This window comes from Podarcis raffonei, chromosome 7, assembly GCF_027172205.1.
Source record: "Podarcis raffonei isolate rPodRaf1 chromosome 7, rPodRaf1.pri, whole genome shotgun sequence".
Classification (NCBI taxonomy): domain Eukaryota; kingdom Metazoa; phylum Chordata; class Lepidosauria; order Squamata; family Lacertidae; genus Podarcis; species Podarcis raffonei.
The window spans coordinates 69,292,375-69,436,553 of NC_070608.1; positions in this window are offsets into that span (position 1 = coordinate 69,292,375).

Below are 144,179 nucleotides of genomic sequence, written 5' to 3' on the forward strand. Positions count from 1 at the left end.
AATAGAGAAGGCAAACTGACTTCCTGAAAGTGCTCAGTGTTGTTCCAATTTGCCACAGGACTGCAGAGTGTCAGCATGCAGAGGGCCGGGAGGCCAGCTGAGCCATCTCCTTCCAGCTGTCCCGCTGCAAAGACCATCAGCCTCTGCCCGATGTAAATCAGCGACCCGGGCTTCAAAGCCAGGGCACACTATCAGCAGAGCAAACTGCGCGCACAGAATAGGCATGAGGCTTGTGAAAGCATACTACAACTACAGATTTATTAATCATAAATCAGGACAAAGAAACATGTCATCTCTCTCTCTCGTCTTCTCAGAGAGAACGGGATAAAGCAAAAGCAATACACAACGGAAGTTCCCAGCAAGCTGTGCTGGAATGTAAACAGACATGTGACACGTAACAGTTCCACACGTCTGCTCCTAAAGGTGGAATGGAAATCTCAACATTGAGTACATGGAGCCTGTATCATCAACATAAAGTTAGTGTAAGATGCCAGCGTTTTTTAAAATGGGGATCCTTGCAATGGTACCCAGAAACGTTTAAAACAGTTCTAGCACCAGACAACATTAAGAGCTCTGTGTTTTTTCCATATTTATTATTATTTTTGTTTAGCAATTACCTAGGAGGAATGGCTTCTCAGTATATCTCCAGCATGCCAAGAGGCCCTTTTTCCATTGTTGAGGGATCACAATGGCTGAATGAAGACAGGAAGAGAGTCAGAGCAGAAGAGTAGAGAACAGTCAATTATGTGTGAAATATAGGTTAAGCACCACCTAAGATATATATACATTTCAAGAAACATTGCAACAGATGTAAAGGGGTGTCTGCTTTATGTCACTATGGAACAATGCTTTGAATCTCTAGGGTATCTGAGAAACATTGTGCCCCTGGGGGGCACGGTTTGCCTCTATTGGAAATATTGCCATCTTGGAAATAGGTGCTACCAGGCAAGAGATTATGGCGACATTGGCTTTTAATGGCAGTAGCAGGTCATGATGAATGACTCCTAGATAAAGGAGGAGGCTAACAGGAGACCTGGCTTGTAGTCGCTATATTGGCAAACAAGTCAAACACTGGATAAAAATATACCCCCCCACACAACAAAAGACTTGTGTCTTGATCTCCCACTCGGAACAAAATGATAATAATGGTCAGTTTTGGTCTAGGTGGACTGAGAGAGCCCCTTCTTCCATCATAGGTGGCTTTCCCACTTCCAGAAATTCCATCTTGAAGAGCAGATCTGGACCATGGTCCCTTCTCTCTCTCTCTCTCTCTCTCTCTCTCTCTCTCTCTCTCTCATCCTAATTGTCTTAATTAGCTGTCAATTCACTCTCATTTCCTCTCCCTGCCAAGTCATTCACCTCCTGGGCTTCTCCAGTCTCTGCTGAGTCACATCCAACTACTGCAGACATTAATAGAAGTTCCCCATGCTCTTTCCTGTTGGCCAGGGCTGAATAACTCTGCATTCCTTACTGGGCAACCTTCCAAGGGTTTCATGGCATTGGTGGGTGAGACCAGAAGGGAAAAGGGGATGAGGTTAAAAAAATGAACATTTTACAACTGGTAAAGGTAAAGGGACCCCTGACCGTTAGGTCCAGTCGCGGACGACTCTGGGGTTGTGGCGCTCATTTCGCTTTATTGGCCGAGGGAGCCGGCATACAGCTTCCGGGTCATGTGGCCAACATGACAAACCAGAGCAGTGCAGAGAAATGCTGTTTACCTTCCCGCCGGAGCAGTACCTATTTATCTACTTGCACTTTGACGTGCTTTCGAACTGCTAGGTTTGCAGGAGCAGGGACCGAGCAACAGGAGCTCAGCCTGTCGAAGTGATTCGAACCGCTGACCTTCTGATCAGCAAGCCCTAGGCTCTGTGGTTTAGACCACGGTGCCACCCACGTCCCTTTACAACTGGACAGTAGGCCATTTTCTACAAACCCTCACCCTCACGTGCCACCCACGTCCCTTTACAACCCTCACCCTCCGATCAAGAGGTCTGATCAGAGTTGAAAGACTCAGCCAGGAAGAACACAAGAACACTTGGGCTGAGAAGAAGGGCCAGTGAGGAGTGTGGCATGGGAAGAGTTATAAGGGCAAGATGGAGAGGCCTGGGGGGCCACATTGTTCCCCTCTCTGAGTGGAGCTTCCCCACCCTTGCCATGCAGTTTTTTGCCACCAATGAGTGGCTAACTGGCAAAGAATTTTCAAGCCAGACCAAGATTATATCCTATGAGTCACTGAACTTTGCAGCGACAAAACTTGCACAATGTCCCCATCACAAACATTTTGGATTTCAGAGGGAGGAAAAAAAATAAATTAGACAGCTTGTCCCTGGAAGAAGGCGCTGAATATACAATAGTGTTGGAGATATTTATATAAATGTGCAATGGTGTGGTGTACAGGGGAGGGGGGAGGTGAGGAATAGAAGAGAAGTTAATTATGAGTAAGATCAAAGGGATTTCGAAAAGTGATCTATAAAAGCTCTAGCTTTTTAGTGCATGTGCTTTTCCATCTCCATTAATGATGTTCAGAGATCTGAGGACCTGCTTGTGAGCATCGAGAATAACAAGGCAAATTATTTGGTGGTGCTCAAGGGGGTTTATCAGGCTCCAATGATAACAACAGCAAAACGGGAATGAGAAAATGAACTTTTGGGATTTGGGGTGATAATCAGTGTGGCCACGTGGTCGACGGTTGTGTGCACTCATCTGAGTTCAAGCCAGCTAGCGAAGTGGTTAGATTGTCGGACTAGGGCCTGGGAGAACAGAGTTCAAATCCCTGGTGTGGCATGAAGCTCACTGGGAGCTAGTCTCTGCCTCTTGGCCTAAACTACTTCACAGTGTTGTTTGGCGACTGAATGAGGAAGGGGAGAACCATGTACGCCACCTTGGATAAAAAGGTGTGATATAAATACAACAAATAAGTAAATAATTGTTGCTGGAATGAAGGGTCCCTATTGGTCAATACAGCCATGCACCCTTCAATCTGAGTCTTGCAAAGCGAGGACAAGGCTGGGATCAAAGGGCACATGGTTGCAGCCCACTTCTCATGCTGCCCTGCTATCCCCAAGCCGCTTTGCGAAGCTGGGATGTGATCTGAACGATTCACCGGACGAATTGTTCAGATCACATCCCAGCCTCGCAAAGCGTTGCAGGGGTGACAGGGTGGTGTGAGGAGTCAAATGGCACAGTTTCCCCTAAAAAGACGCCCCCAGGGCCATCATCCTGGCAGACCCCCGCACTATGCCCCTTAACTCACCTGTTGAGTGCGGACAGCATTGTAGGCAGAAGGGGGTCATCGAGAATCAAGTGGGAATTGCCAGCATGTTCTCAGGGAACCTGTTTTAGAACATACAGTGGTACCTCTAGTTATGAACTTAAATCATTCCGGAGGTCCGTTCTAAACCTGAAATTGTTCTTAACCTTAGGCGTGCCTTCGCTAATAGGGCCTCTTGCTGCCACCGCACCGCTGACACACGATTTCCGTTCTCATCCTGGGGCAGAGTTCTCAACTCGAGGTAACTCTTCCAGGTTAGCGGAGGTTGTACCACTGTACAGTGGTACCTCTGGTTATGTACTTAATTCGTTCCAGAGGTCCGTTCCTAACCTGAAACTGTTCTTAACCTGAAGCACCACTTTCGCTAATGGGGCCTCCCACTGCTGCCACACCGCCACTGTGCGATTTCTGTTCTCATCCTGAAGCAAAGTTCTTAACTTGAGGTACTATTTCTGGGTTAGCGGAGTCTGTAACCTGAAGCGTATGTAACCTGAAGCGTATGTAACTCGAGGTACCACTGTAATATCTTTAGAAAAAAGCTATACTACCTCCCTAGTACTATAAGAATGCTTACAGCCTACAGAATGCTTAATATCTGCAGGGGGTGAGAGGATGGAATGGAAGAGAGAATCTTGGAAGAAGTCCTGGCTGGTTGTCCAGCTGGAACCCTGATCAGGAATACTCCACACACTGCAACGTTTTGTTGGAAGTTCCACTTGACACACAAAAATTGCCTGTCGTGGATTAGGTTCCCAGGCCCAAGAAACTCAGAACCTCAAAGGAGCATGTTTATGTATATGTCAGGACCTTCAGCTACTTTCAAATTACCATCTTTGGTTCATGGGATCATTTTGCAACAGTGTACTTGTCTATACTAATATTAATTTACAGCACTGTACAACTCCCCTAAACATATTATTGGGCACTCCCTAGCAACATCCCTGGCTGGTGGACTGGCAGGCCTCAGATTGTGTCATCAGGCCTGGTTTATATAACATAATTTCAGTTTTGGTAAATTTAGGCACAGGAAGTAAAAGCGGTTTCTAGTCCAAGGTAGTACTGGACAACACTAACATTAGATATCAAATGCCTATCAATGTCACTCTTGGATTTAAGTTTTAAGGAAGGAAGCTGTAGGAAAGAGATTGAAATGTTCAACATAATTATCTTTGTAATTCCAACCGATTATACTTTCAAGAAAAGAAAAATTGAGGTTTGTTTGATGAGACCTCTGTATGATAAAATCATGTTGAATGGCATCTAATTATATTTCTAGATTCTCAAATGTCATTGATTGAGTATGGTATTCACTCTCTCTCCCCCACCTCCCCGGTTACTGATGTCAGGTTAATCAGCCAATAATTATGTTACATCTCCAACTTTCTGAGCCAGAAGATTAATTCTATCAACGGCTCAACTGCTGCTCTCTCCATTAATTTAAGATGCATGAAAAACACAGTGAAAAGTCAAGCTGGTTTTCACTTGACCATCAGAAATAGCCAAGAGACTAGCAGCAGTGGAAAGAGGAGGCCTCCTAGAGCATCTGTGGAATGACACGTGAAGCCCACCCTGTCAGATCAGCATTTGTGACTCAATGGCAATGGTGGTTAGTTCCCATTGTGGGATGGAAAGCAGGGAGGTCAACAGTAGGTGGCGCCAGAGAACCAGTGCCAGGAAGAGCCAACTAATTCTCATTTTGTCCTCATCCTTCTCCCCATTGAGTCCTACATAACAGCCAAGGTGGCTCCTGAGCAGTTTACAACACCATTCACAGAAGAAATTACACACACATAGTTAAAATACACAATAAAACAATGGCATCAAACATTGATATAAGCCCCCTCAATTAAAATGTGCAATAAAACAAGTCCATTAAAACAGCACAACTGCTAAAGCTGTTAAAACAGCAATTAGAACAATCAAAATGGGAGTTTCAGGTCGGAAGAACAGGGGAACACAACTATGTCTTCCAAGAGCCATGCTAGAAGAAGGCCAAAACAACCATCATCATCATCATCATTTTATTATTTATATGCTGATTGGGGCCTCATGGTGAGAAAAAACCTGGCTGGTGAAAGCCAGTATGTAGCCCTTCTAGGCATGGATTTGTAGCCCTTCTAGGTCAGGATTTATTTGGAGAAGGCAGAACCGAGTTATCTGTGAAGCAATTGGTCAGTTGGTTAAGCTTTGGGTTTTTTTACTTGTTGGGGGGCAGTTGGGGGGCTATGCCCGTGCTTCCAGGAGTGAGAGGGACTGAGCTGTCCTGAGATCCATTGGATCAATCTAGGGCAGATTGCTGCACCCTGACCAGATACAGTGGTAGCCCCCCTGCTCCATTCAACCCAGCAGGGCAGCAGCCAGAGGTTAGATTGCACCCTAAGTGATGCTGTAGCATTAGGCTTGCCATATGTCCTCTTTTTCCAGGACACGTCCTCTTTTTTAAAAAAGGAGAGTTGTCATAGTGATCCATCGTTAACATGTGGCCAATGCGTTCTCTTTTTTGCTCTTCAAAATATGGCAACCTTGCAAATTTCCACTAGACTTCTGGGAAGCAAAAATGGCAGCTTCCAGCTCTCCAGAGACCTGCTGCTTCCAACACCAGTGGAAGGAATGCTACTGTAAAATTGGTGGGGCAAAGAAGTTGAACAGTGGGCAATTATGGGGTAGTTATTGCCTCTTGGCCCATTCCAAAAAATTGGGCCTAAAGTTCTCAGCAGGAAACGTTTGATAGGTCCATCATTTAGTCAGACATTGAAACCAGTGCTGCTGTTAGAAACGGAAAGAAGTTTGGTGCCAAACCAATTGGTCCAGTTATTACAGCTGCAACTTAACAGTCTTGTGAGATGAGGAGGAGGCAGTAAACCTACAATGATGCCTGCCCCAATTTGTATCTCTTGTCATTTTTCCCAAGAGAAACTGTGAGCCCAAAAGCTTGTTTAGTTTCAATCAACAGATGTTGGTCCCAATTAAAGGGATCAAATTAAAGTGCTTTTATGTGTCTCCTTTGCTAGGACCAGGATGGTAGCAGCTCTCTAATCTAAATTGTGTCCTAGGAGATCTTTAGTGGGAAGAAGCAAGGGATTTAATTAATGTTTGGGCTCTTTGTAAATAAAATGTCTAAGAGACACGACTGTCTCTTACCTTCCTGTTTGTCTGCTGGCGTTTTAACCCCAGACTCCTCCAACCCAACAGTAATTTATCAAAAGGGTTTTCTGTGGAAACAGGTAGTTAGAATGTTTGCTCGGATAACAGAATTATAAATAAGCAAGGAGACACCTGCTATTTCAATCCCAGCACGTTCCCTCTGTTTTATACTTTTGTTGTTTTCATTTTCCCTTGAAGAAAAACACCTTGAGGAAAAACGCCTGTGTTGTGCTGAGATTTTTGAAATTGAGGCTTTTGAACGAGCATTTGAAAGTGCGTTGAGCCCGTTTATATTTGTGGTGGTCTAAAAGTTTAGCATAACTCATTCTGACTTTATGTGTCTTCAATAGAGCTGGCTAATTGATGGGACTCATTGTTACATAATGAGTAGTATAACTTCTCCTTAACTTTAATTCCCTTAACATCCTTGTTCCTTTTTAAACAGTTATTTCTTGCGCTTTTTACACTGCTTCTTTTACTCCACACCAAGAGGGCTTATTTTATGATTAGTGGTCAGGCCTGCCAGTTTTTTTTGTGTGTGTTTGGTGCAGCACTCAGTCACATGTTGTCATCAAAATTCCATCCTGCCCCCAAATGCAATGTGTATTTTGGTTTTCTGGAGGAAATAACATATCAAATAGGTGCCACCTCTATTGTCTTTGCAGAGCCTATTGATGAGCTCCCTTTTCCAACAAACCCTTCAAGTGCAGATTTTTACTCTTATCAAATGTCCGTATTGGGTTTGACTTTGTTTTGAATATCCAAAACTATTCTCCTTGTTTTATATATTGCTTTATGTATGTTTTTATATGTAAATTTGTTTTATATTGTCGATGTTATTTGCTTATTTAACTCCTTACCCATCCAAAATCACAAAATTCCCCATGAAGGGGCTGTGCATCCACAAATTTCTGTGCCAGGGCAATGCACATTGCATGGCACCCACTGCCCCACAGTCGTGGGGCCAAGCTGGCATTCCTTTCTCCCATTATCTCTGACTCTCGGCCATGCTGGATGCAGCTTATGGGCACTGGAGTGCAACAACATCTGCAAGGCCACCACCCTGTTCGTTCTATAGGTTTTGAGAATGCACACAGTTATTTAAACGGGCTTGTTTAATTGATGTATTAATCACACCAAAATGCAGCTGTTTAGTCAGCTGTAATCTGTTGGCATAAATTCAGCTCAAGCTAATGTTTTGTGTCCGCAGCCTCAGCAGCAAAGGCTGTGTTAGGTAGGCCTTGATATCTTTTTTGAAGTCTTTGAAATCTGAAAGGCATGAGCCGGCTCTTCTGAATTGCGGTATCTCTGGTTAATTTTTCCATACCACCATCACTTGAGCTTCTGTAGCTCTTATCTTTCCCCTTTTTGCTTTTATGTTTCTAATCACATTTCCTAACTTGGATCACTCCGGGCAAAATGAGTCATGTTTCATCTGCAATATATATATTCTAAGAGGAAGAAAAAACAAAACAAAATAAACCCCAACAACACCACACATTGCCTTGCTTATTGTTATGCAGAGACCCGGTTTCATTCTGCTACATCTCCTCTCAATTCCCCCCGCCCGCCTCCTGAAGACATTTGAGGATTAATTGTAAGGAGAAGCTAACATTTGCTTTCTTTCCCTATAGAGACAATCAATAAATGTACCAATGCAAAGTTCTTAAGCGTGCAGCACTTGACAATTATATGTGCTGACACTTTTAAAATACACATGCCATAAATACCACCTCTTCATTAGCCAAGTGTGGTAGATAATTATCACCTGTGTGGAACAGTAATTTCTTTGCCCGCCAGATATTTGCACTTGGGGCGGGGTGGCTTTTAATTTTTACTCCATCCATGTAAAAGACCTGCAGCTGCCACATACGTGTTTATACAGACCCTCCAACTGTCCCTGTTTTCCAGGGACAGTCCTGGATTTACAGAAGCTGTCCCAGTTTTTATTTGATCCCGGAATGTCCTGATTTTCCTTAGCATGTCCCTATTTTCATTGGAGAATTGTTGGAGGGTATGGAGTTATGCAACCCCCCGAGCCAAGGAGATACAAAACTATATAACCTTTAGAAGACATTTGAAGGCAGCCCTGTGTAGTTTTATTATGTTTTTATATATGTTGGAAGCCGCCCTGAGTGACTGGGGCAACCCAGTCAGGTGGGCGGGGTATAATTAATTTTGTTGTTGTTTAGTCATTTAGTCGTGTCCAAGTCTTCGTGATCCCATGGATCAGAGCACGCCAGGCACTCCTGTCTTCCACTGCCTCCCACAGTTTGGTCATACTCATGTTGGTAGCTTAGAGAACACTGTCCAACCATCTCGTCCTCTGTCGTCCCCTTCTCCTTGTGCCCTCCATCTTTCCCAACATCAGGGTCTTTTCCAGGGACCTCTCTTCTTATGAGGTGGCCAAAGTATTGGAGCCTCAGCTTCAGGATCTGTCCTTCCAGTGAGCACTCAGGGCTGATTTCCTTAACAATAGATCGGTTTGATCTTTTTGCAGTATTTTTTAATTAATAAAATTACATCGCGCAACCAACCTTCTGGAGGTCAAATAGCAGTGGTAAAAGGTAAAGGTAAACGGACCCCTGACCATTAGGTCCAGTCGTGGCCAACTCTGGGGTTGCGGCACTCATCTCACTTTATTGGCTGAGGGAGCCGGCGTACAGCTTCCGGGTCATGTGGCCAGCTTGACTAAGCCACTTCTGGCGAACCAGAGCAGCACACGGAAACGCCATTTACCTTCCCGCTGAAGTGGTACCTATTTATCTACTTGCACTTTGATGTGCTTTCGAACTGCTAGGTTGGCAGGAGCAGGGACCGAGCAAGGGGAGCTCACCCCATCATGGGGATTCGAACCGCCGACCTTCTGATCGGCAAGTCCTAGGCTCTGTGGTTTAACCCACAGCGCCACCCGCAGTGGTACTTTCTACCAAACTGGTGGAATGCTGCAGGAATTCAGTCAGGGCTCTTTCCCAGCTTTGCTTGGAAATGGCATGGATTCAACTTGGGAAGTTTTGCATGCAAAGCACATGTAGTCCGCCATAAACTGCAGCCCCATCTTCATTCATGTTGCCATGTGTAATGATTCTGATCCACCCCATTCTGACACATGTACGTATGGACCTCAGCCAGCCATCACCTGAATTTTGCGCTGAAACGTTGCCACACAGTTTCAAACAGTTCAAATGCATCAAAACACACTTTTAATGAGTATTTTGAGAGGAAACACTGGTAAGCACATAGAATTCAATTACGTAGGTTGAGAATAGTGGTTTTTTTGCGTGTGTTTTGAGACACAAACACAGATTGATTGATTGATTGATTGATTGATTGATTGATTGAATTTATATACCACCCTATATCCAGAGGTCTCAGGGTGGTTCACAGAACAAAATCAGAATATAAAACCACAAAATATATAATCAATAAAAACAACAACACAATAACCCCCTCCCCCCAAAAAACACATTTTAAAAGGGCATAGGATGTCAATCAAATCAATCAGATGCAGTTTAATGTCCAAAAAGCACTTGCAAAAGTGATATGGATCAGAAATATTTATTCATTTAAAACGCTTTTAAAAAATAATAATGCTCCGTAGCCACGGGCTCCCAAATCAGGTTACAGCTCAGTACGAAAGAGGTCAGTGCTTGGCTTACAATCCTGCCTTAGGTGGTGCAAAAGGGGGGGGGGGAGAGGAGGAGGGAAGCAGAAAAAGCAAACTCAAACCCACGCACCAGTTCTTATACTACCCAGTCGGGATTCTGCTTTTTAAAAAAACAAAAAGAAAACAAAAACATTTTTTTATTCTTAGTGGCCATTAGCGAGAGACATGTTCCGCTCACATTGTGAAAGGCAGTGCCCAGTGGGAAATTATGCAACCCTCTCACATATTATCAGCCCTGCTTATGTGACAGGTGAAAACTCAGACCTCCAACACCTGACGGCTGATGCCTCTGCCACACTCCAGGTTTTGAGCTGTTGATGCCACCGCCACCTGTCAATGAAGTCCCCAAGGCAATCCATCAGAAAGCTACAGCCGGTCTCGAGGGACAACTGTAAGACTGCCTGTGTCCAATTCTGGGTCTGGCCAAGTGTCACATAACTGTGATGTTTGAGTGCATAAATACAGAGCTGGGGCAGGGGGGAGAAAGTGAGAAATTATCATGAGCACCTGTGTGTCACTGCTTTCTATATTGCTGTTGTTTCCATCAAGACTATTCTAGACTAGCGAGACATCTGCAAATGAACCCACAGATCAGAGCCAAAGGTTGTGCTATCACTTTGCACTGTAGTGGCAAAAGCTGGAACCAGGAATTTGAGCAGGTGAGGCGAGATCCATACATATATGTATTCTACTCAGGGAGAAAAGGTACAATTATAATGACACAAAGACGAAGGAGTATTGCCTTAGGAAACGAGACTGAATGACTCACTTTTAGGATTTCTTAAAAATATATATCTATATAAATTTTGTTACAGGAAAATCTGAATGCCTGAGAACACAGATTTTTTTTTTGTTAAAAAAATACCTTAAGCAGAAGCTTGTTAAGGCTGAAAAATCAAATTACAAAATGACAGGATTACATTTGCCAGCGCAGTGCTCCATTCCATCCCAGACAGCCATTCAAAATAAAAGCAGAATATCTTTTAAATTTCCACCACGTCTTCCACCAGTGGTCTCTGGGGAGGAGGATGAGATAGAGGAGATGGCAGCTGTGCTTGCCTTTTGCTCTTGTGTGATTTTTTTGGGTTGGGTGGGTGGGAGGGGGTGGTGGGAGAAAGGTCACTGTGGATGCAAGTGGACACCTCCTCTTTGAAGGTGGCTGTGTAGAAGCAATTCCTTTGTTTGGTGAAATACTGTTATCTAATGGAAAGTGACAAATATTGTTTGTTGTGCCTTCCTATAGCAGACATTGTTGTTTGGCTGTATTCCAATAACCTTCCAAGAGGAAATGCATAAAAATAGTGTATCCGTGCACACACACACACACACACACTGTTAAGCTATGAAAGACTGTAGTCCGGTCTTTGCCAATCTGGTCCACTCCCGATGTTGTTGGACCCCAATTCCTATCAGCCCTTGCCAATACTCAGGCATTTCGGAGAAAACAAGTTCTAGAACGGCATCTCCACCTCTGTAGTCCAGAAATGGAGATCCAGCACTGAAGGCCTTCTGGTGGTTCCCTCAGCATGAAGTTACAGGGAACCAGACAGAGGACCTTCTCGGAAGTGGCGCTCTCCCTGTGGAACACCCTCCCATCAGATGTCAAGGAGATAAAGAACTACACAACTTTTAGAGGACACCTGAAGGCAGCCTTGTATTGGGAAGTTTTTAATGTTTGGCATTTTATGATATTTTATATGTGTTGAAAGCCACCCAGAGTGGCTGGGGGAAGCCAGTCAGATGGGTTGAGTATTATTGGTATTATTACTATTATTATGATTATTATAGCAAGCTCTAGTCTATGAAGAAAGTCCATAGTTTTGGGCAGAGTCGGAGTTGCTATATCCATGGATATCTAGGGATAATTTTTCACATGGTGTGCTATGGAAATAGAAATCAAAGAGTACACCCACATACTGTATGAGCCTTCCTTTTATGGATTTCCATGGCTTGTTCTTCTGGTTTTGCAGCACTCTATCTCTTTCTGCTGCATTTCTACACTGGGCAAGATTGGAACTTTTAATCAGGATGCATAGATGCAGCAGACATGCCCAACTTTGATTTCTGCATGAGTAATTGCTCTGGGCCTGCCTCCTTCCAGAAAGGAGAGGAGGGGCCATAGCTCAGTCACAGAGTATATGCTTTTCATGCAAAAGTTCCCACATTTGGTCCTTATCCAGGTAGGGTTGGTCAATGACTCCTGCGTGAAACCCTTGAGAGTCACTGTCTGTCAGTGTAGACATTATAAGTTAAATGTACCAATGGTCTAACATGGTACAGTGGTACCTTGGTTCTCAAACTTAATCTGTTCCGGAAGTCCATTCCAAAACCAAAACATTCCAAAACCAAGATGCACTTTTCCATATAAAGTAATGCAAAATGGATTAATCTGTTCCAGGCTGTTGAAAAACTACCCCTAAAACACTTCTCCCCACTGCTCCAATCAGCATGATCTTTTGATCTCTCTCTCTCTCTCTCTCTCTCTCTCTCTCTCTCTCTCTCTCACGTCAAAGCAGCTGGACTGCAGAGCTCTGCCAGGACGCTTCTCCCCACTGCCCCAATCAGAGCAATCTCTCTAAAAATGGAAGCACAACACTAAAAACGGAAGCTCAGCATTCAGGACATGTTCAACTTCCAAAATTTTTTTTGAGAACCGGAACACTCACTTCCGGGTTTGCGACGTTTGGGTTCCAAGTTGTTTGTGAACTAAGCTGTTCAAAAACTGAGGTACTACTGTATTAGAAAACTTTATACGTTCCTAGGGATACCCAGATCAGTGAGTTTTGTTTCCCCCGAATCACAGGGAAGTGGAGGGAGAGAGGAAGGGGCAAAGCAGCACGGATCTTGGCATGGTGAATTGGGACTTTCAGATTAGCCTACATCAGATTGGCTCCACTGCTGCATCTGGATTGTACCAAGCCCCCTGCTCCTGGCTATTATTGGCACAATTTTTAATTACATGGACTATTTATACACATTTATCTGAAGATGCCCACCGCCGAGAATCTGCTTAATATACAGATAGGAGGCATCCCTTTTTTGAGTAGTTCCCCTTTCTTCTCATAATTTTCAGCTCCTATAATTTTCAGCTGCATTCAGGGAAAATTCCAAAAGCATGGTCAAAGCCATGTTTCTTTCAACCCAATCCATGTTCTTTTAAATGTACAAGCCTATACCAGCTCACAAACCATGGTTTGTCAGAGGCTGCCAGGTCAGTATATGGTCTGAAGCTGGTTTGAAAACCAAAGTTTGCACTAACCACAGTTTCCAATTACATCTGAATTCACAAAACATTGGGCTGGATCCAGATGTAATCATAATTAGAGCAGACCTGTTGAAATCAGTCAGACTAAGTTAATCAAGACTAATGTGCCACAATGATTTCAAGTACGACTAAGGACTACTCTAGGTTTGACTGAGTTTGGTTCTAACCAATTAACAAACTACAGTGAGTGACTGTTGCTGTCATATTAAGGTGATGCTGAACCATTGAGATGTGAGTAAATCTATGTAGCTGAATGCTAAGCAGATGGAAAATTGAAGTGTATAAACATCTTCAAACCATGGTTTTTGGTTTGGAACCTCAAACAAAGCATGGATTTAGCTCAAATCAATGTTTGACATGGTGCCTGAACTGAATAATTGTTCAGTGATTCCTGATTCCCTGAGCAATGGGATGTTCTAGAATGGTCTTTTACATGGTCAAGTTTCATATAGTTTCAGGAGTTCAGAGAGAGCACTAGAGACTTATGTTTTTGTAATATTTATTTATTTATTTATAAATGAACTACAACTCCTATTATCCATGACCATTGGTCATGATCACTGGATGATGGGAGTTGTAGTCCAAAACATCTGTTGGGCACCAGTTGGGGGAAGCCTGCTTTACACTACAGACAAATCTAGTTTAGCCCATCTGTAGTGACCTGCACTGTATAGTTTAGTTGTATATGGTTTGCTTAAAGTTTAAAATTGTGTGCTTGTCTGACATGGTTATAAGCTCTTCTTATTAAAATAGAGTAGTTCTTTTAAAAAAATATTTTTTTACACCTTTCATTATTTGTATTAGGACTGTTATTACAAATGATTCTATCTGATACTCATGTCAGCTAAGTTCGGGGTAGAAGGCTGACTGGTTTTGGGGTGACTGGGAAGTCTGATGTAGGAAAAGAGCTGTGCTGATGTCTTAATCCAAGGATGTGGAGCCAGTGTTTGTGGACTCCAATGGTCAATGGTCAGGGATGATGGGAGTTGTAGTCTAGCAACACCTGGACCACAGGTTCCCCAATCATGCCTTAATATGGTCTGTCCTTTGACAGAAGAATCCCCACTTCTGGGCATACTCTTTAGCTCCTGGATCTCAACCATAAACCAGCATTGGTTTATGGTGCCATGGCTATCTACAAAATATTATTTTGGAGCATTTACAACCAGATTTACAACCCTGTGGCCTTCTTTGTCTCTATCTCAGAAGACGATGTATGTCTTTAAATAAAGCATCAGGAAGAGGTTGGAACACCTATAACATGATTTCCTAAAGGAAAAGCTGTGCTCTCTTGCCATTAGTCAGAAAACACATTGCCTGCTCTTGAAAGTGTAATGCCAAGAGCAATTCAGAGTGACTACATTTGTAGCTTCACCTCCACCCTGTTGTTGCATTTCTCTGCAGACAAACAGATGCCAGTGTCTTCAGAGGTTGGCAGCGGTGATGAACTGCTAACACAATGCTGTTAAAAACAACACTCTAGTCACATTTCCCCCAGACTTTTCTGAAGTGTAACTGACAAACCACACACATCACAGCAGTGAATAAAGCTATCATTGCAGAGCTTTCTTTTTTCAAAGAGGACATTTTCCAGTCCCTCTTCTCCCTCCCCTCCCATTTTGCAAATTACATTCTATCCAAAATTAGTTCATATTAGTTCACTGAATTTTTACACTACCAATCACATGGGCCTCAGTTGCTCCTTGCCCATTGTCGTCAGGCATTTGCCTTCGCTGTACAGTGGTACCTCAGGTTACATACACTTCAGGTTACATACGCTTCAGGTTACAGGCTCCACTAACCCAGAAATAGTGCTTCAGGTTAAGTACTTTGCTTCAGGATGAGAACAGAAATTGTGCTCCAGTGGCACGGCAGCAGCAGGAGGCCCCATTAGCTAAAGTGGTGCTTCAGGTTAAGAACAGTTTCAGGTTAAGAACGGACCTCCGGAATGAATTAAGTACTTAACCTGAGGTACCACTGTACTGTCTACAGCACAGCACCTGCTAAACATTTTTTTGTTTACTTGCATCCCAATAGCTGCAGTTTATCCCATTGTTTGTGTCTGGAAGGTCATCCCTTTAGATCAGGGAACCTATGACCACCCAGACACTGTTGGATTCCAACTTCAGACAGTTTTAGGCAGCATAAGACAATGGTCAGAGATGATAGGCATTGGGAGACTCTGAAGGCCTTCTGGAGGGTCCCTCACTGTGAGAAGTAAAGTTACAGGGAAGCAGGCAGAGGGCCTTTTTGGCAGAGGCACCCTCCCTGTGAAATGTCTTCCCATCAGCTGTCAATGAGATAAATAAGTATACAGCTTTTAGAAAACGTCTGAAGGCAGCCCTGTATAGGGAAGTTTTTTTCAATGTTTGATGTCTTATTATGTTTCTATATGTGTTGGAAGCTGCCCAGAGTGGCTGGGTGGGGTATAAATCATAAAATTATTATTATTGGGAGTCTAATGATATCTGGACAACCAAAGTTTCTCCATCCCTACTTTAGAGTTTCAGTAGCTTTTTCTTGTCAGAATTGTCAGAAGAAAGTTGAGAAGACAAGGGACTAGAGGTCCATGGAGGCAACTCGTGCATTTTGAGAGTCTAATTGAGGAAAGATACTACTGACACCTTGAGGAGATGAGAGCTGAAGGTAAATCACAGTTGAAAACCTTCCCCCTAAAGGAAGCCAGTACCTTCCCTCTGCCTGTTCAACTGACACCTTCATTATGCCATGACTATGGTCAACTGTAGACTTAATTCTAGACCCATGCAGGCCCTATTTTGGTCTTTTCTCTCTTGTGGTTATAGTCATAAGAATGGGGAGGACAGGACCATGCTTGTGGATCTCCCTCCCCCCTTGGTGTGCCCATCATCACCTTCTCCATGTTGGAGGGGGAAAGTCTGAAGTGGGGGGCCTGTTTTACACTTGTAGACTCCGGGCATGATTTCAGATTCAAATTAATGGAATAGTTTCCTCCTTGGTCCTTCCCTTATCCTGTGTCACTTCCCCCAATTTGACTATCTAAATATGACCAGGGCTCTAAATGATTTGCTTTAAAAATTGCTTCAGAATTTTGTGGCAAATCATTTCTTTTTGACTTCTGTTCCAACTGTTCTCTTCATTGATGTCACAGGGCTTCCAATTCAGTGTGGGATAAGGTCCCAGCGTGTCACTTCACAATCTGACATACTTAAATACATTTCCAGAGAGTAAGAGAAATGGAAATAGTTTATAGAAAGAATCAGATAAATGCTCTCCCATGTTATCATGTGCATGGTGCCCTAGAGTTTTAAAGGTCCTATTGGGGTATCTAATGGATCCACTGCATTCTAAAACTGCTCATTCTGGCAGATCTGGCTGTAGGGTTGCCCCCAAAGAGTTGTATTCAAGTAACTTTGACTCCTAGTAGAACTGCTGAAATTAATGGCCATGACTAACTTAGTCCTACTAATTTCAATGGGTCTACTCAGAGTAAAAGTTAGTTGAATGGAATGCTTAACTTCAATTCCCCCCAAACCCCCTGAGATCATTCTTATATGCAGTATATTTTAAATCACAAGGGATGTAGGCTTAATGTACATTTTAGAAGCATGGAAAACTAAAGTTCTGAAAACTGTGGCAACAGATGTACCGTATTTTTTGCTCTATAAGATGCACCAGACCACAAGACACACTTAGTTTTTGGAGGAGGAAAACAAGGAAAAAAATATTCTGAATCTCAGAAGCCAGAACAGCAAGAGGGATCGCTGCGCAATGAAAGCAGCAATCCCTCTTGCTGTTCTGGCTTCTGGGATAGCTGCGCAGCCTGCATTCGCTCCGTAAGACGCACACACATTTCCCCTTACTTTTTAGGAGGGAAAAAGTGAGTCTTATAGAGCAAAAAATACGGTAGCGTTGGTGCCCTGCTGTAATGTAACAAGTGGGGTGCCGTAGGGTTCTGCCCTGGGCCCGTTGTTGTTTAATGTCTTCATAAATGACTTGGATGAAGGAATTGAGGGGATTCTCATCAAATTTGCAGATGACACCAAACTGGGAGGGGTAGCTAATGCCGCAAAAGACAGAAGCAGAATTCAAAATGACCTTAACAGATTCGAGAACTGGGCGCAAGCTAACAAAATGAATTTCAATAGGGACAAATGTAAGGTTCTGCACTTAGGCAGGAAGAACCACATGCACAAATACAGGGTGGGGGACAGCTGGCTTACATGTGAAAAGAATCTAGGGGTCTTGTTGGAACATAAGCTTAACATGAGTCAACAATGTGATGCAGCAGCAAAAAAAGCTAATGCTATCAACAACAGAAATATAGTTCCAGATCAAAGGAACTAATAGTACAAGTCTATTCTGTCTTGGTCAGACCACACTTGGGATACTGTGTCCAATTCTGGGCACCACAATTTAAGAAGGACGTTGACAAGCTGGAACATGTGCAGAGGAGGCAACCAAGATGACCAAGGGCCTGGAAACTAAGCCTTATGAGGAGTGCTTGAAGGCTACTGGGTATGTTTACCCTGAACAAGAGGAGACTGAGAAGAGATATGATAGCCATCTTCAAATATCTTAAAGGCTGTCACAGGGAGGATGGAGCATGCTTGTTTTCTCCTGCTCTGGAGGGTAGGACTCGAAAGGAAACTTTCTGACAGTAAGAGCTGTTTAGCAGTGGAACGGACTCCCACGAGAGCTGGTGGACTCTCCTTCCTTGGAGGTTTTTAAGCAGAGGTTGGATGGACATCTGTCAAGGATGCTTTGGCTGAGATTCCTGCATTGCAGGGGGCAGAACTCTTGGGTCCCTTCCAACTCTCAGAATCTTTGATTGTAAGGCTTGGATTCTGAATGCCTGAAGATGACTTAAGGTATGTTTTTCTGGGGTGGTGAGATTCAATATAGCAGGTGGAGCATTTGCACTGCATAGACTTTTGATATCTCCATAGGCGCCGACTCCATGGGGCTTGAGGGGGCCCGAGCCCCCTCAAAAATTCGTTTGGGGGGGCTCCGCCCCCCCAATAATCTCCGGCGCCCCTCCAGCAGAGCGCCATCGCCGCCCCTCCCCCAGCCCAAAATGCACAGGGGGGGCGGGCTGCATGCCTCCTGCCCTCCCTCCCGAGCAAAAGCTCCACCCAATTTCCTTTGGAGCTGATTAATAGGCGCAGCACGCTCTCCCCTATTCGCTCACGAGGAGGCGGCGCCACTTTATTTGCATATTCATGAGCTTATTTATTATTCATGAGCTTTCCTGGGCCCCCCCAATATTTTTTATAAGTCCGCGTCGCTGGATATCTCTAAGGAAACCACATGTTCCTTTCCGGACTTGATGCAATATTTTGTTCAGTTTGACTTTTTCAGTTTATTTTCCTGTGACAGGTAGCACTTTAACACAGCAGGGATATATATCTGAATAGCTTCCACTTTGGTCATGTACTTACTGCTAAGACACTTTCCTCACCTTGACTATCTAATTATGATCTAATTATTACATCTGGGTACGATTACCCTGCACTCAGGCTCGATGGAGGGAGGCGATTTTCATTACAGAGTTCGTTAACAGCACGTTACATTATCTTATTCTGCTGTTTTGTTTCAGATGTGGGACTAGGTATTGCTCTAATAAATTATTCTGCAGCATTTGCAGTCCTGAGATTCACAATCTGAGTACTGGGAGGGGGAAAAATTGCAATCAAGGAAAGGCAGGGTCCAATATATCAAACTTGTTCTCCTCATTATCCGAAGATGGTGCAAAGGGAAAGGAGAGGTTCACCCTGGAGAAATCACTTTGACCTATATCTTTACATAGAAGTAAGCAACAAAGAATGTATATACAGTGTGATTTCCAGAAAGATGGTCAAGTATTTTCTCTTTTCTCTCATCTGTCTGTAAATGAAATGCTGCATAGAAATAAAATATCCCTCTCCCCAAGACAGTGCTGGGAACAATCCCTTAATCATGCAAAATTAAAGCTTTTGTGGATTGGTGTTTATTGCAAAGTTTTCAAGATGTTAACAAGGGAAGAATCCTCCCTTCTCTATTACGTGTGGAATTTGCAGATTTTTGAGCAAGAATAACTATGTGTATCTCTTTTACCCAGGAAGGGAGTTGCTTTCTTTCGGAACATGATTATTCTGAACATTCTGGCTCCATGGTCCATAAAAGCTGCTCAGCTGTTTTGTCAAGGTCACTGTGGCTTATAAAACTTAGGACTTAGGGCAGGTCAACTCTGTTGTAGATTCTCCAAGTGTCCCTGTTTTCCAGGGACATCCCTGATTTAGAGAAGTTGTCCCAGTTTCTGATTTGATCCCAGAATGTCCCACCTTTCCTTAGGATGTCCCTATTTTCACTGAAGAAATGTTGGTATGGAGTTATCTGACCCCTGAGCATTTGAAGACAATCCTGTTTAGAGAGGCTTTTTTTAAAAAAATGTTTAATGTTTTATTATATTTTTTAGATATGTTGGAAGCTGCTCAGTAAGATGTGTGGGGTATAAGCAGTAAAATTGTTGTTATGGAATGGGATGTCCCTATTTTCATGGGAGAAATGAAAGGCCCTGTGATCCCGTTGACCCTCAATGCAATGTAATAACCAGACAAAACAATGAGAATATATTGGGACAAATAGGCCACAACTTTATTGATTACAAATTTGAATGCATTGTCAAAGGAATGGGGTACAACCATTTGAACTCCAGCATGTCTGCTGTTAGGGTTTTAAGGGTCAACTGATCCGGGGGGATCTTATGACCTACATCAAATAGGGGTACTCTCTGCGGGGTGCCCATTAGAGAGTGCTACAGCCCTAGCCCCCTCCTGGGCATCTGGACAGAAGCAACTCCTCCTGGATTCCTTTAACAAGATACCCATTTCCATGGAGGGGCAGGCAGAGGCTACAACCTGCCCTCCAGCCAAGACTAAGGCTTATCCAATGCCTAACCACACAAAGTTGAGATGATTGCTATGAGGCAGGTGAAAACCACAAGCCCAGAGCCAGTTTGCCAAGTGGGGAAATTCCTGCCTGGCCCAAAATACAGTGGCCAACGAAGTCCATAGCAAGGTTGAGCATGTGAAAAGCAATATACTAGTTAGAAGGTGGGAGTTCTGACAATAAAACTGGATGAGGAGGCCCAGACAGGCCTCAATTTATCCCCTGGGAGTGGACCCAAATGATGCCTACCTGCTCAGTTGATCCCACATCTAGGGAGGTTCTTTGCCTAAGCCTGTCTGCCTGTGGATGGTCCAACGGCAGGCAGACTAAATTCCACAGTCCTGGCCAGTGAGCAGAGCCAGCAGGCTGCACTTGCTGGCCAAGCACTCTCCCCCAAGTCACCATCACTGGGCTGTAGACTTGGACGTGGCCAGGCAGCAATGGTAAGAAGACTTATGAGATGAGAGTGAACAGTGACCTCAGGTGGCAGATGCTGAGCTGTGGCAAGCAGTGTGTGTGTGCATGTGTGTGTGTGTGTTGTTGGGGGACAGAGCTCTTTGGTGTCCCACAGTCTGCCTTCAGCTAGCCTGGCGCCCTGAGTTGCAGTGGAAGATGCTGCTCCATTTAAAGGGTAAGATTCAGCTACTAGTCTGGTTGGCATTTGTACATGGAATCAGGAGAGGTGGCTCAGCAAGACTGCCCCAATAAAGATGGGAGTGTCCAGATTGTTTTGTGTTTTAAAATTAGACACTCCCTTGCTAGTGGCACTTGAAGGGTCTGAGATTCTCCATATGTGGTAGCATTTACCAAGATTCAGCAGCTAAGACTTAATAACAAACAACAACAACAACAACAACAACAACAACAACAACAACAACAACAACAACAACAACAACATATTATTATTTATACCCTGCCCATCTGGCTGGGTTTCCCTAGCCACTCTGGGCAGCTTCAGACCAAATGTTAAAAACAACACAGCGTCAGACATTAAAAACTTCCCTAAACAGGGCTGCCTTCAGGTGTCTTCTAAAAGTCAGACAGTTGTTTATTGCCTTGACATCTGGTGGGAGGGCATTCCACAGGGTGGGCACCACTACCGAGAAGGCCCTCTGCCTGGTTTCCTGTAACCTCACTTCTCGCAGCGAGGGAACCGCCAGAAGGCCCTCAGCGCTGGACCTCAGTGTCCGGGCTGGATGATGGGGGTGGAGACACTCCTTCAGGACTGAGGCCCAGAAGAAAGGAGCGGAACCACGGTATAAAAGTGCCCCCAGCGCCCGGCCCCTCAAGACGGTCCAGAAGTTTGTTATGGTCGATGGTATCAAAAGCCTCTGAGAGATCCAGCAGAACTAGGAAACAGCCAAGTGATGTTAAACGGAAACTTAGAATATATGAATCATAGAACTGTAAAGTTGGGAGGGATCCCAAGGGTCTTCTAGACCTACCCCTGCAGTGCAGGAATCTCAGCTTAAGCATCTATGACAGATGGCCATCCACCCTCTGCTTAAAAGCCTCCAAGGAAGGAGAGTCCACAACCTCCTGAGGGAGACCATTCCACTGTCTAGTAGCTCTTACTGTCTTAAAGTTCTTCCTGATAGCTAGTAGGAATCTCCTTTCTTGTAAGCTGCTTTGAGTCCTACCTTCCACTGCAGGAGAAGACAAGCTTACTCCCTCTTCCATGTGACAGCCCTTAAGATATTTGAAGGTGGCGATCATAGCTCCTCTCAGTTTCCTCTTTTCCAGGCTAAACATACTCAGCTCCAGCTTGTGATAACTTGTCCCTTAATCTGGTAATAAAGTAAAGATGAGGCATGCTGGAAACAAAATTGGAGTTTTATTTATACACACTCAACAAGGTTTAAAGCTTAATGGTTACTCTGATCAGGCACTTTGTTTCAGTCACAATCACTTTTACAAAAGCAATAAAGGACTTTCCTTATGACTTTCACTTTAGACCTGTTTCGAAATAAAGTGATTTCTCCTAGAATGGCTATTTGTTCTTCTATTTCAGTAAAACACTTCCAGACCCTTTCTAGGATATTTTCCTGCCCTTTAGCGAAACAATCTGCTTTCCCCTGACTAACAAATCCTTAATCACCAAACTGATCCCTTAGCCAAGCCCTTTTCATGCCCAATCCAAGTCCTATCTAACCATCAAGCAGCCAGGTTCTATCTTCTAACTCTCCACTGCATCCTGATTGGTTGACATTCCACCCAGCCTAGATTGGCTGCAGGGTCTTCAGAGGGATGACCCAAGCCCTATCATCTGTCACAGTGACACTTTATCCTTTGCTTTGGGCAGGAAAAAAATCATCATCATCATAATCTCAGGCTAGCCCTGCTCTACAGTAATGACTCTGGGCATTCCACTGAATTTCTGAGAGTAGCTCAAGTGCAGACCTGGATTTTCATGGTAGGGGATCTGAATCCAATTTCACACATTTCCTCTGCAGCACTTCAGTCTGCATGCATTGACTTTTAACAGAGTGCATTCTATTTCAAGCATCCCGACACAAAAGTTGTTGAACTACTACTTCCTACTTTCTCCTACTTCCTCCTCCTCCTGGAAGAAGAAGAAAAAGTTTTTCAGTGATTTTTAAGGAATTTTGCCAAAATCTAGACTTCCAACAAGGGTTGCCATATGTCTGGATTTTCCTGGACATTTGAGCGATTTCTGCCCAGACACTGTTTCCAACTGCCACATTCTGGCTATGTTCAGAAAATTCAAAATGTATGGAATGGAAATGGTACCTAGCATAAATAGTAAATTGTGTGTGTGTGTGCGTGCGGAAACTGAGCTAGGTGGAAATATTCCTTCATAGTCAAATTCCTGTTTCATTTTGGTCCCTAGACTGAAGGAAAACAAGTGGCCAGCTGCCTCTGTCCTTTAACCCTAGATGCCAGCCATATACTTGCTCCTATACACTGCTCTCCGTTGCCAATATGTGCATGGCTTTAAAAGACTGGATAAATTCATCTTGGATAAGGCTATCAGTGGCTGCTGGCCATGATGAAGTAGCAGAGTGTTTGAGGACTGGGACATTTGCAGAGAAACCAAAATGCTTGTTTACAAAGCTATTGTAGTGCCAACCTTACTGTATGCTTGTGAAACATGGACCACTTATAAATCCCCTCTCCAACTCCTTGAAAGATTTCATCAACGGCATCTCTGGAAATTTTTACATATCACTCGGGAACACAGGTGAACTAATGCCAGTGTAATGGAAGAAGCAAAGATCACCAGTGTCAAAGCAATGATTCTTCAACATCAACTTCAATGAACTGGTCATGTTGTTCAGATGCCTGATAATCGTCTTCCAAAGCAAATGCTGTATTCTGAACTGAAAAAAATGGAAAACGTAAAGCTGGTGGTCAACAAAAGAAGTTTCAAGACACTCTCAAGGCAAATCTTAAAAAAAATGTAGTATAAACACCGACAATTTGGAAACACTGGCCTGCAAGCGCTCCATTGGAGAGAAGCCTTCACCAAAGGTGTCATGGGTTTTGAAGATGCTCAAACTCAGAACAAAAGGGAGAAATGTGCTAAGAGGAAGGCATGCTTGGCAAACCCTCGCCGTGATCAACTCCCGCCCAGAAACCTATGTTCCCACTGTGGAAGGATGTGTGGATGCAAATTGGTCTCCACAGTCACTTATGGACTCACTGTTAAGATCATGTTCATGGAAGACAGCTGTGAGTGATTGCCATTTGGAGGCAGCAATGCTTCTAAATGCCAGTTGGTGGAAACCACAGGAGGGAAGAGTGCTCTTGTGCTTGGGTCTGTCATGGTCTGGTCTACGGGTGATCGAAGTCCCAGCTGAGGATGTCAGGACTGGGGGCAAGATGATGGGGTGGGAGCAGGAAAAAGAGTTTGGATTTGATACCCCGCTTCACTACTCGAAGGAGTCTCAAAGCGGCTAACATTCTCCTTTCCCTTCCTCCCCCACACCAAACACTCTGTGAGGTGAGTGAGGCTGAGAGACTTCAGAGAAGTGTGACTAGCCCAAGGTCACCCAGCAGCTGCATGTGGTGGAGCGGAGACACGAACCCGGTTCGCCAGATTACGAGTCCACCGCTCTGAACCACTACACCACACTGGTGTAGTGTAGTGAAAGTCCAGAAGCCAGGGGTCCGAGGGTTGAGAAGCAAGGCTTCATGAAGTCAAGGGTCCGAGGGTCGAGAAGCAAGGAGTCAAAAAGCTGAGGTCCAAGGATCAGGAAGCAAGAAGCCAAATACAACGAGGCAGAAAATGTGTTGCTGTGGCAAAGAGCCAAAGGGAAATGCTGAACTTATATCCCTTCCAGCTCTAGCCACCAGGGGTAGTGAGTTACCAAGCGGCCTCACCTGTGCGGCTGTGCCTTGCCTCTCCAGAACAACTTAGGAAGGCCCCAGTCCTGCGAAGCCCTACTGGTCACAGGGCCTGGCTCCTGCAAGCACTCCTGACATGGTCCTGCTTGCAGGCTTCCTGCAGGCATCTGGTTGGACACTGTGAGAACAGGATGTTGACAAGACGAACACTTGGCCTGATTCAGCTGGCTCTTCTTAGGCTCTTCAATGCTTCCCTCAAACATGCACTTTGAATCAAACTTGTGTTTTCCATGAGACTGGCCACATCCAATCTGAGTGGGTGCATTCAGCTACTCAATGAAAGTTTCCTTGTTATCGTCTTTTCAGGGATGTGTCTTGTTCTTTCAGTGGCACTTGAAAAAGACTGCCTTGACTGAAAGCCTTTCCCCAAGGGCTGGTTATTTTTGACCAACAGAAGATGACTCACATTGTCTGTTAACCTTAGTCTTTCATTACTGAAAATTATTTCCCCTAGTGTGACCATTGTAAACTGACAGAACCTTTCCATGAAACTTGAACTTGATTTCCAATGCATCTCATTTCTTCATTTTTTTAAAAAAATAAAAAAAATCTGAATCTTCTCTTGTTAATCTTTGTTATGGGGAAAATAGATTAAATGCATTTAACTGTCCACTTCATTAACTTCTTGGTATAATTTATTAGACCAAGGAAATCATGTCAGTAGGAAATGTAATTGCTGAAATGGGTGCAACCTGTTGCCATCAACAGATTTTCTTCTAGAAGCAAGTTACAGTTGCAGAAGATAATTGTTGTGTTTTAATTAGAGTTTTTATTAGAAGTGCTTTTCACTTTAGAAACAATTAAGTTATCAAATGAGATCTTACAGATTTACTGATGAAATTTTTGATCTCAAGCATGCAGGAGGGGCTTTTTTTTTAGCATGAGGCTGAACGCTACATTACTGAAATGGTAGGGGAGGCATTTCCACACGACTGGATCCTCCCCCCTCCCTCCTCTGGTAATATCTCTAAAGAGATAGCCTGCAGGGTGGGTTTGCTGAATGACGTGGCTTCTTCCCAGGCTATCATTGTCTTTTCCAGTGAAGCTGATTCAGGAAATAAATTTGCTCATCTGAACCAGTGTGATCTACACTCTCTTTAATTTTTCTGGCTGCAAAAATTATTTTGGGAGGCCATTTTCATATAGCTGTCATGAACTGGTTGGACACAAAGGAATGGTAGGAGGAACCAGCTGGGGAGTCCCCAAGGGAAGAAGGCTCAGAGCCCGGGAAGTGGTGGTGGGACAACAATGAGTGGTCACAGGGAATAGGAGGTGCTGTTGTTAGCTGAAGGGGTAATAGGGCTTTGTGAGCTGGGAGAGTCTGTGACAGAGACAAGTCCAGAATCAGAGGAGGATGCTGAAGCAGGGGAGGAGGCCGAGGTGAATCAGGCTGGTGAAAAGTAATGGGTGTCTCCCCCCCACTTCTGCTGTTCCCCCCTTGTCTCCCAGAACCAGAAGGGGCATAAAAAGGGTGGAGATATCAGCAGTGCACATGCACAGTCTCTGATTGCTCAGAACAAGCCCTGAAGAGGGCTGGTACTAAGACAGTTGTAAGGGAGGCAGGGACCTTCAGTCTCAGCAACTCCTTCATGGGGGCCAGGATGAGTTGTTGTGCTCATTAAGCCTGACATTGCTCCAAGTCTGTGCAGATCATGTTTCTGCTAGTAAAGAGTTCCGTCCATTTTTCATGGTGCGCTTTACTGTTGGCTTGCTCTGACAATAGCTCTTTTGAAAGTAGTTGCTCAGGTCCCAAATTAGCTTCATGCAGAGATACTGAGGAAAGGGTATTTAACACCCATGCCCCTCTTTTATGCCCATCTCCCCCCACAGTGGGGCTAACAATAGCTTGGGTATGTGTGATTTTGAGCAGCCAAATAATTAATTTTTAAAAATATATGTTAAGAGCTTGAACCACAACTCTTCTACAATGTGTGTAGTTTGGCCCTTCAAAATGTTTTAACTTGATAATTTTATACCACACTTTTTACTCCTAAGAAGGGTACCAAGATGGTTTCCAATTCCGATTGCAAATGACACAACTAATACAATGAAAACCCAGGTTAATTTCTATCATTCATTCATAGTTAACTTGTTACTAACTTACCGGTTTCAACTGAAACTAAATCTAATTGCCTGGGAAAGGTCAACATTTGTTTGTCCAAGAACTGGAAGTCAGTGGGAAGTGGTTGTGACAGGGTTTTAATTTTCTGTATGCAAAACCAGAACAACCTAATTTGGGTTCAACTCGTTTGAAAAGCTGAGGCCTTTGAGAAACACAAGCAGGCAGGAGGACTTTGCACAGGCAGCAGCAAAAACCTGGGTGGTTTGTTGTTGGTTTTTTTAAAAATATGGAAATAAATGTGGGTTGTCTGTCACAATGAGGAACACTTGATAAGTATGCTTATCAACGCTCTGTAGATAGCTGCCTGGAACAGATACAATCAATAAAACTAATAGCAGTGTGTCTTAATAGTGAATTGTGGTGCTAGGATTCAAGGAGATTCCAGTAATCTGAGATGCAACATTTATCTCCACACTGACCTTTCTGCCTCTGTGTCTATGCATTCTTCCAGATCCCATCATCTCCAGCGATGCCATCGTGATTGTTTTTGACAGAGTTGTTGTCAAAGGCAATGAGACACTTGACAGATTTTCTTGCAGGTGGGATGTTATACCTGTACCGAAGGCAGAGCTTCCTCTGCGCCACACTTATAACATGTCAGCTCTTTTAAAAAGAAAAAAATAAACCCCACACAAAACCCACAAAAAACTGCGATGTCATTTTTTAAATAATAAAAAGTTCCAAGTTATATAAAATGAATGCGGTAGACACATTTTTAGAAAACATCTGCCGGTAGGGATTGTTAGAGCAGGGATGTGGGAGGAAAAGATTTCTGTTTTATAAGCAGACAACGCTGGTGAACAAAACATGCAAAAAAAGGTTTGCTCCACTGAAAAACACGGCCTCAAAAAATGCAGTGTGTTCATACAGCATACAGCATGGTGGCGCTGTGGTCTAAACCACCGAGCCTCTTGGGCTTGCCGATCGGAAGGTTGGCAGTTCAAATCCATGCAATGGTGGTGAGCTCCCATTGCTCTGCCCCAGCTTCTGCCAACCTAGCAGTTCAAAAGCACACCAGTGCAAGTAGATAAATAGGTACTGCTGCAGTGGGAAGGTCAACAGCATTTCCATGCACTCTGGCATTCATCACAGAGTTCCGTTCCACCAGAAGCAGCTTAGTCATGCTGGCCACATGACCTGGAAAGCTGTCTGTGGACAAACGCCAGCTCCCTCGGCCTGAAAAGCGAGATGAGCGCCACAACCCCATAGTCGCCTTTGTCTTGGACTTAACCATCCAGGGGTCATTTACCTTAGTTTTACCTTTACAAGTATGTCAGTGACATACCAGTTGCCAGAAGGATACATGCTGCCTTAGGGTGACCACTGTACTCGATTAATTGTGAAAGCATAGGCTTTAGGGAGAGAATAAAAAACATTCTCTCCTTACAATTAAAGTATAAATGTAAAAACATTTGTATATTACCAAACTCTCAGTATTGGAGGTCTTTTTGAGATATGAACTATGAGCTGGCTTACAGTTTAATTAAAGAAACCTATCTTTTTAAAAAACAAAGCAAAACACAGTTGTCAATTCTTTCACTGCATCTATATATCAACTCTCTTTACAAAGTTTAGATGCTGTAACACATGCATCTTAGCTCACACAGCTGCACTGATTAACTTAGTACCCCCAATGAATCAACTAAAGTGTTAGTTGATTAATCTACCAGTTAAACTAAAAACCAATAGAAAAGAATGATAAAGCTGCCACTCCGTGAGCAGGAACTAGGTTGCATGTCACATGACCCCTGTTTTTGGAACCCGGGGGAGCTGGCAAAAGCAGTTTGGGTAATGGCAGAGTAAGAAATGTGACTGGACATGCATTGTGTAGCCTTGTGGATCCTGATCATTGTTATTAAGCCACTGTCACTAGAAGCTGAGTAGTAATTATTGTCACTCTTAATCATGTGTGTCTGACAGACAGGTAATTTTAACTAACCTCTTGCAAATGAATTTTTGAAACCTTTAATGGTGGTAACGTTCTCTTTGCACCAGGCACAATAAAGTCCTGATTAATTTATCATGAGTTCTAAAAATGACGAAACATGCATATGTTTCTTTTTGATGCCAAATGCATACATTACTAAGATTGGATGAGAGCTGCCAAAAATACCCTATGGTCCACCTCTACATTTCCTTGGTAACATGTAGAAGGTTGAATTAATTTCCTCTTCCTCCTCCTCCTGACTTTGCTGGTGATTCTTGCATGGGAAGAAAGGTCACTTGATTTGAATGAATCTACATGATCCAGTGATCATAAGCTACAGTGATATGGAGCTGAGCCATAGGGAAGCATACTTTTGGGGCCGTCATCACAGCAATACATAAATTGGACATGGGTGACAGCTGCTTTGGCTAAAATGCCACATTGCAACCTCGGAAGTCTAACATAGTGTTGTCAGCATCGCCCTTTGAGCCAGTGCCACCAACTGGACTCATGCACTTCAGCCCCGACTGGGCTAGGCGAGCTGGGTAGCACTTCCAGAGACCACCTTCTGCTCAGGAACAGGTCAAAGTATTATGGACTCACAGCTTAGAGTTGTGAGCACCGGATTCACTTCCACAAGAAGACAGTCGTCGCACAGCAGAGTATAGCAGAGCATAAACGACTCGGAGAGCAGCTCTGTAGAATATCTTCTTTATTCTATCTACAACTATAATACACAACTATATACAGAGCTAAATGAGGTCTAAGCATAAAAGAATGCTGAACCGCACTGAGTGCCTGCAGCTGCTCTTAGCAGCAACCTTATCTATACACACGATCTCTAACACTCAGTCTCTCTCTCTCCGACACACTGACTGACTGACTCTTTGATGTGGTGCTGGAGCAGAATAAGTAGAGAGCAGAACACCGCCCCTCCTCTCTGGAAAATCACCAGACTCATCAGGAGATTCTTGGATATGGGAGGGGTGAAATCTCCTCAAGTGTAACTGAATTTTAGTAGAGTGGATCTGTCAAGAATGTACAACTTGCTGTTGAAATGGAATACACAGGATGAAACGGTTAAATCAGCTATGATTAAATGGGCACAGGATATCGGACATGACATTATGTTTGCTGACTGGGAACAGTTATGGACCACCGGAATGAAGTTTACGGCATGTAATGCCCTAAGAGAGAATATTATGAAAATGATTTATAGGTGGTACATGACCCCAGTCAAGCTTGCAAAAATCTACCATTTGCCCAATAATAAATGTTGGAAGTGTAATGAATCTGAAGGTACTTTCTATCACCTTTGGTGGACGTGCCCAAGGATTAAGGCCTTCTGGGAAATGATCTATAATGAAATTAAGAAGGTGCTTAAGTGTACCTTTCATAAGAAACCAGAGGCTTTTCTCCTGGGCATGGTAGGCCAATTGGTGTCAAAGAAAGATAGGATGTTTTTTATGTATGCTACAACAGCAGCAAGAGTCCTCTTAGCAAAGTATTGGAAGACACAAGAACTACCCACGCTGGAAGAGTGGCAGACGAAGGTGATTGACTATATGGGACTAGCAGAGATGATGGGCAGAATCCGTGACCAAGGGAAAGAGACGGTGGAAGAAGACTGGAAGAAATTTAAATTTTATCTTAAAAATTGTTGTAAAATTAGCGAGTGTTAAAATGTTATGGGTAAAGCATAGCAGATTTGCAGCGATAAATGATTGGATAAGTGAAAAAAGTGTTAAAGAAAGGGAATTATAAGTAATTTAGATCAGGGGTTGCTGAAAAAGTTTAAAACAGGGATGCAGAAAAGGGAGGCATGGGGAAGTCGTTGAAATTGGGTATAAGAAAAAAAAATTATGAAATTATACATGTCTATATGTTTGTTTGTTTGTGTATTGTTTGTTTGTAATGTCTTATAATATATGTTGAAAAACTAATAAAAATTAAAAAAAAAATTTCAGTAGAGTGACCAGGTGCAACAAATAAATGGCAGCCGTACCTTGGATTGGAGTGGAGAGGACTCTCTGAAACTAATGAAACTTAAGCTTTAGGGCCCCTAGAGGGGCCACAGAAACAACTTTAGTCCACATAGCTTAAAATTTTGGGGTCTAGTAGACCCAATTTGAGTCGCTTGACTCAACTTGACCATTTTTTGGTTGCATATATTTCAGCAATCCCATATGTTGTATAGGTAGGCAATATGTTGTGGAACAACCCCACTGAAGGAGATAACAGTAGTTGCTCAAACCTCATTGGTGGTTGCAAATGACAGTTCAAGCTTCAGGGCCCCCCAAATGTAGGTCTGCCACTGGCCTTGTGGTGATGTCAAAATGCTGCAGGTATTGCATGCCATAAGCTGAAACTGGCAAAATCCCCTCTGCTGTAAAACAGATTAAAGCTACACTTTGTTACATCTAATATGCATTTGCATATTAAATTTACATACAATTTTCTTGCTTCTCTTTATTTGACGCACAACTTATTTATTTGGGTGTTTCTCTTCTTGATGGTAAATTTGTGCTACTTGTGGAAAAAATGGCTTTATTTGCAATGGCGTTTCGTATACATGAATAAGGATCGTTTGCTGCATCAAATGACATTTGTGGACGGATGAAAAAAACGGTCTTTGGGGCCTCTAATTACCAGATATATCTTGCCTGCAAAGACAGAAATCTTCAAACGATGTTGTGCTTTGGCCCTGTAGCGGCTGATGATATTATTGCCCAAAGAGAGCAGATGCTTCATTGGGTGGAAAGGTTAATTGTTTTATTATGTGCTTTCACATGTTGTAATGCTTAATAATTGTGTTAGAACAGAAATCCCCCACTTGCTTTTTTAGCTCCTATTTTGCTTTGGAGGAAAAGGGTCTTCATATGTTTGCCTGATACACTACAGAACCTCCTGATGGTTCATATGCACGCACAACTATAGCAGCAGCAGTTCTGAAATGGGCTTGTGAGTGGAAAACCATGTTGCCTAGGGCTTAGTTAGCAGTTATACCTTTCTTCTGTAACAGACTAGTAGCCAAACTTTTCAAAGGGACTACCACACCACTTTTAGCATTGTGCCTACAAGTGTGTAGGCAGAATACTTAGAGCCTGAGATTATGCATGCAAAAACACACAACAACAACAACAACAACAACAACAACAACAACAACAAAGTAGACTTCCATGCAGCTTTTCATGCTTCCGACATCTATTTGCTACAGCAAATGGTGACAAAGGTAAAAATCAAGGGAAGCAATCCATAAGCTGAACTACCTAAGTAGTTCCACTAATGTTTAATTGGTTCTAGACCTAGGTGGATGGCATTGCTCGGGGAACCTGTGGGTCTCCTGGAGTAAATTCTCATCATTCCCTCACTATTGGCTGGCTAGGAGTGTTGGGAGTTGGAGTCTATAATCATCTGGAGGGCCATGGATTCCAACCAGTGTGGTGTAGTGGTTAAGAGCAGTAGACTCGTAATCTGGTGAACCGGGTTCATGTCTCCGCTCCTCCACATGCAGCTGCTGGGTGACCTTGGGCTAGACACAGTTCTCTGAAGTCTCTCAGCCTCACTCACCTCACAGAGTGTTTGTTGTGGGGGAGGAAGGGAAAGGAGAATGTTAGCCACTTTGAGACTCCTTCAGGTAGTGATAAAGTGGGATATCAAATCCAAACTCTTCTCTTCTTCTTCTTCTTCTTCTTCTTCTTCTGATGGGCCAGAATGGCTAGGAATTAACACCTTTGAAAGGTGAGAGTCCTTTTCTGAGATTACTCATCCCCCTGCTTGCTGGAGTTATTGTGCAAGACTGGGTATGTGTGTAAAACAACAGAGGCTGCAGTTTTGGAATGCGATAAAGAAAGATTCTGAGAAAGAGACGGTAGCTGAAAGCACATTTCTCTTGAGATATTCTGTGGATTCTGTGGAATTCCTATCCGTAGGATGACTAAGCCATCTATTCTCAACTTGTACATTTGTCAACATACTGAAATATTATGAACTGCTGCATGTTGCCCATGGTTCTTCTTCAAAGGGAACCAATCCCAGGTAAGTGCTGCTCCTGGAACTTCTCACCAGTTGGGGGAAAATGGATCTGAAGGATATATATTGGAGCACTAAGAAGCCACCTTGTTCAAGAGACCTGTTTCCACCACCTCCTATGCCTGGTAAAATGCCATTATGATTTATTGTATGGATTCCAACTCCCACCGTTCTTTACATCTCCACACTTCCTTGATCCAAAGGAAAGGGAGACATAGCGTTACAGTTTGGATGGTAGCCCCATGTCTGTTGAAATGTCCAGTTACAGCCTTAGATAGAGATTCGTGGAAGAAGGCACCCTCTTTACCAAAGTCAAAGGAAATTCTATAATATGGGCCTTCTGTGAATGGGCAGTGGAAATCATGCCACTAAATATAGAGACCATTTCATGAATGGAGCCACAATACATGCTTTCTTTCCTGTCTCAACATATTTAGCTTTGCCCGCCCGCCTCCCCTTCCATTCAAGCTGAGGGATAAATCTGAAGAAACGACACTCACTTAGGCATTCCACAGATCTTAACAGAGTTCCACAGACTCTGTAGACACCATGTTATAAGGCTGGAATTTTGAAAAGGTCACCCATGCTAAGAAAGAGAAAACATGTCACACAAAATCTCAGCTGGAAGCTGACTGAAGATTCACTATGAAAAATGAGATGAAGGTCTGATTCCCCTCCCCCACCCTACCTTGTTTCAACTTTACCAAGAAAATGTAATTACCTGTAGACTGTTGAATGTTTGATTTCTCTTCTGTGTATAATAGGATTTCATTTCACATTGTTTTGCTTTCTTTTCTGTTGCGATCATTTATGCCTTTACTGACGAGAACATGGGAAAGTGCCTAATGGTAGCATGAATTGCAGGAGGAAACCAGATATTCTCTACTGACTGTGTTCAGCATACAATTCTATCCTGCTGAATAAGATTTTATGCTCTACCAGGCTGAGGAAGGTGACTGCAGCTAACATTATACAGCTATTTCTACCCATTCCTACCCATTCTGAAATCTTTTTGAGACAGAAGGCCATTTCATTATCTCCTTTATCCCTAGAGTGGCCATAGGCACCTTTTAGAGAGGTCACAGAAAGTACTTAGGAGCCAGAGAGCATTGTTCTGCCGCCATTTTCTTCTGTATCCCTTCATGAGAACCTTAGCTGAAATGGCTACATTATGTTGGGGAAGGTGAGCTATAGTATGGATCTAGAAAACTAGGATAGAATGCACTTGAAAGTTTCCCGCTGAAACTTCATTTTTCAAAGAAAAGTCTACCCACCTGTTTCTCCAAGGAGACTCAAAAGTGGCTAGCAAACAGCAACAGTAACAGAATGAAACAAACATAATACCTAACACACACACCCCACATGGAATCATAGAATCTTAGAACTAGAAGGGACCTCAAGGGCCATCTAGTCCAACCCCCTGCAATGCAGGAATCTCAGCTTAAGCTGATGGCCATCCAGCCTCTGCTTAAAAACCTCCCAAGCAAGGAGAGTCAACCACCTCTCATGGGAATCTGTTCCACTGCTGAACAGCTCTTACTGTCAGAAAGTTTTTCTGAATTGTTTAGTTGGAATCTCCTTTCTTGCAACTTGAGGCCATTGGTTCAAGTCCTACCTCCAGAGCAGGAGAAAACAAGCATGCTCCCTCCTCCATGTGACAGCCTTTAAGATATTTGAAGATGGCTATCATATTTCCTCTTTTCCAGGCTAAACATACCCAGCTCCTTCAAGCACTCCTCATAAGACTAGTTTCCAGACCCTTGAACATCTTGGTTGCCCACCTCTGCATACCTTCCAGCTTGTCAACATCCTTCTTAAGTCGTGGTGCCCAGAATTCGACACAGTATTCCAAGTGTGGTCTGAGCAAGACAGAATAGAGTGGTACTATTACTTCCCTTGATCTGGACACTATACTCCTGTTGATGCAGCCTAGAACAGCATTAGCTTTTTTTTTGCTTCTGCAACATGCTGTCGACTCATGTTAAGCTTGTGGTCCACCAAGACCCCTAGCTCCTTTTCACATGTACTGCTAGTAAGCCAGGTGTCCCCCATCCTATAATTGCCAGTCTTCTACAAAAATGCCTGTTATGCATTAAAAGAAAATGATATGAAAATGATATACATGAAGTATCTAATGCCAAATAAGATGGCCAAGACTCTGTCAAGTAAATGTTGGAAGTGTAAAAATACTGAAAATTCAAAATGATAAACTTTTTAAGGAACAGTGGAGACTCTTTTTGAGGCTATTTGAGAAAGCAGTATAGTCAAATGAAATTGTGCACAGGATTCAGAATATGAGCAGCGGAAGGGAAATGATTATAATTGCAATAGAGGAAGTACGTATTAGATAAAAGTATGTTATATAAAGCAGTAGGGAAAAGAGTGGGAATAAAAACATAATGGAGGTAAGAGTGGGAAGTCTAATCGTTAAGGGAAATAAGTTTCGAACTTGAAGTAAATTTGTTAAAGTTTTGGAAAAACTGATGAAAAAAGTACACACACACACACACACACATGCAAAAATGCCAAGAAAAGATTAAAAAACAAAAACAAGAGTCCCTAGCACACACATGCATTAATGATGAGATAATCCAGTCAGTGGTTTTTTTAGTGTTCTAGTTCTAGAGCAGTTCCAGTCTAGATTTTATACATACAGTGGTACCTCAGGTTACATACACTTCAGGTTACATACGCTTCAGGTTACAGACTCCACTAACCCAGAAATAGTGCTTCAGCTTAAGAACTTTGCTTCAGGATGAGAACAGAAATTGTGCTTCTGCGGCGCGGCGGCAGCAGGAGACCCCATTAGCTAAAGTGGTGGTTCAGGTTAAGAACAGTTTTAGGTTAAGAACAGACCTCCAGAACAAATTAAATACTTAACCCGAGGTACCACTGTAAAAAAACACCCATCCCTGAATTTGTCCTTTGCATCCTTCTCATCCTTCTCATTTTGCTGGCATATGCTCAGCCCATCTAAGATCTTCTGGATCCAGCCAATGGTCCATTGTAGCCCATTATCCTGTTTTCATACTGGCCAACCAGGTACCCATTGGAAACTTGCAAGCAAGATCCAGACACAAGATTACTCTTCCCTCCTGCGGTTTTCAGAAAGTTTCCTGTTTCTGACTGCGGCAACAACTAAATTTTTAGAGATCCTAGCTCAGTGCACCTTGCGACTGCCATACCTCAGAAGATTCCACGAGTGGTTTTGTGGACAAAAATCAGACTCGTTAGTCATTTGCAAGCATGATCTATGCTGCTTCACACAGAGGTATGGTGATCCCAGTAATCTGCTATAACAGTATAGATGCAACTGCATAAATGATTACAGATAGTCCTCAAATGAGCACATTTAGTATCTCAAAATCAGTGCTCCGAAGATAGTCTGGAAACAACAGCTCTAAAGGAAAAAGAAATGGATGTAAAATTATTAGACTTTTTATACCTGAAGCAATTTGATATCCACTTGCTGTTGGCCATTTTCAGGACACCAGGAGAATCTTGGCAAGGAAGCTCTGCAGCATTTTGTGATGAGGTGCTGTATGTCATTCTCAAGAAATATCCTCCCCTCAGATGGAAATAAAACATTTGATTTTTCAAGGTTCCACATACATGGAAAATGGACAGCACTTGAGATCAACCTAATGAAAAAGGAACTCTTTCCTCCATACTAATAAACTTCAGCTCCTGACTGTTTTCAAGCATTGAACTGCTGAGGTCCACATAAATTCAGGTTATCCATACAGCTGTGCGGAAAATCTTCGAGATGAGTTCTTTATTAATAGCAAGACTGAGTGAGTCCGTCAGCCAGCTTAATGATCTGGCCCATAATTTGAATCCATTGGAAGATGCCTGTAAGTACCTCAGGGAGCCGAGATCAACCGTGACCTTGACTTATGGCTGCTAGAATTAAATCCACCCTTAATATATAGATTGATACAAACTTTGTTGCTCTGCAAAACAGCTCAAAGCAGCAAACAGCACAATAGTCACAATTATGTTCCTTCTTTCTCTTGAAGACTGGCATATGGTCATTTCCTTTTAGTTTTGTGGAACTTAAAAGCTTGAAATGATGGGTGTGCTTGATTCACAAGAAGTGTTTTGTCTATGGGCACAAATGTTTATTTCCTTTTTTTCTTTAAGGTGGAATACCAGGTTAGTAGTGATAGACAATATAGCTTTATTTTCCCTGGGGAAAGAGAAGACCTTGACTGCCACTGTATCCTTCTGTGATTCTCAGTTGTAGTTTAGCCTGTTGAGGAGGAAGGGAAGATTGCTTATTTAGATGAGTTTTCTGTAGTGTGAATGTGTAGGCAAACCTATCCATTTTGATTTCTCTCAGTTTCTCAGTTTTCAATCTTAAATTCATTTGTAATAATTAATAACAATATTTTTTTATTTGTATCCCACCCTCCCCATCCGAGGCCGGGCTCTGAGCAGCTAACATCATAAAAACAACACAAAGCATAACTTTAAAATAAGCAACCTGCATCACAAAAGTAACATACAACAATCATTAGGATAGTATAAAATAATAATAATAATAATAATATCAACATATAAAAGTTAAACAGAAATTCACTCAACAGTTACAATAAGTAATTTCTAAACTATAATCAATAAAACAATGTACATAAAATAATACAATACAAATTGAGAAGCAGGGACCAGGGGATGGAGCAAGGCAGGTGGAAGAAGGCCTTACCTGATGAAGTCTCTCCCCTCATTTCCATGTTCATTTTTTTAAACACCCTCATGAAAATTCACCAACATTTAAGAATATTCATATTCATAGAAACGTAGGATTGTTGGAAGGGATGATGAGGTTCATCTAGTCCAACCCCTTGAAATGCAGGAATCTTTTGGCCAATGAGGAACTCAACCCCACAACCCTGAGATTAAGAGTCTGATGCTCTCCCAACTGAACTATAAAGAGGGGGTGATTGGTAAGAAATTTTTGCCCAGTATACAAATTTTCCCAAGCAATTCCTCCTAATACAATACATTTTGTATGTTATTTTCACCAATATGTGCATTGTGATTCGAGGACCCGTCACCCCGCCTGGGAATAATAAAGACACGTGGACACAGAGTATTAGATTAATGGGCTAGAAAAGGCCACAACTTTATTGATTACAGCATGTGAGAGGTATTGGCTTAGGCACTGGACAACAGCAAATTTTGACTCCACCCACTCAGAGAGGGGTGAGTCTGACGAGGGTTAACCACCAGTAGGAGGAGCCTGTTGATGCAAATACAACTATAAGCTCTCCCCTGATGTCACCGGGGTCATGCCATGGCCCCCAGCCGCACAGGGCATCGGACAGGATCCACAACCGCTGGATTCCTTTAACGGAATACCCATAAGTGAAGGGGTAGGCGATGGCCACACCTTGCCCTACCATACACCAACAACACATTCCAGTGCCTAACCGCCACCCAAGCCCAAAAGGCTCACCGCCAATACCCTCACAGCTGCAACCAATTCCTAAGGCTACTGATGATGTCGGCCAGCCATATATCGTTCCCGTGATCTGAACAAATTTTGCCAAGCAATTCCCCCCAATACAATACATTTTGTATGTTATTTTCTCCAATATGTGCATTTTAATCCACATTTCCCACAAATATACCTTTTTGTATACATCACTGCATTGAAAAAATCAGAAAAGTGCCATTTTTCAAAGGATGGCTGTATTTTAGTCTACATACTGTGCTGGAAACTGCAGATTTGGTAAGTTCCCCTCTAAATACAAACGTAATTGAATCCTTGCCCCCTTTCCTATGTATAGATGAGTGATCCTGGTGATTGTAACATCATCATCATGACAAGGTCTCTATGGATGCAACAGTCTGCCTTAGAAGTTACTTTTATGTTGTTTTTGACCTTATTTTTCAGTTGGGTAGGGGTTTCTTTGTACTGTTTTTAAAGCAGTTTTGACAAAATGCCTGTAAACCACCTTGAGCAACACACAAAAGTTGATTCATAATGAATAAATAATGCTTCTCTAAAACATATGTTTTTATTTTGTCCTATATTGAAAGATTTTTGGCAGAAGGTAACTGAAATTATCAACAGAACTGTGTGGAACAACCTTACATTTACAGAGCAAAATATCCTCTTGAATTATATACCCAGCACATGGAACCATACAAAAGGACGATATGAGTGGACTCTCCATGCCTTTACCACAGCAAAAAGACTGATACTGATGAATTGGAAAAATAAAAATGTGGCTCCCCTCTACAAGTGGATTGAAGACTTAAACAAACTTGCAACATATGAACAACTTGCATATGAACACAGACTTGCCATGAACAAATTCAATGATATTTGGAATTCATTTTTACAAATACTGTAATAGGTTAAGATCTGGTGAAGTACAATAACAACCTTGTAAAATATACAGTTTGGGGGTTTCCCCCTTCCCCCTTTATTTCCCCTTCTACACAGGTTCTGGGTCTCTTTTTCTTTGTCTCCCTTTTATTTATGTCTCACCATGTTTGGTGCACATATAATTATATACTTTTTGAACTTTCAATAATTTAGAAAAAAAACCCAAAACAAATAATGGCAGTATTTTTTGGTTATCAATATAGAATTTGCATTGTATTTCCTATGCTGATTCTTTGTTGGGATTCATAAACCACGTAGAGTTGTCTGTTGAATTATGAAGTTGTATATGAAGAAAATATAAAGAAAACAAATGCAAGGGAAGTAAGCAGTAGTTGTCTAGCAATGACAAGAGCTGTCAGCAGGACCTGGGTCAAATCTGGAACTCCAGTTGCCAAACTCAGGTAGAAAGAGGCCTTTGGAGAACTAGGGTGGTGCTGTGGTTAGAGTGGCAATCTCAGTTTCAAATTCCCACCCAGCTATGAAATTCACGGATCAGTCTTAGGGCAGTCCCTATTTATCAGCCTAACCTATGTCATAGGGCTATTGTGAGGATAAAAATGGGTGAAGGGATCATTTATTCCACCATGTGCTCTTCGGATAAAAGGTGAGCTACAAATACAATAGCTATGGAAGAGAAGCACAATGGGACTTGGCAGCACCTATTTTCGTAGTCTGGCTACCCCTGTCTTCTTTATTTGTCAGTGTTTCCATAGCACAACTAGCTGCTGACTTGGGTCATCTATATTTTCCCCTTTATCTGTTAAGTACTCAGGGCTCCTTCCAGAGTAGTAATAATAATAATAATAATAATAATAATAATAATAATAATTTATTATTTATACCCCGCCCATCTGGCTGAGTTTCCCCAGCCACTCTGGGTGGCTCCCAATCAGTGTTAAAAACAGTACAGCGTTACATATTAAAAACTTCCCTGAACAGGGCTGCCTTAAGATGTCTTCTGAATGTCAGGTAATTATTTATCTCTTTGACATCTGATGGGAGGGCGTTCCACAGGGCGGGCGCCACTACCGAGAAGGCCCTCTGTCTGGTTCCCTGTAGCCTCACTTCTCGCAAAGAGGGAACCGCCAGAAGGCCCTTGACGCTGGATCTCAGTGTCCGGGCTGAATGATGGGGGTGGAGACGCTCCTTCAGGTATACAGGACCGAGGCCGTTTAGGGCTTTAAAGGTCAACACCAACACTTTGAATCGTGCTCGGAAACGTATTGGGAGCCAATGCAGATCTCTCAGAACCGGTGTTATGTGGTCCCGGCGGCCACTCCCAGTCACCAGTCTAGCTGCCGCATTCTGGATTAATTGCAGTTTCCGGGTCACCTTCAAAGGTAGCCCCACGTAGAGCACGTTGCAGTAGTCCAAGCGTGAGATAACTAGAGCATGCACCACTCTGGCGAGACAGTTCGCGGGCAGGTAGGGTCTTAGCCTGCGTACCAGGTGGAGCTGGTAGACAGCGGCCCTGGACACAGAGTTAACCTGTGCCTCCATGGACAGCTGTGAGTCCAAAATGACTCCCAGGCTGCGCACCTGGTCCTTCAGGGGCACAGTTACCCCATTCAATACCAGGGAATCCCCCACACCAACCCGCTCCCTGTCCCCCAAAAACAGTACTTCTGTCTTGTCAGGATTCACCCTCAATCTGTTAGCCGCCATCCATCCTCCAACCGCCTCCAGGCACTCACACAGGACCTTCACCGCCTTCACTGGTTCTGATTTAAAGGAGAGGTAGAGCTGGGTGTCATCTGCATACTGATGAACACCCAGTCCAAACCCCCTGATGATCTCTCCCAGCGGCTTCATATAGATATTAAAAAGCATGGGGGAGAGGACAGAACCCTGAGGCACCCCACAAGTGAGAGCCCAGGGGTCTGAACACTCACCCCCCCACACACCACTTTCTGGACACGGCCCAGGAGGAAGGAGCGGAACCACTGTATGACAGTGCCCCCAGCTCCCAGCCCCTCTAGACGGTCCAGAAGGATGTTATGGTCGATGGTGTCAAAGGCCGCTGAGAGATCCAGCAGAGCTAGGAAACAGCTCTCACCTTTGTCCCTAGCCCGCCGGAGATCATCAACCAGCGCGACCAAGGCAGTTTCAGTGACAAAATTGACCAAACCTTTTGGGTTTCTGCTCTCCAGCTGATGATCCGTCAGCATTCTGTGAATCAAACAAGCATTATCATTCAAATTTCCTTTGATATGACATCTTCTTCACTGTTCCTCTGAGACAGCTAACTTGCGAGGAGGCAAGGATGTGAAAACTGTAATCACAGTAAAGTTCAATGCCTGGATAAACACCCCCACCCCACCCCACCATATTGAGTTGTTTATTTGCCATCGTGCCCATTGCTAGAGTAGCCCTTTGAGCTAAAAGGGATGTTTTGTTCTTTTCTAAAAGTGGCACATCACAGCAGGTTACAGGCTGGATCGCATCAAAAAGGCAACATAAAATAATGAGTCACAATTAAAGAGACGTTAGTGAGGAAGGGGCGAGTCTGCCTCTTTGATGGGCAGCTTTAGAAGGCAATTTGGGGAACGGCGTATATTGTAAGAATAGGTCATTTCAATTAGCTGCGATTCCTGTCAATCTGAAAATATTTCATAACCCCTCTGTTTCAGAAACCATTAGCTGGCTCCACACTGTGCACACTGATTTCATTTTATTGGAGTGTTTCACTTTCCTTTTTTTTTTATAGCTGCCTCATATTGGGAGTTATATGAGTTGGGGGTGCGGTTGTACGGCACAGATTGATTTAAAATCATTTACCCATTTCTTAACTTTTAGTAGCTCTTCAATCTTCCAGATTGAAATTCCTAATCCTCCTGGAGATTGTAAGACCATTTTCTTTTCTTTTAGTATCTCTTCTCAAAAATCAAGGTCAGGAACTAAGGTGTATATTGGATTCAATTCTTTTTTTAAAAAAACAAAAATCCAAACCAAACCTCAAAGACACTGGATTGGTTCAGATGCTCAATTCCTGGTTAGGGAATGAGTGATGACTCTGCACCTCCCCTCCCCTCCCCTCTTCTCTTCCTCTGGGCTTACATCCTGGTTTAATTAAACCACAGTTGTTCCTCGCAAAATGGGGAAACTGTGGTTTCATGTCATTTAATAACCAATCTTAAACCACAGTGTGAAGTTGGTTTAATATCCTTGTTAGTAAAGTGACATTAAGCCACAGTTCCTCATTAGGGGCATAATAACAGTGGCTTAATCAAATCAGGATACAAGCACCAAGAAGAAGAGACATGAGGTAATGGAGAGTTCAGTCACATCATTCATTCAAAGCTGCTAAACTTTGGTTTGGCAAAAGAACATTTCAGCATCCTAAGCTGATTGCAGGGTTTTGGAAATACAGTCAAACCTCGGTTGTCAAACATAATCCATTCAGGAAGCCCGTTCAGCTTCCAAAATGTTCGACAACCAAGGCACATCTTCTGATTGGCTGCAGGAGCTTCCTGCACTGAAGCAGAAGCCACGTCGGATGTTTGGCTTCCCAAAAACATTCGAAAACTGGAACACTTACTTCCAGGTTTTCAGCGTTTGGGAGCCGAAACGTTCCAAAACTGAGGCATTTGAGAACCAAGGTTTGACTGTACAGTGGTTACAGATGCTTCAGGTTACAGACACCGCTAACCCAGAAATAGTACCTCAGGTTAAGAACTTTGCTTCACACCGCTAACCCAGAAATAGTACCTCAGGTTAAGAACTTTGCTTCAGGATGAGAACAGAAATTGTGTGATGGCAACGGAAGACCCCATTGGCTAAAGTGGTACCCCAGGTTACGAACAGTTTCAGGTTAATAATGGACCTTTGGAACAAATTAAGTTCTTAACCTGAGGTACCACTATACTGATAAGCCAAGAATTTCCCCCTTGCCCCCTGGGCTAACAACCAAAGGGCCAAATGCGCTCTCTCTCTCTCTCTCTCTCTCTCTCTCTCTCTCTCTCTCTGTGTGTGTGTGTGTTTTCAGATTTGGCCCTGGGGCCTCCAGGTGCAGATTCCTATTATAGTATATGGTATAGTCCTTTGAAGCATGCAGCAGCTTGCTGAAACCTCCAGCTGAGGTCTAAAGTTAGTGACAGGGGGTGGGGGATACTTTTGAAATTAACTGGAACCCCTGTGTACATATCTCAAATGCCCTCATCATAGATTGGTGAACTCAAGTCATTTAGTAATTCACGAAATCAACCCAGCGGGTTTAGGTTGGGAGCTACTTGGAAGCATGGTGGCTAATTGCAACTTTGTGAGCAGGTATTGGGCAGATACCAATTTGGTACCAGACACAGCTTTACTAGTGACTGAACTGAACTGCTCTTTAGAATGAAAAAGTAATCATGGGCTGCTGAAGGCTGATATCTATTAGATAAGTTGATGCGATAGCATGGAATATTTGCCAGCATTCCCGGAAGTCGGGGAATTGTCCTAATGTTTACATTCCAGGTTCTGTGACAGAAGTAGTAGTCAGTTTGGCTGGGATTAAAACCTCACAAATACCTAGGAAAGTAACATGAATAACATTGTGGAACAGGCTGAGGCCTGAAAATAGATCCTAGGAGGTGTTTTTCTATAGTTTTCTGGTATTTATGATATTATTGTACATATTTTAGCACTGCTTTATATGCTTTTCTTTCTTTCTTTCTCCCCATTCTGTCCATGTCTTAAAATTTGCTAGGGTGGATAGAAACGGTTGTGAAATAGGAAAAGTTCCACTGATCCACAATTTATCAAACAATATTCCATCTCACCTCTGAAATAAAAAAAATTAAGGTCACACACACACACACACACATATATATATGATAAATGTTCAGAACCGCATATATAAACCAGATGTCTGAAACCCCACAGAAAAAATTCTGAAATCATTTTGTCCCTCCCAAATTGACCTCAAATATTTCTCTGCAAGGTCGAAGGAAAATGGAAGAGCCTCCCCATTGTCTTTTCGTTCACAAATCCTGTCTTAAGGGTATGTCTGTGTATGAACAGGGTGAGCCTGTGACCTGGCTCAGGAACTAAGTATTTATCATTACAAAAGACTGGCCAGGCTCCCCAGGTAATCTAATCAAGTGACCATTAACAGGTAACCTGCCGGACAGGAGATAAAAAATGCACTCAGATTTCTGTTGTAGACCGCCCTTTCTGTGATGTAGGTATGATGTATCTGGGGGATGGTCTTGAGCTATACCCCTTTCTGTTGATGTAGGTATGATCTATCTAGGGGGTGGTCTTGAGCTACACCCCTTCTGTGATGTATGTATGATGTTTCTAGGGGTGGTCTTGGACTCCAGGGCGGGCAATTTAAAATGTCTATATAAGGGCGGGCACACCTTTGTTTGGGGTCCTCCTCCTTTCCTGTGTGTGAGGGGAGCACCCTGTTGCAACAGTTCCATAAAGATCAGGCTTACTAGCTGCTTTGATTCTCAGTATTCACTGGTTGGCCTCTGTTATTTTCTCCAACCGATGGAGAACCTACAAAGGACTCTATAAAGGCTCTTGCATTCCCCATAAGGGAATAAGGGCAGATTTTTGTTTATTACACCTCTCAGCCATGATTTCCAAGGCATCTTTAAGCATTTACTCATTTACTCCCCACCCCACTCCCTGCCGGGACAACATTGCTTACACATTAAATGTGCAGACAGAGCTGCCTGCATTTAAGGAGGAGACATTGTCCCAAGAATATGCAACCTGTCTGTGTGAACATTTGGGCATGTATACAGAGGATCCAGCTGTTTGAAAGTGATAGCGTGAAACAGGCCTATTTTTAAAAAGGAGGAAATTGTAGTTAATGGCATATCTGCTGAAAGCAGGTAATTTTAATTATCTCCGATAGTTAGAAGCCATGAATAATTTATTACCTGGAGAACTGTAGTTCCCATCTCCCCTCCTTCTTCTCTCCAGTCTTTTTTATCCTGATGAGAGCTGATAATTCAGATTATAGTCCCGAAGGCTCCTCGATGGGAACGCTTCACTCCAGAGCTAATGGTGGAGACTACAGGTTTACTCCTGGATCTTCCTTTGGGACACGAAGGCTGGCAACATTAACCTAGCCGTGCGGAAATCCCTTGCAGACAACAATCCGTCAGGTCGTATATCCACAGCTGTGACCAGAGAATGAATGACCTCCTGGAGGAACACAGAAAGAAGAAATGCCATGGTACACCTGTCGCAGCACAACTGGATGCCTTCAACTGCCCCAGCTGCAACAAAACATGTCTGTCCCGCATCAACCTCTACAGCCAAAGCAGGCGCTGTAACTTTCCAATGGTTTGATTTCACTCACAAAGGCTCTTTCGTTGTCTCCCAAGACAGATGGATGCCAACCAACTTCCTTTCAGAATGCATGTGTGATCCCCATCACTCTGGCTTCTTTCACTATTTTCCTGTCTTCCACTGCCTCGCGCAGTTTGGTCAAACTCATGTTGGTAGCTTCGAGAACACTGTCCAACCATCTCGTCCTCTGTCGTCCCCTTCTCCTTGTGCCCTCAATCTTTCCCAACATCAGGGTCTTTTCCAGGGAGTCTTCTCTTCTCATGAGGTGGCCAAAGTATTGGAGCCTCAGCTTCAGGATCTGTCCTTCCAGTGAGCACTCAGGGCTGATTTCCTTAAGAATGGATAGATTTGATCTTCTTGCAGCCCATGGGACTCTCAAGCATCTCCTCCAGCACCATAATTCAAAAGCATCAATTCTTTGGCGATCAGCCTTCTTTATGGTCCAACTCTCACTTCCATACATCACTACTGGGAAAACCATAGCTTTAACTATACGGACCTTTGTCGGCAAGGTGATGTCTCTGCTTTTTAAGATGCTGTATAGGTTTGTCATTGCTTTTCTCCCAAGAAGCAGGTGTATTTTAATTTTGTGACTGTTGTCATCATCTGCAGTGATTAATATAATATAATATAATATAATATAATATAATATAATATAATATAATATAATGAATTAAGAGGCAAAGAGGGGTATCTTCATCCACTTTCTCCATTGTATGTGTGGATATATATGGAATATTTTTATATACGGATGCATTTTGCCTCATAGGTTTAGAATTTGGTGCCATCCAGTGAAACTGGTGGGCAGGAAATTCTGAGCCAATTCACATGATGCATAATTGATTTGCGGTATTTGCCTGAAGATGCAGTCATAGCCGCTAGTTTAGATGGATCAGACAAATTTGTGAAGGATACTAGCCATGATGGCGATAGGTTCAGATTGGTATAAAGCAACTCCTATGTTCCAAAGTAATCAGAGTGGAAGCAAGGAAGAACTGAGCCTCTTTGGCAGACAGAGATGTTCATCTAGATCAAAACAGATCCCCTACTAGGAGCCTAATAATATGGGGTATGACTTGGTTGATATAGTAGATAAGTCAGTTTAGGAAGAGCGTAGCAAGATGCAATACTCCTTCCACTGTCTCTGCTGTTCATTCTGAGAGATGTACTAGAATAACACATATCACAGTCACATTGAACCACATTGCATGTTTTCATTGTTAAGGTTGAAATTTCCACTCCCCAGCCCCAATTTTGTACTGGGATTTAAGAAGCAGAAAAGAAAGAAAACCTTTTTTGCACAGCTTACTTCTGAAATTTACATTAAAATGAATGCGCCTAGTGCTGAGAGCAGAAATATGCATCTCTCTATCTGGCACATTCCCATAATTATATACACACATGCAGGTACACAGGCAATCATGGGACAATGATGGGTTAGATGAATGTCAAAAGTTGCTAATATTCTTGGCATCTACATGGCAATGATAATGATTCCCCCCTGCTTTTTCTTCTTAACGCTTCCCTGGCCCTGCTCTGGCTAGCAAATTATATTAAAATGAGCTGTGGAGCTAAATCTCCTGAGGCAGTGAAACGGCAGGTGGCCTGTTTAGTCAGTGCGGTGGCACCTTATGAATAACTCAATTGATCTCCATATGCTTCCACTCACTCTTGCTCAGAGCAACGCTACCTCAAGTACTTCAGCATCCCAACATTTTGAGCTCAGAGACTCTCGACACACAAACAAATGAAACGCAGGGAAGAAAAGATGTAGACATGGCTTTGTCAGTCTGGCTGCATTCCATCCAGTGTAGAAAGCTGATCCAAAGCTGCATGGGCTGGAAAGGAGAAATAAGACAGTGAAGAATAGGGATGCTTGCATGTTTCACTTGGTCCGCAAACCCAACTGCTTAATGAAACAATCCTATCCACCAAAAGCTGGAGTAATGCAAGCCTGTGTAAATTAAGCTGGCATATGCTACATCAGATACAAATGCTACTTGGCAGTGGGGCTTCTGCTGGCTGAGTTGACCTAAGCCTGGCAGAGGGAAAGCAAGCCTTAAAAATAGTGTTGCACCGCTCTTTTTGCCGGGTTGCCTGGTCAGGTGACCAAGCTGAACAGCATTAGGATCCAGCCTAAGTCTCTTCCTCTGGTCCTGCCCTCCCCCACATCCCAGAATGCCCTGTTTGCAGAGCTTTAACTGGCTTGGCTCAGCCAGTTGGATCCTAGTTGACTTGGAATGTTGCCATATTTCTGGCTGAACTGAGGATGAAGGTGGCTCAGCTCAATCCGCTGGATTCTAACCCACTTATCATGGCGGAACTTGCAATAGGTTTGCTTCCTAACACTTCCCATATTATACAGAGATTGAGACACAGTCATCTTTTGGTTTTTGCAAGGCTTCCTCAACCTTGGCCCTCCAGGTGTTTTTGGCCTACAACTCCCATGATCCCTTGCTAGCAGGACCAGTGGTCAGAGATGGGAATTGTAGTCTCAAAACATCTGGAGGGCCGAGGTTGAGGAAGCCTGGTTTTTGCGCTTCTCCACAATTTTCAAAAATGGTTTTCAATTCATTTTATTTTTTAAAAAATGAAGATTGATGCAAAACTGACATGGACTGGAAATGGATGTCAGGGAACTGCCATCGGAACGAGAGGAGGAGGGACTCCACGACGATGCTGGAGAGGGGGCAAGTAGGGAGAGAGGCAGGTCTCCTGTTGGGGAAGAAATTCAGCGCGACACCAGGGATGGAGGGAGGCCAATGGGGGAAGCGGAGAGCAGGCTCAGAGACCCTTCACTGGATACCAGCGGGGAGAGCACAGGTCCTCCGCTACCTACGCCCACCCTGCGCAGAAGGCTTCCGCGCAGGGAGGCTAGGAGGAGACTGGGCGTCAAAGAACTTTTATGTTGGAAAAGGTTGAAGAAACGCCCACTGTCGGATTCTGCCAGCGACTGAACAGCCACGAAGTGAGGGGCTGTCCAGTCAGGAAAGGTTTAACCAGGCCACCTAGCCAGGAGTGGCGGCAACTTACGCACGAGCAACCCCATAACCATTACAATAGCCTTAGTAAAGAATGCCTCAGAAGACCGAGAGAGCAAAAGTTGGAAAAGAATAACAGATATTCTTTGTTGTGTGATTCTATAAATGTGCAGTTCTGGCATGGTACATATACCCAACCAGATGGGCAGAGTATAAATTGTTGTTGTTGTTGTTGTTGTTGTGATGGATGGGGTATAAGGGGAGGGGCACCAGTAGAGGAGTGAGAGGAGAAATCTCATAGCGCAGGAAAAGGGATTGTGCTAGCAGAACTGTTCAGCAAACCTGTGTTACTGAGCTTGTACTTGAGCAACCCTCCCCCCCATATGCCTCCAAGGAATTGGAGGGTTTTCTGGTACACAGTCTGAAAATTGCTGCCATGGGGATCCTTCCCCTCAAAGCATAAGAAGAGCCTGCTGGATCAAGCCAATAGCCCGTCTAGTCCTGTTCTCACAGCGGCCAATCAGATGCCTGTGGGGAAACCACAAGAAGGACCCAAGGGCGAGGTCATTCTCCTCTTCTGTGCTCTTCCAGCACCTGGTATGCTGAAGCATTGCTGCCTCCAGCCATGGAGGCAAAACGTAGTCGTCATCATGGCTAGTAGCCTCCTCAAAGTCTTATAATTCCACTTTGGGATTTTGTTTTGTTTTGCAATCAGGTGTTGTATGAATTTTATGAAATTCCCAGGATTCGTTCGGGAGAAGTAAGGGTAACTCAAATAGCCAACATCTGTAGTGGGATGCCTTCCTACTACAGTAGCCGTTAGAAGTCTTGGCAGCAAGTCTTATTCATTGTTACTCTGCAAAAAAGCAAAGAGAAAACCCAGCATGCACAAGTACTATCCAAGCACTTCCCCCTAATCAAAGTATCAGGCCCATGGAAGGAATTCGCCATCTGGCGCATGATATCCAAGCCTATCCTTATAGATGTGTCCCATTAGAGTGCCAACAGCTATGGATTATGCTGTTCAAAAGGGAGGCCAAAGGCAGCATGCAACAGTGAACATCTAGACAAGCTATCCACAGGGGAAGAGCAATAAAACAGAAGGATAATGGTGCTGACGTATCGTGGTGCAGACTGCAGGCACAGATGACATCAGCAGGACATCAAGGCACAAACCAGTAAGAAACCCATAAACTATGTTTATGGGGAATAGCTTACACATAGCAGATGCAGTCGCAGTGCTGCCTCCTTCTCGGTGCCAGGGGCTTGGCAGTGGACTTGCTGGTGGTGTTTCAAAGAGATGGTGCTTGCCCTTGTTGACTGCCAGTACAATGCTCATTAGTTCCTCTTGCTCCATGTGGGCTTCCTGTTACTTAGCTTTGTGTCCCCCATGCTCCTTCCAGCTTGTTAATAAAGTAGCATTATTTAGGGCTGCCATGTTCTGAAGGGGACACGGGTGGCACTGTGGGTTAAACCACAGAGCCTAGGACTTGCAGATCAGAAGGTCAGCGGTTCAAATCCCCGCGACGGGGTGAGCTCCCGTTGCTCGGTCCCAGCTCCTGCCAACCTAGCAGTTCGAAAGCATGTCAAAGTGCAAGTAGATAAATAGGTACCGCTCCGGCGGGAAGGTAAACAGCGTTTACCTTTACCTTTATGTTCTGAAGAGTGGAAAAGAGGACACATTTGCCGACTTCTACTTTTAGCTATGGATCGCTGTGACAACTCTGTAAAGGTAAAGGGGCCTCTCACCATTAGGTCCAGTCGTGGCCGACTCTGCGGTTGCAGCGCTCATCTTGCTTTATTGGCCGAGGGAGCTGGCGTACAGCTTCCAGGTCATGTGGCCAGCATGACAAAGCCGCTTCTGGTGAACCAGAGCAGCGCACAGAAACGCCATTTACCTTCCTGCCAGAGTGGTACCTATTTATCTACTTGCACTTTGACGTGCTTTCGAACTGCTAGGTTGGCAGGAGCAGGGACCGAGCAACGGGAGCTCACCCTGTCACGGGGATTCAAACCGCCAACCTTCTGATCGGCAAGTCCTAGGCTCTGTAGTTTAACCCACAGCGCCACCTGTGTCCCATGTGACAACTGTACCCATGAAGAAAAAGAGGACGTGTCCTGGGAAAAGAGGACATATGGCAAGCTTATGTAGAGCTGAGATGTGCATACTAAACTCTATACCCACCCTCAATTTGTGACCCTGTTCTGGGCATGGCTCCAGCCTGAAAATTAAAGGAAGGGAAGTAGCTCAATTGTAGTGTGTCAGCTTTGCATGGAGAAGGTCCCGGGTTCAGTCCTTGCAACCTCCATGTAGGGGTGGGGGAGAACCCTCTCAGAAATCATGGAGAGCCTTGGCTAGTCAATGTAGACCAATGGCAATGTAGACCAATGGTAGAAGGACCAATGGCATGTGGCAGCATCCTGTATTGATGTGTTCTTTTCCATCCAAATTATCTTAAAATTGAGGATCTTCAAGCAGCAGAGAAAAACCTCTGGGAACATCCATGCAGGACTGTTAGAAGATTTGAAATTATCTGGAGTATAGTTGTATTTTGCTTTGAAGTTACCATGTTGTGTTTTATATGATACCACAGGAAAGGGCCTGACATTGCACAGGAATTGTACGAAACAAACAAACAAAAATCAGCACAGTTTTTGAAATCAGTGGTTAAAGTCAGTGCAGCTTTGACCCTCCAATAAGACAGTTAATCGTTTTAAAATGGTGTCTTTTAAAAATAATAGAACGATAGGAGCAGTTGGGTTCTTTCCGAATACAGCATTTGCGTTTTCTTAAAAGCTGAGCACCTTTGGCAGAGGATATATATATATATATATATATATATATATATATATATATATATCCGCCTTCTTTTGTGCAGAGTATGCAGAATTCTATAAGCTTCTCTTAACTGCAACATTCATCTTTGACAAATATACTATGAATCCTGGTATGTACATCCAAACTGTAAATGGACAGTTCATCTCCAAGTGTACTTGGCTGGAAATCTGAACAAATTTAGCTCTTTAGGCCAAGACTGGCACAGCCACAAAAAGCGTTATCTGCACATTCTATCATTTGTAACCTTGGATATTTTATTTTCTCTTGAAACTCTCACTGTTAACTCCATCCTAACTTTCTTTTCCTGCATTCTGCTGCAGCAAGAAATCGGCTGCAGTCTTTTAACGGACAGGTTTAGCCATTTGGGTTTAAATTATGTTTGCCACAATGCCAACAGATCAATTACTTCCCTGAGTTGCAATGCACAACATCCGCAACATGATGCTGAAATCCCATTGAATTTATGATTGGGGTACAAGATCATGTTCCTGGTCAACATTACTCCTCTCCCCTGCAACTATAACAACAACAACAACAACAACAACAACAACAACAACAACAACAAAAAAAAAAAGCAGCTGGAAAGATAAACATGAAGAAAACAGAAATAATTTTTGAAGATAGTCAAATAGTTATTGTTAACATCATGTGGTACAACTACTTCTGGACAGAACCATTGTCCATTTCTGAATGCAGGTGGGTGTCACCTGTTTCAGCACTGCTTTGTGTTTTTAATTTGTTCTGAACTAATTTGAAGATGTATTTCTATTAATTGATTGCCTGTTTTTATGTTTTTATGTTCTTTGTATACTGTGTTAGTTTTATGATGTTAGCTGCCCTGAGCCTGGCTCTGGCCAGGGAGGGCGGGGTACAAATAAAAAAATATTATTAGTAATAATAATAATAATAATAATAATAATAATAATAATAATAATATATTAAAGTAGCATTATGTTTTTCATTATGCTGGAAGCCAACCAGAGTGGCTGGGGCAACCCAGCCAGATGGGAAGGGTACAAATAATAAAATTATTATTATTCAAAATTATTGGAATATCTCTGCAGATAACAAGATTATCACATTGGAGAGAAGACTGGAATAGAAATTGCTCAATTTGTGTTAGTAAGGTTTGAAAACAAACAAACAACTTATGAAGAAACAAGTTTTTTTTAAAAAAGTATGACTCCCTATCAGTCGTCTCAGTCGTCTAGCGAAAGTTGCAATGTGTGCATTGTATTCTGATCATGCATTTTAGCTTTGAGTAAGCATAACTCCCAAGATTTAAGTTTGGTTGGAAAGGCTTATAGACCAGCCTCTCAGCGCCATGAAAATCTTGCCCCGTAGATTGCATTGTTGACATCATAAGCCACAATATTATTGTTCTGATTAAATCCCCTGGTGGGTAAATTTAATTCTAAGGACAGAGGGAAAACTAATTTTAGGGTGATAAACATTTCTTACTAACTCATTTTAACTATCCGCTTTTTAAATAATATCTCTATGATGCATTATTTATTTGTCTCTGAAGAGGTTTCACACTGTGGCCTGTTTCAATACCATCTTACTATAACTACATATTTTGTCTCGGATTGATTTGTTGATGGATATGAAAGCTGACAGTTTTGTAAAAGAGAATGTGATACAATCTAATTGGCTTTTGAATGATGGTGCCTCATTTCACTCTTCATGATATATTCCGCCGCCCCCACTCCAACATTTCTTTTTATCCACAGAGATTCTTTTTATCAAGTGATTCTAGACTAAGGTACTTTGGTTACAGCTGTTTATGCAGGAGACAAAACAACAACCCCCAAAACCCCCACACTTTCATGAGTTGTGTTTGTCTGTGTATGTGTATGTGTATGTGTATATATCCCTATCTATCTATTTGTCTTCTCCAGTTCCAAAATCTAATCAGGTAATACCTTTATTTTGTTGTTGTTGTTGTTGTTTAGTTGTTTAGTCGTGTCCGACTCTTTGTGACCCCATGGACCAGAGCACACCAGGTACTCCTGTCTTCCACTGCCTCCTGCAGTTTAGTCAAACTCATGCTGGTAGCTCCGAGAACACTGTCTAACCATCTCATCCACTGTCATCCCCTTCTCCTTGTGCCCTCAATCTTTCCCAATATCAGGGTCTTTTCCAGGGAGTCTTCTCTTCTCATGAGGTGGCCAAAGTATTGGAGCCTTCTTTATGGTCCAGTTCTCACTTCCATACATCACTACTGGGAAAACCAAAGCTTTAACTATACAGATCTTTGTTGGCAAGGCAATGTCTCTGCTTTTTAGGATGCTGTCTAGGTTTGTCATTGCTTTTCTCCCAAGAAGCAGGCGTCTTTTAATTTAATTTTAATTTTAATTAATTTTAATTTAATTTAATTTTAATACCTTTATTAGGACCAACCAAAATGTCACAACAAAGTGAGCAAGCTTTAGAGTTCTACCAAACTCTTCATCAGGCAAAATGTTAGCCAATGTTAAGGGTGTGGAGGGTTAAGGGGAGGGGAGATAAAAAAATCTGGCTTGGTGTTGATAGCCACAGAGTCTGCATTTATTCATATTGCTGGCTTGCTCATTATGGTAAGCCAAATCAGGGATTATTGGGGTGGCACAAAATTGATGGCTCTGAGAGAGGAACTCACATCTGCTATGGCCCTCTCTTTTCTTTTTAACTCAGTACTGAATGGTAACTAAACCAAAGTTTGGTTTAGCATCTTGTCCAAACTAGGGATGGGGTAGAAATTCCATTCCATTCAAAGGCAAATGTACTTAATTCACATTTTCCTAAACAATGCACAAATCAAAACACAGTTGTTCTTCAAATGTTGGATGTTGAATTTTGTAGTGCAGTTTTCCAACCAAGTAATACATGCAAAAATGCATCTCCTGGGTAAAATGCAAACACTAGTGAAAACAGAATATGAAAATGCATTATATCGGGGGGTGGGGTGGGGGTGGTGGAGAGAATGATTTCAAAAATGCACATATTGCCATATATATATATACAGTGGTACCTCTAGTTATGAACTTAATTCGTTCCGGAGGTCCGTTCTTAACCTGAAACTGTTCTTAACTAGAGGCGTGCTTTCGCTAATGGGGCCTCTTGCTGCTGCTGCACTGCCAGCACACAATTTCCGTTCTCATCCTGGGGCAAAGTTATCAACTCGACATAGCTTAGCGGAGTGTGTAACCTGAAGTGTTTGTAACCTGAGGCGTTTGTAACTCAAGGTACTGTATACTGAGAAAAAAGGTAAAGGGACCCCTGACCATTAGGTCCAGTCGTGACCGACTCTGGGGTTGCAGCGCTCATCTCATTTTATTGGCTGAGGGAGCCGGCATACAGCTTCTGGGTCATGTGGCCAGCATGACTAAGCCGCTTCTGGGGAACCAGAGCCAGAAACACCGTTTACTTTCCTGACGGAGTGGTACCTGTTTTTCTACTTGCACTTTGATGTGCTTTTGAACTGCTAGGTTGGCAGGAGTAGGGACCAAGCAATGGGAGCTCACCCTGTCGTGGGGATTCAAACCACTGACCTTCTGATCGGCAAGTCCTAGGCTCTGTGGTTTAACTCACAGTACCACCCATGTCCCTGAGGCAGAGTCTCACTAAAATGCCGGTGAATCTTTCTGAATGATTTTGAGAATAAAAATTGCAAACGGATGTGGAAAAGTGGAGAAGTGAATTTATGAATGGAGAAATGAGAAAAGCTGAAATTGGCACATTTACCTATCCCTCATCCAAACTCAGGACAATAGTTAATCCCTTTCCCCTATCACAGTCTGCAACCAAGAAAAAAACAACATGGCTACTGTTAGTTGGCTAAAGATGAGAAAGATTAACCAGGATCTGAGGTTCAGGTGACACTCTAAGGCAGAGCATTTCCTAACTTTTCATGTTGGTGACACACTTTAACTGAAGCCTAGAACCTTCTGCATGTGAAGGATGTGTTCTGAGCAGCAGCAGCAGCAGCAGCAGCAGTAGTAATTTTATTATTTAAAAAAAGAGAAAAAAAGTTTATATGGTTTAAGGATAATCTAAGCCAGCCGTTTGGACTGAGGCACAATCATCTATAGCTAAGCCAAGCTAAAAGTTTGCTTATCCATCTTCTTCAAACACACATACACAAATAAAACAGCCATCAGTAAAACTGAATCTAACCCATTTCTAAGTGCAAAAAAAAAAAAAGGAACAGCAGATGAATGCAATTAGAATAACATTAAATTACGTGTTGCTTCTGTTGTGATGTTCTTTTACATCCACCATCCTGGACTTGACGGAGCATTGCAAAATCCTGCCAGTTCTATCCCTTTCCATGTGGGCCAAAGTTGCGCAGAGACGTTTTGGAACCCCTGTGCTTCCTCATCTACCAACAGCATCCCCTTGAGGGCATTTCCTTTCCTTTTATGTCACCTCAAAGGCCCCCAAACCAAACAGACTTTCTACTCCCACCCCACTATGTGCTTTGACTTTAATTTCTCTGCACCTGAGTCCTCTCTGTCTAAATTGGGGGACATTTCACGTTTTTCTACTTCAGAAGGCTAAGCTCATTAACGTATGAAAAGTATCCAGATAACATGCTGAAGGGAAGAGGGAGAAATCTTATGCATAAGTAAATAGCTGGCTCCAAATTGTTTTACAGTCTCTTACACAGTTGCCACTGCGAACTGCCACTGTGGCAAACGATGTCCTTATTTCCCTTCCTTTCTTTCGGAAAGAGAGAGAGAGAGAGAGAGAGATACCATCAGCAGGAGGCTCTGAAATGTCAACTGTAATTAAAAATGTAATTTTCAAAGACATTTCACAGTTTATTCACAAAGAGAATGGCTTTCTAGCCTATGAACCTTTAAGCTGCTTGGCTGAGTCAACGCGTCAGAAATTTCCTTTAGAATCCTCTCTTCTACCTCACATGCATGGTGAGGGACTTGTCAGGTTTCAGTGAAGAAGACACTCATAAACATGCGGGACTTGAAAGTACGGAAATGAGTTTACAGGCCCAGGTGCAGTGGAGCCGCAGGTAGGACGGGGCAGAACATGGCATCAGTTGCAGTACAACACAGGGCAACAGTGCTGGGATTCAAACAGGCCACAACTTTATTGATTACAGATGTCAGCAGGTTTGGACACACATATTGGATGTATATCCTAACCAGTGCTATTTTTCTAGAAAAAGAGGTGCTGGAACTCACACGAACGCCTCCCTTGCTCTCTTATAATTGCAATGGCGGCCACCTGAGAGGTGCCAGAACTGAGTTCTGGTGAGTTCTAGCTGGAAAAAAGACCTGATCCTAACGTCAACTAGCCCTACTGCTGGTTGAAGAAGAGAAAAAGAAGAGTTTGGATTTGATATCCCGCTTTATCACTACCCAAAGGAGTCTCAAAGCGGCTAACAATCTCCTTTCCCTTCCTCCCCCACAACAAACACTCTGTGAGGTGAGTGGGGCTGAGAGACTTCAGAGGAGTGTGACTAGCCCAAGGTCACCCAGCAGCTGCATGTGGAGGAGCGGAGACGCGAACCCGGTTCCCCAGATTACGAGACTACTGCTCTTAACCACTACACCACACTGGATCTCAGTGTGGTTGACACTTGGCAGGGTTACCTAAAGTTAAGAGTATGCATAGCTGTCAACTTTCAGATTTGAAAATAAGGGATCAGCAGCCTTGAAAATAAGGGATCAGCAGCCTCACCTGTCCCGGGGACAGTCTACGGGATATCTAACAATCCGGGATAGCAGAGGGAAGCAGTGGGAAACAGCGCTGGAATAAGGGAATTTCCCACAAAAAAGTGAAGGTTGACAGCTATGCTTATGACATGCATTAAATCAGAGCGATCTTCCTGAGTACACTGTTTTGGGGTGCCATGGCCTGTCAGCCCTCATCTGGGTATCAGGTCTAAAGGACCATATACTATGTAAAAGAATGAAAGTTTACTACCCGCCTTCTCTCTCTCCCCACCTCCTTCTCTGCAACCTTATACTGTATACATTAAAGTCTCACATCAAATATAACTGATCTGTAAAAAATGACTTTTTGATCTGAAAATAGAGGTGATATATGTACTTTTGTAACCCAAGAAAATCTTTAATAAAAACATTTTTTTAAAAAAATACCTTCCCCAGGATCCCATTAAAGGGATTCCCTGATTCTGTGGAAAGGGGAAGGCCCCACCCCATCTGATTAAATAAAGGAGCCTATCTAATGCCTTATCTGCCATTACATTGTGACAGTTGCCATGAGGTAGGCAAAAATATCTGACAGGCTTGATTCGTCTATAGGCAGATTCCTGCCTGGCCCCAAATATGGTGACTAAAGGCTTCCATAAAAGGTTCCCCCACCATAGGACCTGCCTGCTTAACTCTGGGCAGTCCACAAACATATAGCATTGGAAAGAGGTGGATAGGGAACCCCACAATGAACTGAGGCTGGGTGCACCTGGTTTTTATAGCCAGGGAGTGGATGTTTTCCTTCTGGTCTGCTTCCAAGCCATGCTCTTCGATTGCTTGCAATTGGTTGCAGCCATGAGCAAGCCCTGGCATACAGTGTGGCCTACAGAAGAGGGAGTGATGCCCTTCCTCAGCCATGCCAAAGCTGAGTTTTGTTTGTGTCCCCCACCTTGCCCCTGGCCACTGGAGTTTTCCATCCATGCCAATGATACAGTGGTGCTCTATTTCAGCAATATTTCAGCACAGTGGTACCTCGGGTTAAGAACTTAATTCGTTCTGGAGGTCTGTTCTTAACCTGAAACTGTTCTTAACCTGAAGCACCACTTTAGCTAATGGGGCCTCCCGCTGCCGCTGCGCCGCCAGAGCACAATTTCTGTTCTCATCCTGAAGCAAAGTTCTTAACCCGAGGTACTATTTCTGGGTTAGCGGAGTCTGTAACCTGAAGCGTATGTAACCTGAGGTACCACTGTATTACATTTTCTAGGGATCTTAACTTATTTGCCCTAGGCATCTGTCCGACTGGTAAAGGTCTGACCATAAGCCTTTATTCCATGATAGCACTGTTTGGACATAAGGATAGGGGAGAAATCCACCCATTTCATATTTTTTGTATAAACCTTTGCACCTCCCAAACCAATATGCAAACCTGGAGGCAGGTGTCCTTCAAAATCCACACTTCCCTGAATCATGCAGTGCAATTTTCCAACCAAAAACGTGCACCCAAAAAGCACACACAAGGGGAAAGGCGTTTACAGGAACATGTATATTAATGAAAATAATGTACAAACCAGGATTTCTTTCTATTACCTGGCTGGACCACCACGTTTTCCATAATGGCATAGCAAGTTCTTCCTTCAGTAAACTGAGGACATTTTTATTTCTTTATTTTGCTGGGAGAGGGGGAAATGACTTGGGAAAATGAGTACTTTTCCGTACTTTCCAATATGGAAGCTTCTCTCTGAAAATCTGACCTCTTTGAAAGGAGGACCTGAGGAAATACTCCACTTAAACACACACACACACACACACACACACCAAAACCCTGGAAACCTCAAGTAAACCTTCCAAAATCTTCCTTCAGAGCTTAGTACAGTGGTACCTCGGGTTAAGTACTTAATTCATTCTGGAGGTCCGTTCTTAACCTGAAACTGTTCTTAACCTGAGGTACCACTTCAGCTAATGGGGCCTCCTGCTGCCGCTGCGCCACTGCACAATTTCTGAAGCAAAGTTCTTAACCTGAGGTACTATTTCTGGGTTAGCGGAGTCTGTAACCTGAAGCGTCTATAACCTGAAGCGTCTGTAACCCGAGGTACCACTGTAAGCTGATCACACTTTATATTAAAACTATTATAAATGTGGGGAGAGAGGACGTTGTAAATGAGCTGCAGATTGTTTCAAGCACGTCAGTAGGAGGTGTTGTAGATATAAGCACTCAGTTCATCTTAAAGCTTGTCGCCATCCAAAGTAACACACCCCCAGTACACACACATAGCAGTTAGTCATTCGTGTGTTAACCCTTGTGAAAAACGCTTCTGTGAAGCATGATTCATCAATGCCTGCAGGCAGAATAGTGACAAAAAAGAAAATGGGGGAGGGTGGGAGAAAGTTAGGGTGCCATCCTTGTTAAAATATGTTAATAATCTCCTGATGTTTCTCCTGATGTGAAGCAGTTGCTTCTTTCCCCCCCCCCACAGCGTCGCAGACATCTGCATAAAATCACATAACCGACCGCAGCAGCCCTCAGCCCAAGCTCCTCTGCTTCTCAACAGGAATCCGGAGCTTCCCAGAGCAGATTCTGTAATGAGAAAGTAATAGGTTGATTTTTAAACAATATTGATCTTCTAAATCTCATAATTGCTAAGCATTTAGCGGCGTCTGAGTGATGAGATGGCTCAATCAGTCCGGAGATGCGGGAAGAATATAATTTCATAGGACTGTGGAGCAAATCCTGTTTGGAATCGTGAGGCGGCTTTATCAATGGCAAGCAAGCCTGTTGAGGTCAATTGCTGCGCTGTCTTTTGGCATTTAGGGTCAAACTAGATGTTGGTGATTTCAGGGTGGCATTTTCATGGTTACCTTTTCCTGGTCTGCACCCATGAATGACAGTGCTTCCTTTCACTGTCATTAATATTGCCTACCAAAATCAAGAGAATACATTATATTCCAAGGGAAAAACTAGATGATGTTTCTCATAAAGTTTGATCCTGTGTAGTTGCTGTTGTTTTATTGCACAAGTAGCCAGTGGGCAGGGGGCAAGCCAGATCAGGCCCATAGTATGGGGGAAGGGGAGCTTTAACTCTTTGCCTCCATAGCTTTCTTCTCAATGTGGCTGATGAGTAGGTGTGGAGGGCACAGCTGTCAAGCGTCCCTTATTTGGAGGGACAGTCCCTTATACCAGCGCCATGTCCTGCTGCTGTCCCTTATTGATGGATGTCCCTTAAATGTCCCTTAAATGATGTCCCTTAAATTTCAAAGAAAGCAGCTCCTCTCCCTCCATCCCTGCCGGCCAGGGAGGAGGGAGGCTCCAACTGTAACGCTTGGCTGTGTTGCTCACCCAATAAGAAGTCTAAGAACGACTGGGGGGTGGAGCTTGCATGCCTTGTGCTGATCAAATCGGCTGCGTTGCCTGGGGACTCGCCTTTGCTCAGCGCTTCCCAGCGGAGAGGTGACAGTGCTTTTCCTTGAGGCTTTGTTTGGCTGCTGGCTGGGCTTTCTGCCTTTGGCTCAGAGGGGCTCAGAAGTTGAACATACCTGTGCTGAGTGCTCGGATTGGAATCGTATGGATACGTCATCGGCGGCCCACTCACCCTTGCCGGCGAAAAGGTCTGTCTGGAGCGGGGGCACATGGTGCAGGATAAGGAAAGGAGATCTCATGGGGGGGGCTTTTGAATTTGTTTTGGAGGCTCCTTCGATTGACTTATGCTGGAAAAGAAAGGAGCTGGTTGACTAAAATGGTGGGTGACTGGCGATCTCGTGGCGAGGGGGGGAGCCTGAGTGTGTGTGGCTAGTTAATGCAAGCTGAGGGGTTTTTTGAATGCTGGACGCCATTTTGTTGCATGTGCTGCTGCAAACTATGCAGTGCAAAGCCAGGCCGGGGAGCCATCTTAAGTTGAGGCTGCATAGGCCTTGTGGTGCATGTGATTCAGATTCTATTCAGTTGAACTTCTGGTTACAAAGTTGGTTGGACAGTGTTCTTGAAGCTACCAGCATGAGTTTGACCAGACTGCAGGAGGACAGGAAGTCTGGAGTGCCTGGAACAGGTGAGGCTGCAGGTCCCTTATTTTGGCTGCTGATCCCTTATTTTCAAGGCTGCTGGTCCCTTATTTTCAAATCTGTAAGTTGACAGCTATGGTGGAAGGTGAATTCCGTGGTGACTTGTTCCAACTTGCCCATGCTTTTTCTCCCCTAGTAACATAACCTATCACCAGTTGCACACAACTCAGCCTTCTTAAATCAATGGGATCTATGTGTTTAACAACAGCACACAGGACCTCTGGTTTCAGACTAGAAACCAGGGCAAAATTTATCCCCCTGGGACAAAAATTATCCTACTGGGACAATCTTTTGACTTTCTCCTTCCAGAGTGAGGTAACGAAAATGAGTCTGAATATAATTGTTTTGTTCAGTTCTTTGTGTGACCTCTAGGAGTAGAAACTCATTTATATCTATGGCACCAAGGGCAACTTAGTTTTCTGCTTTTTATAGATTTGATTCTTCAGGATCCTCTAGCTTGAACTTCTCTGGAGACCTTGTTTAATTGAAAAAGAGGCACGCTTATGACATCAAAGAAACGTGTCAAAAACGGACTGTCATCAGAAAGCTCTCTATTAATCACATAGTCACCATCTTTTGTATAATGAAAAGAAGGTGGTGCTTTTAGTGCCCTTTTAGCTCCTACGAATAATTGCCGCCTGGCATATTTTCCTTCCACAGGTCATGCTCCAACTTGAAAGATGCCCTCACCAATGTCACTCTAGAAGAATCTCTCGTTGGCTACAACTTGACTCAAATGTTTTTTTAAAACTGCAGTTTATTTCTTTTAAAGATTGTTTATGGCAAAGGGAGATCTAGGGGAGTATGACCGGTGTGGTCACACTGGGCTCGGAACTTCTGGGGCACTGCAGCAGATGCCGCAACTATGACATCCAACAGAAAGAGGGGAGCCACTGGATTTTGATGTCACACAGGGCACTGATGAAATTTGAGACAATAAGGTCCACCACTGTTTATGGAAGAGCATTCCTATGGTGGGGAAGGGACTAGTTTTTCCTCTGTGAGAGTGTACTGCACAAGGTGATTTAGTCAGTGTGGTGTAGTGGTTAAGAGTGGTAGTCTCGTAATCTGGGGAACTGGGTTCGCGTCTCCGCTCCTCCACATGCAGCTGCTGGGTGACCTTGGGCTAGTCACACTTCTTTGAAGTCTCTCAGCCCCACTCACCTCACAGAGTGTTTGTTGTGGGGGAGGAAGGGAAAGGAGAATGTTAGCCGCTTTGAGACTCCTTCGGGTAGTGATAAAGCGGGATATCAAATCCAAACTCTTCTTCTTCTTCCTCCTCATTTGATTTCAGCAGTAAAACAACTGTATGTTCCCAGCTCAATTCTTTTTGCTTGTGTGTGTGAAACACCTCCTGCTCTGAATGAGTCAGGGAATCACATTTCCTGTTCAGAACACAAAGGCAATGTTCTACGTCCACCATCAGAAGCTATGCACCTGTGAAAACTAGTTCTTGGGAATCATAAGTTGTTCAGTAGAGCACTGCCACACTGAGGTACTGCTTCCAAGCTTCCGATGGGTATCTGGTTGGCCACTGTGAGAACAAGATGCTGGTCTAGATAGGCATTTGACTTGATCCAGTAGGGGTCTTCTTAGGCTTCTGCCTATAGGTTTCTGCCCATGTGCCAGAAATGAGAAAAGAAAAAAACAGCTATGTGAACTGGCTGTAGCTCAACAATTAAAGAAAAAGAACCATAGCAGCACAGACTTCATAATGATGTGTCCTGTAGATTCTCAGATTCTCAAACCTTTATTGGCATATGTACAAATTCCAGTAGGGTTCATTACAAAACAACAACAACCACAGCAACCACTCATCAAAACAAAACAAAACTTGAATCGAACACTTAAGTTAGTGTTGTGTAGGATTCACAAATCCTCATTGCGTGTTGCAGAAACCTGGCTACTATCTCCATCCTATCCCCATCCTGAGTAAACATAAGGAAATGTATCCTGTAGTCCTGTGATGTTTCTAAATACGAGGTAATTATAAGCTCAGGAGGCCCTCCCCTTCCATTTCCAAGTTCCTCTTCCTCACTATTCTTTTCTCCATGTTGTTCTCTCCTCTCCTTTCTATGTTTTTTCTATAAAATGGTATTCAGGGTAGGGTGCAGATCCCATCTGGGCCACCTATGTTTAATGAAAGTTTACAAACGAAAAAGAATGTAAAAAAAAAAAAATGCTGGTTCTGAACCAGAAATGGAAAACCTATGGGCTTCTGGAGGTTGTATGACTCCAGCTGCCATCAGCTCCAGCCAGCCTGGCCAGTGATCAGGGGATGATAGAACTCATAGTCCAGCAACATTTTGAAGGCCACAGGTTCCCTAACTCTAGTTTAACAGCAGTCCGTGGACCACTTATTTGTGACCTGCAAAATACTTGATTGTGTTGTAGGGACCACTGTCAGAGTCACACGGTGTTGGCTCGCTTTCCTTTCACTGTGAAACTAGACAGCAAGACAAAACAATACTGTATGTTTCAGAATCCCCACCACCACCATGTAGCTGTCATTAGTGAGCAGCAGAAAAGTAGCTCACAAGATTGTTGAAAGAATAAGAGGGTTTCTAGGAGGCATTTGCTCTATTAAGATGTCCTCTGTGTTTGAAAAGACTTGGAAAGCTGCTGTCTCACAAAGTTACAAGTGACATATTCATATTATGTGAGACAAGGAAGATTACATCCTTCTTTAGCTGCATTTCTTTGGAGAGTGAACAAGTATAGGAAGTGCATTGAAGCTGAGGCATGACTCTCTTGTTTAGAAAAACAAGAGTTCGCATAGCCACTTTGCATTAGAATGTGGAAACGCAAGCTGACAGGTTGCAAAATGTACACAGGAAAAGAATGTTGATGGACCTCATAGCTGTCGGCCTAAACTGGATTTATTGCCTTGTTTCATTTTGCCTTTCAGTCCAATGATTCTCGGTTACTAAAGGTTGTAATAATGCCAACAACAAAAACCAACACATTCCTGCAACATTCTTGATCCCTGAAAGATGGCTTTCCCCCATATCCATCAAGGCAATGGATGAGGCCGGAATGTGCATCCCCCTTTGCTTCTGCAGTCTCAGGGCAACTGGAATTCCGAACATGTGGAGGAAAAGCAGGAGTGGCCAGCAGGATGGCAGTGCAAGGATGTCCTCCCTACAATGGCATCTCTGCTGCCCACCAGGATGGTGCAGGAGCTGGGCCTGGTGGTGGTGAGGTTGAGGCAGTGCAGGTACACTGGAAGGAACTCCAGATTGGCTCTACTGGTGTGCCCACACCTTCCTAAACTCTGCCCTACATTTTTCTGGTGTCAGTGATGCCACTGTCCTAAGGCTGGTTCCGCAGGGCCACCCCACCCCCTCCATCTCCTCCTGAGGAAGCAGGAAGCAAGCTCCCTGCTGCTGCCCCCTGGCTAGTAGGTGGGACCAGGTTGGGCTCCCCCTTGTCGCATTTTTCTGGGGAGGCAGGTGTGGCAATCACACAGGGTCCCCGGATGTTTCACAGTCTATTGATCCCTGTGCCACCATTTTATTTCTCGCTGCCACCACCCAGGCCCTACCAGGTACAGTAGGGCTAAATTGGAGCATAAACTTTTGTTTATTTATTGCAGTTTAACAAGCGTGTGGTTTCATAAATTGTATTGGTCGATTACAATCATGGGGTGCCTATCCAGACCTATAACTTCCATTACCTGCTCTCCCTCACTAAATCACCTCTCAGATATTTACTTGTCTTCCTAGCCCCTAACTGTTCCTGACTCAACTTATTTCTCCACACTAACTCAACCTACCCACAAACTCTATCCCAATTCACTCCCACTCCAACCAACCACCCAACTCCCAATGAACTTTGCCCCTCCCAGAGCTGGTTTTATAGTCCCTCTGACTCCACCCCCTGGGTCCTGATTGGGTAACCTGTTTAACTATTTTACCTCCAGCACGTCATAGCAGGAGGTATAACCTCCCAGTGGTCCCTTGGCTGATGGCAGAGGACACATGTGCTTCCCTGCAGCTCTGCAGAATCATGAATTCTGCCACACATTTTATGTAGGAGCTCAGCATTATATTCTGTCTGCTTCCTTCCCTCTCATGCTAGAGAGAAATACTATATTCCACCCACCCACCCACCCACCCACCTCAAAAATAATTTCTAACTTCCTGAAAGTATAAACAAAGGATGGATGTAAAGAAACAGCATTCTTGAGATTACGGATGCATGTTTTTACATTCATTAGAATGGTTTCATTGCACATCAGTATCAGGGTTTCCATGTGAATAATTTTATATGGCCACATCCTTGACTGCAAATAAGCTTAGTTATTCTTATTTATGCACTGAGACCAATGCAGAGTTAGGTATGCTTACACCCCCTGACTTAAAGAGTTGTGACATTCCTAGCACTGTGGATTATGACATCTCTCGGCTCAATCACCGAGATCATCTAGAGTACCACTGGTAGTTGCCCTCCATGTTTCAGAAGCCCAACTAGCTTCACATACAAGCTGATCATTTTGTGTTGCTGGTACTGTGGAATACTCTTCCAGCTGAGATGTTGCAGGTATCCTTGCCCCTAATTTTCAGATGTCCTTCTTATATATATATAATTTTATTTTTAAGCTTTTACAATATACAAAAAAATCAAAAATTTGAAACACTTTCATATATCTCTAACTTTGACTCCCTTCCCACTCTTCCTTCTGTTTCTTATTTTTATGCTGTTTTTCTACATTTCCAAATTAAACCCAATTGTTATTTACCCTCCATGTTAAAATACATTTTTTAAAAAAATATATATGCTGCATGTTATTTATATTAAACATGCTAACATCTTAATTTGTTTACAGTACTTTTGCAAATACACTACAAATGATTTCCATTCTTTCTTGAAAGCTTGATCTTCTTGGTTTCTTTTCAGTGAGTTTCGCCATTTCTGCATAGTCTATTAATTTCTGTAACCATTCCTCTTTTGTTGAGTTGTTTTCTTCTTCCCATTTTTGGCCATATATCATTCTGGCAAACTCCTCCCCCACACACCTGGTCTTCTCTCTGCTCTGCTGAGACTTTGAAATCTCCCTTCCCACCTGGTGGGATGGCAGGTATCTGCAAGGGCCAAAGCCTCACCACACTGTCAGGTGGGTGGAGAAAGCACAGCATTAAGGAAAAACCCTTCCAGTACCTCGCCACCTGTGTACTGTGCACTGGAACATCTCCCTTGTCAAGACTTCTGGCAAGAGGGAAACATTCCACAAGGCTTTGCTTCTGGTCTCTCTCTGCCCCTTAGTATAGAGGAGATCAGCAAGCATTTCTCTTCCATTATGCTGCCACTGAAGTCTTCCTTACCTGGATTGCTTCTCCAGTCATGGTGGAAACAGTGGTGCTGCCTCATAAGTGTCCGCTGCCTGAGGCAGCTGCTTCACCCCACCTCATGGATGAGCCAGCTCAGTCACTAGACTCATTCATGTGACTTCTTCTTCTTCTTCTTCTTCTTCTTCTTCTTCTTCTTCTTCGTACCCCACCCATCTGGCTGGGCCTCCCCAGCCACTCTGGGTGGCTTCCAACAAAGATTTAAAATACAGCGGTACCTCGGGTTACATACGCTTCAGGTTACATATGCTTCAGGTTACAGACTCCGCTAACCCAGAAATAGTACCCCGGGTTAAGAACTTTGTTTCAGGATGAGAACAGAAATCGTGCAGCGGCGGCGCAGCGGCAGCAGCAGACCCCATTAGCTAAAGTGGTGCTTCAGGTTAAGAACAGTTTAAGGTTAAGAACAGACCTCCAGAACGAATTAAGCTCTTAACCCGAGGTACCACTGTACATTAAAATGTCACACATTAAAAACTTCCCTGAACAGGGCTGCCTTCAGATGTCTTCTGAATGTCAGGTAGTTGTTTATCTCTTTCACATCTGATGGGAGGGTGTTCCACAGGGTGGGCACCACTACTGAGAAGGCCCTCTGCCTGGTTCCCTGTAACTTGGCTTCTCGCAGTGAGTGAACTACCAGAAGGCCCTCGGAGCTGGACCTCAGCATCCGGGCAGAACGATGGGGGTGGAGACGCTCCTTCAGGTATACTGGAATATAAGAAGAATAAGAAGAAACATGTCCCACCTTTAAACACGATTCCAGTATGAACATAGGAAGTTGTCTACACAAAATCAACGTGTTGATCCATCTAATCTGGTGTTGGCTTCTTTGGAAAACAGTTGTCCAAGGCTGCATGGAGAAGCCTTTTGTGGCCCTGCTATTCTTCCGGGATCCATAAACTAGATGTGCTGAGTCTGAGCATGGAACACAGGATTTTGCCGCTGAGCTTGGGGACCTTATGACCTCCCTTTTGTGACATTTATTTTTATTTTTTTGCTGCAAAAAGGGAAGAGTGCAGAGGAAGGATGGAAGACTGTAAATTCCATTCCATCTAGTCATTTTCCCAAAGGGATTCACAGTAATTTGCAAAACCAGGTGGCCCGTGACAATGTAGGTTCTTTTTAATCTCCCTCTCTGGCTCTTCATCCCCTCCCTGCCTCCAATGTATCCTTCAGGATTCCTCACACTGTAGACTGAACATATATCTGGCACACTTAAATCTGCTGTTCCTCACTGGGGACTTCTGCAATTAACTTATTGTCCCAGAGTACAGATCAGCAAATTGGTACTGGACAAAAGGTTGATTTGTATTCATAAAATGTTATCTCTTACAAAACACCCCCCCTTTTTTATTTTGTTAAAACATGATTATTAGCAATGAAAAAAAACAATAACAACCCATCCTCTTATGAACATTTTAGTCACAATTTGTTGAATGATATGATGCTCCCCAAACTAGTAGCAATTATGGCAGTTTCCTAATGTTAAAATTCTCTTTGGGATACAAACACATTAAAAAATAAAAGAGACAGCAATGGCTGTAATGAAGCCCATGATATACTACATAGAATCTCTCAACAATATCAGCAGCCATGAAGCTAGGAATGAGTATTACAATGCAGTTCGTCTCTGAAAAGTTTCCAGGGAGCCTGTGCAATCAGGAATGGATCTTGTAATCCAGAGCAAGGAATGGATTCTCTCTGCATGTCCAGTGGCCTGCACAGTACTAAGGATGCCTTGCATTTATTTGTTTTTACATTTGTATCTTGCCTTCCCTCCAATGAGATCAAGGTGGTTTACCTAGTTCTTATTCTCCTCATTTTACTCTCACAACAATCATGTGATAGTGAGTGACTGGCCTCAGGTCGCCCAGTGAGCTTCATGGCTAAGTGGGGATTTGAACCCTGGTCTCCTAGGTCTTGGCCCAATTAGGGTTGCCATATTTCAAAAAGTAAAAAACCAGGACACCCATTAGAAAGACAATGATTGCTTGGTTTACTTGCTGAAGCATCCAGGACAAACCGACGCCTCGGAAATTCCTCTGGCCCAGATTTGCATAAAATGGACATGAGCAAATGTATATGTACAGATGTCGTTTTATAAATAGTTGCTATAAGTTAAACATAAATGCAATACATGTCAGTATAGTTTAAAAGATTGTGACCAGTTGACCTGTGTGCCTACTCAGTCTCTTGTGCAGGTGCTAACTGTTGCCAGGTGACTAGCCTCTTATATGTTAGCAGCAGCCATGACACTCTTTGCAAAGATATGGAGACTCTTGAAGGCACCATTAAGGAATGGCTTGGCAAAATATGGGGATTTGTCTCAATGGCTAAGTTAGCACACTATCTCAGACAACAGAGAGATACAGGGAAGAAAGACAAAGACATGAGTTTATATATATATATATATATATATATATATATATATATATATATATGAATGAATGAAATATACTATCAGAAAGAGGTTAGTACCAAATACCGCTTATGGGTTTCCAAGTCTTTCAGTACTAATTAAGATGGAATTATGATGTGGGCTGAGCTAATGGCTAAGACTCCCATAGGAACGTCCTTCTGATGCTATCATTTCTGTGACATAATATTTCATTTGAATTTGACAGCTTAGGTTGGATTTGAATTGTTTTATTTAAATTGTGTTACAATGAGGCTTCCAGCATTTAAAATAGAGGCCTGTCCTCTGTACAGTAGGGCTATGAAGGAATAGGATTTCCAGCCATTTTATGTTTGATTTTTTGTGGTGGAACTTGACTTGTACAATGGTAAGTTCTGCACAGGAGGTTCAAAAGTTCACAGGGAGGTTAAAAGTATGTGGTGGTGGTGGGGCAATGTTCACCCGAGGAACCCAACCATTTTAACAGAGCAGTTTAACAGTCAATCCCCATTTCTGAGAAACTCTGGAAACTGAAGTTCTGTGACTAGAATAGAGATCTCCTAACAACTCTCAACACCCTTAAGAAACGTCAGTTCCCAGGAAGCATTGGGGGGGGGAGCCATGGTTGTTTCAAGTGGTTGTTTCAATGGTTGTTTCAAGTGCTCTAAATGTATAGTACAGATGAGGCCCTGGTCACATTCCTCCGCAAAGTACGCAAATGGCATTTTGTAGCTCTCAGTGACCTTATTATCGTTGCTGCCTTCATTATAAAGCAACATATAAACTCAGCATTTCCCCATATATTAATTTCACATATTTTTTAAAGGCCAGATTTGGCATATTTTTCTGCAGGCCGTCTAGCGTACCAAACAGCTAATGCAGCAGCCTGCCATGGGAGGAGGTCACTGTAGCATTCCCGAAATGCTCGATCTGAGCTCAGCAGAGGTCAAGCCCTTTCCCTTCTGCATTGTTTCCGAGATCCCGGCTGATGGGGAAGTTTCCCCTGTAATCTGGCTGTTGATTCAGCAGCTCTCAAACTCCAGATGCAAGGGTTGTGTTTCTTAAGCAGGCTGCTTTCTGCATTCTTAATAGTTCACTCCCTCCTTCTCACACTCTCTGACTGGAATATTTAAATATATCTATCACTGCCACAGCTCACATCAAATCAGATGTTTATCAGACTTTCTCTCCTTTCTTTTAATTTAAAAGAGATGTAACAATAGTAACAAGCCCAGCACAAAAAAAAAAGAAGAATAGGAGGAGGGGGGGTAAAACTCATCAATTCTGTTGAAAGACAGCTCTTCTGAAAATGACTGAAGGGCTGTGCCTGATTCATTTGTCTTCCCCCTCTTTTTAATATTTCAACTGCTATTGCCACCAGGGCCCTGGGTTTCAAATAAAAGAAGCTGTGGCGAGGAATTGATTGAAAGGAACATCTTCACCAGACACCCCATCAAATGGTCATTGAAGGACCTGCTGCATTTCAGAGTCGTTGCGGTGTAGATGCTAGATTACTGTGTTTGGATACAGGATGTTCAAGGACAAGGTTCAAGTTGAAATCCACGCCAGGCCATGGTGCTCACTTGGATAAGAAATTGTCTCTCTGCTTTAAACTGGCTCTCATGTCATGGCCACCATATTGCATCTGCGAGTGGAGCTTTCTCATAGTAACAGCTCTACATGCCAGCCATACCAAGGACAAAGTAGTGTGTGTGTGTGTGTGTGTGTGTGTGTGTGTGTGTGATATATCAGTGTAAATGCACCCTGCCAACAATACACTGAAAATACATCAAAATGGAAATTGTTACTGACTCCATCAACTAAAGACTAGCTTAACAACATGGTGCAATTCTAAGTCAGCACAATGTGGTAATATCAGAGAGAATCCACCCTGAAAGGACTTTTCATCAAAGAGTGTGAACAGCCATTTGTTAAATATTGGTTTGGACATTTTAATTTGAATGTATTTGGGAAACATTTAGTCTCAAATGTGTATGGAGATGTGAGCATATGGTTTTCTTTTTCTACAGTGTGGCACCTCATCACTTCAACTAATGCTGAAAACAGCCTAAGCATGACAACAACTTTGTAACCAACACAGGAACACTGAGGAACAAAGGAGAGGTACCTGTGTGCAAGGTCTGCAGAAGTAGTAAAGAACCCTCACTTTTTTAAAAAGTGGGAAAGCGTGCAAAACAGCCTAATGTGAACTGAGCATGCTCAGTAGCCATGGAACTTTCAAAAAGAAAACTGGTCAGATTGAGGAAAAGGAATGGCTGGCCACCTGGCTGTGGAGCATTTAAACATGGCAGGCTAAGTGGCTGGCTATTAGCACCAGTGCATTCCCTTTTCTCCTCCCTTCCCTCTTGCTGTTCATCTTCCTTCATCTTTACACAGTTTACTGCAATGAACTGTCGTGCATGGTCTCCCCCAGGGTTTGAGATGGGGGCAAAACAGGAGGAAGGGGAAAATAGTGCTGGTCAGCTGACAAATGAGCAGCAGAGGCTAGTTGAGAGAGCAGTCAAAGAAGTCAGAAGGGGGTTTGGAGGAGAGCGGACTGTGAGCAGACATCCCTCTCTCTTGTGTGTCTCTTTTTATTGTCCTTTGCTCCATTTCACTCCTTCCTTTCCCTCTTCCACCCAATGGATGAAGGAAGACACACACATAAAAAGGACAGCTAGAGCCATTTGTCTGAATAGGCCATTTCCTGTTTCAACACAATAATTTATTCTTAAATGTCCCCTGGGATGGAAGTGAGACCTGCTCATATAAATCAATGGAGGAATCTAAGATTTTAATATAGTTGTGGCTGAATGGAACTTTCTGCTTGAACTTGGGTCTCTTTTAGTGTAGTTTTTAAAATGCCCTCCTAAAACAAACTCCAAATTAAACACAGCTCATTCTCCCATACTTTTAGCAGTACAGTCGTACCTCAGAAGTCAAACGGAATCCATTCCGGAAGTTCATTCGACTTGCTAAACGTTCAGGAACCAAGGTGCAGCTTCTGATTGGCTGCAGAAAGCTCCTGCAGCCAATCAGCAGCTGCAGAAGCCAGGACGGACGTTCAGGTTCCAAAGAATGTTCACAAACTGGAACAATCATTTCCAGGTTTGTGGCGTTCGGGAGCCAAAACGTTCAACTGGCAAGGCATTCAACTTCTGAGGTGTGATTGTATATTGCTAGTTAGCTGGGAGACAGCAGCAGCTTGTGGCAGCCCTGTGGTATAGTTCACACTGAACCCTCCAGGTCAGGCTCAGATTGGGTTTACAACAGCACTGCAGTTTGCAATCACACACACATTGCACAGGACATAAGAGCCAAGTCATCAAATGATACCTTGATGCATGCAACCTTTTGCTCTTTCAGCCCCCCTGAGCCAGAGGCTCACATCAAGCTTATTCAGGAGCAAAGCCCCACTTGCAACAATATAAAACCAATTGTATACAGTGCTACTTCTCTAGAAAAAGAGGTGCCAAAACTCACCATGAACACCTCCCTCATTCTCTTGGAATGGCAATGGTGCCCACCTGAGAAGTGTCAGAACTGAGTTCTGGTGAGTTCCAGCGGGGGGAGCACTGATTGTATCTCTCTTGAGTTACTGGCTAATTAATTAGTTTGTGTGTGCATGAAGCTTGCATGTTCAGATGTGTACGAAGGAAGGGATATTTATCGATTATTGCTTGCTTTTATTTCCTGCTTGTTTTGAAAATGGATGGCAGTGCTGCCTTACTCCCAGCACAGAAGTCGAAAAAAGACAGCGGTATGATACAGGATATTGAGCCATCCCAGAATCCCTCAAGACACTAGCAAAAGCAGCAAGGTGAAACACTACTTTGGGAGGTGTCATTTAGAGGAAATTAACAAAGGCAGGAATTGATGTCAGCAAGACTTTGTAAAGTCTTGGCTCTCATAGAACCAGCATTTTAAAAAGTGCTGTGCTTCAGGCAGCAGAACGTCTCCGGCCGACACCCTTTCTAACTATGAAAAGTTGCTTCTTGCTTGAATAATGAAACTAGAGCATCATTTAAATACTGCTGGTAGCTCTAGGGGCGGAAATCTGTCTGTGCATGAGGGAGTGCAAGGCCTTCAGCTGTGGCCACTGCTGTCCATGTACAGCTGCTCTTTCCTTTTCTAGGGCGTTTGTGCCACATTTGAATATGTATTTTCCATGACAAATTGTAACAGTGCACCACAAGCTGTTACAGCCCGTTGGGTAAATGATTAGCATTTCAAATATATTTGCAAACACTTATTTACTCAATAGATGATAATAGCTCTATTCTAGTTTAACCAATATTCCTGCTGCCCTTTTAATAACGGCTTATTAATTTCTCCCCCCCTACCCCATTCAGAAGGAGAGCATGCCAATTAGAAACACATTGGTGAGCTTATTTGTTCATGTCAAACCATTGCACAATATCCAGTAAATAAAAACATGGTGTAAACGAAAATCTACGATTGTCCGTAATGTAACTGGCACTTCCCAAATTACCTGTTTCTGTATTAACACACTGTGAACCAGGTCCAACATTCATGCAAAGCCTAAGGATATTTGTGTCTTTAGATCAGGCTTAAAATTAATGCTGCTATTGTATCTGTCTGGCTATCTATCTATCATTATCTATCTATCTATCTATCTATCTATCTATCTATCTATCTATCATCTATCTATCTATCTATCATCTATCATCTATCTATCTATCTATCATCATCTACAGTGGTACCTCTAGATATGAACAGGATCTGTTCTGGAGCCCCGTTCGCATCTAGAGGTAAACGTAACTAGCGATGGCACGTCTGCGCATGCGTGCGTCACTTTTCGCTGCTTCTGCGCATGCGTGTGCCATCATTTTGTGCTTCTGTGCATGCGCAAGCGGCAAAACTCAGAAGTAACGTGCTCCATTACTTCCAGGTTGCCACGGAGCGCAACTCGAACACGCTCAACTCAAAGCGTATTCAACCCGAGGTATGACTCTATCTATCTATCTATATCTATCTATCTATCATCTATCTATCATCTATCATCTATCATCTATCTATCATCTATCTATCTATCTATCTATCATCTATCTATCTATCTATCTATCTATCATCTATCTATCTATCATCTCTCTCTCTCTCTCTCTCTCTCTCTATCATCTATCTATCATCTATCTATCTTTATAATCATTATCTATATATCATCTATCTATCATCTATCATCTATCTATCATCTATCTATCTATCTATCTATCTATCTATCTATCTATCTATCATCTATCTATCTATCTATCATCTATCTATCTCTATAATCATTATCTATCTATCTATCTATTATCTATCTATCTATCTATCTATCTATCTATCTATCTATCTATCATCTATCTATCTATCATCTATCTATCTTCTATCTATCTATCTCTAATCTATTCACCTATCTATATAGAAATGCTTTCTGTGGGGATGGGCACCTGGAACAAATTTCAAACCAAGTGTTTATAAATTTTCTACCTATGGAACACTTTGCAAATGGACTGGTCCATCACAGAATATAAAAACACAGGAGCCTGCTGGATAAGTCCAATGGCTCATCTAGTTCAGCATCTTGATCTCACAGTGACCAAAAAGCTGGAACGTGTGCAGAGGAGGGCAACCAAGGTGGTCAAGGGTCTGGAAACCAAGCCTTAGAAGGAAGGAGCTGGGTATGTTTAGCTTGGAAAAGAAGAGACTGAGAGGAGATATGACAACCATCTTCAAATATTTCAAGGGCTGTCACATGGAAGATGGAGCAAGATTGTTTTCTCCTGCTCTGGAGGGCAGTAGTCAACCCAGTGTCTTCATGTTACAAGAAAAGAGGTTCCAACTAAATACCAGGAAGCATTTTCTGACAGTAAGAGCTGTTCAACAATGGAGCAGACTCCCATGAGAGGTGGGGGGCTCTTCTTCCCTGGAGGTTTTTAAGCAGAGGTTGGATGGTCATCTGTCATGGATGCTTTAGCTGAGATTCCTGCATCACAGGGGGTTGGACTAGAAGACCCTTGGGTCCATTCCGACTCTACAATTCTTTGATTCTATGAACCCAGTGCCTATGGGAAGCCAACAAACAGGACATAGGTACCCCTGCCCGTACGGGCCAGTCTTGCCAGACTCTAGGGTTGTGCGCTCATCTCACTCAAGAGGCCGGGGGCCAGCGCTGTCCGCAGACACTTCCGGGTCACGTGGCCAGCGTGACAAAGCTGCATCTGGTGAGCCAGCGCAGCACACGGAACGCCGTTTACCTTCCCACTGGTAAGCGGTCCCTATTTATCTACTTGCACCCGAAGGTGCTTTCGAACTGCTAGGTTGGCAGGCGCTGGGACCGAGCAGCAGGAGCGCACCCCGCCACGGGGATTCGAACCGCCGACCTTTCGATCGGCAAGTCCTAGGCGATGAGGCTTTAACCCACAGCGCCACCCGTGTCCCAAACAGGACATATGCACCTGGATGGAAAAGGAAGAATATGGGAGAGGAGAAATCCAACTTTGCAATGCATAATCACTCTGGAAGACCCAACTCGGGTATTTCTTTTGCAACTAGTTACATGGTGCATGCGGGATGCGGGTGGCGCTGTGGGTTAAACCACAGAGCCTAGGACTTGCTGATCAGAAGGTTGGCAGTTCGAATCCCCGTGATGGGGTGAGCTCCCATTGCTCAGTCCCAGCTCCTGCCAACCTAGCACTTCGAAAGCATGTCAAAGTGCAAGTAGATAAATAGGTACCACTCCGGCGGGACGGTAAATGACGTTTCCGTGTGCCGCTCAGGTTCGCCAGAAGTGGCTTAGTCATGCTGGCCACATGACCTGGAAGCTCTACGCCGGCTCCCTCGGCCAATAAAGCGAGATGAGCCCTGCAACCCCAGAGTCGGCCATGACTGGACCTAATGGTTAGGGGTCCCTTTACCTTTACCTTTACATGGTGCACAAAGACATCAGCATTAGGCCCGTCAAAGATTCATTGTTCCAGATCCCATGGTGAAACAAAAGGTTGCATATACCCTCTGTGACAGTGACCATAGTTATCATAGTCACCTCATTTCACTCCCTCTTTCACACAGCAAGGCCTCCTCTGACATGCTGGCCGCCAAGGTGAAAATACACTTATTATTGTCATTATGCCAAAGGAGGAATATGAAATCTTGTTGGCTGCTGCAAAAGTGGTTGGGCAACCCTGTGACCTAAATCAGCTCAACCAGAATTCCATTAAATGATTTAATTTTTGTCCATCCAGCTATCGATTGTGCTTACAGGGTAAAAGCGGCGGAGGCAGTGGCAGAGAAAGCCTGAACAGAATTATTAAAAGGAAAAAGAGAAGTGAAAGGATTGCTCATACGAGGGATCTGAAACAAGACATCTTTGACAGGCCTGATGCTGAGGTCTTCTTGCACCATGCAAGTGGTTGCAAAAGAGATACCAGAGGGACTCCAGTGTAATTCTGTGTTGCAAAGTTGGCTTTCCTCTCCTCGTTTTCTTTTCTGTCAAGGTGAGACAGCTATTTTCAGCTGCACGTGTCCGGCCTGTAGGCTTTCCACAGGCATCTGCTTGGACATTGCGAGGGAAAGGATGCTGGACTAAATGGGCCTTTGGTCTGATACAACAGGACTCTTCTTATGACAAAATCCAGCCAAAGTTAAACCCAAATGGATTCTATGAGAAAGCCAGGGCTCAGTCATTGACTTAGAAGAGTTATGAACAGGGCCGTCTTAAGCATATCCAGTGCCATCTTTAGCAGATGCAGAGGCTTGGGAGGGAAGCTGCATGCCCACCAGCCATATAGTTGGCCGAGTGCGGCTGGCAGGCGTGCAGGGAAAGGGGAGGCTGCCGGCAAACCTGCGCAGCTCCCCCACTTGCTAGGGTGCCCCTGAGCAGCCGGCGCCCTGGCACAATGAACCACTAACACCAATTGGAAAGACGGCTCTCGTTATGAATTTGATTCCGCCTAGTTTGGTATTGGGACGCGGGTGGCACTGTGGGTTAAACCACAGAGCCTAGGACTTGCCGATCAGAAGGTCGGCGGTTCGAATCCCCGCGACGGGGTGAGCTCCCATTGCTCGGTCCCTGCTCCTGCCAACCTGGCAGTTCGAAAGCACATCAAAGTGCAAGTAGAGAAATAGGTACCGCTCCGGCGGGAAGGTAAATGGTGTTTCCGTGCGCTGCTCTGGTTTGCCAGAAGTGGCTTAGTCATGCTGGCCACAAGACCCGGAAGCTGTACGCCAGCTCCCTTGGCCAATAAAGCTAGATGAGCGCCGCAACCCCAGAGTCAGTCACGACTGGACCTAATGTCCTGGGTCCCTTTACCTTTACCTTAGTCTGGTATTAACTCAGGATACAAGAAGCAAAATGGCATGTTGCAAACAACATGGCTGACAACCCTTTCCTACACAACACATGGCACCTCATGCCCCAACATCATTCGTATGAGCATTTCACCATACTTGGAAGTGGCATCTGCATGGTACGGTGCTGGGTAAGAGCGGACACAAAGCACAGAGAATATAAGAAGAAAAATAAACTGTCCCTGCAAAAAAGGGACAATTAACAGGCTACTCAAGAGGCAAAGCATACATTTTTCACTCCTCTCCAACTCCCTCAGCCTCAATGAAAATGGGCTGTGAAGTTGAAAAGTGGCAGTGTTGATTCTGAGGCAGAGAGTGGGGAACCCTTTTGTCAGCCCAAGGGCCACATTCCCTACTTGGCAGCCCTCCAAGGGCCACATGGCAGTGGTGTGCCACATCAGATGTAAAAGTGTGCCCAGTATCCCGTCTTTCTAGGGTAGGCTAGTTTCTACACACACGGATGGCATTCTCTATCCTTCATCTAGGCCAACAGGAAGCATGATCAGAATTCAGTGACACATTCCAGGCAGGTCAAAACACTCAGGCCACAATGAAGGGCCAAAACAGGGGTGCCTGTTTTAAAAAGTGCCATTGCCCTGAAGAACCTCAATAACAGCTTGTCCAAACCCAGTGGACAGACAGGTTTCCTAACTACATTTTATCGCTGAACAATTGCCACAGATCTGGCTGGAATGACTCAGCAAACAGCGGGATGACATGCTGGCTGTTCAATGAAACCCCTGGCATTTCTGGAGAAGAGAGCTAGTGTGGTTAGCTGGCATGCATACCTGCACCCAATTTACTGTAGATGAATCAAGTAAAGAAATCACAAGGATTTTCTGTTGGAAGTTTTAACTCTTTCGCTGGGATGTTTGAAGGGACTGGAGAGGGAGGCAGATTTGAAGCTCGCAATGAGTCTCTTGGCACTGGCAAAAATAGAAATAGCTGCACAGTGGGGGAAAGACAGAACTCTTTTATGGAAGTGGGGAATTGGGAAGTAGAGAACCCACTGGGAAATCAGTGGGTGTTGTTCCTCAAGTTTTAGACTACATCGAAGAGTAATTGAGAAATCTCTTTGAGCAGGAATGAGGAATCTGTGGTCCTCTAGATGTTGCTGGACTACAACTTCCACGAGGCCTCAGTTCCATTGGCCATGCTGACTGGGGCTGATGGGAGTTGGATTCCAAAATGATCTGGGGGACTTCAGATATACCATTCCTATTTTACAGCAATCCCCTGTAAGGCAATGACCATTTTGTGCAGGAGTTAAGTTCCCTGCTCCCATACATATTGGCAGAGTACACATGAGAGTGACCTACCCCATTCTGCCCCTGTTCTTCTCACTTCCAGGTCCAAAAGGACCCACACACCAGCTATTGCATGTCATTTGGACACACCTAAAATGGGTGTGAACCCCTGGCAACCTGCACTTTGAAGGAAGTGTCAATGTTTTCTGTAGCAGTGATATAGGATTGAAACCAGCCCCATTGAAAGCAACACAATTTAAGATTGAGATGTATAAGACTGGGCTGCAGTTTCTTTGTAACTCTGGAGGAAGTCACGGACTAGAAGGCTGTACATTGTAACTTTCCAAAAAAGAAAGAGAAAGGAAGAGATCACTTTCCAGTAAACACAGCTTCACTGCAAATCTGCTTCAGATTGTGGATCAGTTAATAGGAAACTTAGTTTCACTGGTCCCTGTAGGCCTCTCAAAGTTTCACAGTCAGTGCATGAAATCTGTGATTGCTTTGCGTGGCTTTGCCTCTGGACATCTTGGCTTGGCATTAGTTCTGTTCCCCTTTGGTATATCTCTGGCTCAGGTTTGCCAGATAACCAATCAACTGAGAGGATAGATTTTCTCTTTGTAGCCAAGCCAAGCCAAGCCAAGCCTTGCTGTTACCATGTATATGTTGGGCATATTGTGATGCCAACACTAACCATTTGCTTCCCAAAACGACTGCTCGGTAAATATAAATAATGGAATGAGGCTTGGGGAGGGGGGATAAATCTATAGAAATGGTCTTTCTTTGAAGATAAATTTGTTGTAGCCCCTAAGCACCATTTTGCAATGCATTGCTCATTTCAACATGGTGCCATTGATCCTGACAAGGCGCCAGGAAAAAATGTTCCTTTCGAACCCGGCCTTTGGCTGACCTGATTGACATCCTATACCTTTAAAAATTTGGCTCTTCCCTTTTTTGGGGGGGGGGTAGTGGTTATTGTTTTTATTTTTATTTTATATATTGTGATCTTTTCTGTGAACCACCCTGGGGGGAGGGTATAATAATAATAATAATAATAATAATAATAATAATAATAATAATAATAATATAATAATAATAATAATAATAATAATAATAATAATAATAATAATAATAATAGACAAAATCCCCAAAATTTATTCCATTCTTTATCCCTTCTGTCCTCAGCCTTGCCCCTCTGGAGAGTCAAATTTTATCCCATCAGCAGATGACCACTGGAAGTGTGCAGGGTTTGCAAAGCCAGCTCCCCACATTAGAGAGAAAAGTTTCTCTGAAAGACAATATTGGTATTTATAAATAAAATAAAAAAACCACTGTAAAAAAACTGAGTCAGAGAAGAGGTCCAACTGGCTCAGAATGGCAGGGGCTCTTCAGGTTGTCAGACAAGGGGGATTCCCAGCAGTACCTGGAGAAATTGGACAATGCAGATGCGTTGACACTGAACTATGACCCTTCCCCTGAAGAAGACCACTTCACCCTGCTGCAGGTCAGGCCCCGCCTTGCACATTCCCATGGAGATTTCAGGAAAAAGCTTCCTCTGTAAGCATACAACTCCTCTATCTCTGAGCTATGGCTGTGTGACTGCCATGTTTGGATGCATGGTCAACGCATCCAGCTGTTAACCAAAAGGTTGGTGGTTCGATCCCACCCAGGGACAGCTATGGGCAGGATTTTCTGCATTGCAGGGGGTTGGGCTAACTAGATGACCCTTGGTCTACAATTCTATGATTCTATGACTGTGCACAAATATATTTGGATTAAGGATGTGAGCTTTAGCACTAGACCTTCTTTCCCAGGCATACTACTTGCCATTTTTATGCTATAATGCCCAAATACACGCTGCCATAGATTCCTTCCCACCGCCATCACTAGAGCACCATCTCTCGGTGCTGCCGGTTGCAGTTTCCAATCTGCCACCTCACCATCATTCCCTCAAACTGGATTTATGGTATCTGCAGAAGGAAATAAAATGGCATGATAATTTATTATTATTATTATTATTGAAAAACAGACACCATTTACATGAGTTATTTTAATAACCATTTACTTAGCAAATGAGCAGAAAACACCTCCCCCTCTTCTCTGCACTTGTTTGCCTAGATGATTCATTCTTAACTTATTATGCTCTTATTTCATCTTTCGAGGCTGTATCTCAAAAGCTGATGACAGGAGCAGAACTAGAGTCCAAAGGAATTTTATGTACTGCGTATTGGTGCTGCAGATTCATCCGGTACACAGGGCAAGTTAAGGACAAGCCCAGGAATAATATTGAAGCATACTATTGGTCACCGTATAGATCCAAGGCACTTCTTATATCTGTACTTTTACTGGACTGTTATATGTGGCTTGCAGCATATATACCAGGGGCGTGCAGCAACTATAAAATTCACCTTGTGCTGTTGCGGTTGTGGTTGAGTCACTTCTTTCACAAAGCCTAAATCAACTTATATAAAACAAGTTAAGATAAACATAACCAATAAAAGCCTAAAAACACACCTGTATACATAAAAGGCAGGTCTTACTGATCCCACCCAGTGGCAGAGCGTTATGCTCCAGCACTGGGGGGCAGAAAGCAGGTGGGGGCAGGGCGCCCTGTGCATCTTGGGGGCGGGGTGCGCTGCCTGTAGGGGTGGGGCACCCAGCATGGGCAGGGGGGACAGCCGCGATGGCACCCTGCCAGAAACTCGCTATTGGGGGCACGGCGCTTCCCCCTCACTCCTCTTCCTCCGCCAGTGATCCCATCCCTACTAAAAGCAGACACACATTCCTGAAACTTGTCAAATTTACTGCCAGAGCTTGAGTAAAAAAATGAAATAAAATATTTTCCTGGTACTTTAAAATAGATATAGATGGTGCCAGACATGTCTCCCTAGGAAGAGTGTTCCACAAACAGAGGGTTCATCACTGAAAAAGCCTGTCCTTGTATTGGCACACTCCAAACCTCCTGTGGCACATGAAAAAAGGATCAAAATGGAACCAATTTACAGTGGTACCTCGGGTTAAAAACTTAATTCATTCTGGAGGTCCGTTCTTAAACCGAAACTGTTCTTAACCTGAGGTACCACTTTAGCTAATGGGGCCTCCTGCTTCCACTGTGCCGCCGGAGCATGATTTCTGTTCTCATCCTGAAGCAAAGTTCTTAACCCAAGGTACTATTTCTGGGTTAGCAGAGTCTGTAACCTGAAGCGTATGTAACCCGAGGTACCACTGTAATTTATGGAGAAGGAGCAGGCTACCAGTGGATAGCAGCCAAGATGGCTCTGCTCTGCTTCCTTGGTCAGCAGCAGATGGCTTTTGAATACCAGTTGCTGGAAACTGCAAGAGAGAAGAGGGGTCTTGCACTCATGGCCTGCTTCCAAGCTTCCTAGAGGGTCTTCTGGGTGGCACTGTGAAGAGAAGATGCTGGACCTCTGGCCTGATCCAATAGGACTCATCTTATGTTCTTATGCAATACATTGGATTTGCAAAGGAACTAAGTGCAAAGTAGAATGTTTGTGGGCGTAAATATCTCTGTTGTGTCCCACGTACTTGTTTCTTTGATTTTCAGGTTAGAGTTTGTAATTCCAAACCTCACCGCCCACCCCAGGGGCAGCCAGGCTGGAAATGGATTATTGTTGTGATTATTCCTTATTTATCAGTATTTCATTTATATCCACTCCACCTTCCCTCCAAGGATCTGAAAGCAGCATTCACGGGTCTCCTTCTCCCCATGTAATCATCCTCCCAGCAACCCTGTAACTTAAGCTAGGCTGAGAGACAGTGATTGGTCCAAGAACACAGAGGGAGTTTCACTGCTGATTTTAACCTTAGGGTCCACACTTATGCGTGTCTTGCTGGGAAAACCTGATCTTTACCACTGAATCATAGAAAACATCAGTTGGGTTTCCGTGAATTGATGTTTGCTTTGATTCAGCAGTAAAGGGAAGGTTTCCCCGGGAAAAGTGATGATGCAAACAGAAAACTTATTGGACCCATGCATAGATATCACGGATAAGCAAAATAACCTCTTGGACCCATGCTTTCTAGGTATGAGACAAGTGGAAGTGTCAGAAAGTCCTTAGTCTCCCTGATCCTAGTCCCTTACTGCCCCTCCACTTTGTCCCTCATTCTGGATGACATATGTAGAAGTGAACAAGCTGGGGAGGGGGCGTAATCTTTCCCTGCAGGTCTGGAAGTTTATGGAATCCCTTGTTAACACTCTGGTGTGGCAATCTTAAGACTAATCATTTTAGGCTGAAATGCTTATCAGGGAGCAAATCCCATGGAATTCAGTGGGGCTTCCTTCTGAGTAATGTGCAGTTATTGTAACATGAAGTCACATTCGGAATAGTGAAAGCAGTGAGCCCTTCTGAGCCAAGGCAAGACATCTCAGTGCTAAGAGTGGAAAATACCAAAATGTTTAAGGGTCCACAGTATAGTTGCAAGGAAAAACGATGACCAGAAAACCAGAACCTGGCCACACCCCTGTGGCCTCCTAGCAGCCCCACCAGGTCCAGTGGGTACCAGCCGTCATTGATGGTTAGGACTGCAGTCATAGCATCCCATATACAACAATTTCACAGGGCAAATTATGTGGAAAAATCTCACTGAAAATCACTAGGCTGCCTAAATCAAATGGTGTGCACTAGGTGATGCTGGTCCAATACAGAAATTTATGTTATCCCAAGGTAAATTTAAATGAGACAGACACAGCATCAATTATATATACATGGACACACTTGGCTGAACCCCTTCGTGAGTCTTTTTCAAAAGGTCTGTGCTGTGTTGTCTTTTTTTCAGAGCCTCGGTTAAATTGGGCAGGTTATGTAAATGCAACACACTTCTCGGAGTGCAAACGTCTTAGCAGAAGCCTCATTTTGATGGGCATAAATGAGAGGCGGTCAAAGTCAGGGCCGCTCCACACCTGTGTGCACATTGTTTGATCTCCCATCATTTGAACATGCCACACTTCTCTGTCAAATGTGCTGTCACTACTGTGTCTGCCCCTGACACGGGTGATGTAAAAGCTCTCATGATGGTGACTGATCTGTGTTGGCTTGCTCACATGTCACTGACATCTGTGACAACCGTTGTTGTTCTGACTAAAACCACTCAAAAAGTCTTCTAAGGCACATATAACATTTGTGATTTAGATCGTACTTCATTAGAGATTGCAGAAGCTTGTGCCACAGACAAAAAGAACAGTCTGTCGCAAATTCTTCGCTGCACTTTAGTAGAAATGCTCAGAGTTCCAAGTTCTTCAGTGCAGTATATTTATTGTGAGCTATATATACAAATATCTATATAGATATGTATATCTATATCTATACATGAGCAGTTCACACAGTCAAAAAGAGTACTTGGCTGCACCTTAAGGCAAATAGGAAGACCTTTCTATCTCTATCTCTCTGACCACACTCTTCTACACTACCACCTTACTGCTGGACAGGTTTCACTTTTAAACCGATGACAGCCAATCAACTGACAGCACATTATTGCTGAGTCATTCTGACCCAGCACTTCCATAGAAAGTATTGCAGGCTGATTGCATCAGCTAGCAAACTCAAGCCTGCAGACTTACTATTTCACACAGCATTCTGTGAATCCCAACACAGTCATCGTCACTGCTTTTCTTTTACAATAAAAATAAAAAATGTGCTGGTACTCAACATGAAGTTTTTACAGCAGATTCACAGATTTGTAGAGTTGAAAGGGACCCCAAGGGCCATTTAGACTCAGCTAAAGTATCCATGACAGATGGCCAACCTCTGCTTAAAAACCTCCAGGGAAGGAGATTCCACAGCCTCCCAAGGGAGACTGTTCCCCTGTAAGTGCCACACTTTTAAACAGTGCTTTTCTTCTAGAAAAAAAGGCACTGGTACTGCATACCCTTCAGTATCCCCAGAAACAGAAAACATTGATCAGTAAAGTACAACAAGACTCTTATGGGGTGTTTCCCCCCATTGTGTCAGGGTACATTGGTTGCCTTTCATTGCCAATGATAAGCTTTGGACTATAGAATGCAACCAGAGGAAAGGGGGGTTATTTTAGAGTTTGAGGACCACATTCCCTTCTGGGTAGGCTTTTGAGGGCCACTCAACAGTGGTGGGCACAGGCAGAGGTAAAATCAAGCAGAGCAACAAATATTTGTTGTTCTTTAGTCGTTTAGTGGTGTCCGTCTCTTTGTGACCCCATGGACCAGAGCACGCCAGGCACTCCTGTCTTCCACTGCCTCCCGCAGTTTGGTCAAACTCATGCTGGTAGCTTCAAGAACACTGTCCAACCATCTCATCCTCTGTCGTCCCCTTCTCCTTGTGCCCTCAATCTTTCCCAACATCAGGGTCTTAAAATGCAGGCTAGTTTCTACACATACTTGCCATACACTCTCCATCTTCCATCCAGGGAAGCAAGAGTCATTATCAGACTTCAAGGACACCTTTCAGTCAGGCAAGAATGCTCAGGGTGCAAAACAGAATCAGGGAGGGGAGGTCCCTGGGCAGATTTCCAAAGTCCAGGTAGAGAGTTCTAGAGGGTCATGTTTGGCCCATAGCCTATCACAAGGGCTGACAGGGAACTGCTGGGCCCCCAGAGGTCAAGAAGAGGCTGGAGGCTCAGAATGCAATTGAATTTTTATTCACAGAAAGTAACACAGCAAGGTCTCCCCGGCTCAACTCCTTCAGCTTGAGAAGTTGCTGGAAACTGAGCTCCAACCCTGAGCCATTCCCCTCCATCCTCTTACTCTGGAGCTCTCCTCAACAGACGAAGATTACAACATGTGGTGAGCTCCTCGTCTGGGTATGTCTGGCTTGTTGCTCAGGAGTATGTAGGACTCTTCTAGAGTGGGGTGGAAGAGGAGGACAGCCAGCAGGACAGAGATTATTCTGCTGCAGGAGGGCAAGTATACCCCATGATTCCTCTCTGTCTGTGTCTGCACTCACACTGAGCCTCCAGCCCTGTCGTGGAAGGGCTTTCTTCCTTGAGAGCCAGTGTGGTGTAGTGGTTAAGAGTGGTAGACTCGTAATCTGGTGAACCAGGTTCGCGTACCCGCTCCTCCACATGCAGCTGCTGGGTGACCTTGGGCTAGTCACACTTCTTTGAAGTCTCTCAGCCCCACTCACCTCACAGAGTGTTTGTTGTGGGGGAGGAAGGGAAAGGAGAATGTTAGCCACTTTGAGACTCCTTCGGGTAGTGATAAAGCGGGATATCAAATCCAAAGTAGTAGTCTTCTTCTTCTTCTTCTTCTTCTTCTTCTTCTTCTTCTTCTTCTTCTTCTGACCCCACCTTGATCAATCCAACCTCCTGCTTCCAGCACCTCCCAGCTTGACCCTCCCCATTGTCCCACCACCAGGACCCAGGTCTAAGTCCCTGTCTTCCCTGGGGGGCTCCTGGGGGGCAGGCTCTGCACTCCTCATCCTGCCAGTCTCTGACATAGCCTGAGGTTTGCCACCACTGGAAGTACCCTGTAATCAAGTCGGATGTGATGAACTGTACAATAAATGACCCCAACCACCTAGTGCAAAGCCACTTGTAATTTCCATTTAACCTTCCTTAAAATCCTTTCTTTCATCGTGTTCCATAATACATGACTAACATACCATGGTGATCTCCCCTGATCAAATGCAATTGGCTTGCATTATTCATACAACATTTTATATTTTTGTCAACTTTTTTAAAAAAATGATCTGTTACCTTTTCATTAAAGATTACCTATATGGATGAGAGAGATGAATGCAGAAGAGTCTTTGTTTCAAAGGAGAGGGGGGTAGGAGTGAAGACTTTTGCTCTCCAGGCAGATTTCCTGGCACATTCCCAACCTTATCTTCGTGGGGCTCCTGTTAGCGGTTGGTCTGTTACATTATGCATGATTCCTGACTGCTCCTGGGATGAGCAAACTGCACAATGTTTGGTTAGTGGCTTTCAATTGTATGCTAAGCCTTGCAGATTATTGGAGTTATTTAGGTTAATATAGTTGTTATACTTTTTATGACACTTCATTGCATCGTTATTAATAATGATGTCATGTTTGGGGGCAAGGATCAATATGATATTGGGCACATGGTGTTTACATACATCATTAAAATAGAATTAGGCAGCTGTCTTGGGCAGCAATCTGAGTGAAGGTTTAGTCTGCAGTTGAGCTTTCAAGGTAGGAGTCCGAGGTAGGAGTGTGGACTAAGGCTAATTGAAGGTGCTTGAAGGAAATTCTAAATTGGGTCATGGGTGATGATGTCCTTTAAGTGCTTACTTGAAAATATACTTGAAAATATACTTTTGCAATTAGCTTTCGCTTCAAGAGTCTGGCTGAGACAATGAGTGTTTTGTTCAGAACATCTTACTGGGACTAGACTATTCACAGTATGCTGCAGCAATGTTGGGGAACCACAGGCTTAATGTGGCCCTCTATAGCTCTCTGTCTGGCCCCTGAAGCTCTCAATAGGCCTTGCCCATCTCCAGGTCACATCCCTTCTTCCAAGGCCCCAGCCTTCACTAGCACATGCCCTCCTCAAGTAAAAATCATTGAATTGTGATGATGCCTATTGCTTCCTTGAATAGCAAGATGTGAATGCGGTGTGGAGAGCCTCCCCACCCCCCGAGTGTATCAGGTGTTAGGGGAGGTGTACTATCTTTGGTGGGGCACGTGTTGTGCTCCTTCTGGGATAGTTTATTCATTCTTGGTCCTCACCCTGCACTCAACTCTCACCTGCAGCTCGCAGATACTGTCAGCATGTGACAGCAGTCACACCCCAGGAATGGCTTTGACTGGCTGGCTAAACCAGGTGAGGGTAGCTGATGACCCTAATTCAAACCTTCAAATGAGTTAAGCATTTCCCCTGCATATGAAGACACACTCTAGTGGATTGAGTGGATGAGATGAATAATGGGCCCAATGGTCAAGAAGGCAGTTTCTGCACGTGCTGTAGAGGGAAGTGAGGGGCTTGTCGACCTGGGAAGGTAGCCCATCTAAGAGAAGGGAAACTCTGGTCCTCAACTTCTGCCACTTTTCAGCTATACTCATTTGTAAGAAAAGCTTTGGAATTAAAACCCAAATAAAATTTATGCCCACTGTCTTGTGGGACATCTTCGGGAGAAGAAACAGCTAAGGAGTAAACCCTACACAAATCCAGAGTAGAGTCCCTTAAATGGTTGGGTGGTGCTTCTTTCTGGTGACTCCTGCAGCCAAACATCTTGCTTTATTTTCTTTGGGCAACATCAGTGATGGCGCAGGGCTGGGACTTGTTATCTGGGCAGCCCAGGACCTCCATACACACTATCCAGGCTTGCACCCCAGGGAGATCACTTCAGTGCTGCTAATGCAATGGCTTGATTTCACCCCCAGAGGCACACTCCATTGTCTCTTGAGACAGAAGGATGCCAACAATGCCAACTTTTATTTTTTAAAAAATGATCAGTTCCCCAGACCTCAACCCACCCTATGCTCTTAGGAACTGGCAGAAATGCTCAATGTTTGGAAGGCAGATTAGTGCCACACCACTGACAGTTGCTGCTTCTGTTACAACATTTAGGAGATTTATCATTCTGTCAGCTTGAGCATTTCTTGATGCTTTTGTTTTTGGTAACTCATTTTGGATCTTTGTGACTTTCCAGGCCAAAGAGAACAAGCTATTGAAACTCTCCTGTAAGCCTCTGACAACTCTTTAGCTCCCAGAGTGTTGCAGAGCCCACTTTGGTGGCTCGTGAAGTCTAGCTAACCTCATCTGCTAAGTTCAGAGACCCTTCATCTGAACAACAACCCAGAAGTAGGCAAGTGTCCATTAGCACCTGGTAATTGCATCCCAGTGGTGAAAGTAGCATGACTTTCTCCTGGCTTAGATCTGATTTATATCTACTTGTGCGCTTTTCAAAATCCCCATGTTGATGCTGTTCAGCTCATGCAGAACTGTTAAATATTTAACAAACTTCGAGAGGGCTTTAGGCTCCCAACTCCCCTTGACAATAGCAGAAATTGTATGGCTAATTCCCTACCCAGCCCTTTGCATTTTGCATATTTCATTCGCTAACCGAATCACTTGCATTCACTGAATAATAGCCAAAGTTCTCTGTTAAGTGTCTGTAAAAGGAATTGGCAGGACCATCTTTCGTCAAGTATTCACCTTTTTACAGAATTAAAGCCCCGCTTTCCTATATTAGGCAGGGAAGAGAGTATCTCATCCTCTTCTTCTGCTCTCTGTCAAAAGATAAACGGCTGCTGTCTCTGAATGAATTAGCGGATGATGGAAACCCCACCCTTTGAAATGCTTAAATGTGGCCTCACTTGATCTAGGCTTGCTATTTCCACTTTCCCAGTTTGTGTGCTGGTGATTAGAAGTTAAGTGAGGGTTCAGTGTCTCCACTTACATGTGGTGCCAAAAGCACTGCTGTTGCCTTGTACCAAAAGTTATTTTCCTCCTCTAGCATGCAATAATAGGTTTTAACAAAAAAGAGAGGGAGGGTGTTAATGATTACCTTGTTAGGTCTTCTCAAGTTTGAGTTTCAGCTCACAATTACTAAATATCATCTGCAGCACTGAGCCGCTGTAAACCAGAATTTGCCCTTGTGAAATCTGTGGTGTTACAGTACTAATTGGAAAAATAGGGTTTAACAATATAGCCTTATATTGATTCGTATGCTATAAGGCTTTATTGTTAAACCCTCTCTCTCAATCTTTGGTGATCACTCACAGCCGAGTAAGATTGTCTTCCATAAACAAGGTTTTAAAAGTGAGTCTGTAAGTGACTGTACAGGCCAATTCTGGATTCACACGTCCTTCCACAGTGGGGACATAGGTGTCCGGGCGGAAGTTGATCACGGTGTGGATTTGCCAAGCGTGCCTTCCTCTTAGCACATTTCTCCCTTTTGTTCTGAGTTCAAGCATCTTCAAAACCCAGGACATCTTTGGTAAAGGCTGTTCTCCAATTAGAGAGCTCGCAGGCCAGTTTTTCCCAGTTGTCAGTGTTTATATTACTTTTTTTAAGATTTTTTTTTTAGATTTGCCTTGAGACAGTCTTTGAACCTCTTTTGTTGACCACCAGCATTACACTTACCATTTTTAATGGGAATGCAGCTAATAGTAGCTTCTACCTATTGTTGAAGGGTAGCAGATCTGAGCAAGGCTGGGCAGAGGGACACTTCTTCCTCATCCCCATCCCCTCCAGAAAAGTGGAGCAAGGGTTTGTCCATCTCTCCCAAAGAAATAAGTGAGTTGCAGAATCATACCTCAAATGGATAGGTACATCCGGCATTACAAAATCATCTACCAAGGTTACTAGCCCATCAATTATGATTCGTATTATGAGTTGAGTAGGCAGTCAATCTGGTATCCTGGGTCCTTTTCGGTTCTTGGGATGCTGTAACTGGGACTAGAATGCTTGCTCTGTACTGGACTTTGGGACTCACCTGGAAACCTAAAGATGAAGAAAGATCAATGGACGTGCTAATGCTGTGAGCCCTTCCATCCTATGCTCAGGTTGTATATATGTGTAAATAAAACCATGAATCCTCAAGACACCACAGTCTCCACTGACCTTCATTCCAAGGAAACCAAACCCTAAGTAAATGACTGGAACCCCTGGAGTTTCTCACTATTCCAGGTTACAAAACATTTATCTGCCTGGGCCCCATGTGACCAGGTGAGTGGCTACTGAGAAGTCTCAGTGGACCCATCAGAAAAAAAACCATTTAATCCTCTCCAGTGCTATTTTTCTAGGGGAAAGGGGTGCCAGAACTCACCAGGAACTCCTCCCTCATTCTCTTAGAATGGCAAAAGCGTCCACTGAGCACCAGAACTAAGTTCCAGTGAGTTCCAGCTGGGGGAAAAAAGCCCTGGTCCTCTCTCTGTTACCATCCATGGAGGTGGGAGGGAGTGTTCAGACTCTCCACTTTATTCAATTTCTTTCAAACTTTCAGAAAGTTTCTGAAGAAATCTCATTTGCCTTTCTTTAAGCAGTAATAGCTTTGTTTTAAAAAAAGGTTTAAGTCCTTAATCACACTTCAAACCTATTTTCCCCCTTTATGGAAAAATTATTCTGCTGCTTTCCCCCTCCTCCACATTATTTGCCAAAATGGCTGAGGGATTGAACATGGCAATTTGACAGGGAAAATAGTGTTTTCCTTTTAAAAGTCAAAATGCTTTTGATTGTTCTTGGGGAAATTATTTCTGATTTGGTAGACGTAATTGTGCATGTGTGTGTGAGAGAGAGAGTGAGAGAGCATGCAACCACATGTAGAGCTTGTGCTGTCAGATCTGCTATTTAAGGTATTATTATTATTATTATTATTATTATTATTATTACCATGACCACCATCCTGGCCTCCTTTAGGAGTGCAAATATTTGCTACTTTTATGCAGCCAGATATAGTGATTGCAAAAGGAAGCACATCAATGGTGGGAGAATATTTCTGAGAAGAGGATCAGAGAGAGTGATTCCTTTCTAAGGGATGAGAATCACAGCATGGAAGCTGCTTCACAGTGGAATCCTATATGTCTCCTCAGAAGGAAGGTTCAATGGGACTTCTAGGAAAGGGAGATAGGATTGCAATTTAATCTCTCTGTGTGTGTAGCAACTGGATCATATCTGCTTTTCAGACCAATTTATTTTTTAACAAACCCAAACTATTGTAATTGATAAAGTACATCAAGATCAGTTAACATCAGTGTCTTTTGTTTAGAGTATCAGTGACTACTTTACTGTCTGTCGCTTATTTTCCGAGTGAGAGAAGGTGAAGAATTTGAAGTGGGATATTTCAGTTTTCCCCACAAACACCTCTTTTAACAGGTGGGGTACTGTACTTCTTTGCTGTTTTCTTCCCACCCGGGTAAGTTTAGTCTTTGTTCCATAATGTTAAGGCAAAACCAAGGATCACTTTAACCAGATTTGGCAAATTCCTTCAACCTTCTGGTTCAAAACTAACCATGGTCAGTGTTTAACTTTGGTGCAACGGTAATAATGTTGCTCCATGGCTAGCTCTAAAAAAAGGAGGAAACAGAAATTTGCACGTCATGATCCTCAATTTATTTGTGTGCTATGTTTCCATGGTAAACATTGCCCAATGTGGCTCACAGTGACATCAGAATAGGGCTGCCATATGTCCTGGTTTTCCAGGAAATATCCAGGAATCAGGCTGCAAAATGACATCTCGGCAGATTTTTGCTGAATCGACAAAATTTCCGGGGAAACCTGGACATATGTCAATTAGGGCGACACACACACACACACACACACACACACAATTAAAAAAAAAACATTTTAAATCATTTTTTAAAAAATGCTTTAAAAATGCCCCCAAAGCCCCAAACTTAATTTTTTGGGGGCATGTTCCCGAACAACTTTGCCCCCCCAAAACAACTCAACAACTTTGACCCAAAAAACAAACAAACAAACAAACATGGACTTTCCAAGAGTTTGGCTTCAGCCCCAAAGACACACTCCTGCATTGTCTCCTGAGAGAGATGGATGCCAAGAACAACAAAAGTTCAGAAGTGTAAATAGGCAGCATCAGTGTTTCAAGAGGCCCCCGAGAAACCTCTCTTGTTAATAAATCCAGTTTTATGGTAAGTCTGGACAATCCACTCACAATGAAAACTAAAGCAATCAACATGTTGATACGGAATCTGTATGAGCTGTGTATCAAGCCCAAATAGTGTGATTTTTAAAAAGATAGAACTAGTTTCTAACAATACATTTCAAAACAAATTCCGGCAACATTTCACATTGGATGGAAGGTGCAAGAGAAAGAAAGAAGAGAGAGTTTTTAGGCCCTTTGGGCACTCCTAAACTCTTCACTATGGTTAGGTAGCTGCCTATGTATTTCACCTCTTGGCTTCAGAAATTCAGGGAAGTACAAATGTTTGGGAGTTCTCCCCAGAGTAGACTTCTTAGTACTCGACTTTAGAAATGGCTACATGTTTCACCTTTGCTGTAAATATTTCAGATAGTTTCCCCAGCAATGGTTCAAAGTGGAAAAGAGGCCTTTCTCCAGAGAACCTTTTTTTAAAAAAATGGCTCAATAATCTCTAAACCACTTCTTGGGAAATATTTCCCAAGTGTTACATGCTGAACTGTGTTCAGTTGAATGGGGAGGTTCTCCCAAATGAAAACCTACTACAGTGGTACCTCGGGTTAAGAACTTAATTCGTTCTGGAGGTCCATTCTTAACCTGAAACTGTTCTTAATCTGAGGTACCACTTTAGCTAAGGGGCCTCCCACTGCTGCAGCTGCACCACCGCCGCACGATTTCTGTTCTCATCCTGAAGCAAAGTTCTTAACCCGAGGTACTATTTCTGGGTTAGCAGAGTCTGTAACCTGAAGCGTCTGTAACCTGCGGAACCACTGTACTGTAAAAATATTGTGTGACACTCTTGCCTTCCCTCGTTTTACTTGCTTGCATCAATAGGATTAAATCCCATCCATTTTTTCCCTTTTCAGCCTCTTGTTTCCCATAAATGGTAACAGTATCCGATGTTCTTTCTTTTGCCTTCCTGGCGAAACGAGGCATTACAGAGTATGCCACCATCAAAGGATGTAAGCAGGAGAAGTGTACATGAACAACACCTACATCGAGGCAAGGCGGACCACTAAGAGGACTGCAGTTTCTTGTTTCCAGTTGCTTACATACAGAAATTCAATAAGCCTTAGCTGATACAACTCTCCCAGGGTCTTCCCCAGCTTCAAAAGGTTGCCATAATCTGTTTTTAGAACATCTGTTACAGAACTCTTGGTCATATGGCAACCCTTAGGAAACAACTCTATAAGACGAAGGGAGGGGGGGACTCAGACAAAAACATGTGTACCATAACTCCTAAGTCTTATGCATTAAAAACAAGCATTTAAGCTTCTAATTGCTGCCTTCAGGACAGCAGTCTTTGCAATTTGCATGTCAATAGAAATTGTGCCTCAAGAAAAGAAAGGGGGGGGGGGAGAACAGTGTGATTAAGACTTTGCACCATTGCTGGAGGACAACATTTTAATAACTTGCTCCCCAGCAGGGATGCTATAAGCACTCAATAAGAGGGTTTTTTGTTGTTGTTTTGCAACCTTTGATGAAATACACTAACGAAGAGTGTAAAAGAGGGAAGTTATAACCCTAGCAGTACAGAATTTTCAATGCATACCCTCCTCAATATATCCCAACACCTGTAAATTCTTCTCCAACTGTTTCAACAGAGGTCCACATTCTCTTCTGGGCATTTGTCAAGGACCACATGCCAGTGGGGAGCAGGGCCAAAGACAGAAGTGGGTGGAGTAAATTTTACCTGTGTGCCATAGGCTAGTTTCTAAACGCATTTCTTTCTATCCTTCACCCGGACAATCAAGAGGCGCTATCCGAGTCCAAAACATGTTCCAACAAGGCAAGAACATCTGGGACTCAGCTACAGTGGTCAAGAAAAAGAGTTTTATATGCCTTATAACACTGCAACAACAGTTGGCGCTGTGGAGTCCCATCTTTTGCCAACGTGATTTAATAATAATAATAATAATAATAATAATAATAATAATAATAATAATATATTTATACCCTGCCCATCTGGCTGGGTTTCCCCAGCCACTCAGGGCAGCTTCCAACAAGATATTAAAATACAGTAGTCCATCAAACATTAAAAGTTTCCCTAAACAGGGCTGCCTTCAGATGTCTTCTAAAAGTCTGGTAGTTGTTCTCTTTGACATCTGGTGGGAGGGCATACCACAGAGTGGGTGCCACTACCGAGAAGGCCCTCTTCCTGGTTCCTTGTAACTTGGCTTCTCACAATGAGGGAACCACCAGAAGGTCCTCGGCGCTGGACCTCAGTGTCCAGGCAGAATGATGGGGGTGGAGACCCTCCTTCTGGTATACTGGACCGAGCCATTTAGGGCTTTAAAGGTCAGCACCAACACTTTGAATTGTGCTTGGAAACCCACTATGAAGGTTAGAATGTGTTTTCCTGAAACGCTTTTATGATGTGACTAGATCCAGCCTTGGTGTGTGAAGCAGGGTTAGTCAGGGGTGTGGTTTGGGGAGAAGGGTGTGGCCTGGGCAGAGTTTCAAGGGCCAAATAGAGAGGGCTGTAGGGGTACATTTCACCCCTGGGATGTGGCTTCTCCACTCCTGCCTTTATGAAACCCACATGCTCCATTCCTGTTTCCCTCTTACTTAGTGAATAGATGCTGCCACACATGGCAAGTCCTCCTCTCTCTTTTGCAATCTGAACAGCTAGCATTGTGCACAAATTTATACCCTCCAATATGGAAATAGGTAAAGGGACCCCTGGTCTTTAGGTCCAGTCGTGACCGACTCTGGGGTTGCGGCGCTCATCTCGCTTTATTGGCCAAGGGAGCCGGCATACAGCTTCCGGGTCATGTGGCCAGCATGACTAAGCCGCTTCTGGCGAACCAGAGCAGCGCACGGAAACTCTGTTTACCTTCCCGTCAGAGCGGGACTTTGATGTGCTTCCAAACTGCTAGGTTGGCAGGAGATGGGACCGAGCAACCGGAGCTCACCCCGTCACAGGGATTCGAACCACCAACTTTCTGATTGGCAAGCCCTAGGTTCTATGGTTTAGACCACGGTGCCACCCATGTCCCTTCCTGCCTAAGTGTAGGACCTGATATTTGTCCCTGATCGGCAAGCCCTAGGCTCTGAGGTTTAACACACAGCGCCACCTGCGTCCCAGTAATATGGAAATAGGGACATCCTATTCAATGACGACGATGACAACAACAACAGCTTTATTATTTATACCCCACCAATCTAACTGCAATGCCCCAGTCACTCTGAGCAGCTTCCAACTTATGTAAAAATGTAATAAAACTACACAGGGCTGCGTTCAGATGTCTTCTAAAGGTTGTATAGCTACTTATCCCCTTGGCTCAGGGAGTTACATAGCTCCATACCCTCCAACATTTCTCTGATGAAAATACGGGCATCCTAAGGAAAAGTGGGAAATTCCTGGGTCAAATCAGAAACCGGGATGGCTTCTGCAAATCCAGGACTGTCCCTGGAAAACAGGGACACTTGGAAGGTCTGTGAACTGTGTGTCGTCTAAAACATGCTATGAGAGCCAGTGTGGTGTAGTGGTTAAGAGCGGTGGACTCATAATCTGGTGAACTGGGTTCGCTTCCCCGCTCCTCCACATGCAGTTGCTGGGTGACCTTGGGCCAGTCACACTTCTTTGAAGTCTCTCAGCCTCACTCACCTCACAGAGTGTTTGTTGTGGGGGAGGAAGGGAAAAGGAGATTGTTAGCCGCTTTGAGACTCCTTAGGGTAGTGATAAAGTGGGATATCAAATCCAAAAACATGCACCAATATCCTCTCCAATGATGCAAGAATACTTCAGCAGAACAGTGGCTGGGCAAAAGGTTCCCTGAGAATGGAAACATTGAAACCTGCCATATAAGATAATTTAATGTCCTTGTCAAGCATCGCCTAGTATCTCCCCTCCCCTTGTCACAACTACTAATAGATTTCTCTATGCATCTTTGCTGTTGTTCGCGTTGTTAATATGCCTTGGAGGCCTTGCAGGGTTTTGTCTTTCTGAAATGCATATACATAACGTGGGTGAACTTTGCTTGTTAGGGAATATAATCGGGAGCTGGGGATTTCTCTCTCCTATTCCCTGCTCTGCTCAAGAGTCGCTGGAGACATCTTGCAAGACTAGTTATTTAAGCATGACTGCTGCGTGGCTTCAATAGAGAGCTTCATTTCTCCCGAGTAATCTTTGGAAGGCTGGACTCAGTAGCATCTTTTTTTTTCTTTCCCCAGGTGGAAATTGAAATGGCGAGAAACAGTTTGATCTGCCGTTGCCCAGAAGATGAGAATATTTCAGCAATTTATTAGCTGAATCTTATCAGCAGGGTGTGTACGTGTGTGCATTAGCTTTTTCCAAATCTACTGCAGAACTGTCACAGGGAATGCATAGGGGGAAATCGACAGCAAGCTTTCCAGAAGGAAATGCATTCTTTGGTAAAAATGTGCATTTCTCCCCCAGAGATGGGCAACATGTAGATAGCAGGATTTAGACACCTTTTGTGATCCATGGAGGATTGGTTAAAACTGGGGATGCCATGCTTTATTTTTAATATATACTTCTACGGCTGCAATTCTGCACTCACTTCTTTGCTAGCAAGCCCCATGGAACTCAGTGAGGCTTATTTCTAGGAAGGCATGTACAGTGGTGCCCCGCAAGACGAAATTAATTCGTTCTGCGAGTTTGTTCGTCTTGCGGTTTTTTTCGTCTTGCGAAGCACTATTAACGTCTTAGCGGCTTAGCGGCTATTAACGGCTTAGTGGCTTAGCGGATTAGCGGCTATTAACGGCTTAGTGGCTTAGCGGCTTTAAGAAAAAGGAAACAAACTCGCAAGAACTCGCAAGACGTTTTGTCTTTCGAAGCAAGCCTATAGGGAAATTCGTCTTGCGGAACGACTCAAAAAACGGAAAACTTTTTCGTCTTGCGCGTTTTTCGTTTTGCGAGGCATTCGTCTTGCGAGGTACCACTGTATATGATTGTACTACAAGTCCTTGCTTGGCAAACTTAAAAGTGGAAAATGTGATGGTGGATGGCCAGATGCAAAGAGTAGGTAAAACAAGAAGCACAAACACACCCAGAGCTCAAATTTATATTGCCCAAAGTCAGGCTGCTGTTTTAGCCACTCACTCCACCCAGCGTATAGCTTGTCTCACTTCCTTGAACCATCTGTTGCAAATAGATATACAGTGGTACCTCGGGTTAAGTACTTAATTCGTTCTGGAGGTCCGTTTTAACCTGAAACTGTTCTTTTTTCTTTTTTTAAAAAATAATATTTATTAAATTTTCAATAATATAACAAAAATAAACAATCACACAAAAACAGAAAACACAAAAAGAAAAAAAGAAAAAAGACAAAACATTACATAAAAATAAAATACACTTCAATAATGTAACTTTCTTTAACTTAGTTCTTTGACTTCCTCACACCTCCCTTTTTTGTATTCTGCTTCAATTGATATTTTAGCAAATCCTTACCATCTTTCCAAAATTTTTACATATATAAACATACTTTTCTTGACCTTACTGACTTTGAATTCTTAAACTTATGAATACATAACTTTTCACAACAATTCTGCTTAAACCTATAGAAACCTATCCACCATTATTCAAATTCTCTTGCAACTTGCTTTACTTTAGAATAATCTTTAAACTTTATAACACGTTTCAGTAAAAACTTTAAATTTCCAAAACCTCTCCCCACAGCTCCTCCCCTGGACACAAAAAAGAAAAAAGAAAAAACTGCAAATCCTTTCCATCAATTCCCTAAACCTCATTAATCCGGAAACCTAATGTCAGAGGCTCTTAGGTCCCCCTTGGTCCCCTTCCGGCAGTTTTGTTCATCCTCTTTAATTTTCAGAAACCCATCTCTGTGGGATCCCATTCTCACATAATAGCTGCACCATCTGAACCCTTCAAGCAAATTTTCAATTTTCAATTTTAGAAGGTCTTTCCAAAGGTGTTTCCCAATGCATCTAAATCTGATAGCCCCAACACCTTCATTCATTTCCAAACACATATCCATCTTCCAACAGTCCAAAGATCCCTGCATAATGGGATCCTTCCATCCTTTCAGTCCAAACTGAGGGCCTACCATCACAATCTGGCCTTTACCACAGTCCATCATGTATGGTCTTAACTTATGGTTCACATATGAACTTAATTTATAGTCCTCAGTTGCATTAGGTTTTTCCTCTTCTTCTTGTCCCGGCTTTCCCTCCAGCACCAATCCTTCTTCTGTCAATTCTTCTTTTGACACCGGTTGTGATGACAAAATCAATTCCTGGAATTCCACTTTCCTGTGGAGCTCCCCCAGCAAAAAGTTTGTTCTTAGCAATGCATTCCACATTGCTTCAGAGATCTGCATTTTGGGTATTTGAAGGTCAGACTGTAAATTCCAGACTTGTTTATCTGCAGCTAACAATTGTTCATGCAACAGTTTCAAGTTCCCCCACTAGAGGGATACAGTTTTTCAACAGTAACAATCCAAAAAACATCTCAGCTTCTAGATACAAAGACATAACATGGTTGCATTCGCCATCTTTAAAGCAGAAGGGTACAGGGGATTCTGTATATTTTCCATTAATTGTCAAAAGTCCTCCTGTCAAAATTTTTTAAAAGTAATTCCTTAAAGTCAGACAGCTCGTTCCCGGGTTTGAGCTGTGAGGTTTCTGATCTCAGAAATTTATCAAATTCAAAGTCTCCCCCTTCTTCTTCGAAAAAAAAGGGGGGGTAGTTTCTTCAAACAGTGGATATTTGGAATTTCAAATCAAAATTTCCAAGATTTTAGCCTGTAGTCTCTTTGCTTTAATCTATTTACAAAGCGGAAGGCGGACTTCCTGTTTAGACCTTCCTGCTGTAGCTCCAAATTAGGATTTTAAATTGATATATTTCCCCAGAGTTAGATAGTCTTTAATAGGTTCTTAATGCTCTTTCAAGTTGTTCTACTCACGGGTAATTATTGCAAGTCCAAATTGGTTACAGGAAAGAAGTTGGCGCTCTCCGGTCACGGCTGTGCGGCTTCAATCCGCGAGGAAGCGATCACCTCGCAGCACCGCGCCACTCTCTCCTCTCCGCTCCGAAAACCTCCCAAAAGAGGGGGGTTTCCTTGCGAATGGAGGGGGTGCTGAGGGTGCCAGCCGAGTCACCACATCACAAGCTTCTCCCGCCTGTGTTTTAAAACGGTCCCCCGCTTTCGCTGTAGCGGCAGGACCCGAACTCACGGAGCTCATCCCTCAGAGAAACAGAGGGACGCCGCCATGATCCGCTGGCGCGAACCTGGAAGTCCCTTAACCTGAAACTGTTCTTAACCTGAAGCACCACTTTAGCTAATGGGGCCTCCTGCTGCTGCCGCACCACCAGAGCACGATTTCTGTTCTCATCCTGAAGCAAAGTTCTTAACCTAAGGTACTATTTCTGGGTTAGCGGAGTCTGTAACCTGAAGCGTATGTAACCTGAGGTACCACTGTACAAGTTACATACGCTTCAAGTGGTGCTTCAGGTTAAGAACAGTTTCAAGTTAATAACAGACGTCCGGAATGAATTAAGTTCTTAACTCAAGGTACCACTGCATTTATTTATTCATGAAAGTGTTTCTATACCAGCCTCTTGTAAAATATCAGGGTGTTATACAGCAATATCAAAACCTTTTTAAAAAAAAAACAAAAACCATTGAAAGCAGTACAGAATGGTTTCCAGCATGTAGTCAAAGCAGAAATAACTTTCATTATTTCTTTGACACTAAGGGCTCATCCATACTTACCTTTGTTCTGCATTTCTTTCCTTGCAAAAACCCTCTCCTCGGAAAACCCACGTTGCCGTTTTGCTCCAATTCAGTGGTAAAAATCGGGTTTTCCAGGGGAAAGCAGCCCGGGCAACAACAAAAAAGAACTTTGATACACATCAGGCAAGTATGGACTTGTGCCTAGAAAGTGCAGGGCAAAAGGTAATAGGTAAATAGGAAATCAATCTTAGTTCCCACCAGGTACTGGAGAACCCATTATGGTTTTTGTTTTTTTTCCATTTTAACAGCACAGGAATACATGGGAATCATGGCTCCGGTAATAAGCTTTACTAGCTGGGTAGAACATAACCTGCCTTGCAGTTGATAAACTGGGAGCTTAAAACACAAACACACACACACACACACTCAAAACGCCAGGCTTTTACAATCTTATTTTTTTTAGACAGAGAAGTGGGGGAACCCTTTCATTCTTTCCACAGGGCAATTTTAATCTTTGAAACAAAAAACACACACACACACACACACACACACACACACACACACACCAAAACCAAAGAAACCCTTTTATGTGCAAGTTCCTTTCTAAAAGAAAAAAGGAGGGAGAAAGAGAATTAGACCACCTTTTCTGTGGCTTTAGCCGTGAATGAGTCCCATCTCTTAACGCCCCTTACCTTAGGGGCACTTTGCACTTAATCGCTGGATTCCCCCCCCTCTGTGACACTCTCTTGATTAGTTCACTTTTTTATTGCAAAGTGAGGACTCCAGCCTGGCTTACAAAAGCATAATGCGAGAAGGTGTGAATTCTGCCCCCACCAAACCCCAGCTCTCGCTGTGAGTGAGAATGTGTGGACGGGAAGGAGGAAATACTTAATAGAAACCTATTTTCTCGCTGACAATTTGTATGTGCATATGGATTGTCTGCAGAGAAGAGGGCATTGCTATTACAGAGCTAATGTTCTGCCTTCGTTGGGCTATTGCGGCAATGAATCTACCTTCAGCAATGTCTTTCTGCCTGTTATGCACTGAGTTGAATAGGATCCAAAATGCAGCAGTCTGATTGGTCCTAGAACAATAGGATTCAGAATGCAGCAGTCTGATTGGTCCTAGAACAATGCAGCAGTATGATTGGTCCGCAGGAGCCACCCAATCCAGCTCCAGGTGGAAGTGAATCCACAACCTGATTGGCCTACAGGAGAATCCCGGAATTAGCCAATCACGTGCAGCCCATTGTGTAAATAATGTATATAAAGCAGATATTGTGGGGGAACTTCCGTTCCTCCTCACCACTATGAGCTGAATAAAGAGCATGAAATCCACTCTTGACTCCGAGTATATTTCACTGCCTCAGCATCTTCTGAGGAACCTGGGCATGTTTCTGTCACTTGGGCATGTCAGTGATTTGGAATGCCTTTTAGGCTGCATGCAGGTCACAAGGGACGCTCTGTAGGCACCATAGCTTTAAAGTACATTCAAAGCTGATGACTTCCCCCCAAGGAATCCTGGGAAATGTAGTTTACCCCTCACAGAGCCACAGTTCTCAGAACCCTTAACACGTTCCCAGGATTCCTTGGGAGAAAGCCATGTCTAGGCAGCCCATAGATTTGCCAGATGCTGGCAATAGCTCTTCTTGACTTCCATTTCAAACAGGATACTTCAAGAACCACTAGAGATTTTAGTGTGAATATTCCTACTTCACCTTTCCCAGAGCTGAAACATGGCTATCCTTTGACATTTGCACTTCTATGAATTGTGTGGTGCAGTTTTTGAACACCCCTCAAATGTGTAAAAAAACGGGTTTGGAGGGGCCACTGTGCACAAAAATAAGTATATTAGTGAAGTTAGCATACATTATATTTGGGGAAACAGTTTGCGAAAAATACATGTTTGGGGCAAAATGTCATACAAAAATGCATATATTAGGAGAACTGGGCATTAAAATACTGACAAATTTTTGTGAGGACTTAAAAAAAAAGGCTCAATTTGATACAGAAAAAAACCCTACCTATTTCTGAATACGGTGAGCAACATTGTCCATAGCGAGGTCTAATATGCAGCAAGAAGCTTACCAAAAAATGGGGGAAGGTGGGTGGGAGATCTGACAATGGCAAACTGGAAAGGAGGCATGGTGAGGCCTCAATTTATCCCCCCTGGGAGCGGACCCAAATGATGCTTATTGGTGGGTTGTGTCCGCCCCCATGGGGAATTCCAGCCCATGCATGCCCACTATTGGCTAACCTGCCGGCAGGCTGGAATCCACTCTGGCAACCTTCACAAGTCACAAACATGGCCATTGCCTGGCTGGAACTCTGCCTTACCATAGAAGGTAAATGGATTTGTTACACCTAAAATAGCATTTTGTTATTTTGGCTCTCTTGCACCCATCAGTAAGAAGTTAATAGGTCAGATCTATACCTTCATAGAAGTGTTTTCTTTTTAAAATATAGCAAATAGGTCTATTAAAAAATAAAAAAGTAAAGGTTATGTTTTATGCTTTACCATTCTCATCATTTGCTTTATGGTTCGGAATGATAGGATACTATCTGTGCACCATAGAAGGCAATAGCAAAACATCCATTGGATTAGTCTTAAGTAGATAGCAGTGGAGGAAAGCTTGAGCTTTTTGTCTCCCCTATGGAAAGATCTGGGAAAATTGATAAACCTCTCTGCAATGTTTATACCCAAGTAAATCCCTCCTACATGGGTGAGTGAAGAATGCTTTTTTAACGCCCCCACTGGGGGAAGAAAAAGGAAATACAGATTTAGGTTACAGGAAGTTGTTTGTTTATTTATTTTTATTTATTTTAAACATTTATGTACTGCACTTTGTCAAAAGGCCATACGGTGGTTCACAGCACAGATGAACAATACATGTCAACACTTAATATAAATATCCATGTGATACAAAAAATTAAAGTTATATTAATCCAATCAATACTAATAAGCATTACAGAGTAATTAACAATAATACATAATACATAACAGACAATAGCAGTACAAAATGCATAAAAAATAACAAGTATGTGCTAAGCAACAGTGTCAAATTATGCATATCATCTCAGCAACAAACCCCACAATCCCTGTAAAATGTATTCTTCATTTTCCAACTTTTCTTTGTTCCCATTTGTCCTGTACATTTAAAGCACTATGATTCCACTTTAAAGAGCCATGGCTTCCTGCAAAGAATCATGGGAACTGTAGTTTGTGAAGGCAGCTGAAAGCTGTTAGGAGACCCCAATTCTATCCACAGAGCTACCATTAATAGGGTTGCCATACGTCAGGGAAAACCCAAACATGTCCTCATTTGGGAGACCAACATGCCCATTCAGGCAGATTTTTACATTTTAAAGGAAATATCCAGGTTTTAGGGGCTTGGACTATGGGTGTTCTGCACACTGCAGCTGCTGCCAGCCCAAGCCTCTCAATGACTGTCCTCTTTTTTGGTCTTCAAGATATGGCTACCCTACATTTGCAGTGTCATTTAACAACCAGCCCCACTTTCAAAAGTGCCCTGTTATGGGAAGTTCACAGATTTATCATGCTCTGCAGAAACAATGAAAATTAAAGTTTTTGTAAACTAACCAGAGGCGTAGTCCTTATTCTCTGGGACCAATCAAACAACAGTGTTCTACACTGAAAATGTAGAAGAGAGCACAGGCACATCTTTGCATGCTCTTGAACAGGCTTCCTCAACCTCGGCCCACCAGATGTTTTTGGCCCACAACTCCCATGATCCCTAGCTAGCAGGACCAGTGGTCAGGGATGATGGGAATTGTAGTCTCAAAACATATGGAGGGCCGAGGTTAAGGAAGCTTGCTCTTGAACAATGGATATCTTGATCCTGAAAGCTGCAGGCAGTTGTTCCCCCAACTTTTGCACATCCAGAAAAGTATATACATTTGTAAATGTTTTAATGTATATATATATAATTTTAACAGGAAATATTATTTTTAATGCAGACTATTTTAAATGTGTTGCCCTTCTAGAACAAGCAGTTATTCTATTGGAGATCTATGAGTAATTAAATTGATTAATTTCATTAGCTATTTGAAATAAATTATTAAATGGATATATTATTCACCCAGCTATGGGACTAAGCGGGTAATTTATGGGCATATTACTGGTATAATTTGATGGATTTCATGTTTTATAATAAATTATCCAATTTGTTTTTCATTATTCATCATCCAGATCTAGTGCTTATTCAGTTTTAACTCTTGAACTGCAGCTATTTCCAGACAGTTTATTTTATCGGGAGATTATGCATTACTTTGCATTTGTTTGCAGGGTAGAGAGAGATTGCTTATATCCCTGACACTGAAACTCATAGATAGTTAGAATTATACTGAAATGTAAGAAATATAACTAAGCTCCCCAAAATGCTAAATCTTGAAAATTGATAACGCTGAGTTTCCTTCTGCCCAGTGGTTTGGGGGTACAGCGAGTTGTAGGCTGTCAAGATTTTAAATGAGACCAAGTGAAGCATTCAGTGCTGCTCCTTTCAATATGGCAGGTCCACCATGTTATACAATAATGCATCTATCTTGACTACTGAGTGTATGCTAATTCAATCACTCAACTGGAAGCTGTAGCCAAACCTGGCTCCCTGGAAAGTGTTTATAAATATGAGTTGGTTGCATTCACATTTTTGCACGTTTAGATGTCTACCCAAAACATCTTCAGATGGTGTGCCCCTGCATTTTCCCCTCTATTCATGTAAGGGAGGGGGACAGTTTCCATCAATCCCCCCTTCTCTCTGCAGTTCTCTGCCCCATATTCCACATCATTTCCATGGGTTCCCCAACCTGGAAGAGCCGATTGTGTGTTTGGTTTTGTGGGGGGAGAAGTGGGAAAACTCCATTTTGTGAACTTGGTTCCATCCTTGGAAGGAATATCTTGGTTCAAGCTCATTTTAAGAAGTTGAGATCCTTACCTGTCTACCACCTGATATGGAAGACCAACCAGGGGGTAAACTGAACCCAGTGTACTGCTTCTCCTCCTAGGCACCTGGTTAGTGATATTTTGGCTGTGAGATCAGAGAGGGGATCCTACATGAAGGGATTGGGCACTCAATATCCTCCTCCGGCTAGCAAAGAAGCCTGTTTCTACACATGTAGGGATCTTAGCTAGGTCAGGATGTAGTCATGATAATGAGACTACGCCAGTGCAAGGAGTACAATTTATTTTGACAGATTCATGTTATCACATTGACCATTTGTACATTCTGGCTTCACACAATTCCATCTCGGTGGTAAATCCAAAGAACAGGGAAACATGCCAAATCTTTTCATGAATCCCAAATCTCTCACTTTGGTATGTTTGTCCAATAAAAAGGGGGAAAAACTATCATCTGAAAGGTTGCATCTTTTAACCATGGAATATTTTTCTATGAATGCTAGATTCCCAAATATGCAGCCTTTCTGCGTCAAATCCTGTCAGCTAAGTATTACTTGGTACAAAATTCAGAAAGGGGAAAAATTGCAATTTATCACAAATACACAGCTGGTGCCTTCTTCTTCTAAGTGGCTGTTTCCTAATCTGATATCAACCTCTTTGCAGCCTTGCTATCTTATTGAGCTTTAAAATCAATAACAAATAGCAATGTTCACTCCCCCAAGAGATTAACCATTTATTCCAGCTGTGAAAAACAATTGAAGGTCAAAGAAAGAGAGCTTTTAATTTGTTTTTAAAGGAGTGTATGAGTACCTGCTCAAAGGCATGGATGAGTGACAAAGCAAAGGACCCAATTGAATAACTTTCTCATAATTGCAATAAAACAGATCTAGCTTTATTGATGAATAACTAAAAAGGGGGGTGGTATTTGAAGATGAGGTCTTCTCTTTGAATAGCTATTTCTGAAACGTAATTGCTTGATGGCTTTTCAGTGGTGGTACATTTGGGCTTCTCCAGACATTAGTGGACTGCTGAAATGGGCATCGCGTTTGCTTGCCAGAAACTGTCAAACAGTTCACAGCCCAATGGCCAAAGCTGAGTTGCAGAACAACTGCTTTGTATGGAGAAGGTCCCAGGTTTGTTGTTGTTGTTGTTTAGTCGTTTAGTCGTGTCCAACTCTTCGTGACTCCATGGACCAGAGCACACCAGGCACTCCTGTCTTCCACTGCCCAGGTTTAGTCCCTGCGTTATTCCCTGCCTGAAACCCTAGGAGCCTCTGCCAGCCTATGTAGATAATAATGAACTTGATGGTCCCATGGTCTGACTTGGCATAAGGCAGATTAGAATAATGCAATCATAGAACTGTAGAGTTGGAAAGGACCCAAAGAGTCATCCAGTCCAATCCCATTCAATGCAGGAATCACAACTAAAGAATCCCTGGCAGATGGCCATCCAACATCTGTTTAAAAGCATCCCAGGAAGGAGAGCCCATCACCTTCCAGGGTAGACCATTCCACTGCTAAACAGCTCTTACTGTCAGAGAGTTACTAGCCCAAGGTCACCCAGCAGCTGCATGTGGTGTAGTGGTTAAGAGCGGTGGACTCGTAATTTGGTGAACCGAGTTTGCTTCCCCGCTCCTCCACATGCAGCTGCTGGGTGACCTTGGGCCAGTCACACTCCTCTGAAGTCTCTCAGCCTCACTCACCTCACATAGTGTTTGTTGTGGGGGAGGAAGGGAAAGGAGATTGTTAGCCGCTTTGAGACTCCTTAGGGTAGTGATAAAGGGGGATATCAAATCCAAACTCCTCCTCCTCCTCCTCCTCCTCCTCCTCCTCCTCCTCTTCTCTTTAGTTGGAATCTCCTTCCTTGTAATATGAACCCACTGGTTCAGGTCATACCCTCTGGAGCAGAAGAAACCAAACTTGCTTCATCTTCATTGTAGCAGTCTTCTTTTCTCCAGGTTAAACATGCCCAACCTCCTCAACCATTCCTCACAAGGCTTGGTTTCTATACCCTTTATCATCTTGGCCACCTTCCTCTGCACATGTCCCAGCTTGTCAATAACTTTCTTGAACTGTGCTTCCCAGAAATGGACACAGTGATCCAGGTGGGACCTGAACACGACAGTTAAATCTGTCTTTTAGATAGGTGATAGGCTACTTTATGGGTGCCAAGACAAGCCATGTAGCATACACAGCTCTATCCCCCAAGAGAGGAATGGCCAATGGGGGTAGGATGGGGAGCAAGGAGGCTTTCACCAATGTCCCCACCAGTGTCTGCACTGTGTAAAAAGGTAAAGGGACCCATGACCATTACGTCCAGTTGTGGACGACTCTGGGGTTGCGGTCACCTCAAAAAGAAGAGTGGACAAATTCATGCAGGTGAAGACTAACAGTGGCTACTAACCACAATATATCTGTTTTGCCTCTTCTGTTGGAGGCACTGTTTGAAATGACAGGTGTGGAAAATGCTGTTGTGTTAAAGTCTTTCTTGCATCCTCCCAACAGGCACTTGGTTGGCCACTGTGAGAACAGAATGCTGGGCTAGATGGACCATTTACCTGGTGGAGCAGGTTCTTATTGTGTTCAACTTCCTTTTCCTAATGGCAGGACTGGCCTATATGAAAGGCATCTCTAGTCTGTCCACCGCACTAGAACTATATTTTCCTGGAAACAGAGAATGACTATTTAGAAAGTTCAAGGCTCTAGTGCAGATATGCCCTGCCAGACAATGTAGCGTAATACTCTATAACACGAACAGAGTAAGGGAGGGTTGTGGGGTGTGTGTGTTTTCAGTTCAACGGAGAAGCATGTTTATCTGAGCAAAGCAATAGACACACAAGAAAAGAGTCATTTCTCTTGTACAATAGCTCATCCTTGCAAATGGGCATTTAGCCTCATTTCTTTACAAAGTTCTCATGATTAATGTTTATAAGGATGTTTTAATTGTGCATCAGCTTGAGCACTTTGGCAGAAGTTTCTCAGTAAACAAGATTACCATTACCATTATAGCAGTGTAACCACATGAAGACAAAAGAGACAGACTGCAGATCCTAAGATCATGACTCCCAGGGGTCCCAAATTGGTTTAAGAGTCAACATATTTCCCAATGGACAGAAGGAGGAAAGATTAATAATGTCTGCTTCACTGGCCCCCTTACTGCTCTAATGTATCCAGCAATGTTGATGTGTGTGTGTGTGTGTGATTAGGCTGCTGTATTTTTCTCTAAGCAATCTCGTCTCAGATGAGCCTGAGGCTAGTGGCACAGGTCCACAGCACTATAAAAACCCTGGAACATTGGTGAGGATGAACAAAGCCCTCGACATTCACAATGATCTATGTGTGTCTTGATCTAACATTCGTTTTTTACAAGACAAACGAGCAGGATTTAGTGATGCTGTCTTGGGTGAGAAATAGATATCAAGTTAGAGATATTGAATTGTGTGGCAAAAATCAAAAACAAAAAACCACCGTTCAAGGTAGCTCCTCCCTCTTTATTTCTGAAATTAGGTAACATGATGCAAATGAACTCGTATTTACACCCCCCCCCGAGCATTCTTGCATTTTCATATATGTGCTGATTGATTCAAGGACTGATTTATGTCCCTCCTTTGGGCCTAGACTAGACCTTTAGCATTAAAACATCTAAACAGAAGGGTCACATGTAGTGGGATGGAGCTGTATCTTTGAAACTGGTGTCACTGCTGCTTAGCTGATGGTGTTGGGGCAAGGCCATGCAGCTGCACCGATGCAGTGGTGTAGCATGGGTTGCTAGTGCCCGGGGCCACATGGAGGGTTGGTGGGTAGGAGAGAAATGGATGGAATACGTATGCACATTCAACTGCTTAATTGTGTCTGCATCACCCAGGAGATTGCAGCTGCAGAGATAAGAAAAGAAGAGTCTCATTTTCTGGAGAGGCCACTTCCTGGTTCGCATGGAGAAGCCATTTGCAACTCCACTGAGGCAGCACTACGTGTTCAGTTTTTGCACCCGTAACAACATTGCGCCTGGGGCCACCACCCCTGTGCCCCTCCCCCACACTACGGAACTGCACCAATGGGAGGATGGAATGGTGGTGGAAGTCCTACAGATGCAGCCACACAGCCCTGAAGTCAGTGCCCCAGCCCTGTCTAGGAAAGGTGCAGAGACACTGGTGTCAGGAGTGTGACTTTGTGGCTTAGGGGCTCATGTTGGATTGGAAAGGTCAGCACACTTCCTAGAGCAGGAACGACCAACATGATGCCCTTCACATGTTATTGGACTCCAACTCCAGTGTTTCCCAAACATGGGTCTCCAGCTGTATTTGAACTACAACTCTCATCATCTCTAGCTAGCAGGACCAGTGGTCAGGGATTTGTAGTCCAGAAACAGCTGGAGAACCAAATTTAGGAAACCACTGGTCTACAGTCATTTTCAGTGTTTATCATTTAAGTTCAGCTCTCCACATTTCCTCATCAGTTAACGAGTCCTCATGAAAAAGCCCTCAGCATTTTAGTGCAACCATATCCTTATACACACAGTTCTGTATGCAGTTTTGCCCAGTATATACATTTCCCCAAAGCATTCCACCCACAATATAATGCATATTTGTGTGTCCCCCCACCAATGTGTGCATTCATATGCAAACTTTCCTCTGTCATATGCATTTCTGTACAGATTAATTGCCTGTAGAACCAGATTGCAAAATTCAAAGAAGTACGAATGTTGAAGGGTGGCTAAGTTTCAGCTCACATGTTGTTTCAAAAAGTGTGAATCTCTCCCCTGAGTTAGGAAGGTAGGGACCTAAGAAGTTACCTAATACCGAGTTGGACTATATAGCTCAGTTCCATCAATACTAACTAACAATGACTTGCCAGGGGTTCCCCAGACCAAACTGAAGAGGCTAAGGGATTAAGCCCTTCCCCAGGTAGTTGGTGTTACTCCTATATGGCTTCTCCTACCACCAAAATTTCAGACACGATAAAAGCATATGCCTAGTGCTGTATGCAAAAAGTTTAAAATGCTAAGTTTTAATGCTTCAAAATTCAAGAAGACAGGTTGATTCAATTAAGGGTTTTTTTTAATTTAAATGTTTTTCTGCTATTATCTCTTCCTCACATTTCTGAATCAGTTGACCTTTCTATCTCAGCGGTATGGGACCACTGCTGATAAAGCATTATTAATATCTTAGTACAGGCACATTAATAATCCAAATGCAACACAGTCAAAACATATTCTATCCAGTGGGGCTCATTCAAACCAGCAGTGCACATACCAGGTGTGGGTGACCTGTTTTCAGAATGACCCCTGCTTTCCTCTCTCCCTGTGGAAGCAGATGATGGAGGTGGTACACATTGGCTACACTGGCCTAGGCTGACAAGAGAGCAAAAGCTGCAAACGATTGCCTGCTGTTTTTATGAGCCTGCATCAGTTGCATAGCTACTTTGTGTACCTGTGGAAGCTGCCAATAGAGAGAGCAGCAGTCAGGAACCTTTGGCCTGCTCACCCAACTAGGCCTACCAGGCCTTCCCATTGGACTCACAAGTCTGCTTCGAAGAAGACAGCCCACCTGCCCTATAGGACACTGAGTGTGGGGCAGGTAAAGACAAGGCTGGGCTGGGGAGGAGGCACATGCACAACACTTGATAGAGACATGTGAAAGTACTGCAGATATATTTCCCCCTTCTGAGGAGGAACCCAAGCTGATGTCAAGGGTCAGCACATTTTGGTGTCTACTGTGGCCAACACACCTGCCAAGAACTCACTACTGACACCGGGAGGCTCCCAGATGGCATTGCCCCATTCCAAGCATGCAAGTTGTGGGAAGTGTAAGAAGACACAAATTTCCTCGAATGCTAAAGTCTGCAGGACCAGTGCCAAATTAGTTTGTGCCAAATTGGGGATGCATACCTCTCCAAGACATTTCTCTAATATTATCTACAACCCATTTTTGATTGCCTCGACATTTTTTTGGATGTTTTGCCCAAGCAGGAACCTTCAAAATCATTGGAAGCTGCCTCATACTAAGTCAGGCCATTAGTCTTCCTAGGTCAGTATTGTCTACATTGGTGTAACCAGTAGATGTTGGGGACTCCAGCTCCCATCAGCCCCATCCAGTATGATTGATGGTTAGGGATGGTGGGAGTTCCAGTCCACAACATCTGGAGGACAACACCTTGGCTACCCTCCCTTCCTTGTTGACTGGCAGTAGCTCTACCTGGAGCTCTAGGGTCTTCTGCATGCAGAGCAGGTGTTCAAGCACTCAGCTTTGTGGCAGCTCTAACATCAGGCTGCAATGTTCACTGTGAAAAGATTGGCCCAGTTTCCCTCACAGATCTTTATCCACATGGATTGTACATTGCAGCATGGCATCTTCTGTTCCTCAGTAGAGAATAGTTTTCTGCAAGTGAGGGGCGGAGGGGAAGCAAATGTTATGCTGAAACCAACCTCTTGCCAGTCTGACTCAATATTTCTTCCCATGATTAGTTGATGGGGTAGTTATCAAGTGATGAGCTTGTCTCCATGGGTGAGTACACTTTGTATTATTCACTTGAGCATAAAAGCTCTGTCCATGTGAATCAGCCCTCACTGTGAGACAGGTAATGCCATTAGCTCCTAATTGGAAACTCAGTAAATGGATGTTGCTTGCAAGCCAATTGTCATATTTGGGGCAAAAAGAAAAGGAGGGGAGAATTTCCATGTGTCAGCTCATTTGCTAACTTCTACTACACTTGCTTCTATACCAAAACTTTTATTTTATTTTGGTGCTTCTTGACCCTATTTCTCTTGTGAATAGGACAGCTATATGAACCTGCCTATCAGCAGGGATATGGGCCAGAGCTCAGTGCTAGAGCATTTGCCTTTCTCTGGGTAGGACTGAGAAAGACTCCTGGTCTGAAACCCTTGAGGGCTACGGCTTGTCAGTGGATAATACTTAGCAACATGAACCAATGGTCTGACTTGGTATAAGGCAACTTCCTGTGTTCCTAGGACAAGATGTGCCCATTTATCAGTGATCTAAGTATAGCTAATTCTGGTTTTAGGGACGCGGGTGGCACTGTAGGGATGCGGGTGGTGCTGTGGGTTAAACCACAGAACCTAGGGCTTGCCGATCAGAAGGTCGGAGGTTCGAATCCCTGCAATGGGGTGAGCTCCCGTTGCTCAGTCCCTGCTCCTGCCAACCTAGCAGTTTGAAAGCACGTCAAAGTGCAAGTAGATAAATAGGTACCGCTCCACCGGGAAGGTAAACAGCATTTCCGTGCGCTGCTCTGGTTTGCCAGAAGCGGCTTAGTCATGCTGGCCACATGATCCAGAAGCTGTACGCTGGCTCCCACGGCCAATAAAACGAGATGAGCACCGCAACACCAGAGTCAGCCACGACTGGACCTAACAGTCAGGGGTCCCTTTACCTTTACCTTAATTCTGGGTAGGGAAGCCAAAAATAGTTTTGATTTTCACCCCTTCAGCAAAAACTAAATCTATACTTTCCCAAAGAGGGATCCTGAAGCAGCAGCAGATGCACATATATTATTATTGTTCAGGACCAGCTCTCTATATATGAACCTACCTGGACCCTGAGATCATCATCTGAGGCCCTTCTTCATGTGCCTCCTCCATGAGAGGTCTGGAGAGTGGCAACATGAGAATGGGCCTTCTTTGCAGTGGCTCCCCTTTTTGTGGAATGCTGTCCTCAGAGAGGCCTGGCGCCTTCATTATACACCTTTAGGCACCTGGCAAAAGCATTCCTCTTTAACCAGGCCTTTGACTGACTGACATCCAATGGCATTTTGAGAAGTGTTGTATGGGGGGGGGGTAACCAGGTTGTCCTTGTTTTTATTTTTATTATGCATTTTCGTGTTTTTATATTTAGTTCAATTTATTGTGTCTAGCGAACTGCCATTCCACACATGAAAATAATAATATTATTGTGATTTTATGTTGTGACCCGCTCTGAGGCCTGTGGGTATAGTGCGGTATACATGAAGAAGAGTACCGTAATTATTGTAATTATCATACCTGGGGACGGATGGCAGCAGAACAAAAAATGTAATGGCTTAATTGTGCAAGGTGTTCCAGAGTTAAACCAATGATATATATGATGATCAACAGTAATTTGGATAGGCACTTTTGAATAGGTAACATGAACCTATCGAGATGCGATATTCCATGACTCTGTTCTGTGGGCTTGCAGAGAGGGAATTGCCTGGATGTTTTGAACACACTTTTGCAAAAAGCACTTTTACTGACATCTGTCCAAAGAATTTAATGTGTCCATGGAAATGTCCTCTGTCTCTCTTCCTCTCTGTCTTTCTCTCCTTCTGCCTCCACCCCTCTCCCTCCCTCTCCATGCCCCCTTTTGGCACATCTGGTAGGTATCCTTGTCTTCTACTTGGGACAGGCCAATCGGTCAATCTGGCAGCTTCTCTCCTTTTCATGTTTCTCCACTCTTAGGTTCAGCTCTCCACATTTCCACATCAGTCACCATTACAGAAACATGTCCTTCTGTGAATTCTATGCATTTTACTGCAGATTTATCTTAATATGCACGTGTTCGTTTGCAATTTTGCCTAATCGACACAATTTTTGCAAAGCAATGTTCCCTATATCATGTCTTCTATTTTCACTAACATATACATTTGTATGCATATGTTCCTCCTAGTATATGCATCTTTGGTCCACGTTACTTGACTGGAGAAACAGTAATGCAAAATTCAGAGGGGCACGGATTTTGAAAGATGGCTACATTTTGGTTCGTGTATTCCTCCAGAAAGTCTGAATTAGTTAAGCTTGCTTTCAGTGCTCACTGAATTGAATTTCTCCCCATCCTTATCCCCCCACAAACCTCAAATTACACCATCTATTCCTGACTGCAGCCTTCCTTCTTTGCAGCTCTCTACCCTTGGAAAAAAAAATTCCCTTGGCATATATAGGTTTCCTTCTGTTGGTGCATTTAAATGCCCGTGAAAATACATCTCCTGATGTCATATTCTGAAACTGATCTCCCATTTCTACCTCTCCCCCTCCAGTTCTATTTTCTTCACTCAGATTGCAAACCTAAGGGCAGAACCTTCTTTCCATCTTCTCAACCACACCTAATTATTGTAGGCACTCTGGAAATAATAATAAAAAAGAGGGGGAATCAAACACTTCTTCTGCTGCTGCTGTTTGACACAGCTGAGTAAATGCAGAAATCACACAACAGAGGACCAAATAGGCCAGAACAGAGAGGGAGAGGGACTTTAAATAAGAGATCCTTTTGATAAGGAATCACAGAATATACAATGCTGTTGAAATATGATGTTCTTCACCCACAAAAACATTAAGTTTATGTAGCGGTACGGACTGGATGGATGGGCTTATTGGTAGCAATGCGCTTTTAAGTTATGGCAACCCTTTATCACTCTGTTATATCATTGCGGTTGCAAAAATCGTAACTGGAGCTCAAAACGGAGAGCCTGATAAATGGGACTTTAAAGCTGTTAAACTAGCACTGCCATAAACCCCCCCACAGAAATATGCAAATAGGTTTCCCCTTTTGGACACTGATAAACCGTTTTGTGTACATAGGAACACTAAATAATGGTTCAGCCTAACACCATAACCTTTTAATAACTAATAAACAATATCTAAGAAGAGAACTAATATTGTAAGAAAAATGGTGGGGTATTGCTGCTCTGAATTTATTATTATTATTTTATCACTATAGCCACAGTGCCCTTACTGTTGACGAGGATTTACACAGCAAGTGACCTAAGGAAAAATGGGTCCCTGCCTCAGGAAGCTTACAGTCTACTTACAGACAGCAGAGGGTGGAGGGGGTAAGTAAGATCAAGTATTCCGTGGTGCTAACATCTTATTTATTTAGGAATGAACATGAAAACGGCTCACAACACTCAAATACAACAATGTACATTTTTGTTTGGCTGAAGTTCTGAAAAGTGCATCTCTGTAATCACAGCTGATTCATAAAGCTTGGGTTCCACGCTGCCTAGATCCCTTTGCAGAAGCGTTATTGTTAGGGGCTGGGAATACGCTGCGACATTTTGTTGCAGGTCCCAACTGCTGTTACAGATTGGCCCGCTTCTTTAGAAGAGTTGCCATGATACTGCCATTCCTCTTCCTTTCCTCTCTCTGACCCTGACATACAAAATGGGAGGCAACAGCTAAGAAAGGATAAGCACAGTTCTTAGCCCAATATACTTTGGGATATATATATATATATATATATATATATATATATATATATATGCATGCTAAGGTCACTGGGACAAATTCTACTCTCTGTAAATCTTAACTAATTCCACTAAGGCAGTGGTGGTTATATTACTTTTTCACAAGAATTAACAGCCACCCGGGGCCTGTTTAAACTTTCCTGGTTTGAAGAAGATAATCCTCTACCTATATACTGTACTCTGTGGAAGCACTGTCCATTATATTGATTCTCTCATTTCCTACCTTTCAAAGTGATTTTTTAATATTACCCCCTTTGTAGTACATAAATCTCAGTTGGATGCTGGCTGTTCATTCCGTGAAAGTTGGCTCCTTGCCTACAGACAGTAGGCCTTTTTCAGCTGCTAAGAGGGAAAGCACACAAACTTTGGACAATCACAGTTCATGGACATAGTACTGGTTCTGGGTTTCAAGGTCTCCTGAGGGACCCCCTTCTACTGTGGGTCCATTCTTCCCTGCTGCTCCTTTTCGCTAGCTTTCTTTCTTATTTATTCAGAACAGTTTAGAGATCTTAAAATATCTCAAGGGCTGTCACATGGAGGAGGGAACATGCTTGTTTACTCCTGCTCTGGAGAGTGGGACTCGAGGCAATGGCTTCAAGTTGCAAGAAAGGAGATTCCGACTAAACATTCGGAAAAACTTTCTGACTGTAAGAGCTGTTCAGCAGTGGAACATACACCCAGGAGAGGTGGTGGACTCTCCTTCCTTGGAGGTTCTTAAACCGAGATTGGATGGCCACCTGCCATGGATGCTTTAGCTGAGATTCCTGCATTGCAGGGGGTTGGACTAGATGACTCTTGGGGTCCCTTCCAACTCTAAGATTCTATGGTACCAATATACCTGAAGGAGCATCTCCAACCCCAGTGTTCAGATCCAGCTCCAAGGGTCTTCTGGTGGTTCCCTCATGGACTCAGGCTAGGGTTGTCATAGGTCCAGAATTTCCTGGACGCAGCCAGGATTCGGCCCTCAGAAACAGTGTCTGGTGGGAGATCACTGAAATGTCCGGGAAAACTCGGACATATGGCAACCCATGCTGAAAGTGTAGATTTTGGCGAATTTCCTTAAAAATAGCTCAAATACGTTTTGAGCTCAATGACTTTGGGCAAAACTTAAGAAAAAGCTCAGCAAGTTTTGTGTCTGGATTCTCACAATATGGCAACCCTAATTCAGGCAGAAGGCCTTCTTGGCAGTGGCACCCTCCCCGTGGAACTCTCTCCCATCAGGTGTCAAGGAGATAAAGAACTACATGACTTCTGGAAGACATCCAAAAGCAGTCCTGCATCAGTTTATTATGTTTTCGTATGTGTTGGAAGCTGCCCAGAGTGGATGGGGCAACCCAGCCAGATGGGGCTGGGTATAAATGTTGTTGTTGTTGTTATACCACTTGGTTTACAACAAAGCAAAACCCTAAGCAGTGTACATGAAACCACAAATGGTGTTGGAGTGTTGGACTAGCGCAAGGGAGAAAAGTGTTGAAATCCCCACTCAGTCATGAAGCTCACTGGGTGACCTTGGGGCAGTCATTCTCTCTCAGCCTAACCTACCTCACAGTGTTGTTGTGAAGATAAAGTGAAGAGGGGGAGACCCATGTATGCTACCTTGAGCTCCTTAGGTATCAATGGGGGGGGGGAGAATAAAAATAGGTACTATTGTGGCCTAGTCACTTGCCAGAGAGATAGAACAGGTGCTTCTCCACCTTGCCGTAATTTCACTCACTTTGGGGGTGGGTGAGTGAGCAGGTGCAACAAGGAAAAGGAGATACAGAAGGGAATACAGTGGTACCTCGGGTTAAGAACTTAATTTGTTCTGGAGGTCTGTTCTTAACCTGAAACTGTTCTTAACCTGAAGCACCACTTTAGCTAATGGGGCCTCCCACTGCTGCTGCCGTGCCTCCGCCACACAATTTCTGTTCTCATCCTGAAGCAAAGTTCTTAACCCAAGGTACTATTTCTGGGTTAGCGGAGTCTGTAACCTGAAGCGTCTGTAACCTGAAGCGTCCGTAACCCGAGGTACCATTGTACACATTTATATGCTGTACATTGCTGTCATTTCGGCTTGCATCCTAAATTAAAGTATTCTCCAAGTTTATGGCTCAGATTACCTGTGATCAGCCTTAAAGCTTACCTGAATATATCCTTTTAATAGGAGAAACTTTCCTTTCTCTGACACCTCCCATCAGAACCATCCTTCCCTGTTCAGGGAAGTTTTTAATGTGTGAAATCTTAGTGTATTTTTGGTCTTTGTGGAAGCCGCCCAGAGTGGCTGGGGAAACCCAGCCAGATGGGCAGGGTACAAATAATAATTATTATTATTATTATTATTATTATTATTATTATTATTATTATTATTATCCTTGCCATCAGCTTCCTTTTATCATCCAAGCCCTGCTACCAGCCGGCCTAGCAATGAGGAGAAACTCTTCCCAGACAGCATCTGGTAGCTAAAATAACGCGCACACACATGCAGTAATCCACTGCAACATTTAGTCGTGGGCCCCCCATGTATAATAATAATCCACCAGAAGATTTTGTTGCATGCCCTCTATGTGATTATCTTTCTTTTAGTCTTCATATGCCCTGCCTCATTATCTCGCTGGCCCACTTTCCACCACTCTCAAACACAAGTTTTCTGTCTTTTTCTTGGCTCACTTATATCCTTTTTCTCAGTTTGTGCTGTGGTTTGAAAAGAACAACAACGACCATCCAACAAATCTGGCACTTTTCACTTACACTCTTGAACGATGATTCAGATACCTCCGAAGCCGTTGTTTTCAGCTTTTATTAATGTTTCCCGGCTCATTCTTTTGTTTTCCAGCTGACAGCCTGCCAACATCACCCTCTGGTGAATTCTAAAAAGATTTGGAGAGCAGGAGATGGGCCCCAAATTTCTTGCAGGCAGTTAACAGATCAGATTTTGTCACAGCAGATATGATACTACCCACACATCTCTATTTTTAAGCAACACATGATATAAGCCTGCAATCACCTGTCATAGTCTTAGGGTACAATCCTATACAGTGGGATGGCTATAGGACTTGATCCAACTCCTGCTATGCAAAATATGTCACGGCTGTGAAAATACCCCAGTAATGTCAGTGGCACACATTGCCACTGAAACAGCTAAAATGTGATGAAGTTATAGGTGGGTGGCACAGGGAAATAGCACACTTAGGCTATATTCGATACCTCTTTAGTACACTGCAAAATCTGTAGATGTGTGAATTTTGTGGCATGGCAAAGTTCACCTCTCAGTGCGAACTGAATCAGATCCCCCACACACCTGCCTTCTACTTAGCTACAGTACTTCAAGTCTGTTCCTTTGTTCAGATTGTTACTTGGAAAGCGGGCACTTTGAAATTTGCCTTTGATCCTAGTTTAGCGTGTTGGATTCAGAACAGCCTTGTGCAGTGGAGGTTTAACTCACGGCTCGTTCATACTTCCATTTGCTCCACCACTGTCCCCTGAGAAAACCCATGGTTTAGCACTGAGCCAATGGCCATTGGGTTTTCTACGGATTGCTGTTTGTTCTAATTTATCACTAAAGAGTAGGTTTTCCAGGGGAGAACAATGGGGCCAAGTCAAAACCACTCAGACCCATGCCTAGAAAGCGTCAGGAACACATCTGCCCCAAGTAGAGAGGCACAGCGTGAGTTAGGAAGCAGCCAGCAGCAGAAAAGTTTGCATTTCTCTCACACAGATGGGAACAGTCAGCTGTCTGCTCCCCCTCCCCCTGACACTGAAAGGAATGCAGGTAAGATGCTAGCAGAGGGCTGGATGAAGAGAAGCCACCTTGCTCAAGTAGCACAGGCAGGCTTGGAAAGCTGGAGGGGGAGCATTTCCTCACCGGAAGAGGAGGCAATTAATCCTATGAGCCGAAAGAGCAGACATGTGGGAGAGGTATTACACAGGAAACAAAACCAGAAATGTCATAGGTTCAGGATATTCTGCAGAAGCAGGAAGAACTCATCAGAAGGGTCAACTGAATCGTAAGGTACGGAAGCTCCGATAGAGCGTCCCAGTCTGATTGTTTGTTTTGCAATAAATCTTCAAGCTTATTATGACTTGTGTGCTGTGTTATCAAGATGGCAGCCTGGGCTCCTGACAGAAAGCACAGGACAAGCGTGGATGAGCCCTCACGGTTATTGTGATAATTTATCACACAACTGTGTTATTGGACAAGGTTCAACTTTGGGAAGTGATTGCTCTGGCTTCATAAAATCAGGAACAACCCATGTTTGTCAAAGCTGCCATTGAATGTTGGAAAAATCACAAAACTGAAACTTATGTTCTTACATAGCCTGCCACAGGATGAATATTGCTAGTGCCTGAGACCAGTGACTGATATAATACAATCTCTTCACTCACCAAGGACTCTGCAAATTGACTGTGGTTGTGCTTTTTCTCCTGCAGACCCTTAATCTACAACTAATTGACACCACTGAAAAGTTGAAGACAATATCATGTTGGTGTATATTTGCATATTAAAAGAAACTAATAATAATATGTGACATTAATCAATATGCCATGCTGGGTATACATAATGAGCTCCGGATTCTGTTGGGAAAGTAGTTACTGGGCATGCAAAAAATAACCTTGTTTTAGTATTCATTATTTTCAGTGCTACTTTTTTGTATAAAGGCTCAGTGGAGATTTGCTACCTCGGCAACCTTAGACTGTCAAAATGCGTTATGAATTACAACAATTGATTCATTATTAGCAGGGCAAAGGTGGGGGGAAAAGAACAGGTTTTCTTTTTCTCTCCTTGCTTGTATTCAGGCAAATGCACTTAGCTGAGATCTGTAGTCTACAGACAGACATTAACTATCCCACTGCCATGGGATTTCTGGCAGCTTCTCATATTTATTTATTTTATTTATATGAATATTTATGTACCACTCTTCACCTTAGGATTATAGTGTGGTGGAGAGAAAGCACAAATTTAATAAAAACTATACTAAATTAAAATGACAACAACATAAGAAAGCAACATCATAGAACAGTACAATGGGGGGAAACTAGTCAAATTCTTCCAAACCATCTTACTTCTACCAAAAAGCTTTGCAGAAAAGGCATGTACCTACCTAATAGAATGGAACAAAGTGGCAATATAATAATAATAATAATAATAATAATAATAATAATAATAATAATGTGTATACTGCCCTTTATCCGAGGACCCCAGGGTGGTTTACAATATATAAGCACAAAAACACATAGTAACAAACAAAAATAACACCTTCCTCTAGTTTGAAAGACCTGGGAGAAGATGCACCTCCCAGGGGAAGGAGTTGAATTTACATGGAGTCACCTCTGAAGAGGCCTCATGCCTCATTCAAAACAGGGACCATTGGGAGAAGCACTTTTTATTTTAATGGGCAGCCAGACCCAATATGGGCAGTTATAGAGGAGAAATGAGGCAGCTCAAAAAAGAACATTTGGGCACTTCAAATATTCATGAGATGCAAAAGTTGTATTATGTGCCTCATAGATATCTAGGATTAAGTCCATCATACAATGGGAAGAAGGAGAGAGGAGAACTTGAGGACACACAATAATGGTTGTAGGAATCGATCCACATGACTACTGTGGCTCCTCCACTCACAATAATGATGACCAAGGCGCTGCCACATTGGTAGCAGCCAATGAGAGTTGAAGGAAGCAGATATAAAAGGAGGTCCATATACCCAAAGTCCTTTCTGTGTGCAACAACTTAGCTCCCATGAAACTGCCTGAGGTCTAGAAACTTCGAGAAATTGAATTACATCCCCAAATATATAATCAAGAGATTGTTGGTATACATTACTGAAATGAGGTGAGACCAAACAGCTGTGGAAAGTGATCACATCATGTGCTTGGAGCACACAGTTCTTCAGAGAGTAGTGGGAGACCTAGATGTACAGTCATGGTTGCCATGCCTCGCAATTAATGTTGCCAGCAACCTTGAGATTTAGATGGATATAGGGATGAATGACTCAGTCTATTTCTCTTCTATGCCACTTTTTGATGTGTCAATTCATCAGTCTGTTTCAGCATCAATCAGCGGCAGGATATGGGGAGATGGTTTGGTGGTGGTAAAAACAAAACAAAAAACCCACATATTTGTGTATTTAAATAAACCATTTTTTTCTTACAAAATCAGCATTTCTGAATCTATTTTCAGTTGACTACCTGTTTCATCCTCAAATATACATCTGAATATGTTTTTTGGTTTGCTTTTTAAAAAAATGCTAAGAAAACCACACTGTAAAACTCTAAGAAGTGTGAATTCCTCATGATAACTGCTTTCCAATTCAGATATTAGTCTGAGAATTGTGGGAACAGGTCGAGTTAATATCAGAATTTGCAAAGAAAAAGAAATCCTCAAGCATTTCTAGATAGATGCTGATGTCAGGGTAATGCGAAGTGATCTCACTATTCAGCAAACACTCCTCATAAACTAACATCCTGTGAAGTAGATGTGGTTGAGTATCAGATTCAGTTCAGCTGGTATTTAAAGGCTGAACTGAACCTGATCAAACCTATCTAATTCACATTTTCTAAAACAATGCACAAATGGAAACACAGCCTTACTTTGAAATTTGCGCTTATCTGAATTTTGTAATGTAGTTCTCCAGTTGAATAATGTGTGCAAATAATGAGCATACATGGGTAAAATATACATTAAAAATGCACATACATACGAAAATGGTTTGTATCAGGCAATACTGCTTTACAAAAAATATGTATACGTAGCAAAATAGTGTTGCATCTTGGGATGAATTTGCAGTAAAATGTTGATGAATTTTCATGAGGACTTTCTTAAAATGCAAATTTATGTGAAAATGTGGAGAACTCAAGACTGGGAATATGGAGAGAAACTAAAGTTGACAGAGTCACATATCCCTAGGATGTCATAGAAAAAATGAGTGAGGAACAGAGCCGCAGCTGTGCAGAGGGCAGTTAATTTGAAGAGCCCTCCACTGGAAAATATGATTCTTCATATTTCCCTCCGCCCCCAAAAGAGAGAGAGATGTGAATAGTAAAACAGTTACCTGTTAAATCATATTGATTTCAATCATACTGCTATTGGCTTTTCCCATAAGCATCCTACAGTCCTGCTGTTATGCAATTTCAGATCAAAAATGAAGGGGGAATTTAATTTGTAAAGTTATCCATGAATATAGTCTCACCTATAATTAGGAAGGGAGTTGGGGGGGAGGTACAGGAAATACTCAAAATGTTGGAAGTATGCCTTATATACCTACGAAAGCTTCGTTTCCCACTAAGAGAAATAAATGGGGTGCCAGAACCCTTGGAAGCTGCTGTGACTTAGATGTAATTGTTAACACATCTCCAGTGGAAGTGTCCAACAAACTGTGTAATCTGGTTTCATGGGATCAGTTTCAGCTTGTGTGGCCAGAAGACATGGACACGGTGCTTGTGGAAGGACACTGACCACAAGCTATATGGGGTTGATACCAGCCCCACAATGTCTGGGGAGCCACAGATTCCCCACCCCCAATTTACAGGATTAGGGCTGCAAACCAGTGGCCACTTTTTTCTGAGTAAAAAATGGCTAGGGTTCCACTGTAAAAGGATATTGAGTTCTATCAAGCAAGGGAATTAGTATTTCTTTTTTTTTAACATGGAAGCCTCTAAACTTACACTGTCTTTTTTAGTATGTGGGAGCCTAAGGTCTGCTTAAAACAACGAGGGAGGGGAGAACTGTGAAGAATGCACAGCGTATCCTGCCTTGTAAGCTTGTCTCTCAGCAAGAGCTGAAAGCTACAATACATGCCATGTAGGGAGTCTGCTAGACGCATGAAAGGAGGTAACAAGAAAGGAAATTCGGAAAATGTTGCTAAAACGACAGTCACTGTTAATGGCCCAATCACAAAAATTGTCCTTCAAACTGAAGTGTGCAGTAAATAGTAATGAATCGATGTACTTTGTCGGACAGATTTGATTTGTCTAGCAAATGCAAACTGACATATGCGCTCATTTACTCGTAGATAGCCTTTTGAAAATGCCATTCTGGCAAAGCATAAAAAAAAGGTTATTTAGATTAGGCGGAGTTGCAAGATGAGTAGTACCTCAAGTTCATTGGCTTACATGCGCACTCATTTAATTTCCACCGCTCCATTACTCCGGGTGAAATTGTCCTTAAAAAGAAAAGAAAAGAAAGAGGAAGGTGCTTGTAAAAATGGCAAAGACACATTAAAAAGGATATGGGGACCGATATAGTAATGCCTAGGGGTGTCCCCCCTTTTCTTTTAAACCCATGCATAAAAAGGGAATTGGCACGGAGGCCATTTTATTACACATTGCAAGGATTGTATACAATTCAAACGGGGTGAAGTATCAGTCAAGTTGTAGTTTTTTTCATTTGTTGGGGGCCTTTCCATGCCTTTCTATGATGGGAGAGTAAACTTTCCCTCCCTGTACACTACATACAGTGGTACCTCGGGTTACATACGCTTCAGGTTACACACTCCGCTAACCCAGAAATAGTGCTTCAGGTTAAGAACTTTGCTTCAGGATAAGAACAGAAATCGTGCTCCGGCAGCGCAGCAGCAGCAGGAGGCCCCATTAACTAAAGTGGTGCTTCAGGTTAAGAACAATTTCAGGTTAACTATAGACCTCCGGAACGAAATAAGTACTTAACCAGAGGTACCACTGTATAACATTGTGGATCACATCCAGTTGAGTGCTGAAACAATCAGTAACACAGCAATACAATAATTCACCTTTGCTGGGTTAACGGTGGCTAGTGATATGCAAAACCGCCAGTGGCTCATGAATGGCGATGTAGGTTGGATTGGATGGGGACTTCCATACCTTGAAGCACACAGAGAGCGTGGCGGTAGAGGTAATATCATGGAATCATAGATATGTAGAGTTGGAAGCCGCATCCAGTACAACTCCGTGCAATGCAGGAATCTCAACTAGGTCATACAGGACAGGTAGCCACCCAACCTCTGCTTAGAAAAATCCAAGGAAGGAGAGGCCACCATCTCTCATGGGGGTCCATTCCGCTGTCAAACAGCTGTTACTGTCAGATGTTTAGTAGGAATCACTTATCTTGTAGCATGAATCAATTGGTTCAGGTCCTAGCATCCAGGGCAGGAGAAAACAAGCTTCCTACATTCTCCATGTGTCAGCCCTTTGGATATTTGAAGTGGGCTGTCAGATCTCCTCTTGGTCTCATCTGTGATGGCCTAGGACTCAGGCTCGGACTTGGAACTGGAGGCGTCTCGGTCCACACCGGATCCTCTGCCTCAGGCAGCATCTGAACCGAGTCTGGGGCCTGATTCTGAAGAGCCCCAGTCTGCACAGGTTCCCCTGCAACAAGCACCAGCTGAGCCGAATCAGGGGCCTGAGCCTGCCCTGGCTCCAGATGCGGGGATTACCTCGTTGCCCTCTGCTGGGCAATCACGTGCAGCTGCTCCACCACCAGTTGGGTCAGGAGAGGCTGAGGTGGCCTCTGGGTCTAGTAACCCACCGACATCACCCGAGCTGCAGAGACTCAGGTCTGAGAGAAGGAGAGACCTGAGTACCCGCAGGAGGAGTGCTCGCCTTTGGGCAAGACAGGGAAGTGAGTCACCAGGGGATCAGGATCAGCCGTTACCCCATCAGCGATAAAAGGCTGGCGGACCCCGCCCCAGGTTGTAGGAGCAACATTGCTGCTTGCTGGAACCTGCCTGTTACCCTGTGCCTGACCTAGCCTGGTTTCCTGCCTTGGCCCTGTTGGACTGACTCCTCATGGAATCCTTGGATTCGGGACTGGACCTGGACCGAGTTGCTCGGGTTAACCCCCGGACCCAGCACATTATCTTTACCAGGGTAATTCCCTCAATTGGCACCCCAGCCAGTACTGTGCACAAGAACATAGGAAATTTATTTATACTGAGTCCATCTAGCTCAGGGTTTCAGACAGGAGTCTCTTGCAACCGCCTGGAAAAGCTGGGGGTTGAACCTGAGACCTTCTGTGTGGAAAGTAGCTGTTCTTCCATTCAGCTATGACCCTTATCCATCTTGAAAGTTCTCCTTTGGCCAAATTCTTGTGCATTTGCAAATGAAAGCACACCAGAGGATACATAGAAACAGAGGAGGTTGCCTTCTACTGAGTCTGCCCATTGGTCTTTCAAGCTTAGCATTGTCTTCACTGACTAACAACAGTTCTTCAGCCAAGGGATATTCCCAGCTCTACCTAGATATGTTGGGGGATTTGCACATTAATTCACCTCTCCTTCCTTCCTCCATTAGCAAAATGTAGAACACGCCTCTCGTGTTCTCCTGCAAATCACATTGCTAGTAATACAAATAAGAGGGGTAGCAGCAGCAAATTTAAAGAGGGCATTTTAGAGAGATTTGCACCACTTGATCCTCCTAACTTAACTCAATATAACTATTTTCACTTTAAATTTCCTTTTTCAATGCTTGCTGTGATTCTTCTGCTGCACAAATGGACTCTAAATCTAAACAACCTACTGAAATTACGCCACTGATGAAAAAGATTTTAACAGAGCATTTAGTATAAATCAACTTTGGAGGTACTGATTCTCAGAAACTTGCAAAATGCTAAATTATTATGCAGCAGCAAATCCACAAAAGCATGCAGTTTAGTATTCTCAATATAAGGCAAAAAGTCCTCCCCTCCTCCCCCACTGGTCCTCTTTTTAATTGGCTTATCTAAAAAAGAAAAGCCAATACTTTTCAGACAGTTGGCAGCAAAATCCCTCAGGACTTCAGGAAGCATAATTCCCTTTTTAAAATTCTCCACATTTATTAATGACTTGGGGTGGGTGTAGGGGAAATCACACTTAAAATTGCTCAGTGGGTCTTCCCTCCTGTGTCTCATATTCTCAGCAAACCTCCAGCGCTTCTTCCTAATTTTTATCCAACTGTTAACCTGACTAATCGTTAGAAAGCCCAGCCTCATACAAATCAGCTGTCGTTGAGGAGAGATTGGCAACCTGGAGGGGTTTCCAGAAATATTAATGCAGGATAGAGGGAGCCAATAAGGCTGTCACAGAATCACTGTTTACATTTCCAGTTGAAGTAGCTGGTGCCCCCCTACCCATTCTGTCTCTGTTTTTTCTCTTCCTCCTTCTCTCATGTCAGGCGTCCTGTTCACCACAGGGTAGGGAGGAAATGACAGGAGTTCAGAGGACTGGTGTCAGATTTTGGAGATTTAAAGGACGGTGCTCTGTGCCCAAAATAAAAGGAAGATGCTTATCTTTTTTTTTGGCAATTATGCTTACACTCATGTCTTTCCTTGCAACAAGTTAAAATGTTGTTTTTGTTGCTATTACTCCTACTACTATTTAGACTTGTTATTTACTTGTTACTCAAATATATCCAAGCAACTTACAATAAATTTAAAATGTAAACATAGATACATTATACCGTTAAAAACAGAGCCAAACAACCCCCAAAGCCATTTGTGTTAGAATTCCTGCTCCATGATTGCAGTCATGGGATTGTTGTCTTTCACATGACGGTGTATGTTTTGACTCCACAGAGTGGGAAGTCACGGAGACAGGATGTTTGTGTTACTGTGTTCCGTGAAGTGGGACTATTGTCCTTTGTTCTGTTTATCGTTGCTGTCTGATGCTAGAGAGAGAGGGAGTCATGTTGCAGTGCTCTGTGTGTGTTTATATGTAAATAAAGTAGATTAGCCAAAATGCTGAGTTGCTGAGGTCTGTTATGCAAAGCTGCAAAGACTCTGCGGATCCCTAAGTGTGCCAGTGTTGGTTGGCATCAGTCGCTGTGATGTTCGGGCAGAAGAAAGCTTTTGAAGCTCCCAAACGATTGACCAGGAGGGAGGGAACATGCCAGTCAGGCTTGTGTCTCTGCCAGGGTCCTACTCCAGTGTAGGGCTGAGCTCCTGACAATTTGAAGCTTTGGTAACACACTAGTAACAAACACTCATACACAAAAAACCCACACACAAACTACACCATCATCTTGGGGGGCAATGCTATGACAAGATCTGCAGGGATGAGCAGTTTAGGATGTAGCAGATCTCTGGTTCAGCTGGTGTTAAGTCCCCTAACCTGGCTCAGCTGAAGACATGCCAGCATAACTTGTTCTGTCAGGGTTTAGCTCAGGCTTCCTTAACCTCGGCCCTCCAGATGTTTTGAGACTACAATTCCCATCATCTCTGACCACTGGCCCTGCTAGCTAGGGATCATGGGAGTTGTAGGCCAAAAACATCTGGTGGGCCAAGGTTGAGGAAGCCTGGTTTAGCTGAAGCTGGCTGTGCTGAGGCCGGTGTAAGTTCCCAAAAAGATGCATTCTGGAGGCATGGTGGAGTGTGACCAGAGACAGGGGACTTAGACTGGATCCTAACTCTGTTCAGTTCAATTACCTGACCTGGCAACCTGGCACAGAACACTGTTTTAAATGCTTGTTTTCCCTCTGCCATGTTTAGGTAGAACAACAACAGCAGCAACAACAGCAGGGTTTGGATCTGATCTAACTTTACACATGGTTAACTTAGATCTTGGCCACACTTCTACTTGTCCCATGCATGTAAAGCATGGGTCTCAGCTGTTTCAACCTCACTCCACTTCTATCCCAGGGAAAAACTGCTCTTTAGTGCTAAATTGGAGGAAACGTTGCTCTGGAGAAAACCCGGGCAAAAGCGGTGGGGAAAAGCAACAGGAGAAGTGGAAGTGTGGTTAAGCTTTAAACCAATTTAACTCACACCAGCACGCTTTACACCAGATTATTGTGCATGGGATAGTTCCCGCAGTCTCCCAAAAGCCTGAGGGGTGGGAAAGAAGATAAGTCACATATCACCTATAGAAATATCACATACAGCAAAAGAAGTGTTCCACATCTCTCTACTTCACAGGGATGGCTTACACATATCAGTAGCTAACTCTTTTCTCACAGGGATGGTTCACATTTTAGTGGCAATCACTTTTATTTGGTAAATATTGGAAAACACTAATCAAGTAACATATCAAGAGCCAAGGTCACCACTCTTCTCCCTTATGGACATCTTTCAGAACGAGCAGCAATGTTTTGACTGGAACCCCAGCCAGTTACCTGAATGTGTAAAATGAGTATGGCGGACCTGTCCCTGGAGACAGAACTTCCAGATCACCTCACATCCCCTCAAAAACAATGCCAGTCAGTGGAAGTGGTTAGCAGATCCAGCTGTGAGTCATTTGGTGCTGCTGAGTAATTAAATGGTGAGAAACAGGGTGGAATGAACCAGTCCTATGGTGCAGCGATCTTGCAAGAAGGCAGCAGCAAAGCAAGTGGCAGTCGACTCTCTGAAAACCTGTCTAGTGCTATCTCACCTGACTTGCAGGTGGCATATTCATTCTCACCATTAAGTAAGTGATGCTTAATAAGAGGCTGCTTAATTAAGCTCCAAACCCTTTAGAAAGGTCTGCATGCAGCAGAATTAGGACTCTTGGTCTGACTGTTATTGGCACCCCAATGAGCCTATTTTGCAGCAAGTTTTATAACTAAACAGGCAATGTTTCGATAATCCAGCAACCTTCAGAGGAAAATAGGAAATATTTAAAACAGAGGCTGACCATCTGTTAGATATTTTGTGGTTGCACCCTGCATTGCAGACCCTTCTTTAAACAGGAGGTTGGACTAGATGACATCTAACTTCCTTTCCAATTTTGCGATTGTGAGATAGGATGTAAATTGTGTTATAAATGCTGTAAGTTCTTATTTGCTTTGTTGCTGTTCTGCACACCACTGCAAGGCCTTGGAACTCTTAAAACTCTCAGAAAGGACTGCAGAAAAAGCCAACCCACATTGTGTCCCTAATGGCTATTTTGACTAACTGCTTAGGTAATGAATCACTTCATCGGGAGAATGGAATGTCTATTGAAAAACTTACAGAATGGCTCTATGTACTGATTGTGATTAAGGACTGCTGTACACTTTTTTGACCTTGTCAATTACCATGCTGTGTCTTTTAATGTCCCTTTTTAAAGATGGCAGTGGCTGGTCTCTGGTGAATCTACTTCAAGCGTAGGGGGAGGGTGAATGGCTCCCCCAGTGTTATAAGAACAGGAGAGAAGAGTTGGGGGGAAAACTGGGTTCAGTTCATTATGCGAGCTTCTCAAATTCACACAATCAATGCAAGAAATGAAACACAGCAATGGAATGGAATTCACCCTTCTCCAGTTTTTGCCGTAAAGGTAAAGGGACCCCTGACTGTTATGTCCAGTCGTGACCGACTCTGGGGTTGCGGCACTCATCTTGCTTTATTGGCCGAGGGAGCCAGCGTACAGCTTCCGGGTCATGTGGTCAGCATGACTTAAGCCACTTCTGGCGAACCAGAGCAGCGCACAGAAACGCCGTTTACCTTCCCGCTGGAGCAGTACCTATTTATCTACTTACACTTTGACGTGCTTTCAAACTGCTAGGTTGGCAGGAGCTGAGACTGAGCAACGGAAGCTCACCCTGTTGCGGGGATTCGAACCGTTGACCTTCGGATTGGCAAGCCCAAGAGGCTCAGTGATTTACACCACAGCACCACCCATGTCCCAGTTTTTTGCCATGCAGTCCCCCAAAATCTGAATGGAAAAAAGTGAATGTAAGATGGAAATGTGCATATAAATGTACATATTTGTCATTCTGTAGGTTCCCCCCAACCTGGTGCCCTACAGATGCTAAAGCATTACAGATCTGAACAGCCCCAACCAGCATGGATGATGGGAGACATAGCTGAAACATCTGGAGGGTCTCTGGTTTACAAAGGCTGCACTATATCAGCATCATTCCAGTGGCATTGTTGTGGTTGCAATAATGATGTGTTAATGGACTTGTATACAGGGGCTTTCTGAGATTAGACATCAGAGGCTTTCAGCTTTCAGCTTTCATTTCTCTGGTTCTATGCAGACATACAGCAAAAGTGCTATCTGGGTCTTCATCCCAGAGTGCATGTTATCTTGCTAATCCACATGAAGACCTGGGATAAACTAGTTTGTAAATCAGAGTCTTCCAGGATCCTGGCTAGGATTAAGGGATGGATCCATCGTACACACAACAAGGAAGTAAGTTAATACCAACAAATGTGACCTCGTGCCGTGCTCTTGTCGAAGAAAATCTCCTGTGTCCTTTAAAGGAAGGTTGAACAGATCTTGGCAAATCAATTTTACAGTTCTTGCACACATCTATGGTAATAAGACGATTGTTCCTAGAAAATGAAGGTTTTTATTTATTGTTTGCCTTAGTATAATTATAGTGTATAAGGCTGCAGTCCAATGCTTACTTACCTGAGAGTAAGCCCCATTGAACACAATAGGGTTTACTTCTGAGCAGATATGTGCAGGCAATTGCAGCCCTGATGTGTGAAATGAGAGCATTTTGGAAAATAAAAGTCAGACACGTATTTAAAATGCCGCATGTGGGTATATAAACAGTTTTGTTTCTGTCTGCACAATTATGCATTGGATATGACTTCAAGAAGTCCCTGTTTATCATCTACAGCTACATAATGACATTTTACTAATGTTATTCTTCCAGGAGAATCATACCACTGCCTATTAAGGCTCGAAGCTGCACTCTTCTATGAAGTCATAAACTGTGTAAGTGCATGTGCGTATTTATATAACGTTAGCATATTATGGGTTAGAGCTTGTGCATTCTTTTTTTTTTTACCTGAAGAAGAATCATTTGGATGGTGAGGGAGCACAAAGAGGGAAAACCTCTTTTATTTTAGTGATTTAGGCTGCAATCTGATACCCATCTATTGGGGAATAAGCTCTATTTAACTTTATGGGGCTATACAATGAGTAGACATCTATACAGTAGGATTGTGCCATTATCATGTCTCTTGGTATCAGTGAGGGTGGGGCAGACTGTTGTCTTCAGACCATGTTTGTGAGCTCCCAGAAGTACTGGCTGAACCAGGAGTGAGGAACCTACGACTCTCCATACGTTGTTATACCCGCAACTTCCAATCTGCCCCAGCAATCATGGCCAATGGTCAGGGATGATGAGAGTGGTAGTCTAATGACATGCAAAGCAGCTGTATTTGGGTTCTTTTGTTGTTATGGAAAGTACAAATTCAGAGTGTTTGCCTTTAAAATTAAGACTAATTCAAATTTCTGTTAAAACTGTTCCACTTCGGTAGCAGCAGAGGACAAAATCATCCATGGATTGAAACAAAGCAGAAGAAAAAAAAATCTGGGCAATGAATGACCCCAGAGATATCTCTTGTTGCTCCATGAAGAGTAGGGATTCAAGATGACAAATGGAGACAGACAATACATTGAAGGGGGTTGGACTAGATGACCCTTTGGGTGAGGACCAGTAATTATTACTCTTGTGCCGTCTAAAGCTTTTAACATTTACCTCTGGTTTAATTCAGAGAAATAAAGTATGCCCTGAGACTCAGAAGACTGGGAAATGCTGGCTTAGATATGTCATTGCATAAATTCCATATTGACATACAGTATTTGCTTTTACATCCTGAGCTATAGGTATGTTCCAGATAATTTCCACCTCTGCATAGGTTCATATTGACACAGTAGAGGAATTACAATCACTCCATTGTCTCAAAAATCACTGTAGGATGCAATAGCATCCTATTTAGGCTGCAGCATCTGGAAGTGAAACTGTAAACTTTCATGGGACAAATTAGGATGGGGATAATGACAGTCACAATAAAACAAAACACATTATATAAGACACGTTTTGGTCTTGTGTCATTGAGCATTACCTTCACTTCACAGATAAAGTGTAGGTAACAGCATCCACTTCCACAAATCACTAATCTTTAAGAAGTGCACATGAAACTCAATATTCTCCCTAACCATCTGGCTGCTGAAATCTCTCTTAATAGCAATGGTGGAATCTGAGCTGTGGCAAGTCTCCATCTCAAATCTGGTGGGACCAAAACTTCAATCTTGCCTCATAAAGGATGCTCCTGTCCATATCTATTACTGTCAGCAAAAGCACTGCAGCAAATAACCTATTTAGTGTCCATCAGGCAAAGGCTGCTTTAAGTGGATAGAGACAGGTGTCTGAAATATGACCAAAGCTTATTATATTAAGAGAAGACTCCAGGCTCAACTAAGTACTATAAATAAAGTGGTCAACCCAGAAGAAGATTGACTTTCATGTTTAGCTTTTGTGCTTTTGTTAGGGTAGGTCAGCATATGGAAGCTTTGGTGGTCTATCCAAGTACTAGTTCACAAAGAACAAAGTCTGTCCTCAAAAGGACTGCCAAGAACATCTGGGTACAGTAACCAAATTTCCACATATTGTATCGTCTTGCCTAAATATGTCCTAGCACAGCATTTGAATTGGACATCATTGGTCTAGCATCTCAATTTGCTCAGATGCTTTTCCCCCCTGCATCGGTACAAATTATTTTTTAAAACCATGGGTTGAATCTAATGTTAGTCCTACGAGTAGGCCTATTGAAGTTAATGGACCTAAGTTAGTCATGGTAATGAAATCCAATGCATTTGCTCTAAGCAGGACAAGCATGGGATACAAACCAATGTTGACAGCATGGATCTATTTGCTCTCCATTAGTATCTCATAGCTAGGTGCAACACTATCTCTTCTCTTTAGCTGTGAAGAGAAAAGATGGGATGTATTCATGAAGGGTTACACTGGCAGGATAGGCATCAGGCAGAGCCCCAAGAATGACCCACAGAGAAAGGACATGAGAGAGAGCCAACTGCAGAAAGAGTTCTTGGCAAAAGTCTATCCACCAGCATGTATTCATTTCACTGGCTCCCAGTATGTTTCCAAGCACAGTTCAAAGTGTTGGTGTTGATCTTTAAAGCCCTACATGGCTTTGGCCCTGTATACCTGAAGGTGAATCTCTACCCCCATTGTTCAGCCCGGACACTGAGGTCCAGCTCTGAGTGGCTTCTGGTGGTTCCCTCACTGCAAGAAGTGAAGTTACAGGAAATCAGGCAGAAGGCCTTCTTGGTAGTGGTGACCGGCCTGTGGAATGCCCTCCCATCAGATGTCAAGGAAATGAACAACTACACAACTTTTAGAAGACATCTGAAGGCAGCCCTGTATCAGAAAGTTTTTATGTTTGATGTTTTATTATGTTTTTATATGTGCTGTAAGCTGCCCAGAATGACTGGGGCAACCCAGCCAGATGTGCGGTATATTATTATTATTAGTAGTAGTAGTAGTAGTAGTAGTAGTAGTATTGACATTTGGCAGTATCCAGTTAGTTTCAACTCAGAGTAGGCTCAGTGATATCAATGGACATACTTAGCTCTATTAATTTCAATGGCCCTGCAATGAGTATTAGTTGGATACAGCCCAATGGCCACTAGCCCCATGCATCATGTGAAGAACTTTTTAGGTGTTGCCCCACACATGATTCCAATCGCATGATTGATGAGGGAAGTGAGGGCATGCTCCTTGGCACTGTCCCCTATGACTGATTTTGTTGTTCTCCACACAGCCTCTGTGTGGGAAGCCTTCTTCACTCATGGAGGCTTCCAGCATGATCTAGAACCCAGGAAGACCATGGTTCTAAACCATCAAGGACCCTACATAAGTCGAGGAGCTACTCAAGCAAGGCTCAGCTGCACCAGGAAGCCTTTACTCCTTTCTGCCCAGAAAGATCCAATGGCCAGCCTGGGGAAATGATGTCATCGCAGAGCTGGAAGCTTCTTCACGGAGAACAGCCACCTGCTGCCCAGAGATCCAGAAGCAATGAAACTATGGCAGCAAAGCAGAAGGAGCATCATCCTATTCACACAGGAAACAGTGTGATCCTCCATTTATTTACATAAACAGATATGATTGATTATGTAGATATATTATCTCACTCACTATGTGTTTCCTGATTGACTTCTCTCTCCCTGGAGAGAGACAACGAAGAACATTCTGATACAGGGGTTTGTTGAGGGGTGTATTTTTGGCACCAAATGCCACCCCTTTCAACCAAATGTCAGTATTCTCATTCTCATTCTGCTGTTCCCAAACGTTTCTGAATCATTTCTTTACCTGCATTCCTCCACAGAGCTTCTGATGCAGGAATTTTGCAGAGAAGTCTGACAAATGCGACTTAACTGAGAGGCTGTTTTCAATACTGCTTTGCAGTCAGTGCAATCAATCACTGAAGGGATGAGCCTGTGGCATCTCCTGCTAGGCAGCGCCAGAGTCCCAGGGCCAGACACCGTCCTAATGAAATAAACAATGAGAAACACAGGAAAGCAAAGTGGGCTGAAATTGGTTTCTTCAGCCTTTAATCAGACCTGACTGGCAAAAATGAGTTCTCAGTAAAGGAGTCGAGTCCATGGCTTAATCCCAGATGTGCTCAGGACCTAATACTGCTTTATTACACATGATCAGTGACATCCTTTAGCGATTGGTGCTGACCAAATGAAACTGATCATGGCAACAGGCGGCTGATATCCAGGCCAAGCAAGACTTTATGTAAAGAGTGCTTCTCTTTTCAGCTTAAAAGCATTGGCCGTCGTATCTGTCATGTCCCATCAAACAGTTTCAGGGTTAAACTGCCCATTATATTTAATGTGCAGTATGCTAGTATGTCTCTCTTTCCCATTTAATGTGTGTGGACCACATTTTTTTTATCAAGATCACTGTGCACAGGAATGGGAGGCTATCTTCTTTTCCTTTTTCCTGCTTCATGATAAGTATCGTAGTGTAATTAATAGGAACCTGTGCACCAGATTCAACAGGGTCCTGAGCCAAATCTAGCATATTCAGAGGGGTTGGGGGGTTGGATGAGTTGGGGAAACACAGCCAAGTTCAGTACCTGTCAGGTTGGTGTTAGAATTCCTGCTCCATGATTGCAGTCATGGGATTGTTGTCTATCACATGACGGTATATGTTTTGACTCCACAGAGTGGGAAGTGATGGAGACAGGATGTGTGTCCTACTGTGTTCTGTGAAGTGGGACTATTGTCCTTTGTTCTTTCTCTTTGCTGTCTGATGCTAGAGAGAGAGGGAGCCATGTTGCAGTGCTCCATGTGTGTTTATATGTAAATAAAGTAGATTAGCCAAAATGCTGAGTTGCTGAGGTCTGTTACTCAAGCTGCAAAGACTCTGTGGATCCCTAAGTGTGCCAATGTCTGTTGGCGTTGGCTGCTGTGATGTTCAGGCAGAACAAAGCTTTTGTAGCTCCTGAACGATCGACCAGGAGGGAGAGAACATGCCAGTCGGGCATGTGTCTCTGCCAAGTTCCTACTCAAGTACAGTGGTGCCCCGCAAGACGAAATTAATCCGTTCTGCGGGTGTCTTCGTCTTGCACGGTTTTTCGTCTTGCGGAGCACCGCTATCAAAGGCTTAGCGGATAAGCGGTAATTGACAGATAAGCGGCTTAGCGGCTATTAGTGGCTTAGCGGATCAGCAGATAAGCGGCAATTTGCAGATAAGCGGCTTAGCGGCTTTCAGAAAAGGCAAAAAAACCGCAAGACCCCGAAAAAATTTACGTTTTGCGAGACAACCCCTTAGAAAAATTCATCTTGCAAAGCGGAAAAAAAAATCGGAAAGCCCTTTCGTCTTGTGCGTTTTTCGTTTAGCGGGGCATTCGTCTAGCGGGGTACCACTGTATAGGATTAGCTACCTGAGTAATCTGTGGCTGTCAGGGGGTAGGGTGTGAGGCAGGAAGTAGAGGCAGGCATTGGGTAGAAAAACCTTGTGAAAAGAAGCAGGACTACCCTGAAGAAGCAGGACTACCTTGACTGCTGAGAGAAGGTAGAAGCCCATCTCCCGAGTCTCCTTTCTGAGAAAGCCACTTCCGAACTGGAGAGGAGGTGGGGTTGTGGGCTTTACGCCCACCCCATGTGCATGGGGGCTGGTTTGCAAGTGGCTTCCCTACAGAGAACACTATGGACCAGGCAGGATTGGGACACCAATCATGCCTGCTGCAGGGCACTCCTTTGTCCATTTCTATTATTTCAAAATATACCGTATTTTTTGCTCTATAAGACTCACTTTTTCCCTCCTAAAAAGTAAGGGGAAATGTATGTGCATCTTATGGAGCGAATGCAGGCTGCACAGCTATACCAGAAGCCAGAACAGCAAGAGGGATTGCTGCTTTCACTGTGCAGCGATCCTTCTTGCTGTTCTGGCTTCTGAGATTCAGAATATTTTTTTCTTGTTTTCCTCCTCCAAAAACTAGGTGCGTCTTGTGGTTTGGTGCATCCTATAGAGCAAAAAATACGGTATATCCATGTATCCATATTATTATTTTATTATTAAAAACTATCTTGATCTGAGAACTGCATCTGAACATTTGGAGATGTGTGAAATTCAGTAGGCAGTGACATTCCAATTGGTACATTCATCCAGAAGGTTTGGGTTAGGTGAGTTTTGCATTGGAATTTGCAAAGATCAGATTCTTCAAGCATCTCTACCTGTTAGCCAGCTCTGTTCTCACTATAAGTTAAAATTGTTTTTTTTTGTTTTTTTTTTTTGTTTTGAAAAGCATTGATTTTAATGGAAACAATCATTCTTCAGATTCTTTTCACCTGAAAATACAAACAGCTTAGCACCTGTGGTCCTGGCTGCTTTTGAATACGTCTCCTCTCCTGAATGGAAAATACATTATGTGGTTTCTTAGAAAATATAGGCATGGAGGTTCTTATCTTAATCATTATGTTTTATGGTCTAAATCAGGATTCATTTGTATTTTATCCCCCATGCTCTAGCAATCTATACATTACCCCCCTCCCTTTCTGCCTGGATAGTTGTAATTAGAAAGTGACTTATGAAACTACACCACAAACAACACACCCACCCGCTTTTGCAACCAACACAAGAGTTGAAATGATAATAGCACAGTGTCAAAACAGTAAGATTCCTCTAACAATTACTCCCAATCTCTTCTAATAGATAGTTACAAATTCTGGTCATATTTTAGTTTCAAGGCATGAATAGGAAGCAATTAAACACACACGCACAAAACCAATCGCAGAGTATTTCATTCAAGCCATGTCTTATTCATTCAAAATGAATTTCACCCTTTCTCCTGCATCCCGCTAAGAAGCTACGGTGTGAATCGTCGAAAAGGTGGAATTTAACACGTCAGATTTCCTTTCCAGATATAGCAATCCTGCTAAATGCTCTGCTTCCCTGCAGGGCTTTTGGGTGTGCTTACATCAGACAAGTGTTCAAAGTTATTCTGTCAGGTTATCTGCCACACAGTGTGTTCCATAGGAGAGACTGCCCTCGAGGGAAAACCTGTCTCCTAAAGTAGTTTACAAATTGATCTAACAATTTGGTTTAAAATCACATGCATAATGTGTGGTTTCCTATTTCTTGAAGCTTCTCGTTGTGTTCAGGGCTGAAGAATAATAATCCCATATGACTCAAGAGACGAGCCACAGACAATTCCCCTTCCATGAACTGGGGGTGTGGAAAAAAATCTCTTTAAGGAGCAAACCTATGCACAAGAAGCTGTAAATCATGCCGGTGTAAAATTACATGAAATTCAAACCCCAATCAGCAGTGGGGCTTTCACTGCTTCTCTGCCTAAACTAGGGTTGCCATATGTCTGAAATTTCATAGCTGGGATCCGACTGTCGTAAGCAGTGTCCAGGTGGAAGTCATTGAAATGTCCAGGACGTATGTCAACCCATATCAGAAGTGTAGATTTTGGCAAATTTCCTAAAAAATAGCTGGGGGGGGGGGGAGCTCAAAAAAAGATAAACAACTTTGCCCAAAAAAAGTTCAACAACTTTTGTGTCCGGATTTTCAGTTTTTGAAATATGGCAACCCTACCTAAACCTGGCAGAGGAGGAAGAAGCCTTTCAAACAGTGGAATTTGCTGGGTTGCCACATCATGTGACCAAGATGAACAGGCTTAGGATCCAGCCTAAGTCCCTTCCAGCTCTGATCCTGTCCCTGCCATGCTCCAAAAATATACTGGGGGTGGGGGTGGGGGTGGGTGGGACTTATACCAGCCTCGGTTCAGCCAGCTTCAGCTCAGTTTCATGAAGCTCCACTGACCTGGGATGAGCAAGTTATGCCAGTGTATCTTCAGCTGAGCTGAGGTTGGAGACTTAACACTAGCCCAGCATGGCCCAGCCTGAATCAACTGCCTGAGCCAGTGATCCACTACATTCTAAAGTAGTGGAGCTTGTTATAGGATTACCCCCTTAGCTTGCATTTAAAGCTGAACCTCCCTGATTCAGACTTTCCAAAACAATGCATGAATTGAAACACAGCCCTCTTTTGGAATTTGCATTTCTCCATGTCTTGCAGTGCAGTTCTCTAGCCAAGTCGTGCACACACAAATGCATATACTGTGGTAAATTCCACATAAAAGTGCATATATTAGCAAAAGTAACATAGGAAAATGCATCACACAGAGGAAATTGCTTTGCAAAAAATGTGTGTTAGGCAACATGCAAAGCGGTGCAGGTGGGCCACAGGGGCAGTCGCCCCAGGCACGAAATTGTTAGGGGTACAAAATTTCAACAGCCTGTGCTGCCTCAATATGGTTGCATGGTTCCATCACTGGGCTCTGTTGAAAATGGCTTCTCCATGCAAACCACAAAGTGACCTCTCCTGACAACATAGCAACTCTTGTTTTCTTATCTCTGTGGGACCTTGGGTTACAAACACCACGGGTTACAGACTCCGCTAACTCTGAAGTAGTATCTTGGGTTAAGAACTTTACCTCAGGATGAGAACAGAAATCACATGGCGGTGGCAGTGGGAGGCCCCATTAGCTAAAGTGGTACCTCAGGTTAAGAATGGTTTCAGGTTAAGAATGGACCTCTGGAACAAATTAAGTTTGTAAGCAGAGGTACCACTGTACACACTAAAGTGCCAGTGAATTTTCATGAGGACCTTTTGGAAAAAAGAAAGAAAACCTATGTAGAAATGTAGAGACCTCCACTTTAGACTGGAAGGGATGAGAAATGGAGAGAATCTCAAATTTACAGATTGTCCCATCCCTACGATCTCATGATCAAGAGCCATTGTGATTCAGCAGACAGAAAGTTGTGCTGGATGCAGCCCCGGCTGAATTCTCGCTAGCAAATCACTATCTCTCAGGCCCAGGTCTCCTTCTGTGAAATGGGAATAATCAAGACCTATGTTGCAGGTTTGTTGTGATCACAATTAAGGCCATGGATCCATTGAATTCCTGTGATTTTCCCACTCCCCTTGAACTAAAGAAACATCTCTTCCCAACTGCTTAGGACCATGCCATTCAAGAATTGCTGCTTATTGCATGTGACCTCAGGCTGAACCTAGTTTTTGAGCTGTTTTATATAATTTTGTACTATCTTCCATTATCCACATGGTCCCAGCCTTCCAGATTTTCTTACAACAAAGTGACGGCTGCCAGAAGCAATTATGTTACCTAATAACCAAATCCACTGTCTAAGTACTTCTACTTACAACAGTTGCATATTCTACTTTTCCTATAGGAAGGCATCATTTCCCCAAGAAATTTAGAACTGCTTCCAAACATCAGAAGAAACAACAAAATCCATGCTGAGGATCTGAGTGTTTCATGATAATATCTAAGATAAAGCTGGGATCACAGGAATCACATTACTGCTCCCTTCTGACTGAAACTGATCAATAAACAATCTGGCTTTCACCTGAAGTGCTAATATAAATAATCTCTGATCTCTGAAAAACTAAAGACCCCAGTAATCATCACTATTCACCTGCTCTCACATATTCACACATCGTGGGTGAAGCTAGTTTCTGCAAAAAGTCACTTTGGTCATGGAGCTAAAACCCAGGTTTCTAGTCTTCGGTGTTTTGTGTGTGATGTCCCTATTTTTATTGGAGGGGAGACATCACCTTGCCAACAAAGGTCCGTATAGTAAAAGCTATGGTTTTCCCAGTAGTGATGTATGGAAGTGAGAGCTGGACCATAAAGAAGGCTGATCGCCGAAGAATTGATGCTTCTGAATTATGGTGCTGGAGGAGACTCTTCAGAGTCCCATGGACTGCAAGAAGAACAAACCTATCCATTCTTAAGGAAATCAGCCCTGAGTGCTCACTGCAAGGACAGATCCTGAAGCTGAGGCTCCAATACTTTGGCCACCTCATGAGAAGAGAAGACTCCCTGGAAAAGACCCTGATGTTGGGAAAGATGGAGGGCACAAGGAGAAGGGGACGACAGAGGACGAGATGGTTGGACAGTGTTCTTGAAGCTACCAGCATGAGTTTGACCAAAGTACGGGAGGCAGTGGAAGACAGAAGTGCCTGGCATGCTCTGGTCCATGGGGTCACGAAGAGTTGGGCACGACTAAACAACTAAACAACAAAAGCAGGCAGGCAGGCAGGCATATGTGTAACACAGTCTGATGGTAGTGTAGCAATCTGTGCTTTAGAAGAATTCACAAGCAAGCTTGGACTCTTTGCACTGAAGAAAATCCTAGCTGTGCCACTCCTTTTTTTTTTAAGCCGAACTTCTATCTGTTTTCAGTATGAATCTAATGAAGCCATTTGTCATTTGACAAGTTTCCTGCTCACTGAGGCTGCAGCGCTCTTTCTTCCTTTAAGTTCCCTGAGCCACAAAGTCCAACATCTGATATTTTCTTCATCTACACTATCAAGCCTTCAATCAGAGAGAGAAAGAGAAAAGGAGGGGGAGAGGGGGAAAGAGAGAGAGAATGAGAAAGAAAGACTTGATAGAAGCTCCACAGCAGAAAAAAAAACCCACTGAGCTCATACATCTCCTTGGATGGGAGGAAGGACGAGGCGATGTAGACACAAAATGTCAGATAATTTTCTTTCTCATTCATTTGGTATAGTTTATGATCTGCGGTTTAGCTCAACATGATCTCCAGGAGTTTCAGGCATGTGGCCTTTCCAAGAATATAAATGTGTAGCTTCAAGGCTCCTGTATCTGCAGCAGTCTTTTTGGGCCACATCCATCAGAAATAAATGTATCCTTCCAGTCCAGGCAACCTCTGGGGGCTCATTAGTGATACAGAGTTCTAATTTTGATCTCATTTGCATCCTCAACCTGATTGCTCATTTTTGCGCAGGCAAACCCATCCAGCAAGAGGTCATCCTACTGCAAATTGGCAAATAGTCCACTATCTCCATTGCCTTAGATTTAAGGCCCTGTCAAAATGCTGTGGGACAATATAAAGAAAGAAAGGGGTCATCTGTCTGTCAATGAGTTCTATGTTTTTGCCTTCCCAGCTGAAACTGCACAGCATGATATGGCAGGCCAAACTCACCCAGGGCGAGTGTCTAACTGAAAAGCCTATGTCAGCCTTAAGTGCCATCATTTGCCAGCTGGCTATGTGCTACCAAATGGTGGAGATGAGCAGGGATGGCATTCAGATGCTGTGTATCATGCCAGCAACTGCAGCTCTTCCAGCCCCTGGAGCCCTGTGTCCTTGTTGCTCCTCGCCCTTCTGCTTGCTGCTTTTCCACCACCCTCTTCTATCTAAGGAAGTGAGCAGCGACAAAGAGTGAGGAGATAAAGCAAAGAACAGTGAGATGGCACATTCTCCAACTGTCTTGCCCTCTTGGGTCCAAGTGTAGAGAGTGCCATGGCTGAGGAGCTGTGACAACAGTGAAGAGGAAGTGGACTCTCCCAGGTTTTCTTGCCCATGGGACTTCCAAAACCTGAAGAAGGCACGAAGCATCCAAACATACCCGTAAGAAGGGGTGGTGATTTAGTGGTTAGGTGAGCCCCAGGCCCAAGTGTCCATGCCAGTTGGCTTTGCTTCACCTATCATTCATTTGGCCTTTTACCTGGAAGAACCCTTAAAATGGCCCTTCTCCCTAGGAACAGCAGAGTTTAGTATCACTCTTTCCCCCTTGCTTTAAGGATGCAAAAGTGCAGTTCCAGCCCGCATTTCAGAGCCATTGCCAGTCTCTCCATCTGTTGAGACCTTCATCTGCCTGCTGCCCTGTGGTCCATTGCTATGGCCATGGAAAGTACTGACAGTCTTTGCCCCTTTCCTGACAGTGTGATGTGCAACGGTTGCTAACAGTGATGTCACTGAAGCTCATAATTCCATCATTGAAAATGCAGAGTTGAAGCTTAGACACTCATCAAGCTTGCCTCCCATCCAAAGTGAGCATTGCCATTCCCAGAGTTCTTCTCCGGATAAGATTGTAATCTGACACAGAGAATAATCCCCTCCTTCCCGTATTTGTCAGGTGTAGCAATGGGGACAGGAGCAGCAGTTGTGTGTTGAGACCCCAAAACCATCCCCTCATCGATGAGTGAGACACAAGGACATGGGTGTTAGGTTAATGTTATTGGGCAGATTTTAGCCACAACTTAATTGGTTACAGAATGTGAGCGGTATTGGCTTAGGCATTGGAATTGACTCCAACCCGTCACGCAGGGAGTCTGGTAAGGGTCAACCACCGATAGGGGGACCCCCGTCGATGCAAACCAACTCAAGCTCCCCCTGGGTTCCAGCCCCGGACTTCGGGCAAGATCCACACCCCCAGATTCCTTTAACAGAATACCCTTAAGCTTGGAGGGGCAGATGATGGTCACACCTCCCCAACCCATTGGTTGATAAGATCAACCAATGCCTAACCGCCAAACCTTACAAAGTTGTGATGATTGCTACGAGGTAGGCAAAAACCAAATGGCCCATTCCAATCTGCCAAGTGGAAAAAATCCTACCAGGCCCCTCAATGGCGTCCAGTCCATAGCAAGGCCAAAGTTGAAACCTGCAAATTAGGGAGTGCAGGAGGGAGATTGAGGAAGCGAGCCGAGAGGAAGCTCTCCGGCTAACTCCTCTGTTTAAATGGGGTCTGGCCACGCCCCCCAGTCAGCGGATTGGCTGGCTGGGTGATGGCATGGCCAGGAGCCTCTGGGTGATGTGGGACTCTGTCTCCTGCCCCCAGAGGGGAGTGGGTGGCCACGTGGTCCACTGCAACTCCTCCCCACTGTTGAGTGGAGTGGATTTCTCTCCAATTCTGCTCTTACCTGGAGGTAACTGTACCTACATCTGTGGCTTTGATGCTGCCAACTAGCTTCTCCTTTTTCTCCCGTTGAAAGACCTCTGAATACCCACCATATGCCAAGAAAGTAAGAAGGAAAAATCTACCTGCCAACTCTGCTGTTGCTACTGCTAGTTTTTAAGAAAACAGCTTGCTTGAACCCGATTAAAATTGGGGATTGGAGCAGTGGTTCCTGATGTCACAAAGGCACTTGCACATCCTTAAAGCAGGGAGAAAGAGTGATTCCCCTCCTTGCCATTTTTAGGGAGAAGGGACATCTGGAATGCCTTATAGGTACCGCCCCGGCGGGAAGGTAAATGGCGTTTCTGTGCCCTGCTCTGGTTCGCCAGAAGCGGCTTAGTCATGCTGGCCACATGACCCAGAAGCTGTACGCCGGCTCCCTTGGCCAATAAAGCAAGATGAGCGCCACAACCCCAGAGTCGGCCACGACTGGACCTAATGGTCAGGGGTCCCTTTACCTTTACCTATGAAATAAAAGGTGAAAGGTTCTCCATTCTGCTAGCATCTCCTCTATTTCACTTTCCACATGGTGCTCCCACACAGTGGTGAAGCAGCTCAAGAAAACACAGACAGAAAGATTTGCTAAGAAACGGAACATCGCTGGAGACAACTGTGCCCTGCATAAAATACGTGCATTTAAAACATTATCTCTCTCTGAAGAATTCTAGGCCGTAATAGGTTTCCAACACCATTGTAGTTTCGGCAACTTGCTGTTATTTATAATTAAGATACCACTTAGCTTTGCATTGTGAAATATTAAAGGGCCAGAGTTTTTTGTTAAGTTACATGGGCATCAGCCTCTCTGTTGGAGACTAAGAACAAAGCTCTGTCAAACATCAAGCTTTGTTTTATGGGATTTGAGTGACCAGATGATGAAAAGCAGTATATTCCTCCCTGAAATATAAATCTGAGACCCCCGGCAGAAGAAAGATAGCTAAAAGGCGGCCTCCTGCCTCACACTAAGTTTGTTCTCGGTGTGGCAAAATGTTGACAGAGGTTGCATATTAAAGTCACGACCCGTCTAGTGAAGAAGCAGCATTTTGCGTTGAATAAACATTGTCAGAGCTCAGAGGGAGAGCAGTTTTCTCACTAGAACATCTTGGCATGAAACCCCTGTTCAAAAGAGGTTTCGTTTCATTTCTTATTTATTTTAACTTGCGATCATTAATTAGGCTTTATAATCCTGCTCCAATTCTCCAACGACCTCCTCTGTGACATAGTTGGTAATGGAAAATTCCACTCAGATCTTTGTTTATAGACTACACAGTGCTCTGTAATGATACATTTCACTAGTACAAATCATCCAGTTATTTAATTCATGTTTGCACTGGCAGTGTTTTAGGACTAGTTTACGTAGGTTTACACTCTATGGCAGGAGTGGCAAATATGTTGCTGAAATACTACTTCTACCACCCCTTCCCATTGGCCATGCTAGCTGGGGACTGATGGGAGTTGAGGTCCAATAACATTCAGAGGCACCAGGTTAGCTGTCCTTGCCCTATGGGATGGAACAAAGTCTTCAGTTCTTGACACCACCCAGCTATGCACATTGAATGTTTTCTATGAACTCAGTTTAGCCTAACATACTTATAAGAACAATAGCATCTGACCATGAAATCTGGAACAAAAGGAGCAAACAGATCAAATGGGCAGGTTCAAGTGATGGACAACCATACACAATTGCATTGTGGGGGA